At 35.6% G+C, this 138,934-nt stretch overlaps 20 protein-coding genes and 1 non-coding gene across 38 annotated transcripts in view; 11 read left to right on the top strand and 10 right to left on the bottom strand.

Annotated features, from left to right (window-relative positions):
* The first annotated feature begins 31 nt into the window (after positions 1-31).
* Polr3e (RNA polymerase III subunit E) lies at positions 32-5,033 on the top strand. The gene is made up of 9 exons (XM_071708655.1): positions 32-228; positions 500-995; positions 1,374-1,624; positions 1,703-1,896; positions 2,023-2,195; positions 2,395-2,596; positions 2,879-3,078; positions 3,372-3,535; positions 3,745-5,033. The coding sequence occupies exons 2-9, from the start codon at positions 954-956 to the stop codon at positions 4,055-4,057; spliced, it is 1,539 nt and encodes a 512-aa protein (XP_071564756.1). The 5' UTR covers positions 32-228; positions 500-953; the 3' UTR covers positions 4,058-5,033.
* A 602-nt stretch (positions 5,034-5,635) lies between these two features.
* On the top strand, positions 5,636-11,635 carry Hrb87f (Heterogeneous nuclear ribonucleoprotein at 87F). Its single transcript, XM_071708662.1, has 7 exons — positions 5,636-5,809; positions 6,553-6,764; positions 7,003-7,315; positions 7,904-8,147; positions 9,092-9,310; positions 9,616-9,790; positions 11,459-11,635. Exons 1-6 carry the CDS (start codon positions 5,789-5,791, stop codon positions 9,750-9,752), a joined length of 1,146 nt encoding a protein of 381 aa, XP_071564763.1. The 5' UTR covers positions 5,636-5,788; the 3' UTR covers positions 9,753-9,790; positions 11,459-11,635.
* A 4,819-nt stretch (positions 11,636-16,454) lies between these two features.
* On the bottom strand, positions 16,455-30,752 carry LOC139773882 (homeobox protein rough). Its single transcript, XM_071708663.1, has 8 exons — positions 30,241-30,752; positions 29,915-30,104; positions 28,163-28,591; positions 27,634-27,719; positions 25,168-26,396; positions 24,387-24,645; positions 21,344-21,578; positions 16,455-18,091 (listed from the first exon to the last, which is right to left on the bottom strand). The coding sequence occupies exons 5-8, from the start codon at positions 25,366-25,368 to the stop codon at positions 17,869-17,871; spliced, it is 918 nt and encodes a 305-aa protein (XP_071564764.1). The 5' UTR covers positions 25,369-26,396; positions 27,634-27,719; positions 28,163-28,591; positions 29,915-30,104; positions 30,241-30,752; the 3' UTR covers positions 16,455-17,868.
* Trnar-ucu (transfer RNA arginine (anticodon UCU)) lies at positions 30,266-30,338 on the top strand. The gene has a single exon. It is a non-coding gene; the product is annotated as a tRNA-Arg (tRNA).
* A 245-nt stretch (positions 30,753-30,997) lies between the features above and the next one.
* Cia30 (complex I intermediate-associated protein 30) lies at positions 30,998-32,389 on the bottom strand. Its single transcript, XM_071708665.1, has 2 exons — positions 31,769-32,389; positions 30,998-31,634 (listed from the first exon to the last, which is right to left on the bottom strand). Exons 1-2 carry the CDS (start codon positions 32,137-32,139, stop codon positions 31,112-31,114), a joined length of 894 nt encoding a protein of 297 aa, XP_071564766.1. The 5' UTR covers positions 32,140-32,389; the 3' UTR covers positions 30,998-31,111.
* A 683-nt stretch (positions 32,390-33,072) lies between these two features.
* Cls (cardiolipin synthase) lies at positions 33,073-36,067 on the bottom strand. Its single transcript, XM_071708666.1, has 4 exons — positions 34,898-36,067; positions 34,369-34,713; positions 33,545-33,802; positions 33,073-33,456 (listed from the first exon to the last, which is right to left on the bottom strand). Exons 2-4 carry the CDS (start codon positions 34,699-34,701, stop codon positions 33,187-33,189), a joined length of 861 nt encoding a protein of 286 aa, XP_071564767.1. The 5' UTR covers positions 34,702-34,713; positions 34,898-36,067; the 3' UTR covers positions 33,073-33,186.
* A 43-nt stretch (positions 36,068-36,110) lies between these two features.
* Syt14 (Synaptotagmin 14) lies at positions 36,111-47,911 on the top strand. Of its 3 annotated transcripts, none has more exons than XM_071708661.1 (8): positions 36,111-36,753; positions 38,805-38,948; positions 39,281-39,418; positions 39,817-39,875; positions 39,998-40,177; positions 40,491-40,814; positions 40,971-41,324; positions 41,574-47,911. In XM_071708661.1, exons 1-8 carry the CDS (start codon positions 36,720-36,722, stop codon positions 41,784-41,786), a joined length of 1,446 nt encoding a protein of 481 aa, XP_071564762.1. In that variant the 5' UTR covers positions 36,111-36,719; the 3' UTR covers positions 41,787-47,911. The 3 variants fall into 3 exon arrangements, with proteins under 3 accessions (XP_071564762.1, XP_071564760.1, XP_071564761.1); XM_071708659.1 differs by having other exon boundaries at positions 36,112-36,753; positions 38,805-38,993; XM_071708660.1 differs by having other exon boundaries at positions 36,374-36,753; positions 38,805-38,993; positions 40,977-41,324.
* On the bottom strand, positions 47,705-49,661 carry LOC139773885 (pre-mRNA-splicing factor ISY1 homolog). 3 transcript variants are annotated; one of them, XM_071708669.1, is made up of 5 exons: positions 49,383-49,661; positions 48,978-49,082; positions 48,868-48,890; positions 48,424-48,742; positions 47,705-48,336 (listed from the first exon to the last, which is right to left on the bottom strand). In XM_071708669.1, exons 2-5 carry the CDS (start codon positions 48,978-48,980, stop codon positions 47,971-47,973), a joined length of 711 nt encoding a protein of 236 aa, XP_071564770.1. In that variant the 5' UTR covers positions 48,981-49,082; positions 49,383-49,661; the 3' UTR covers positions 47,705-47,970. The 3 variants fall into 3 exon arrangements, with proteins under 3 accessions (XP_071564770.1, XP_071564768.1, XP_071564769.1); XM_071708667.1 differs by having other exon boundaries at positions 49,426-49,660; XM_071708668.1 differs by having other exon boundaries at positions 49,354-49,660.
* A 758-nt stretch (positions 49,662-50,419) lies between these two features.
* LOC139773878 (uncharacterized) lies at positions 50,420-56,221 on the bottom strand. 3 transcript variants are annotated; one of them, XM_071708657.1, is made up of 7 exons: positions 55,571-56,221; positions 54,985-55,087; positions 54,585-54,898; positions 54,071-54,442; positions 53,612-53,966; positions 52,758-53,167; positions 50,420-52,347 (listed from the first exon to the last, which is right to left on the bottom strand). In XM_071708657.1, exons 1-7 carry the CDS (start codon positions 55,829-55,831, stop codon positions 51,775-51,777), a joined length of 2,388 nt encoding a protein of 795 aa, XP_071564758.1. In that variant the 5' UTR covers positions 55,832-56,221; the 3' UTR covers positions 50,420-51,774. The 3 variants fall into 3 exon arrangements, with proteins under 3 accessions (XP_071564758.1, XP_071564757.1, XP_071564759.1); XM_071708656.1 differs by having other exon boundaries at positions 54,585-54,910; XM_071708658.1 differs by having other exon boundaries at positions 54,585-54,839; positions 55,571-55,591.
* A 1,251-nt stretch (positions 56,222-57,472) lies between these two features.
* On the bottom strand, positions 57,473-59,945 carry Bug (thioredoxin domain-containing protein bug). Of its 5 annotated transcripts, none has more exons than XM_071708676.1 (5): positions 59,604-59,945; positions 58,926-59,194; positions 58,481-58,701; positions 58,177-58,403; positions 57,473-57,947 (listed from the first exon to the last, which is right to left on the bottom strand). In XM_071708676.1, the coding sequence occupies exons 2-5, from the start codon at positions 58,975-58,977 to the stop codon at positions 57,569-57,571; spliced, it is 879 nt and encodes a 292-aa protein (XP_071564777.1). In that variant the 5' UTR covers positions 58,978-59,194; positions 59,604-59,945; the 3' UTR covers positions 57,473-57,568. The 5 variants fall into 5 exon arrangements, with proteins under 5 accessions (XP_071564777.1, XP_071564776.1, XP_071564775.1 ...); XM_071708675.1 differs by having other exon boundaries at positions 58,926-59,201; XM_071708674.1 differs by having other exon boundaries at positions 59,395-59,945.
* A 143-nt stretch (positions 59,946-60,088) lies between these two features.
* On the top strand, positions 60,089-61,962 carry LOC139773891 (thioredoxin, mitochondrial). 5 transcript variants are annotated; one of them, XM_071708681.1, is made up of 4 exons: positions 60,089-60,228; positions 60,829-61,032; positions 61,345-61,468; positions 61,674-61,962. In XM_071708681.1, the coding sequence occupies exons 2-4, from the start codon at positions 60,851-60,853 to the stop codon at positions 61,785-61,787; spliced, it is 420 nt and encodes a 139-aa protein (XP_071564782.1). In that variant the 5' UTR covers positions 60,089-60,228; positions 60,829-60,850; the 3' UTR covers positions 61,788-61,962. The 5 variants fall into 5 exon arrangements, with proteins under 5 accessions (XP_071564782.1, XP_071564785.1, XP_071564781.1 ...); XM_071708684.1 differs by having other exon boundaries at positions 60,832-61,032; XM_071708680.1 differs by having other exon boundaries at positions 60,220-60,324.
* Positions 61,963-62,043: 81 nt separating this feature from the next.
* LOC139773890 (uncharacterized) lies at positions 62,044-64,296 on the bottom strand. Its single transcript, XM_071708679.1, has 4 exons — positions 64,079-64,296; positions 63,187-63,292; positions 62,789-62,951; positions 62,044-62,601 (listed from the first exon to the last, which is right to left on the bottom strand). Exons 1-4 carry the CDS (start codon positions 64,134-64,136, stop codon positions 62,311-62,313), a joined length of 618 nt encoding a protein of 205 aa, XP_071564780.1. The 5' UTR covers positions 64,137-64,296; the 3' UTR covers positions 62,044-62,310.
* A 146-nt stretch (positions 64,297-64,442) lies between these two features.
* Positions 64,443-66,780, top strand: Pig-q (phosphatidylinositol glycan anchor biosynthesis class Q). The gene is made up of 5 exons (XM_071708686.1): positions 64,443-65,459; positions 65,669-65,949; positions 66,045-66,237; positions 66,320-66,434; positions 66,537-66,780. The coding sequence occupies exons 1-5, from the start codon at positions 64,644-64,646 to the stop codon at positions 66,725-66,727; spliced, it is 1,596 nt and encodes a 531-aa protein (XP_071564787.1). The 5' UTR covers positions 64,443-64,643; the 3' UTR covers positions 66,728-66,780.
* On the bottom strand, positions 66,733-67,867 carry LOC139773892 (uncharacterized). Its single transcript, XM_071708685.1, has 2 exons — positions 67,586-67,867; positions 66,733-67,356 (listed from the first exon to the last, which is right to left on the bottom strand). Exons 1-2 carry the CDS (start codon positions 67,645-67,647, stop codon positions 66,999-67,001), a joined length of 420 nt encoding a protein of 139 aa, XP_071564786.1. The 5' UTR covers positions 67,648-67,867; the 3' UTR covers positions 66,733-66,998.
* A 128-nt stretch (positions 67,868-67,995) lies between these two features.
* Med16 (mediator complex subunit 16) lies at positions 67,996-75,639 on the top strand. 2 transcript variants are annotated; one of them, XM_071708671.1, is made up of 15 exons: positions 67,996-68,215; positions 68,457-68,537; positions 68,673-68,819; positions 68,962-69,160; positions 69,363-69,609; positions 69,689-69,844; positions 69,922-70,091; positions 70,282-70,618; positions 70,729-70,936; positions 71,153-71,327; positions 71,637-71,783; positions 72,104-72,314; positions 74,407-74,516; positions 74,689-74,834; positions 74,965-75,639. In XM_071708671.1, the coding sequence occupies exons 2-15, from the start codon at positions 68,476-68,478 to the stop codon at positions 75,083-75,085; spliced, it is 2,436 nt and encodes an 811-aa protein (XP_071564772.1). In that variant the 5' UTR covers positions 67,996-68,215; positions 68,457-68,475; the 3' UTR covers positions 75,086-75,639. The 2 variants fall into 2 exon arrangements, with proteins under 2 accessions (XP_071564772.1, XP_071564771.1); XM_071708670.1 differs by having other exon boundaries at positions 67,996-68,537.
* Positions 75,640-75,698: 59 nt separating this feature from the next.
* Positions 75,699-79,197, bottom strand: Txl (Thioredoxin-like). Its single transcript, XM_071708672.1, has 4 exons — positions 78,915-79,197; positions 78,498-78,780; positions 76,361-76,644; positions 75,699-76,074 (listed from the first exon to the last, which is right to left on the bottom strand). The coding sequence occupies exons 1-4, from the start codon at positions 79,010-79,012 to the stop codon at positions 75,861-75,863; spliced, it is 879 nt and encodes a 292-aa protein (XP_071564773.1). The 5' UTR covers positions 79,013-79,197; the 3' UTR covers positions 75,699-75,860.
* A 3,143-nt stretch (positions 79,198-82,340) lies between these two features.
* LOC139773874 (cytochrome P450 6k1-like) lies at positions 82,341-90,123 on the top strand. The gene is made up of 8 exons (XM_071708654.1): positions 82,341-82,705; positions 83,865-83,991; positions 86,170-86,336; positions 86,893-87,262; positions 87,478-87,812; positions 87,981-88,211; positions 88,323-88,571; positions 89,194-90,123. Exons 3-8 carry the CDS (start codon positions 86,177-86,179, stop codon positions 89,355-89,357), a joined length of 1,509 nt encoding a protein of 502 aa, XP_071564755.1. The 5' UTR covers positions 82,341-82,705; positions 83,865-83,991; positions 86,170-86,176; the 3' UTR covers positions 89,358-90,123.
* A 14,258-nt stretch (positions 90,124-104,381) lies between these two features.
* On the top strand, positions 104,382-109,981 carry LOC139773872 (probable cytochrome P450 6a13). Its single transcript, XM_071708652.1, has 6 exons — positions 104,382-104,681; positions 105,238-105,607; positions 105,823-106,157; positions 107,778-108,008; positions 108,122-108,370; positions 109,219-109,981. Exons 1-6 carry the CDS (start codon positions 104,522-104,524, stop codon positions 109,380-109,382), a joined length of 1,509 nt encoding a protein of 502 aa, XP_071564753.1. The 5' UTR covers positions 104,382-104,521; the 3' UTR covers positions 109,383-109,981.
* Positions 109,982-117,432: 7,451 nt separating this feature from the next.
* Positions 117,433-130,126, top strand: LOC139773897 (probable cytochrome P450 6a20). The gene is made up of 7 exons (XM_071708692.1): positions 117,433-117,473; positions 120,873-121,042; positions 121,600-121,969; positions 122,183-122,517; positions 122,683-122,913; positions 123,025-123,273; positions 129,796-130,126. Exons 2-7 carry the CDS (start codon positions 120,880-120,882, stop codon positions 129,957-129,959), a joined length of 1,512 nt encoding a protein of 503 aa, XP_071564793.1. The 5' UTR covers positions 117,433-117,473; positions 120,873-120,879; the 3' UTR covers positions 129,960-130,126.
* An 833-nt stretch (positions 130,127-130,959) lies between these two features.
* Positions 130,960-135,074, top strand: LOC139773896 (uncharacterized). Its single transcript, XM_071708691.1, has 6 exons — positions 130,960-131,478; positions 131,582-131,699; positions 131,810-132,163; positions 132,320-132,586; positions 132,665-132,933; positions 133,011-135,074. The coding sequence occupies exons 1-6, from the start codon at positions 131,381-131,383 to the stop codon at positions 133,819-133,821; spliced, it is 1,917 nt and encodes a 638-aa protein (XP_071564792.1). The 5' UTR covers positions 130,960-131,380; the 3' UTR covers positions 133,822-135,074.
* A 240-nt stretch (positions 135,075-135,314) lies between these two features.
* Positions 135,315-138,934, bottom strand: part of Khc (kinesin heavy chain) — a 10,022-nt gene continuing 6,402 nt past the window's right edge. For all 3 annotated transcript variants that reach the window (XR_011718450.1, XM_071708687.1, XM_071708688.1), the window contains one exon: positions 135,315-138,934. This exon is cut by the window's right edge. Coding sequence is in view for 1 of the 3 variants with exons in the window: in XM_071708687.1 (XP_071564788.1) it covers positions 138,928-138,934 (7 nt within the window). In the remaining 2 variants the exon portion in view is untranslated.

Consider the following 138,934-nt stretch of genomic DNA (forward strand, 5'->3'; position numbering starts at 1 on the left):
TAATGCGATTACCATTAAATATGTTAAAACTTTCAGGCTTTCAGTTAAGGATGCTTACCTCACTATAGACGCATCCTCGTACTGTGGTAGCAGTTTTAAGAGTGCGCAGGCAAGGACCTGAGAACAACGAAAAGTTTTGTCGTGCGTGCCGATCCTCGTGCCGGTCGACTTCCCCGACATCGTTCTAAGAGCTCCGTCGAATAAGCACGTTTCTCACCAAGTGAGAAGGTTGGAGAATCCGCCGGAAAGCGCGCTTCTTGATATAATCTAACTGAAAACTGTGATCATCATATTAAATTACGAGATTTAATGCTATATTAAGAAAATATATCGCTATTTAACAAATCAACAGATCGTAGCGAAACATGAGTTCCACCAGAAGCTCTTTTGCATGCAGAAGTTCTTTTAAGTTGTGTTTAGATACCTTAACGTTGCACGCCGAAGAACGTACGTTTTACATAGGATTTCGTAACTTCTAAAACTGACCGTTTTCCAGCAGAGAGTGGCTATAAAAGATGCCTCGATGCCTCGATGCCTGGAGAATGCACGTGCTTCCTTGCTCAGCAGTGTTGTTCCTCTGGCCGCTTTTTCTCGCGCATGCGCCCCCCTCCACTACGCACACAGAGTGACGCTCGGTCTATCGGTGTGTCGGCACTGTCGGCAGCGCTCGGCTCGGCCAGGCTCGGCAGTGCCGAGCGGGACTATCGCCATCGCCATGCGCCAGCCAGACGCCAATCGCCACCATTCGCTTTCACTCCAATTCGCTCGGCCGGCTCGGCCACGCTCGGCCACGCTCGGCAGCTGTAGGGGGCTGTTGCACAGCGGGTGTATTTTGATCAATTTTGATCTAATTATTCGAAAAAAATTCCGAAAGATGCTCCGTACACGTATATCAGAATAAATGTACATGAAAAATTCAAGAATCATTTCGTGATTCTTGAGAAGTGACAGAGATGGACACCACGGAAGTGGACGATGATCCCGTCGAGAAAGAGGTTAGTGTTCCATTTCTGATTTTAATTTTGCTACTCTGCTCTCGTCAAGATTGTTTAGCGTCAAGTTGTTTAGGTTAGAACTCGCTACTTTGGAGCACGTGGTAAAAAAAATCCATCGTTGACAGATGTTCAATATAAATATAATTACCTCTATTTCTTTCCTAAAACTCATGTATTTTATGTGTTTCGAGGCAAGAAATTTTTAGATTCGCTCAAAATTGCCGCTTTCATGTTTATATATATATATATATATATATATATAAGAGATATATATATAACTTGTTCGGGCCTAGAAACTCGTTTTAGAAATTATTTTCTGCTTTAGAGTATATCTTTACTTTCCATATGTGCGAACAATAAAAGGAGTTGTTTATGCAGATACCAGTGTACCTTTCCAAGACCTTGGCGGATAAATTGTTCATTATTCAGTATCCCGCATACATGAAAGATGGTTGCGTCAACGCCACCTTCTCGAAGACTTCCGTTAAGCCGGAGAATCAAAAAATTCGTATAGAGCTCGCTATAGATGCGGAAAATGAGGATTCTTACGATCACAGTACGGGAAAGCGGTTGGCTTTAAATACAGATGGGAAGTCTGCAGGAAACGATGACGAAAGGACATTCGATAGGTATTGAAAAAGTTTTGGAATAGCTTATCTAGGTACTTCAATTTATAGTCATAAAAAAATGTTTATTTTCTTAATTAGTGATCTGATGGACAAGATTGTCCTGACTTCGGAACGGACTTTGTCGGATTGCTCCAATTTCGCAGTTGGGATCTTTCAGGACGACGAGCTGCACCTCACGCCGTTGAAGGCAATGTTGCACATGAAGCTGCAGTGCGATTATCTGGATGAAACTGAAAAGCATGTCAAGGATGGAACGAAGGGCGGGGGAGAAGGTAAAAGAGGATTTCTCTTTGCTGACTTGTTTATGAATATCATTTACCTAGACAGCCTGTGTTGAACCTTTAGAGCTTGGCACAAGCGAACGAGAAACACTCACAAATTCATTTGCTAACATGCAGACGACGACGAGGAAGAAGATAACGCCACACCGGTGAAAGTGACATTCGCCAGGCATCTACCGGACAACCTGAAGAAGCTGCAGGAACAGTCTTTCCAGCATCACTACAAAAAAAGCCAGGAGGAGCGTTGGATGCATACGAGTTACGCCCCGACTTACGACGTGCAAACTGAGGTAAGTCGTTGATGTAATCGTGAAATTAATGAATTTTCATTTGGAAGGATAATATAATTGACATATTTGTTATTGTAAAAAACCAAATTTCAATTTTCAAAAAAAATCTTACAAGTTTTATCTTTTACTTTATTGCCTTTTTTACATTTTGAGATGTTACATATTAAAATGCTAAACGTTAATTTGTTTGATTGTACAGTCGACACGGATAGAGATGTTCTGCCCGTCAGCCGAAGAGTCGGAAAATATCCTGAATTTGGCCCAGAGGAATTATCTAAATCTATTGGTACCGCAGTTACCTGATGAGTGCTACTCGCAATCCACCTCCGAGGATCAGACGGATCTTCACTACATCAAGACCTTGCCTTTGCTAGATCGAATCAGGATAATCATGAAACAAGGTGAGAAAGGCATTGAAAATGATGCTCGAAGGAAGAAGGATATAAAAAAATATACATAATTTAATTAGAAATTTAAATACACTATAAGAAGCCTTTGAAAACATGAAACTTTCGTTTAAAATATTTTTGTATATTCCTCGTTTTAATGATACACGCTTAGAAACATAAAGAGTCAATTTTTTTCATATATTAGCATAAATGTTGATTGTTGATATAACATAAACAGATTTTTATATCATGTGCAAGAGTTTTAATAGAAATCTATTTTTTATCTTCTTACAGTGAGAGTCATCTCCTTTGCAAAGTTATGTGAAATTCTTTCACCAGAGCACGACACGACAGCGATACTCAAGTATTTGCAGCAAGTAGCTATGCTGGTGCAGGGTAACTGGGTTGTGAATAGCGAACTGATATACCCCAAGGATAACGCCTCCCCTCAGAACAGCACCTCTGAGATCATGTGTAAAGCTCGCGATTATATTGTGAGTGTTTTAAATTTAATAGTAAAAGATTGTCCCGAAATTTAATTTAATTTTTTAGCTTCTAAGTCTAGTAGATTTCAACTACTTCTTCATATTTATATTTCAATTATTGCTATGTTTAACTTCGTGAAACTATTGGTATATCTTATATCTTTATTAAGACGTCATTATCCATGTGGTCAAATTTGATTACTTGTCAAAGTTGCTACTCAAGTGAACGAAAGAAACTTGTGACTTCAAGTGTACAAAGGAAGATTTAACTGTATGTACGTATATAAAATGTGTTTTTTTAGTTATTGTCGTTTATCGAGCAACAATTTTTCAATCGCAATACGATCTCGTCCGCCATCAAGTTGACGCCGAAAGAGATTAATCAAATTTTCGCGGAACTTGGAACGTACGAATCGAAGAAGGGTTGGCGGCTGAAAGAACCACCCAACTCGGACTTCCGTAATAGGTAATCACTAAGTTTCGTTGACTCTAAATATAAATTTAATATCTCTCGACATACTTGTGTGTTAAAGTATCTTGCAATTCCATTCGCTACAAGTAATTTCGAGTATTTTCAAGCAATTCTATGTGATTTCATGTGTAATTTCTCTCATTAAACTTGTCACTATTAGATTTGCATTAGAAATTTTGGCGTTAATCGCCCATATTTTGTAGATATTCCGAGATCGACCAACGGCAAAAAATATTGTGGGATGCGAAGAGAAAACACCTGCGCGAAACGATGGAAGCACAGACTCAGCCACTGCAGCGTCAGCGCCGGAAGTCGAACCGGGAGTCGTTAGGCTCGGAAAACGAGGAGAGAAACATCGGTCGTGGTCGAAAATCGATCAAGGAATCATCTCTGTCGGATAATGACGGTGCAATATCCGAACCGGCTAAGCACAAAAAGAGTCGTTCCAGAAAAATATCGGAAACCACCACGTGTCTCTTCGATCGTCGTCACGTGATCTGTGAATCATGTGACTGATTGAATTATGAATCATGAGATTTTTTCGCAATATCTGGTCAACTTTGTTAAAAGTCGATTTTTCCAGAAATATATTCGAAGCTCGTGTTCAAGCACTAATCACTGATTAACGTATATGTATAAATATAGTATATTACAGTATGTTATGCTAGATTATTGCTAGAGTATTTATTAATACAACTTCGAATTTACACGCACGTACACACACAAAGTATAAAATATACTTTAAAATATAATTTACTGTGTTATATTTATATATACGCGCGCGCGTGTGAGTTGTGTGCGTATTTGGTCAAGAGTAGGGTCTCACGCCAAGCATAATATATTACGCACAAATATAGGAAAGAATTAAGATGTAATATACTACACATTTAGGCATACAATGCTTTCCGTGTCTCAATTATAGGATAGACGTTCTGTAGATTGTGGCTAGAAATTAGTAAAGATTTTTTAACACATATACACACATTAAGAACAGTTAAATTCAAATAATAATTGAGCTTTTTCAGGACAAAAATTCTTTATTTGAGCATGACTGAGCAGTGATGAACTTTTCTTGTATTCTCATGACTGCTAGCGACAGACTTCTTATTACACATATTACACACATGTACATGGTACATGCATGCACACATACACATGATATTTTATGTATATATAAAATATGTAACAATTATACATACACATAAAATTCCATAGTAGGAATATACTGTAATAATGTTCCCTGAATGCACTATTTCGTAAATGCTCACGTTGATTATAAATATTCATTATTATCACAAAACATATGTATGATATTCACTTTGTTGCTCTATTTTTAAGTATACTTTGTATATCTTTAGGAGGCGGAGGAGAAACAAATCAGTTTGTCTTGTGTCTTTTAAGAAAAATTGATTAAGTAATAAATTAATAGATCAAGTTGTAGTGATGTAATAGTTATTTAATTGCTGTAAGAAAATAAATTTGAAATCTTGAATCTTTGTTTTGCATCCAGTGATTGGTTTTTACCTTTGGATCCAACTAATCATCATATTCGATTTCCACTTTTAGCCACTTGGTGAGCGTAGCCAATCAGTATGCTTGAAAAATTCGTCATATGATAAATATAAAATATTAGCTCTCGGCACAATTAGTTCTGCGCGCAATAGAGCACATATAAGAATAAATATTAAATATTAGGATATACAAATATAGGAATACTTCTGTAATAAATATTAAATATTAGGATAGGTAAATGTAGGAATATTTCTATATTTTTTATATTATATTTTATTCTTTTATTTTGTGCGATTAATTATTATTTCTAATTCCAATTTCCATTCCAATAAGAATAAATATTATATTCTGTGCTCTACTGCTCGCATTTGAATAGCATCCAATTGCCTACGTCGCCAATTGGCCAATTCCACACAGGATCATCCTGATTGGTCGGTCCAGTGGAAAAACTCCGAGCACCGCTCGCTATGAGTGGTCAATCGCAACGTGGTGAAAACGTGGACGCTCCCCTCTCCAACTCCGATCAACAGCATTGATTAACGTAGTTCGTGGATGTGGTTGGCTGGTTGGCTGGCTCGCCGGGGTTCACGCGAGTGCGCGCAAGGAGTCAAGGAGTGAAAATCGATCGTCCGTATCGTGGTAGCGTCGTTTCTCTGCCGTCGTTCGCTGTCGGCTTACGTTTCCTCCTGTTTTACAAGCTACACAGGACGCGCAATCCTGTTCAGGTCCCTTAAAATGGTGAAGATGGAGCACGATGTGAGTATTTGCGCCGCCAATATCACCAATCCGTTATCGCACGAAACGGCTACGGCTTCTCTCTTCGACGCTCGCACTGTTCCATTCCATGGCACTTCGGCTACGTCGAGAGCTTTTCGTCGCGAAGTCGCGAGGACGTACGTTGTAGCTCGCGAAATATCTTTCAGACGCGAAGCTTGACGTATACTTATGATCCGAATTTTATGGCAAATTATCCTGAAATGATTAGATAAATCCAGGGTAGGTTGAATCCGAATAAGCAAGAAGGAAACTACGAAAAAAAGACGGCGATTGCTACATCATGGGTAATCACTTCGGCGTTGGGATCTCAACTCGAGAAAATTTCGTATATATAAAAAGACTGAAATTGGTCCAATTACTACTAAACTTGCATCGCCAGGCTTTAACTTTTACATTTCAAGTTTTCTGAGTATAAGTGTGGTAATAAATGTTTAAAGGCTGGTTATCAATAATTTTCGCGTCAATAAAAAAAGAGAGACAATGAGATATAATAAATTGGTAAAAATCAGCAATTTGCTAAAGTATTGCTTAATCGAAGTCATTAGCTTCTTCAATGATTAAAAGAATACAATTAGATCTAGATATATAGAAGGCCATTTTGAAAATTCACTTACAGTCTCAATATCTAAAATTTATCATGTGTGAAACAATATATTATCATATATAATTACTTTATATGATTAAGAAACTTTAATTTACAATGTTGTTGTTCTATGCTTCAGGATGGTAAGAACGAGCCAGAACACGTTAGGAAGCTGTTCATTGGCGGCTTGGATTATAGAACGACAGACGATTCGCTTAAGAAGCATTTCGAGCAATGGGGAGAGATAGTAGATGTGGTGGTTATGAAAGATCCCAAAACGAAACGTTCGAGAGGTTTTGGCTTTATCACCTATTCTCGTGCTCACATGGTGGATGATGCTCAGAATGCCAGGTAAAACAAATGATTTATTCAAGGTATTAAAAAAAAAAGACTGCGCTGGTTCTTACTTAGCTCGGTGTATTCGCACGGATTAAAAAAAAAGATTCAAGATTTTAGAAGCATCTATTTACTGAGAAGAATAAAAAACACTTGATACAAATCTTTTTTCTTCACATAAGTCGATTCCTCTATTCATCTTGCGTATGAAAGTATGAGGGCAAGATTGTCAAAAATCAAATATCTTTTACAGGCCTCACAGAGTAGATGGTAGAGTGGTTGAGCCTAAGAGAGCAGTCCCTAGGCAAGAAATTGGCCGGCCGGAAGCGGGCGCTACCGTGAAGAAACTCTTCGTAGGTGGCTTGAAGGACGATCATGAAGAGGAAGACCTCAGGCAGTACTTTCAGAGTTACGGCAGCATAAACTCGATCAGCATAGTGACTGACAAAGAGACTGGCAAGAAACGCGGCTTCGGCTTTGTCGAATTCGATGATTATGATCCTGTCGACAAAATCTGTCTGCAGCGTAATCATCAGATACGCGGCAAACACGTTGACGTCAAAAAGGTGAGAATATTTATTTTCAAAAATTATTTACTGTTTAAGAAGAATACGATACAGATCCATAAGAAAAAGTTCATAAAAGATGAGTTGATTTTTTATTCTTTTCAGTGTTTCTCTAATTTTTTCCATGTTTTTTTATGAATTTTTAAAAATGTGTCATGTCTTCACATTATATAAAATATTAATAAAATATTCAAGATTTAAGGAATATTTAACTGAATAAAAATTGTCCAATCAACATAGACCGAAAAATCAATCTTGTTATAAATGGAAATGATTTTTTATTTCAATAATATGGAAGAAATATGCACTTACATTTTTGTATAGATTTAGGTATTATTCTTTATCGACTTTATCACTTTCATCAATACACACATAACTCATCATTTTATATATAAATATATTCAACTAAGATTATCGAAAAATAAATATTTCATGTAATTTTTCATACCTGAGATGTTTTGTTTTAATATGTTTTCATATAAGATACAGAATATTTTGCCACAATTTTTTTTCCTTTATTTTCTGCAGATTAAACTAAATTGAATACATGAATGATTCGTATTTTTATTAATATGATTCTTATCACAGGCTTTAAGCAGAGCTGAAATGGCGTCCGCTTCTGGAGGCGGTGGCGGCAGTGGTGGTGGCAGCCGCGGTGGCCAAGGCGTAGGCAGGGGACCCCGTGGTGGTAATCAGGGCGGCGGTAGCTGGGGAGGACGCGGTAGCGGTGGCGGCAGCAGTGACTGGAACAATGGCGGTAATCAGGGTGGATACGGTGGAGGTAATCAAGGAGGTTGGGGGGGTAATGGACCTTGGGAGAATCAGAATCAAGGTAAAGGTTTGCAGACAGACTTTTTCCTCTTACTCTCTTTATTCCTCTTAGAGTCGAGTTTATTCTCGTATTGATAATGTCGCTCTTTAACAACATCGTATTTGAAAAATCGGCTGCGACGTACCGAAAAAAAAACTGCGAGTGGACTTAAAAGTTTTCTTAATTTATTGAAATTATTGAAATTAATTTTTTTTTGTTATACAACACGCTTTAAATAACATTAACAATTCGTCGAGATGTCATGCGAGGGTCAAATTGCAGTGCAAAGACTTTGCATCTGTAAAGAATAATGATGTATGATGCGATGAAAATACATACAGACTAAGTCTGGAAATGTTCAAACTGAATACTCAGAGAGTTGTTTAAACACTCTTACTTTCCATAAATCAAATAGATTTACTACTATATACGTTAAAAGAATACATAAGAATTTTCTACGGTCACTATTATTTCACATTAGTTTTTATTCTAATGCATTAAATTCTTTCACTTGAAACTGTGGCTTGGTCTATTTGTGTTTTCAACGCCTTATTTATAAAAATTATTAGAGTAAGCAAAGTTTCATAGAACATGAACCAATATTAACACAAGAAAGAGTAAAATACAATTAGCCTTTATTTCTATATTAATCTGGTACAATTTTACAAAGTACTTGTTAATTAAGATCTTATTACACGAGAGGCAATAAAAAGACAAAATATGATACTGTCTCTAGTCGATGGAATAGGAGCATAACATTAGGTACTTTCCATTTACATAAAAACTCAGATAATTCTCACTTGTGACGTGGTTTTATCCTTTTTGGGAATTAATGAATAATAAAGACAGAATGACATCACAAGTGAGAATTATCTGAGTTTTGATGTAAATGGAAAGCAACTATTATCTCATTATTTCGAGCGATAAAGATATTGAAAGAAGATGCTGATTGTTGCGTTTTAAAGGAGGAGGAGGCTGGAACCAAAGCGGGCAGGGTGGCTACAACAGCGGCGGTAATTGGAGCAATGACAACTTCGGTGGTGGTTATCAACAGGGTTACGGGGGTGGTCCAGTGCGCAACAATTTCAATTCCGGTGGTAGAGCAGCGCCATACGGTATTAATTCGGGTCCTAGCGGACGTCAGTCCGGAGACTCAAGATGGTTACCACCCTTCAGCGGACAAGGTTCTTTTCCTTTTTAAAAATCAACGACATGACGATCCTTCTTGATTTCTTTTTCTGTTGAACTCTATCATCAACATAATTATTGAAATTTAAAATATTAAAACCCTTTGTCTCGATCTAGTGACAAGTAATGATTTAACAAAATTTTATAAAAGTTATGTAATTTTTTTTGCGAATGAGTAGTACATTTTGTATCTATCGATGTGAATGTACTTTTATATACCTTGCACAATATTACCACATTATGCAATTTAGAAATAATTGTTTTTGTTAACCTATAGTTTTTTTTTCTTGCGATGTTGCAGGGCCTATGGGTGGCGGAAATTCCGGTGGCGGTGGCGGATACGGCAACCAAGGTGGTTACGGTGGTAATTCTCTCGGAGGTGGAAACATGGGTGGTGGCGGTGGTGGTGGAGGAGGCGGCAGTGGAAGGAGATATTAAGAAAATAGCATTGCGCATATCGCTGACCCTTCTCGCTGGTAAGCAAAACTATAATTATTTTAGTATAATATATTATCGATTCGCTACTTCAAAACCGTTTATTTGAAATTACGGCGATCGCGAAATTCCGGGAATGCCGAGTTATTTCCCACAGAATCTTTAATCAGGTTTATGCATCATTAAATAGTACGGACGTTTTAGTTTCCTTCATAGATTACATATTTATGTCAATATGTTAATTGTGATTTACATATTTATAACTTTCATATACACATGGATTAGTTTGTTTTAAATAATATCAGTTATTTATTTATTTTTATAAAATTATATTTTATAATTGGTAATTAGTTTACATGATCTTGCTCACATTACTAGGATGTAATTAGAAAACTTTACAACATATACATATATCCATGATTTATTGAGAGACAAATCTTGAAGAAAACGTAAAATTATTTTATACATGTATGAGGACATAATAATTATTTCATTGATATATATACATATATATACATACACACATACATAATTTTAGGGCTTGTGCAAACGATGCAATTAGAACACAAAGTCTCATCTTTTAGCCATTGTTGCATCCTAATAACAATTATTTTTCTAGCGTGACTATAATTAACAGTTATTTAGTAATCCAGTGGCGTTCTTTTTTTTCTTGTTTTTTTACTAATTAGCACGTTTTCGAACAAAGTTTAGAAGTTTAGATCAGAAGAATAGTATTTCTTTTATTTTACATATGCGTATATATATATATAGGATGATGATTAGTTATTTTGCTATAGTCCGATAAGAAGCGATGAAGGGTTTTTCTGGAGGAATTTACTTAATATCAGTATTCATTTACAATTAATAATACACAAATCTATGTATTAGGACCTCTAAGGGTCTACAGGATCAAGGATTTAAGAATCTCAGGATGTCAGACACCGAAAATTTGATAATCCAAGAATTTAAAAGCATAAATATTGGGTTTTTTTTAGATCGTTATAGAAAGAAGATTGATCAAATCGAATTATGTAATATTTTATAAACTTTAGCAAAGCAGTTTGGATGTGAAACATTTTCCAGTTTTTCTTTAAAATTTGATATTATGAATCTAACATGATGAAGTCCATATATAAGAAGAAAAAATACCAGTACCTAAAAATTTTGATATAGGTCACTTATAAATTTTAATCTTAAAATCTGAAATATTGATATTTTGTAACGTGGTTCAAGATTTTAAGGTTTCAAATATCTGGAAATTTCAGGAATTTTGAAAGTTGTTAGAAATAGACCTACAAGGAAATTATAGATCTGTTTAGAAATATAAAAATAACATACTATCTGCTATATAAGAATTCTATTAAAAACTTTGAGATTTAGAATTTATCTAGAAATCCATAAATGTAGAAATGTAGGATCTAAAATAATAAAAAAATAGTAAAAAAATAATGAATCTAAAATTTTTAGGGAACGCAACTAATTTGGTATTCTTAAATTATTCATAATTATTTGAAATTAAATAAAACGAAGAAAATGTAAAATATTCAATTGTGTAAATCGGAAAAATTCTTGGAATTCAAGAGATATCTTTACAAATCCAGAGCCTTAAAGAGATCCCAAGATTCGGAAATTCCTTGCTCACGACCCGATCGGTCTTTTGCACAGGCTAAGGAATTTAACTAACAGATTTCTTGACTTTTGAACCTCAGGTGAAGCTACTACTCCTCCTACTACTACTACTTGTCTTCTAGTCGCCAGTACTTCTGTACTGTTTAGTATTGGAGCAGGCAGGCAGGCTATCAGGCTAGAGAGACAAGGCAACGAACAGGCAGAAACTCAGAAACAGTCAGGAAGTCGGTCAGGCAGGCAGGACAATCAGGATACAGGACAGAGAAAGAGAAAAAAAGTCATCAGTTAGTTCGCAGTGAGAGGCTTATATGCCTATTCTTTTCTAATCTTGCGTCCAGTTTCTCCCTTTCTCCACTCATTGTAAAGATTCGTATTATCGTTCAAATGTATTTTTACGTTATTTACGAGGATCTGCGCGTAAATATTCAGCAGACAGGCAAAAAAAAATTCATTCATATATACAGGAAGATAATTTACATTAGGAAAAATGAGAAGAAGAAAGAGAGAGAGAGAGAGAGAGAGAGATATATATATAGTGCGTGCATGTAGCGATAAAAACGGCAAGAGAAGAGTATTCGTCAGCGTTTTGTAGGAACTAATTAGGTCTAATTAATAGGAAATAAACTAGTTTACGAAGCTGTATAATTGTTTAAGCATTAGTTGGCTTAAATAAAAGAAACCTTTTCTTTATTATGTCTTAATTTTGCGACGCGAGGTCAATAGGCTATAAGCTCAGACTTGAACTACTGCGAAGGGTCAGAATGTACCGGGTAAACCAGCTAACATTATATATCACCCGGAATATCTCTCGTGCAACTTCGAAGTTTCCATACTTCTTTATAAAACGGGCAAAATGTATATAAAATACAGTTCTTTATAAATCGCTTAACTTTATAAGACAGACAAAATGTATATAAGATGCAGTTTTATATATATATTGTCATATGAATCTCTTATAACTATATACGTAATTTTTTCTTCGAAGCTGCATAATAAAATTATTCATGATAATAACGGTAGATCAGGATCATTCTTGTACGTGTTGAAGGAACCACTTTGTAGGACTTGTACAATAGATGAAAAAAAAAGAAAAAAAAACAAGAAACGAAGGAAAAGGCAGAAATAGATGTACTGTCGACTGTGTAGCCAATGAAAAAAAAAAAGAAGAATGCCACCGATACCTCGAGGCGTCAATGTTCAAATATGTATTCGCAGTATTAAATCATTTGTGTAGAACGAAAATCCCATCCCCAGTCTTCTGTAGTTTTTTTTTATCGCAAAGAATGTTATGAACTATTTGCGAGCTTTTTCCGTACCTGTCGTCGCGATCGTTTGTCATAAAAAAAAGATTTAGGCTCTGAATGACGATAGATTATCAATTATTTCGGACGATTTGGAATATCGGTCTAAAAAGTTTCGAATTACTTCAAATATTACTCAAAATTGAAAATTCTTAAAAAATCTTGAGGATTTTGAAGGATTAATTTTGGCTTAAGTTTATGTATTATTTATATTTACATAGGTAATTATTCAGTATTAATGATTATTAATATTAGTGTCAATATTGATGACAATCTTAATTCTAAAGATTTTTCAAAAACTTTAAAAACCTCTTGAAGTTTTCAAAAACCTGGGAGATTTTAGAGGAGTCTACAATCTCCCGAAGCTTTCAAAATTTTCGAGACTTTTTGAATTAATTTTTTTGTTGATTTTCTCAAAAAATTTTTGAAATTTTTAAGAATCCTTGATTAGGATAATATCTAAACTAATTTAAAATTTTATTTAAATTTTGATTGCTCGAGACTGCTAGAAAAAGAAAAAATGAATTTTTACGTACTACTAATAATAAATATGTGAAAAAAGCCAAATTCTTTAGATATCAAGATTTACGTTACTCAAAGATCTAGTCCAAGCATTTATTACTCAAAGCATAATTTTCGAGTCTAATCCTCTCATCCCCCATATCAGCTCTTCACTCTTCGGTAGATCTAGAGCGGCGTTGAAAGTGCTAGAGTAGTCTCTAGTTAGTCTAGTGCAGTTTGGATTTGAAACTTAATGACGAAGATTATCAGCTTAAGAGCCAGGAAGAAGCTAACAGGTAGCAGAAAGAACATAAAAAGAAGGGAAAAGGCAAAGATAACAGAGAGAAAGGATTCTCAGGCTACGACAGACAGGAACTAGTGTTTACTAGGCTTTCCATTCTAGCCTCTGTTATACAATCACAGGTAGGAATGTTTCGACTCATTTGCTTAGCTATACATATATAACACGTATAAATGTATATATACATATCTATAGGGTGTTAAATGGCAACAAGTGTGTGCATGAAATTACAATCTTATTTTACAGTGTTTTTTGGCGACTACGTTGTGTATCTGGTGAACTGTACATCAGATTTGTTGTTATTGAGAGAACTTGCGAAAGTCTGATGAATCGAATATTAAATGTATTCTACATTTAAATTTATTTTAATTTATAATTTATAATTTGTACAATGTACAAAGTTACTTGCTGAACGTGTATGCCAAATTCTAACGTAATTTTTCAAAAAAGGAATGCAATTTCAAACATTTTAAAAATATTTTTTGCTCAGTTATGTACGCCACGATCACGAAGTTTAACACAACACGCGAAACGCCAGGCGAAACATTGCCGGTTCCATTTAATTCATCTCCCTTTCGCAAAGAGAGTTTTAGGTTGAACAGGAGATATATTTTCGTTCTATAGCTGTTGCATCGTTGCTGTTTCTTTTTGTTATATTTTTCTTCTGTCTTTTTTTTCATCTTCACACCAGTGTTCGTGTGTATACACAGGAAGTCTCTCTTTATGAAAACATCGCTTAGAAATGAGGAAGACTTTTTGACAGACGTTACGCTTATAACGTATCGCCGCGGCCGTCCAAAGATCTAGGGATCCGCATGTTAAAAATGATGTACAGTATAGTTTTAAGGATCTCTTTTGAGTTTTAAAAAGCAAAGTTAAAAGTCTTATTCATCGCGGTTAGCAGGCAGAATTTTCTATATCAACGCGCGAGTACTTTCAAAAATTTATAAATTAAATCTTTAAGCATCCTTTTCTGATTTTTATGTATACTGTTTTTTATGTCTGATGTTTATGTCTATACGGTCTTTTTAAAGATTTTTTTAAGTTACAGCATTTCTATTTTTAAGGTGCGATATTTTCGTCATGTATTACTAGGTTGAAGGAACACGCTATCAAAACTTGCTATGATGCCTAGGATACCAATTACCAGATCTGACATTCAAAGTGTTAGCTTCAAAGTGATAGCTTTGTCACCTAAGATTCCTGCAGGAATAACTGATTCATACATACGCTTTAATACCGATCCACCGGTAATCTAGGAACTCGAGATTTCCAAGGATCAAGGACGATAATTGTGTGTGCAGGAACTTCTTGTGGCGACAATACTTAAAGAATCAGTCAATAACCGAAATGTCGATTTAGAGAGACCAGGCATTCTAGAAGGAAACAAGTTTAACAAACAAGTTAGCGAGATCTAACAACCGGCAAGTTGTCGAGGAAACTTGCTGCTCTCAAGACTCACATGGTACACTGCGGAGTGATAAAACTTGAGAAATTAAAATCAATATTAAGATTCGTTGGAGGAAACATTCAGATACTTGTGGGTTTATTCTCAAAGTAAATTCGTTGCACTGAGAAAAAAATGTTGTTAACTTGACTAAAATTTTCAACTAATTATTATTTTTTTAATTGAAATATTTAAGTATTTGAGTCAAATTACGTCATGTTACATTTAATATGTCATATTTAATTTAAATACATAAATATTTCAATTAAAAAAATAATAATTAGTTGAAAATTTTAGTCAAGTTAACAACATTTTTTTCTCAGTGTGAAAGTCGGTGGGTGGTCAGCCATGTCCTCATCTTGTAAAGCGCGAAAGAAAGAGATGGGAGGCGTTCTCACTTGGTTTATTTAAGTTTACTTGACCGCGGAAAGCAGGCAGGGTGTTTGGTACTGAGACTTCTTTTTACTTTCACTGTATTAATTGCTGTCTTTCGTTTTCATTAATTTCTGGTTTACCGTTCGGGCTGGTACTCGACGAGAGCGATGTGTCTGTGCCGCCGTCCTTCCGAGGCCGCTGACTGAGGTAAGTTCAAGTAATGATCTATCTATGCACCTCTCTGCGACCTGTTTTTTTTTCCCCAAATTGCTTTGAATGTTAATCAGGATCAGGTAATTTTGGAGAAAATAAGAATTTAGGTTTCCAAAAGTTCCAGAGTCGAAGATTGAAAAAATAAATATTTCTAAAAACTAAGGATTTATATATTTTAAAGTAGAATCTATGCCTTTAAAAATTTTCAATTTCAGTAACATTAATCTTAAGGATGCAGTTTATACCTTACCTTTAAAAAATTAAACAGGACATAATATTACTCCATATAAATTGAAGGAAAATTATTGTACGCCACTATGCGCTATGAATTTATTCTTCCTTTTAATAGTGTATTAAGATGTACGAAAAATTTTATAAGAAATTCAATACGTTTCGTATTTTTCACGGAAAGTTCTCAAAAAATGCTTAGTTCAAAACGTTTCAAGGTAGAGACTACTCCCTTAAGCTTGTGCATGATAACTGAAATACGAAAAAGTTTTTTTGGTATCGAGGCCTTTAGCAATACAGGAATTCGAAAATTTCTATGAAAGAGAAATCGAAAGATTTCAGAAAGCTATAAGGGCCGGTATTCATAGTCGGTTCTTATATTTAAGATCGTCTTAAGTACAATCTTAAGATGTCATTAACCAATCACAGAGCCGTATTAGCATCTTAAGATATTACTTAAGACGGTCTTGAAATGAGATCTGACTATGAATATCGGCCTAAGAATTTAAAATAGAGGATTAAAAATTCGAAATTCTCTCTTGGATCGGATGGAATCTTGGAATCTTTCGGAGCAAAAATTCTTGCATTTACAGTTATAAGATTTTAGGAATTGAAAGTTTCTTAAACGAGCTCGTAGAGATCCTAAATTAAAACACCTGGGATTTGTTTAGGATATAATAGGAATATTGTATGTATTTTAGATTGTAACGCTATTTTTACGCATTTAATAAACTTTTGTTTTTAGTCTACAGAGCTGTCTTTTCATTCTCCCCTAAACTCGTGAAATACATGCAATTGCAAATTGTACTTGTGCATCGACTGTTAAAAGTTACTTGAACTTATTTATAACGCATTGCACTAATTATATGAACTGTTTGCGAAACATAAATAAATAATAAAACTATACATATATATATCTTTTTGCAATTTCGTGTATTCTCGTTATCGATTAAGCATTAATTACAGATAAAACATGTTCAAATCTTATTATATTTATATAATTAATTGCAACCCTATATGTTACGTTACTATTACGATTAATTGTGATCGTATTGACTTTTCGGTGATAATTGTTGTCAACATTTTTCTTTGTTTTTATCGTTTTCAAATCGATTTTACTCTCGGCGTGCTAAATAACAGAAAACAAGAAAAATAGAAGGTAAGTTTATAAACTAATAATTTTACTACTTCAGTGATTCAGTTTTGTTAATTAAAAAAGGTATCTCTAAGATAAGATTTTCTCAAAACTTTTGAAAATTTTTCTGTGTTACTTATTAGCAATAACGCAGTCGAAATGCGTTTCATTATAGGTTGATCCATACTAAACCAACGTGCATTTTTTTTGTTTGTACATTTAATGATGACATCTGAATGACATTCAGATCGTTCGAGCTGTGACACTTTCCAATTTTAGCGAGTGCTGGTAAGATTTGTATGAGGCATTGCCGTATTCTTTTGCGATATCGCTATCTTAATATTGTTTCGATACTGAAATATTCTTTTAAATAGTACAATGTACAAATTTAAGTTCTGCCTTTTCAACGAAAATGTAGTTTCGAAGATAATTATTTTTACTTTATTTAAAATGTTTACTAATTTTATGATTATTGATTTGTATAAGATATTAAATATTTCATTTAAGATCTCTCATCATTTACAGATATCTGAGTATCTTTAAATAATGAGATTCTTGCGGTAGCGATATAACGGAAATATTAAAAGTGTTATTCTGGCTACTGATAACGAACGAAGCTAAAACGAACAGACCTAATGAATGAAGGTTGAAAAAAACTTGTGCAACACTTTGATGAACTCTGAAAACTAAATTGATCAATCACGACTATATTTACACATTGCCTAAAAAGTACTGAAAAGTCACGAAATTAAAAAAAAAAAATAATACAAGAAAATGTGTTTTAATATCAACAGATATTGTTTCTTTTGTAGTTATCACTATAATGCCAGGAAAAATATTTATAATGCCTCATCTTTTCGTGCACGCCGAAAACTGATTGTTGAAACTGCCTCTATATCGCATAACATAGAAAAAAGAAAGAAATAAACTTATTGTCAGACTGTGTGTGTGTGTCTTAAATGAACGTGGTGATTGCGCGTGGGATTTAATTAAGTCGTGGACACGAGGTTCGGCGGATTATCGGACGTCTCGCTGCCACTGCTGCTGTAACGCGGTTGATTCTTCGAAGACGAGTCGACGACAACGGGATTGCCGGAGATGCAGGAGTGGTTGGTCACCGAGCCGTAGGTATCTTTGTACAGACAGAGGCCGCAGAATCCAGTCGCGTTGTAAAGCGGCAGGTTCACCAGGCCGTTCGACACCGCAAAGTTTCTGTAAACCACAACAAGATTTAACAACAAAGTTAAACTGTTTTCTAACAATTTTTATGGCGAGGGGGAGGGGGATCATAAACGTCGGACATTCGATGCCATGCTTTCTAGATGTGCAAACATTGCTTGCGTCTGTAAAAGAAATAGATTGTAAAAAAGGAGCAATCAACGCGTGATCGGTGCTTCCATTTGCCTGAAGTAACCGCTTTTATTCGGCGAGACATTAGGGAAGAGCGGAATCGTTACTTAAACTGTGAATCGCGTGTCGGCAGCCCTCTCCGCTCGTTCACGCTCTAAATACCTGGTTGGTTATTAAATGAAGACTGTTATGAGATGTTCCGCCGTTGAGATCTCAGTCATTTAGAACGTAATCGAGCTTTTTACAATGTGATCTAACAGACTTGACAAAACGCATTCGACAGTCTGTCCCTCTATTTTTTAAATCGAAATGTAATATTTTATGTTAAAAAGGTGGACTGATTTATGTACGCAGGCACTATATACTCAAAGTAGAACACAAGATAAGAAAAAGTTCGCCAGAATTAGCAAGTAGCCAATCTTCAGCAATGAGGACAGTGACTAAAAAAGAGAAAGAGGATCCAATATGAAGATAAGTCTTCATCCACAAAAGATGATGCTAGGTAACAATTCTCTGATTGTTATTTATATAGCATAATCTAAAGCGAGAAATTTTTTATATGATAATTTAATGCAACGTTCCAATGTTCAACCTTAACTTTAAGTGTTTCAACGACTTGGGGTTTATAACGAAAAATTGATTATTAGGCTATAGAGAAGTCCTATTTAAAAGCCGATGGAAATAAAATTCTATCCACTCGCTTCTCAGAACTCCCTTGGAAATGTCGCGTAAATGTGCCTCTTAACGTTTTTCGGAGCAAATTGAGATTGCGGAGATCAGGACTGATCGGGACTGATCAGGACGGTGCGTCCTGTGAATGCGCGAGGGTTGCGACAAGTGGATGAGAAAATCCCGCGGTTAGCACGGGGGATGCATTTATCCGGTCGTTTATCCGGTTTATCGAGCGTCAGGTGCATATCGACTGAATAACATCCGGGGCCACTCCCGCGGCGAGTGGCAAGGGTGGAACGAAGGAACGATGGAAGGGGTGGGCGAGGAGATTCGGCGGACCCCGGCGCGTCGTGCGACGCTCGACTGCGGTTCGACCGGAGTTGATACACCGATGTGATACGCCGCTAAATAGCCTTAAGTGGGATTACGTCTCCGCTATTGTGATCTGCGGCGGAAGGAGGAGCTCATACAAATTTCGGTCTTTGTGCGGCGCCGGGGCGTTCTCTCGGCACCTCGCCTCGCCTCGCCTCGCCTCGCCTCGTCTCGCCTCGCCTCGTCTCGCCTCGCATTACGGAGGGTGCCGTTTTCATCGGGCAACGTCTCTCCTCCGGACCGTGCCGGCCGTGTTCTCCGGAATAATTGTTCGCGACGGGATCCAGAGTTTGATTTCAGGTGAGATGTTCGACAGTTGTCGCGATTTAGGATATTTAGAGAAGTTATTCAAGTCCCGTTGTTGTCAGCATTTCGAAAATTGGAGAATTTATGTTTCAAAAAGCCCAGGATGACTTGAGAATAATTTTATATTTTAATGTACGGTATCATATCTCTCCGAATTGACGAAAAAAGGGAGATGATTTCTTTGGAAAAGAGTAAGTTGAAAATAAAATCTTTTTATACATTTTATTTTCAAAAGTAATTAATTTGGAAGCTGAGAAATTAATAATTGAACTTCTAGGGGCTTTATCTCATATATTAATCAGTTGGTTTTATCAGTAGCTATCAAAATATTTTATCGAGAAGATGAAAGCAATCTTAATATTTTAAGCATAATTTCTTTAAATCCGTTTTAGATGATCTATAATTCACGTTAGAATTTAGAATAGAACTTCATTTATAATTTCATATATTCGTTGTATATTTATATAGGTATTCTCTGAAATGTATTTATAAATATATTCTCACTCTTCAAATGCTTTTGTATTTATGCTCGCGCGCAAAATTATGAATTCTGTCACAATTTGCAATTCGTTTAAATTGGATTCGTTTAGTAGCTTAAATTATTTCAAACTGTTTTATTGAACGGAACATCGCTCTTTATTTATGTATTAATAGCCGCTACCGCGAGGTAGAAATTTGATAATAGGAGGTTTTTCATCTAGAAAGCGTGCATATTATTAATTTTCAAAATTACGTCTCTCGAAAATAAGGCCTCGTGTGAAAAGTCTTACTTAACATTTTACTTTTCTCATAGGACATCGTCCCCTTTTCAGTTGCGCTGAGTCAGTTCTCGGAGGTTTCCTGTATGAAATAATAAATTGTTAAATGTAATTGTACATGTTCAACAGCTTTGCTGACATATTCGTTTAATTACACTTTTCTTTCAACGTTTCTCGTAACTAAGTTTCTGATTTCGTTAACTCGTTAATTTTGAGAATTTTATCCTACATTAACTTTAACTTTCACTTAAATCTCTAAAGTAAGATTCAATTCGGGGAAATTATCCGAGCATTATAATTTTGCGTTGCGTTTCCGTTACTGAAGTTGGAAATTACAGAAATTCTAAGAACAGCTGATGAAACTAATGACCGTGGGTTAATAGTTGCATTGAAAGCACGATACATCACGCTGACAAGATAACAAATCGACTGGATGCATCGTGCGTGGGATGCAAGGATGTGGGACGTATGCGAAAATTGCCATATGTTCCATATGGCCCTCTCATTTTTCCCACGTTAGTTTCAACGAAGAGAAATTAGACAGCGTGGCTCAAGTGGTGTTGAGAAATAATAAGCGGTAAATATAAAATCCTAACTTACGAGAGAATTGTCCTTTTGGAGGATTGGAAAAATCGATTTGCCTTTCGCATCTCCTTAAAGCTTATAAAGTCTTGGAAGTCTTTGCGTTTATAGAATATCGCGAAGAAATAACGCGATACAATAGTGGTGCTACAGCTGCCTGAAGGAAGTGATACGCGAATAGAAATGCATATAGAATTCGTGCGAGATGGTTCAGAAGTTGAAAAATTTAGATATTGAATGAACTAAAAATATCACGATCTGATTAAAAACGTAAGATAGATCAAATTTCTAAACGGTTAAGAATTTAGAAGAACGAATTCATTTAATGGTATTCGTAAGGAAATCCAGAAAGACACGAGATTATATTTTAGATAAGAAAATGGACAAAATATATAATAATTATAGGAGTGAGTTGAATGAGTACCGGTACTGCTGGTCTAGCTGCGCCTTTTCGATTCTTTTGTCCTTGGCGCGCCTGTTCTGGAACCAGATTTTGATTTGCGTCTCGGTAAGTCTCAAGGAAGTTGCGAGCTCGAATCTGCGTCCCCTCGAGATGTACTCTCCCCGCCGATACTCGACTTCCAACCTCAGTGTCTGTTCGCCGCTGAATGTCGTCCTTTGTCTTCGCGGTCGGCCTTCTTTCCTTCTTCTACGCGCCACTGCGAAGAAAGAAATACAATTCTGCAGGGGCAAGAAGTTCCATTCAGACATCTATCAGAATTCACTCGCGTATGATATCACGCGATGTCCATGCGATATTTTAATTCCATCTGCGATAAACTATTTTACTGATTACGCATCACTTTTCAACAATTTAAAAATTGGACACACGCGTGTGTCGTAATTTGCTTTCTTAATACTTCAATTTGATTATAATCCTCGTTTTTCAGCACACTTGGTAGGGATTCGTGAAATAAATCTGACCGTGGTGTAATTTCATCTTCGTGATGGAATAATTAGGATGTACTGAAGAGGGGAACGGAGGAAGAGAGAAACAGAGCGATATCGGAAATTGAGGCTTCCCGAGGCTTCGTCCAATCTGGCGTAAAGCGGACACGGGATACTAATTGCGCCTTGAACCTCATAACCGCTTAGAGCAATTCGATAGATCCGCGCGATAGGGCTTTCAAGAAAAATCTGAAATATTTCATTATTATTTGGTCCGAGTTTTTCTGAGAAAAATGTTCCAATTTATATTGAAAAATCTGAGAAAAAAATCTTAAAATTCTGGGTCTTGACATTTTCATACAAATTCTGATTAATAATATAAAAAATTCTGAGACATTTTTCCACCGAGTGTAGCAATAAACGGAGGTAGAAAAATTATTTCTTGCACAGCATATGTTCATTTCTGTATTACGTCGACGATACCGCGGCACCTGTTAAGCATCTCTCGACGTTCAAACGGAATAAATTGGGATCGCGGGGATCAAAGCGTGATATACGTCACCAGGCATCGCCGTAGGTATATAGATTCCTCGCGATACAATTTAAGCCTCAAGCCGGCAATGCGCGACTTACAAACACCCGGCGCGTGTATTTTCCGGCGAGTCGAGTCGCGGTGGCTTGTGAGGCTTAGGCGGGCCGGGAGAGGAGGAGAGAGAGAGAGAGAGAGAGAGCCAGGTTTTTCAGGGAATACCGCGGCGCGTATTTCTCGCATTGAGGAGCGGCCAACTGCGTCTCGTAATCTCATCACAATATCGCGACGAAGTGTCGAAGCGGGATAAAACCGCGCGCGGTTTGTCCTCGCAATGTTTTTGTCAAACTTTCCAGATGAAGAGTGAAATTCGTTAATTCGTCCCCCTCCCCTTCGCCAACGGCTGTCGCGATATCCTCAGCGGGATATCCTCGGAAAGCCCGTTTGTAAAAACTGCTGGAAGTGATATCCAGTCAAAATCCGCTGTCGCTTTTCACACCGCACTTGTCCCATTTTTAAAATCCATCGTTTAACTGTGAGGGGTGTTCGGTCGGAACGCTCCTGTTTCACAGCTGATATACCGTTCTATATATAACGTTGTAGCTCGAATAGTTTCCGAGACAATTGGAAGATTTGGAAAACTTTCGACACGCGGGCAATCGCGCAATCGAGATTGCGAGGAAAAACGAGATCGTTCGGAAAGTTTCCTTTTAAATTTTTTAACTTCGTAGTAGCTTTCTAAAAAGAAACTTATATCCGTTTGAAAACAATTACTCGCCGAACGTTCTGGTGGTTTTACCTAGGTGATTACTATGACAGCTCAACGGAATTTCGAGTATTTTGGAAACAAATAATTATTTTTTGTACTTGAAGAAGCTACAATTTTCATATAGAATTCTGTTTTCTAATACTTTATCAAAAATCCGTCGACCTTCCGCGTAAGATAATTTTTCTTAAGATAATAAGATAATGTACTCCTTTTAACGCCTGATGTGCCTAAAAATCTGAAAAATAGATATAAACGAACAAAATATTTTTCGAGAAGAAAAGCCGGGCCATTGAAAAAAAATGTTGGAAGCTTTACTATAGATTTCAAAGGCAGCTGAATTGATTTCTTCGAAATAATTCCCGTGTGGGACTGTGCGCCATTGTCGCGCAGAGGAGACGACAGAAGAGTGCCTCGATATATCCTCCCCGTCTGGACGGTGGTCGTGTGTCCGCTCGGCGTCACGTAATGCGCCATCACAAAATCTGCTTACTGATTCGCGAATACTCGAACGCAAAGACGTCTTTCGATTCTCAGCTTACGGCAAGAGGAGGAGGCGGCTAGAAAATATGAGAGAGGAAGAGAGAGAGAGAGAGAGAGAGAGAATCGAGTTTTTAGAGACGCGTTATGCAGTCAACTATATTTCCATGACATATCTCTATGCATGATGGATGCACGGATGGAACAGAATGCTTGTTTCTTGATCAAAAATACATTGCCACGTAGAATATTATATGAAATCCATCCTCTAAAATTCGAGATTTTAGTATGAATATAATTTACTATATACTAATGTTATATATGAATAGTATACTATAATTTTGAATAAAAAAATGTTTTGAACGTCCAATTGACCACCGTTCCAGCGCTAAGATCTTGATATATTCACAAAATGGCTAACGATTCATCCAACTGCTCGTTTTACTACTATAGATTTTAACGTAAAGAACCTCGGTGAGGCCAGTTTATTTTCAGGTATTTAAAATCCGGAGAGCCATAAACAATCCTGATATTTTCAAAAAATTCGGAATGATAACGCGAATTATTAAGCCAATTAAATTACTTATTGTTAGTAAAAATAAAGCAACATTTGTCAAATCTAATTTAATTACGTCGCGTTGGTGAACTTAGATTTATTGCCTGATTAAAATTGATTTAATAAAATTTAATAAAAGATTTATGTGCATTGATTATGATTCTTCCAGGACAATGAAAGACACGTGTGTGCCGTGTTATTAATTGCGAAAAACTGAAATTTACAACGCGAAATCGACGGGAGCTTACGGAAGGCTGAGAATCCTTGAAAGTGGTGCTCGGCGATGGACTGATGATTCGGCAGAACGTGAAGATGCGGCGGCAGCGTGGGCGGATGCGCGAGCTGCGTTAGATGAAAAGTCTGACCGGGTCCCCGCGGAAGAAATCCGTGCAGGAAAGGCAGTCTCACCCCCGTGAGCACCGAGTCTTTCTTCGTTTCCTTGCTCTCGAATATTTTACTATTCGCGACGTCGCTTGGCACTTTTTCGAGGTCCTTGGCGTGTGACACCTTGCAAAGATGGAACGGTGACAGTTTTTAATCCAGATATATTTCGATACACATCGATCGGACTTAAGATTTTCTTAACTTTAAAGAAGGGTCGATCTCTCACAAACTCCAAGAAATTTTTTTAATGGTTCGAGAAAAATTAATCGTAAAAAGTTAAGAGGAAAGAGGGATTAAATACAGATTTATTTTCGCGCAATTTCTTAAAACACATCCGTTCAATTAATGTCGCAATCTTATTTTACAGTTGTCTAGTTACACTGTTAAAGTAGTGTTAAATTATAGTATTCAATTTAAGTCACTTTTAACCATTTCTATAGGTCGCCACTGCTCCTATTCGATATGTTAATTTAACTAAACCAATGGAGTTAAAATAATACTGTTTTGTGTTAAAATAATAAATTTCGACACACATGATAGTTAAAAATGACAAAATGTTATTTAACTCAAAGTATTGGTTTAATACTTCTTTCATTCTTTAATATTTAACGGTGAATATGTTAGTAGAGAGAGGGATCTACTCACAGGCAATATTTTGTGTGATTCGGGTGAATCGGAAAGCGCGTGTGATGCTCTCTCCGTGATCTCTGGCGAGGAATCCGAACTCTCTCTCGCGTGGTCCTCGTCCTCGTCATCCTCCGTTTTCTTCGTCGCCTCCAAATGGCCGTAAAGCCGCGCGAAGAAACGTCGCGGCGACGACGGCCTTCTCGTCTTCTTCGCGGACATTTTTACGAATTGTAGATTCGATGATTCATACGGCGTCTCGAAGGATTTACGAATATTTCTTCCAGGTAAAGCAGGATGATCTAGAAAAAGTCTCTCTTCTTAAAGGCGGAATTCTTCCAAATAAAGAAGACGTTTGAAAGATTTCTTCTTCTTATTGAAGAATAAACCTCGGAAGTTCTGTGTTTGTCAAAGTATTCGCTTCTAGGATGAATAAATGGATCTTGAGTTCTTGAACATGGAGTATTTTTTTTTTTTTTCAAAAAGATTCAGGATCTCTTCCGTCCAAATTTCAACGGATTTACATCGGTTTTAGAAAACGTTTGACCGATATTCCAAGACGTTCATGGGAACCAGAACTTGGAATTTCTAGAACGCGGCGTTTCACGGTTTCACAAACCAAATTTTCCAGTCCTTGAAAGTTTTATAAACCTGATTATCTCTCATATGTAATTCACTTTTCTTCTATTTCCCGATTCCTTATTGCTCCTTTTTATTATTATCGAAATTCATTTTCACTCGACGTCGCTGTGTCCCGAATTAACTTCCGGTATTAATAACTTCACAAGAATACAATTGTCCGATCATGACTGAAGTTATCCCGCGGGATTCTCGGAAAGTTCGCACTGTATGCGGCGCCCCGCGGGGCCGAGGATCAGAAGTGCGGCGGATTCCGCGAGCTGGAGGACGTCAGTTTCTGCGGGGTGGCACGCGCGTCTGAATCACCTGGCTGTCCTCCATTCTCTCACCTCGTGCCGACTGGAAGCGCGGGATCGCGGTAGGGGGCAATATCTCCCTTCCATCCGGAGATATCACTCCACCCTCGGCCACCCTCCCTCACCCGTGCGGCGCTGCACCGCCCCTATGCGAAATCGCACGTGCGGCCGCATTTGTGCGGCCGAAAGTTTTGCTTCCTGTGAACGGATAAACACGCGATACCCCTTAGGATATCCCGAATTGATCGTTCCGGTCTCGGCCTTCTTCGAATGTCGCGAAGCGTTTGTAACATCGTCCAAGGACGAAGATTCTTGCTGAAAACGAAAATTACGAATTACGATCTATAATAATGAATTATCTATAAATTCTTTAAAAAATTCTAAAAAATTTATAGCTTCTTAATACAAATATCAAGGGGTGTTATATTTGTCGCAAACATACATATACACATATTCGATATAATATATTTTAATTACCTACTTTTTAGAACAGGTCGACAATTATTTCAACGAATATAAACTATTAAATTTTAGAGGCTCTATATAAATACGAAATAATCTTACCGCTTGGAATTGTTAATAATAGAGCTCATCTTACAATTAGTGGATTGTTCAATGTCATACACATTTCTCTAATTGTATAAAATCATATAATCAATTAATTATTAATTATTTGCGTATATTTATACAGAAATACAATTTTTTTGAATCTGAAATTTAATCTCCGGCAAATCGTAATATGGTCTCTTTTAAATAAATAATAAATATCTTTGTATTTAACTTCGCGACTTGAGATATATCCCAATTTTTTAAGATAAAATACATGTAGTTTTATAAATGTTACATGCACTAAACTGTGTGCATGGATTCGCAATGCAATAAAAAGAAGAGGATACATTTTTGAATAAACAATGAAGGAGGAAAATACGAGTTATTTTAATAATCGCGAGGCCAATCATGCGTTGTTTCGCGAGGAAATGAAAGGGGGTTTTCGCGAATAGGAATGAAAAAAAGAACCGCGCGCGCGGTTTAGCGTGAACAGCGAGATTGCTGTGAGTTCATTCTATTCTCAATTTTCTTGCAATGAAACGACGCGTTGCCGATGAATCCCGATTATTAATACTTGTTGGCATTCAAATGTTTCCCCTTCGACTCCAATCTTTGACCGAAATATTAATTCTCTCTACCGGCCCTTTTTTAATACAGATGTTACATTATTCAAGCAGCGAGGAGTAAATCCAATTGCGAAAATCGAAGCTCGTTATAAAATATAAAGTTTGCGACGTTATTTTAGATATATGTATCTATATAGGATGTCCTACACTTTAACTGCATTACTTGATTTTTTTACGATAAATATTTTAGTGATTTAGTCAATGTGGAAATTTTTTTTACTTTTTGCTTTGTCGTTGCTTTTTCTGATAGATATTTCGATGAATTTGGATTCAACTTTTCGAAAACGTGGACCACTAATAATTTTTAAGTTATAAAAATTTAAAAAGGGGCTTTTCTTCGAAATAAGGTTCAGAGAGTCAAATAATAAAACTGTTACCTGCGATTCGAATATGCCTTGAAAATTTCTATTTTTAATTTATTCGCCGTAGTTCATCATCGAATTCGGAATCCGTAAGAAACAATCTGTAAAAACACAAAACGTTGCCAATTGAAATTTTCGAGATATTTCGTAACGTAACGCATCAATATTATTTCATTTCAATTTTATTTTGCGTAATATTTCCAATATTCATTTTCGATACATTATCGCTCAATTATCTTTAATTCGTGCATCACGTTTTATACACATCCGCATCGCCATTCCATTCCTCAAAAGATCAAGCGAGATGACGCAGCGACAGAACGGAAACAGCGATAGCAACAACGAGCGACAACGAGCTCCTGCAAAGCCCCCCCCGGCTATTAAACGCTCGCCGACGCTCGGCGGCTAAAAAACTTGGGCAACACTCTCCGCGGCATCCCAGCATCATGGACCATCCGCCCCCAGCCCTTCGTTCCCTCTGCCCCATACCACCCCTTTCGGTTTCCCGGATGATCTGATTGTTTCACGTTCGCATGAGATTTACCTGCACGGCGGCGGCGGCGGCGGCGGCTGCGGTGACGGCGGCGGCGGAGCGGTGGAGGCGGATTCTGGATGCTGGGACCAATCGGGTGGCGGTCGGAGATCGATGTAATTAGAGAGGAGCCAACCCGGCGAGAGGCCGGAGACACGGGGGTGGCATGCGCGGCGGGCAACGCGCCCGCGCCGCGGTGGGTGCCCGCCGCGCGGCCCGCTCTAACGCTTCTCGCGTGTATATGGGTGTCTAATTCCCTTTGTGCGTCGCCTATTGTCGGCATTACGATTATTACGCTCACGCTGATTTCGCTCGTCGTCGTGTAGTCGTCGTCGACGCGACGCGACAATACAATTATCGTTATCCCCACGGTCAATACGCGACGCCGACGACGAGCGGCGTCGGGACACTGCAGATGCGCGCCGTTTATCGACGTGTTCTCTGGAAAACAAATTGTTGTTATTATTATTATTATTGTTATGGTTGTTATTATTATTGTTATATGTTGTATTGTTGTTGTTGTTGTTACTTTTTCCAAATGCTAGGAAAACAATAAGCTATTCAAAGTATTTTGGCTCGGTCGTCGCGCTGAATGAATAAATCGGAGCCGCGAGTAAAATATTGCGATAAAATTGCGTTATCGTTAATGTTCTTAAATTTTTCACTTTTAAATAAAATGTATGTGTGTAATGTACAATTACAATATATTTCAAACTGTATTAAGATGTTTATTTAAAATATATCGAATATGTTAATTTGTACGGCAAAGTCTGTATAAAATAATCTCTCCGAAAGATGTATTCTCGGAGATTTTTGGACGTTGAGAATTAATTCACGTTTAACTGGAGATTGAACGCGACGGCCAATTTTGCAATTTATTTGATATATACTGTACTTATTTATTCATATTTAAATGAAAGCATGTAGTAAAATTTCTAAACTATTGCTGAATAAAAAAGTAATTTCTCTAGAATTCTTATTTCGAATATATTTTCGAATAAAATCAACTGAAGCCGAAATAAAAGATCTAAAAGTATTTTTCCGGCGTGATATTCATGTGAGCTTTTAATTTTCGAAGAATTTGAATAAAATTGATACAGTCAATCCTGAGATCTCGAAGTACAAATTTATTATTAATATTATTATTATTATTAGTTTTGTATTGTCATTATTATATTCTTTTTACCTTATCATTTACTTTTCTATTTAGTCTTTGGCTCACATATACACACACTTTTTCTTCGCACGGAATAATTAAAAAATTCGAACGTCCAAAGCGTCGCTTAAAACACAATTTCGGCAAACTCATTATTCTTCGTAACGTCAGCATTGGCTTTTAAACTAGCAACAGTAAAAAGTTATCACAAACAAGAAGAATTATTTTTACATTGCCCTCTTGAATGACTTTAGGAAAAGTTCTCTTTTAGATTCTCTTTAGATTTAAAAAAAAGAGATTTATTATAATACAAGTTTTTCTGCTACCGTTTTCTTACTATTGTTACGGTTTCTTATGAACAGTCAGTCATTATACTGTAACGTCTGTAACCATTTTATTATGAAAAAAATATTTTTATTTGAAAAACTTAGTGACCTCGCATTTTTTATGAAAAAAACAATTCTTGATTTGTATAAAATAATATAAGTGATAGCGTGCATGAAATAAATAAAATTTGTTTTTCTTCAATTATTATAAATATCTCTAAAATTGCGAGATTGTTACAACAGATCGGCTTATGTATCTAATAAAATTATGAAGAAGCTTACCTAATTATTGCTTAGAAACTTGGGATGACGAGAACTAATTGTTAGGATAGTCCATGGTCCACTTTTTTTTCATTATATCGCACAATTGTTTCCATATTTAGAATTTATCGACCAATATATGACCATAAATGTTTCTCAAAATAATCTTTGTCAATCTTTTATTCTCTCTGTGATTCCTGAACTCCTCGATCTGATGAAGAAAATGCATCATTTACCCTTTAAAACAATTTTCACCGTTCTTAAAAGATTCTAAAAATAAAATATCAAAATAATATGCGAAACTTAATTATTTTTTTTATCGCGATAAATTAATGGTGCTATATTACTTTTTATTTCAAGGAAGACTACCAAGTCCCTTTGGCGCAGAGGATAGCGCGTTGGACTTCTAATCCAAAGGTCGTGGGTTCGATCCCCACAAGGGATGGTACTCCTTTTTCTTCTTTTTTTTCATTCTTCTTTTCTCGTTTTGTACAGCTGTACGGTTCATATTTTTTATATAAATAGTAAAAAAAACAATTATGAAAAAAACTGGCAAAAGAATGTCTTTTCTATTAATTTACTTATTATTACATTACTCAATATAAAATTTATACTTGTAGTAGACACATAGTATTGGACACACACGCGCGCGCGCATACATACACGCACATATTCATGCAATTTGAAATCTAATTTGGAGGCTCTGTAACTCCTCGCGCTAGAATTCGGCATAGATATCTATTTATAATTTCATATGTCGTACAATACTGAAAACGTTCAAAGAATCATGATAATACATACATATTTAAAGCAAATATGAAAAAATACATATATATATTAAACTATACATATGTATTTTTTCATATTTCATATAAAATTTTCATATTTTTCATATAAAATTATAAAAAAGCTTCTATTTAAAAAAGCCTAAAAAACTTCTATATACAGAGGATTGTATTTTTAAGGGCAGATATATCCAGGAGGAAGCCACTTAAATTGTTTAAAATTTTTAATACCACATTCTATGACTTTTCCCTTTTCCTCACACTTAAATAAATACGATGGCAAACAAGCTTGTTCTTCAACCCTTTTAGATTCGCTAAATAAATTAAATTAAGTTGAAATTTATTATTCACATATTGTACAATGTATATTCTTTTTTTCTGCTATAGCTATATCATCTCTGCACAGATGGTAACAATAGTTATATCTTACATACTAAAATTTGATTCCTGAAACATCGTAAGATTCATAAGCAAACTCTTCTCTATGGAATTCATCACACTCTAAACCAATATAATCGATTTCTAGTCTGAAGTGGCCGGAAACGTCATCCGCCAGCGATATGCCAAGATTCGAAATCTCATGTAGCTCGATCGGGATCTGTGCATCCTGCAGCCTGCCTTTACTTGAAAATATAAACTTGGAGAATGGTACCCTGACGTATTGCCAATAAGGTCCGCCTCTGGTATGGAACACGTAATGATACACGTCATTCCAAGTCAAGTCAAATATGCCTCTAGTATTGATGTTCAGCACGTAGCATCTGCCATCTCCTCTAACGCGAAGGACGATATGGGTGTACTCTGCCCAATTGTGATAAATTTCACGCTTGAAAGACCTTCGTTTAGGTACACTGTTAATATTACAATAACCAGCGTACTTTACTTTCCCATCTTTGGGTACACGGGGGTTTATTGTGCCCGAAAACACCCCAGTCCCAGTAGAAGACATCTCTAATCTAGAAAGAAGGAAACAGTAAGAAAATATAGATATGTAACAGTTGAGAAATGAATATAACATAAAAATATGTAGTATTATATATATATATATTTTTTTTTTATATAGATATGTGCATATAATTTATGTCCTTACTTGGCTGTTGAATAACCTTCATTGTAATCACTGTCACATGTGACAACCCACTGATCCAACGACTTCGGATCGCCCTTAAATCGCCAGACAACATCAACTTCGTTTTGTCTGTATATAAAAATAGGATCGTTTCTCAACTTTTCCTTCACCTCCTCCATTAAAAGACCAAACTCTTCCTTAAACTGTCGGTATCCTTCGCTTATTCTACCAAGAATGCTTAAATGTTGCTTCGGTGGTGGTTTATCATACTTTGATTCATAACCAGACCTTCGATCCTGTTGAAATAGACATGATAGGCTTGAAGTCGCGTGCAATTTTCTTCTGCCGATCACAAAGTCCGTTAATATCTTGCTAAAGATTCGCCTATTCATATTTGTCTGAGATTGTATACAAGGATTGTAAGTTAGGTTATCTTCTGTTCCTTTTTAATTCATTCCAAAGATGCAATTTTTCATTACATTATAAATCCTCCTTTGAATATATAGTGTCTATACAGTGTAAAACAACTTCCTATTTATAATTCTACAAAACTATACATTTAAAAAAATCGACAGGAACGACGAACTAATCCCGAATGTCCCGAATTGATCTCGGACTCTCATCGGAGACCTCACGGAACTATAATGGCTATATTTATATTACACTACAAAGTGCAGATCATATTTTCATTCATTATACATTTTTAAGAGCCAAAATGCAGAAATTTAACTCTATGGAAGTTTTCCGAACAATGCGAGGAAAAAGCTAAGAAAATGAGGAAATATTCCTCCGAGATAAAAAAAAACAGCAAAACCAAGACCATTAGAACTATACATTACAGTAAAGTACAGAAATTCAAAACTCAAGGGGTAATAAAATAAAATTCCAATTCTTAAGAACTAGAAAAAGATAAAAAGTAAATTAAACCGAGATTAAAGTTAATCTGCATTAATAGAAATGAACATAAAATGTTTATATCAGATTACTGTTAAATAACTTCATATGGAGCAATAATCAGAACAAATAATCGAATTTGCTAAGATTTCTTTTACACTAAATTGCCATACATAAAGAGAACAGATTACCTGGGAAGATTTTGTATGAATTTTGGAAAGTTTTCAAAGATACTTGGGGAATTTTATACAAAAGTGTACTTCAAAAGACACGAATGCGCGGCATCATTCTCTGCAACAATCTCATTTTTCTATAATAAAAATATTTTGTATATCATCTTAAATATCGTACTTTACAAAACCTTATACATATGAAGTCTCGTAGACGAGTACCTTTTTCAAAAAGTTTCAAAATTAAGAAAGAATTATTAATCTCTGTACAAGATAGTAGATATAATATATAGTACATACAAAAAGAAGTAATATACATCGTACAATCTAAATAAATGAAGGCTAATATAATACATATAATATACAGTCTGGGGTCTAAGGTGATGTTCGCGTCGGGGTTTTCTTCTTCCTCAACAATTTATACGTATCCTTCGATAATAGATAACTGACACCTCCTGCAACTGTTGTGAATGCCGTTATATAGTACAGGCATTGCAAGATCGGATGGTCTACGAAATGATAAACTGGGGAAGCCAACGTTCCAGCAATCAGAGCCAGTTGCACTCCGGTGTTTAGCTTGCTCGTTAAAGTCGGTGCCAATTGTACGGTAGCATGCGTAGGATCGAAGTACCTTGCCAAGGTTTTCTGAAATTACGTCACATCGAGAGATTAATCCACCGACACGTTCGGACAAATGGTATGTAACGGAATTAACAAGTAACGTAATATATACCGGTGGAGGTAAGGAACGATATCTAATGTAAGATGCAGCAGTTACTAGAACGACGTCGCGCGTGACAACGAGACAAGTGAGCGGGACTGGTATCAAGCCGACCCAGGCCAGAGAGAGAAACATCGTCCCGACGAGTAACTTGTCCGCGACTGGATCCAGAAAGCTTCCGAGTTTCGAGGCCTGCGACGTCCAAGTGCGCGCAATCCATCCGTCCGCCAAATCGCTCAGTCCTGCAAACGCAAGCAACCATAGCGCTATCTACGCCATGGTACAGATATTTTTTAAGACACCTGTAACGTGACACGCCATATAATTGCAACAAAGTCAATTGAGAAATTATAATTAATATATTTTCTATATTACTAATAAATAATGAAATGTCTAAAATGTTATTTTATCAAAACATAAATAAAACGTGCTCTTTGCTTTTTTAAAATAGAAATTGCATTAGAATGTGCCGTGTTGTAACATATATAGCATTATGAAAACGAAAGATATGTTTAATAAATGTATCATTAACAAGTTAACAAGTAAAAAGTAGACTTTGAGAGCGCAACATAGTTAACAATGCGTAAGTTAACGTTATAACAATTGTTAATCACTAATAAAGTATACAATTATATAAATCAGACGATTCGGCTCTGCTTTAAGCCATCATCAAGCGTCTGTTTTATAATTATGTATCTCATCCGTTTTATAATTACGCACCGTTAATTCCGTTGTATTCTCAAAGTCTGTCTTTTACCTTACTCGTTAATTTTAGTATCGAGAGTCCTTAGTTACTTATCCACTTATTTGAACGTATCTTTGTCGAAATATCGTACCTGATAATCTTGTGTCAGGATCAAATAACTTAAGAACGGTGATGTTATTATACGACCCATGCAAATAAAATTGGGTATCGTCCAAATGTTTTCCCTTTCAATGATCTCTTCCACTTTTCTTCTTGTACGTTTAAAATTTTGCATTATACGTATTCGCAATGCTTTCTTCTGCGTCCGTTCATTCGCCCCGATACGCTGCCTGTAGCGATTTTCACTCTCTTTGACGTAGAATCTGGCTTGGCACATAGGTATGTACCGTCTTAAGCAATGCTCTATTAGACCCTTGTTCAAGGCTGTACAGTGTCCAAACCGTAGAACAGTAAAGTAGTTCATAATTATTTGCTCCTACATAAGAAACAGAATAAAAAAAACATTACTTTCAATAACATCAAACGTAACTTGATAAATATAAAGCATGCTCTATTGCAAAGATAAATAACGGAATACTGTTTGTCACTTGGTTTTAAGAAGATTATACACTATTTTAGCGAAATTTTCAATTTCTAGGCTTGGTTCTGCAGAAACTGACCTGGCCCACCGTCGCACCTGGAAATATTCCCTTCCAAGTTGTTTATTTGAATTTCAATAAAGCGCAACGTTATACGTTATATTTTCTGTAATAAATTCTGAAATATTCCATGAAACGTCCCGAACTAAATTATTTAACTCCACGCACGGAATATGCGCGTGTCTTCTGCTCGCGACGAACGACTTTATTTTTGAGGTTAGATTTCGCAGACAGACTGACAGAGACAGAGTACGGACGTTAACAAACCAACTACTCTTCATAACAAAAAACACAAGTGAATTGAATTCACGAATCACTTGAAATAGAGAGGCTCCAAAGTACATATTGATATATTATTTGTTTTATGTGCAATTGTTTAAGAAAATATAATAAAATATAAGACGCCGTTATAACAAATATTAAATTTTATTCAAATTTAATTATAATTATATATATATTAGAATAAGTAAATTAAGTATAGCCTGAGATGATTATGGATTATGGAAGTGACCTAACTGCGTCATGTATTTAATTCTCATCTTTTGAGATTTCGGCTCTTGCATTTGTGCGTAACTGCGTATTTAAATTAAGATATTTGTTATTATATATAATTATATAATTATATGATTATAGCAAAATTTTCTATTAGAAATGATTGTATTATATAATTATATAATTATACGTAATTATATACAATCATTTCTGATAGAAAATTTCGCTGTAAGCAATTTCGCTGATTGGATCAACCCTTCGTAGTCAGACTTCTCTAGAATCCCGTGTTTAGTCGTATGGATCCAGGCGATTTTGAATGGTTGACATTTTAATGGTATCGGTCCGATCGGGTTCAAATAATTCTGGAACATACCTTGAACATTCTAGAATATAAAACAACTGCGATTTTGTGAGTGATTAAATGACGACATGTTGAAAAAAAATCGTGAACGAGTACATGCGTAAAAAAGTAGCTTTTTCACTTAAAAAAAATAGTCCTCTAGTGCGCGTTTCAAAAAATGTGGATTTATCAGCAAATAATGTTGGTTTATATTATTATAGGTATCCTGAGTACACGTAAGTATTATTGTTTTTTTTTTCGTTATAATACGCTATTATAGAGGCTCTCTACACCGGACCGTTTGATACGCGTACCAAGTACTATATCCGTATCAAATCCGTATCAAATCTCGGGTTATCCCAGTGTAAACCGAAATTCGATACGAATTCGATACGGATACAGTACTTGGTACGCGTATCAAACGGTCGGTGCAAACTAGGCCATAGAAGTATAGAGGATACTTCAAACTCCTGGTAGATGGTGGGTCAAACCCCATTTTAAGCCAGGCACTTATCGCGATATTTAGCTTCAAACTTGAGCACGGGTCCAATGGACCCATGTTGGACTACGAAGGGTTAAAGCGGGCGATCAAGCTAATTGGAATTCGATCGAAGTTGTCCCTCGATCCGGTCACGTTTTCCGTGGCTCGGGGGGGGGGGGTGGGTGGCCGGGGGCCGGGGGTGGCTCGCGCCCTCGCGCCCCTCGCAGCCAGCGTCACGCAGGCGCGCACGACGGGTCTCGGCGCGGCAGGCGCACGGCGAACGACGCACGTCCGCGACGCAACAGAGTGCCGTGTGTATGTACACCCCCGCCCACGTATTTATTGTCAGCGGCTAGCCCGAAGCTAGCTGGGCCACGCTTTTACCCCCCCGCGATTTCCACGGGAAATTCCGCCTGGCGACCTTGTCGAGGGCGGATGCGGATAATGCATTCGCTATTCCGCGAGAGGCAACCCCGGCCGCGCCACCGAGCCACGTAAGGAAGCTCTTTAACGCGACACCGTGGACGAGCATGATTCTGGCTGGATCAGACCACTTCTTAGCGGGTAAGTCCACTATCCACCCGCCGCGGTGCCGGAGTGCCGGATAAACGGACCCGAATCACCCTGACCACGACGATGCCCGACTCTCTCGCCCGTATCGCCGCGCCCGAGGCCGTTATTTCTCGCGATTTATATATCGCTGCGTTCGTTCCAACAACGACGAAAATCTAAATCGTCTAAGCCAGAAATTGGAAGAACCCCTCCACGCCGCGGTCTTCCCTCCCCTCTCTCCCTCTCTTTGTCTCTGTTTTCCTTTTAAGACGCGTTGGAAATCAGGCCTCGAATCGATATTTGTTAACTTCCACCTGAATTATCCTTCTATCCACGTTCTATATCCACTTTTACGATTATAGAAGATTTAAGGGGATAGGATCGGCTTCGAACGACTGAAACGATCCTCGCGATCGCCGCATTGCGCAAGCAGAATTTCCCGAAGAGTATATAAGCAACGACTGTGTAGCATAGTAGGGGGACGCGAGTTCCTGAGGGGTGCGATTACGCGTTAAAACGAAGAAATTTTGTCGCTATTGGAAAATTAAATAGTTTAAGAATCCGCTGATCTCGGGCGAGATATGAGTTTTTCCTCTTTCTCTTCGATCGCACCGCACCGCACCGCACCGCACCTGAGTAACGCGTGTGCGACGCTGCGCAATTCCGTATCACAGGTAGTTCGTCACAACTGGAGCGATAATAAATTATTCCAGGTCATTATACGGCGCGTAATATGTCGCCGCCGCGTTAACGCGGCGCTCGATATGACGGAGCACGACACAACCCGCGATATATCTATAGCGGCGAAAAATCTCTCTCAAGTTCAAGAGGGCGAATATATTGATTCTTCGATTTTTATAATTAATCTTCTGAGAAACGAAGACCTTCGTGGAAAAGAATTTTCAGTCCACCTCCTCGTGTCTGCTTTATTTAAACTTTACTTATTCTACATTTTAGTTTACTTATTGGTTATTTATCAGTTTGTTTTTTATTTAAATTTCTCATGCCCATTTCTCCGCATTCTTCTCTCGGTTTGCTTCTTGTTACTTTATATAACGTTCTTCAATTGAAATAATAAATGTAATAATTAAGTAAAATCCCAAGTTCGAGAGGGCGAAAATATATTCTTCGATTTTTACAATTGATCTTCTGAGAAACGAAGACCTCCGTGAATTTCTCACGTCCGTTTTTCTCTTCTCTGTTTAAAATATTTCTTTTTTACAGAACATTTGTACAGAACATTGTTTAATTGAAATAACAAATGTAATAATATAATAATTAAAAGTTTTATATGCTGCCTATATGGCCGAACAAAAGTTTTTTTTTTCGGTACTAATTATATTTTTGATATGTTACTCTGATCTCATTCATGATATAATAATGAATAAAAGCATTCTACGTATATATCCCGCAGTATGTACCTACAGACCAAATTCCTACTCTTGATGTTACACATTAGTTAATTAATTGCGTGGGATAAAGCGATAATATTCTACGTTCAAAAGTGAACGTAGCAAGTGAGAAGTACATCATTTTAATGCACATATGCTGATAACGCTTTACGTTAGGCAAGTATGATATATATTGTTTTATAATAAAAGTAATATATAATTATTTATATAGTTTTGGAAAAGAAATTAAACGGTCGTTATGCAGTCATATAGTTTTTTCGACTTGAACGAAAGAAAAAATCGATAGCGCTGGAAGAACAGAGAACGAGGCAAACTTATCGCATTAATGGGATAGCAGAAGTTTTCATCTTATTAGCACGTAACGATCATTAATTAACGCTAAACTTTCACCAAGTACTTACCATTTAGCATTAATAAAATTTGTTTCAAATTTGTAGAAAACTTCGTGAAAAGATGTCAAGAAAAGTAGATAGTAAGGACAATAAGAAACACGAAGTGAGAGCTAAAAGAAGAAAGAAATTTTACGTATTCTTCAAAAAAATGTTATACGTTTTTTAAGAGAAATTTTACATATTTTTTGAAGAAATTTTACAAAAATTATATCTCTTAAAGTTTTATATTACGTTAATCCGATTTTTCGGACTGTTCCAGTACCTGTGGAAGCGACTGCAGTTTTGGGTGCCGTTGCCGGTTTCGTAGTACTCCTGTTAGCTCTCTTCCTTTATCTGTCCCGGAAGTGGTGCTTCACGCCGCCTTCGTCTACCGCGCTCTTCGGCGGAGTCTGTGTGCCACTCTGTGAGTCCACCAACAGCTCCACACCTCAAATATCGAAAAACATAGGTATATGATTTTAGTTTATATCCCGATTTCCATACTCCTATCCTCCTTGCAAATTTTCTATTATTCCGAATTCTCAAGTTTCTTTAATATTCATCCCTCTCGATCTCTGCGATAACAATTTCAAATTTTTCCAAATGAGTCTACCGGATAAATCAGAGTCGATTGACCTATAATTCATTACGCGAGATTTCTGATTGGCAAATTTTTGCAATTTAAATATGTATTCGCGGTTTTTCCTTCGCGGTATGAATTATTCATAATAATCGATAATGATTTTTGCTCAATAGGGAAAGCATTCTCCTATTCGGATCCGGAAACAAACTCCGATTCAGAGGAAGACGCTCTCCGACGATTAAACTCGCGTTCGCATCCTCCACCGGATACGTTGACTATCCAAGCGGAGGACGGACCAACGACTATCGTAGGTAAGTAACACGGCAACAGAATATAATTAAAATTCAACTAGAATTTTAAAGGTGATTATTATACATCTATATGTCTAATATGTAGGTATCATATCTATATACGCACATGTAGAGGTATTTTATTTTTATCGCATTTTATATACTTGTAATCCATACACAGCAATAATATAATAATATATATTATTATATCGGTCTTCCTCATACTAGTGTAGTAATCATGCAGAAAAGTATTATTTGTACTCTACAGTACCTACTTTTATACTTCTTAACTTTCACAAAATTTTATTTTACGTCAGTACATACACATCTTCCTCGTATTGTTATATTAACATTAAAAAATGAGAATACTCCATGAATAATTATTAAGTACAGTTGGATTTGTTAATTATTATTTATAGATGCTGGAACCACCTCCAGTAGCTGCACCGAAGAACACTCTCCAGCAGATCAACAACAGGTGATTTTAATTAATTATTTCTTGATTTGAGAAAAATTTTTAAGAAATTCGAGAAAGAATCCTGCGAATCTAGACGTAAGGGATTTGCGTTCAGCATTCGTATTCTGTTTCGTTTGTTTTAGTGCGTAGTGGAAGTTGGGGCTTCTAGCATTATACTTGATAGTAGAGAGCAGGAAATACAAGTTGAGCAAAATGACTCGACGACCAATGACGTCATTACAACGATGGGTACAGTGGCTGCCGAGGAAATCGGTAGCTTGGAAGTCGCTTTTCTATATGATGCCCCAATGCGTGAGATGACAGTGCGTATAATTATTATTTAATCATCACTTTCAATTTTTATAATTATCTCTTTTATTACTTTTGGATATTTATTTCGGTAAAATGCTTTCAAGAATATTTTGTAATTAACATGTACAATATATATATATACATATATATATATATAAAATTTATTACTTAAAATTATTATTTAATTAAATAACTTAAATAATAAATACAAAATTAAATTATTATATTATTTCTTATTTTGTATTATAAGTGATAAATTCCTATATTCGCTTTAAATTAATTATACGGCTATTGATAAACGGGATATTATTTTCCTTATTACAGATTCACGTGTTACAAGGGCGAAATTATCCCGCTGGTATTGGTGGCAGCCAGGTACGGTTAGTCCTGCTGCCGTCGAAAAAGCAAAGACGCAAAACCCGTGTCCGGCAAGGAACATCTCCGCAATACATAGAGAGCTTCTTGCTTCCTCGTGTAAATCCGGAGGATGTAAACGCAATGGGTGTACGACTCAGAGTGTATCTGTGGGGTGGCCGAATGATGCGTCGGGAAAGATTGTTGGGTGAAACCAGAGTGTCCTTCGATCAGATTAATCTACAGTTAGAAACTACCCTCTGGTTAACTCTTCAACCACCGCTTTCTTCCTCGGTAAAGTATTTGAAAAGTCTATATTTAATCATCTCGCTGATCAAAGCTATTATTACTGTTATCTTAAAGTAGCCAATGACGCGTAATGTATCTAGATGTAATGTAATCTATACCAGAATGTTGCCAGTGGAATGGAAATTGTGTTACACTTTCTAGGCACAGGACTGGGGAACCACCAGCAGTTTAACTCGCAGCGATTCCACGGGATCCCAACAATCGGTCCAGTCGTATGCTTCTCCAGCTATACCACCTTATGGCAGCAGCATGAAGGGAGGCAGTGTCGCCGAGATCCTAATCGGTTTGGCGTACAACGGCACGACGGGTCGCTTATCAGTTGAAATAATCAAGGGTTCCCATTTCCGCGGTGGAGGCGGAAACGATACAAAACCTCCCGACACTTACGTCAAGTTGGCTCTTATCGATAGCAACAATCACGAAATGGGCCGGTCTAAGACCGGCTTAAAACGCGCCCAACCGAATCCTCTCTATAAGGAGACTTTTATATTTCAGGTAACTTTTGTAGAATCTCTGATTTTCTTTATTTCTTAATCCTTTAGCTGCGGCGCGCTTCAGATAAAAATCGAATAATTTTGCAACTGACAGTTAATTCTCGTATATGTATAAACGTCTTTTGCAAGTGAGACTACCTTCGTAGGATGTATATACACTTTTCGCAGTTAAAGGGTTAACGAAACGCTGGGTATTTAAAATATGATTGTGTGAAATATGATATGTGGCATTTTTCGTTTCTGAATATAGATCGCGTTGTTCCAATTGGGAGACGTGACACTCTTTCTGTCTGTGTACAACCGTCGGCGAGGCGGAATGGGCAGGAAGGGACGGGAGATGATCGGTTGGCTCTCTCTGGGTCTGAACAGCTCCGGATCTGAGGAACTGCAGCATTGGAACGAGATGCGAACGGCGAGGCAACCGATGCAAGTGCAACGTTGGCACTCGCTACTGCGTCCTTGAGGTGTCTTCGTGTGAGTGCCTCTCATGGATTCATTCTTGATGCGACTATTCGAGCGCGAAACGATTTAACTCGGTACTCGCCGAAGAGTACGCGGGAAACAGATGCGAACAGGGCGTTTCTAGGGAAGAACAATTGCTCGCGGCAGGCTTATCTCGAGAGAGAGATTTCAATTCTTTCTCCTTATCTCACGGAGACACTGTACTGTGTACTGCCTGGTTGAAGAACGGAAGTCAATATTCCAATCGGTCTGTCAATCCCAAGTCAGAGCCCGAACAATACAAGTGTCCAAGTAACTTCGTAAAGACTTTCTAACTTCTATATCTGTTAAACAAAACGAATTACAAATATTATACAACAACATAAAGTTCAAAAGATGTCTTAATGTTTCAGATCTCTGTTAAACAAGTACCAATGTCTAAATGGCGTTCTAAAAGTGTCTCGAAAAATTAAATTAAGCCTTTTAGAAACTTTCAGGGCTTTTGTTTTGTTCGGGATGCTCTGTTTGGAATACTGTAAACTCTGAGTTACAAACTCTTGTCTAAATGTACCAAGTACATTTCCTTTTTGATACGCTGATGGGAGCAGTGTGGCTAGTCTTCGATGTTGAGGGTCCCGACGGTCGCGCGATCGTTGTTCCGGCGTTTATCGACGTTCCGGCCCAATCGTCGTACCTGTCCTGTCGCATGGTACGATGCTCTCCGACTCGACATGTGCCTGAGCCAATCTGAATCATTTATTTTTTACTTTGTGCCTTTCACCCTTTTTATGCCGCGCGCCACGCTAAATGGAGGATTGTCGTGAAATGTAAGCGGAATGTTCAAATGTCCGAACGACGTTATCTCGAAAACAGATGTGGTTACATCTCTTGACTTTATAATATTTTAAGATGCAGGGTGGTTACGCGAGATATAGAAGATCTGGGATTTCTTAATCGTTTTCAAAGGACTCTGAGAATCCGGAAGATACTTCTCGCGTGGATCGGGAAATGTGCTCTAGAAAAATTAGTTTTTCCATAATTGTTAAAATATTCCAGGAAGAGCCAAAAGTTCCTGTGATTTAGTAAACATGTTCTTAAAAAATCGAGCTATCACTCGATTTTATTTGTATCGAAGCCTAAAAAAGTTACTTAAATCTTCAGAGATTTAATAGAAAATTTCTGAGAAGAGTTAGTACTTTAATGTAGGAAACACCGTTGTTTCCTTGGAAAGCAAAAGTTTCTGGTTTGGAAGATTTGAGAATTTGCAAAAATGATTCGTGTGTCCACCCTGAGATGGGATAACATCGACACAATGAGTTATTATTATACGGTCATGTCTGTCGTTTGCGTGGATGGAGCTACAACGGAATTGTTGAGACACGTCTTGATTTTTGCTCCTCCAATTGTAATGGCTATTTTATAGCTATAGCTAGTATAGCTAATAAATATGTTAATACAATATCAAGATAGCAAGCGCCTTTGATGGATCGTATCTTTAAGAACTTCTTATTTATTTGTAAATTTTTTCAATTTCCGAGATTAAAGTATTTCAGTTTTTCTCTCTCTTCTATTAGACTTCAGATAAAATATTCCTAAAATAAACTTACACTTTTAGTTAATTGACTAAAAGTTGATAATGTCACTATGTAAATTTACAGTTAAAATTCGAAACTGAGATTGTCGAAAATAATTTTTTCTTTATCAAAGAATTTAATATTCTAATTGGTATTTTCTGTAATATTAAATGAATGTATTTCTCATTATAGCCACATTGTACGTGTCAACAATATCGTTGTTCTTCATTACTGCTATTCCATCGTTGTGTCGATATTAATCCATCTTACTATATATTTGTATATTCGATCCCGATATCCGATCTGCTTGTGTTTGTTCATATGAATCAATGTGGCGAATATCGGGCCCGTGTTCTCGCATGCATTTAACACTGAATATAGCCATCCAATTTCTCCTTGTCGATCCTTATAATTAGCCTTATTACGCAGTTCAACCAAAAAAGGATAAAAAATGACAAATTCAGAGAAGAAAATTATGGGAATGATTTATTTCTGGATTTGACAAAGTTAATTTTTCTTGAACTGTGTTATTGTGCAACTTGGGCATGCGTGAATGAAACGTAGATGCCAAGTAACAATCGATTCCAAAACGAACGAAAAATATCAATGATGAGCTTAGGCCAATATTAGTTAATAACTTAAGCTTAAGATCAGGATTATGTGTGGTTTAGGATTATCTATACACCAATATTGGTCATCAATGATTTCATGCATTCTTTAAAAAAATAATTTATTACTACTAAATTTTTAATAAATTAACGTTGCTAACAATAATATTAAGCTAAACGGCCTGGCGGCCATTGAGACGCTTAATACTAACTGATATTACTTAGCAAAATTTATACTCGTCAAGACGCTTATAAATAATGTGTATATCTACGCACTTATTTATATGCAATGGTTTTTTTTTTACTGATGACTCATTCAGTTCAGTTCTTTAACTTTTAACTTTGAACTCTTTACAACTGATATCTAACGTTCCCTTCAGGTATGCCTGGGAAAAGAGAATTTGGATGGATGAGCAGCAAATCGTAATAGATAAGATTAGGACACGGGCGTTGGTGTCTTGAGATGGTTCGAGAATGGATTGATAATATGCGTGGGGCCGGCCAATTGTCGCCGCGACGTGACGGCGGTGACGGTTCAGCGAGACCTCTCGGAACGAGATGGAACACGAGACCAACAGTTTGACAATTCAATGACGCACAATGACTCGCAAAACGCACTTCGTAAACACAAATGTGATTGTAGAGTCGATATATTATAACTGAAATAAAAACATACACGATCACGAGTATGCTAGGGATGTGGCATAATTTATGCATTAATATTAGAATTTTTGAGCAAGGGGTTCCACTGTCAATAGCTATATTAGGGAACACGCAGAAGTAGAGGATAAAGATTTAAAGATGCGATAAATTTACGCCCAAGTTAGATTACGAGAGAGAAATTGATTTAACATAAAGATGTACAAAATATTTAAAAAAAACTATGCGTACAAATTTTATTCTTTTCTTTTTTTTTTACAGATTTTTCGGCTAAAACGCACTTCTTTCAGCAAATGATTGAACTTTGTCTCCTTTTCATATCTTTAATAATTATCTTACAATTAGATATTATATTGAAGATATATTCGAGCACAATCTACTTGAATAAAACGAAAAACAAGTTGCTTCATTCACGAAAAAACATTCATTTCCAATCGTTTATAAGCTAAATATAATTTTTCGAGCACTATACATTCATAATTATTCAAATGATGTGATTAATGCGCGAATATAGAATTTGGTTTATTAAAACACATTAACTTCGTAAGTACTCAAATCTTGTTTCGATTAGCTCTTTACGTCCAATGTCTTGGAAACTGTACAAGCGTGTCTCGATTACAAGATTATCTGACAAGCGTGATTAGTGATTTTATGCGGTTTGATACTGTCATTAAAATATAGAAGTGCATAGTGTAACGTGAAAAATAGCCTTAGACCAAAGGATCGTTAGGGGACCCCTAGATCAGCGGACAAAGCCAGCGCGACTGATTAATGGACAAACAGATGCTGTGAATCATTTAACGCTTGACTTTTTCAAGCCTCTAAGTAGTAAACTTTCATCATGATTATATATTGATCCATGCTCGAACTATTTTGTCATTTAGGAGAATAAAATATAATTGCGGGGACTCAGAAATCTCCTTTAGGACACGAAGAATTGTTTTTATCGTATAACGCGTACTCTATTTTTACGTACAACATATGCGCTAGATGTGCGTTGAATTTAACCGAGAATTTAAAGCATCCTGAACGTAGCAGTTGTTTAGACTCTAATGTGTTACCTTTTTTATTTGTAATAGATTTTTTTCTTATGAGAAAAAAAAACGTGCAAAACATGTCTCCGCCTTCGATTTCGATGGCTATCGGATATGTTATGGAGCAATTCAAAATAAGAGATACGTATATTTTTATTAAAGTTCAATTGCCTGTTTGCAGATAAATTTAATTTTGAACATCAAAACTGGTAAGGTATGTAAAGAAAATATCGAGATGGATGGTATTGACATCTCGTTATATGATCATAAATAATTTATACAGGGTATTAAAAACAGAATCCTAAACTTGAAAGATATGATACTCATTTCTCATCAAGGAAAATTTAAAAAATGATTATAGCTCGAAAAATTAATTATAACAGAGATAGAATCGATTTCTTTTTTTGGTAGTACAGACGACTCGCTCGAACCACATGTCTTTTCTTACATAAATTGATTCCTCTTTCTATTCATTTTGTATAAAAATATTAAAATAATATCACATAATGTTTGTTATTAATTCAGAAAGCAATTTGCCAGCTTAGGCAGAATATTGACGTTATTGTGTCACATTAAGCTTAATTGTGTTTTGTTAGCAGAGCGGAACCCACATGGACATGTATTCCCATGTCCATGGATTGCCAGCAGAAAACGAGTAGATTGTCATTTCGTAACCATTTAAGTTAATTCTTCGATCTATACTGGTTGAGCATTTTTGACTCCTTTACGAGTACTATACTCCCAAAGTTTTGGACCCTCTTTCAACCTGTATAAATGGACGTTAATATTTTTAGCAGTATCATTATTTTTCTTGAAAAAATTTGCCTTATATTTTCTATAGCATAAAGAAAACGGGCTAAATGGGAAAATTTCCTCAACCAGATGATTAAAGTATACTGCAGCTATATGAGTGTAGAATGAGTTAAAACAGCCCCATTTAGCGTTAAATGTATACATGCGTATGTGTGTGTGAATGACATGTGAATATCATATATGAATATGTAAGTACACATAACACGATTTGTCTCGTGCATCGTTAGCTGATATTGTTAGAGAGTACTTCTGAGTCCTAGCGATATTATCGTATAATGTACAGTCTGTTTATAAACGGCACGATGCTAAAGAGGAGAGAAGTGATTTAAATATTTAAATCAATTAACGCCAAGTAGCGATATATTAATCTCTCAATTTGAAGATTATATCATTCGTTTTCTATAACACCAACTGGAATTAGGGAATTCCAAGAATTCGAGTCAGCACCCGAGTGACATACGTTAAATTAGCGAGTAGTTTTTTTAACTTTTAGGTCTTTTACTCTTTCAAGTGTAACGTAATTAATGATAACGTTAATCTTACCACACGTTTTTCACTTTGCGTGATAAGCCGCTGGATATGTAGGAAGTGTCCAGACGTGTTTTACATTTTCGCCAAACTGAAATCATATTAATCTTCAATCTTCCTGAAAGGATAAATTTTCACGAAAAGTAGGTTTTTGTTTAAAGAAAAGCTATTTTGCGTTTCTTGTATTTAACATTCGGAGATCAATGATTACGGAAGTTACGATTCGGACAAAAATGGGCTGTAACGAATCCATTGGATATCTGTTAGTCGTTGTATCAGTTGTTACCCCCTTTTTTTAATTTGATGTTTTCGACTAAAGCGAAATTGTTCTGAAAACGATTAACGGCAACTTTCATAAACTCACGTGTGATATGAGAAGTAAACTATTTTTCTTGTTTCTTTAATCTACTTAAAGTTTTATGACCATGTTGCAGGATTAGATAGGAATTATTCGTTAATAGATGCTTGCCGTATCGAGAGAATAAGAGAGCCAAGGTCAAATTGAAGAATACGATGCACTTTGCAAATATTCCAGCGACGCATTTGCGAAAACGAGAGAGAGCACGCGATATTTAGATTTTCTTACAGAATAACGATAACCTACACCGTGTCTACTCCGTTATTCTATTTCATTACGGAATAAGCACTTTGCCTATTCTCTGTTGCAGAAGATGACCAAATGATGAGGAAAGGTATCGGATATCGCGAAGATTATAAACAGACTATCCTTGGATTTTTATCTATATTTTCATCTACGGCACCCGTTTCTCTTGATAAGCATTCAAGTTTGAATGTCTACTGCACAAACTAATTATCTTAATCAATGTTATTACGTGCTTATAAATTAATAATAATTATTATATTCATCGCGTTTTATAACAATGTATTCTAATATATAATTAAACTAACAATAAATTTATCAATAGTTAATATCGCAATATCGACACATTTCAGTCTACATTTCAAAACCAACGCCGACCTTCTATACTTCAGTCTAGCCCGTACTTTTCCAGCAGCTCTTTCTTCTTTCTAACGAGTAAGGCCTCTTGAATGTCTTGTTGCGAAGGAATCAATTTTTGTGACGTTGTTTCAACTTCGACCTCTGGCCCTTCCTTCTCCCGAGATATCCACTCCTTAATGCACTTATCTCTCGCTTCCTGCTCAGCTTTCTGTTCCAATGGTATCAAAATACCGTCGTCGTCGTCCATGTAACCGTAATAGTCCGCGTCGATGTCCTTCATCAATTCCGCGCGAGTTTTTCGAGGAGGCGGTGGTGGTTCTTGCTCGAATAATTCTCTAACACCTGGTAGTTCCTTAGCCGCGCCGAAATATTTGTAGCCTCGATTACCAGGGACCTGTAATTTAATTGAACACTAGGTAAATCTCTTCGAGACTTACACTCTGCAGAGATTACAAAAAAATATTATTATCTACAACTTTACCTCACGTCCTTCATGATCTAACATGCGAGGCCCGACTCTGGAATAATCAGGTCCACCAAGCTCCTTTATTTGCGCCTCCCAATGTCGCTTCTCTCTAAGTAGCTTATTAATCTCGTCATTTAGATCACGAATGCGGAACTCTCCAAGCCCGGCATTTTGAATTTGGGCAACCTTCTTCGCAATTTCCCTAATTATTTGCATTCGCCATTTCTCTGCCTTACGTAAGTCTCTACACTCTGAAGCTAAGTATGGCCTTCGCTCTTGCTCTTTCCTTGTCCCCTCGTTATTTTGCGCTGCTCTCCAACGAGCAAGCGTTGTCCTAAGAATATTATCATGTGTATTAATTACTAACATCAACAATAGTAATCATTAATAGTTAGATTAGAATTTCTCACAGCAAATATGTAATAAGTTTATGAAACAGATGTTAAAAATCACACTTACATAGCCTTTTCTGCATTTCGTGCCTAAGAGAAAACAAAGTGTGTTTATTAACAAAGTAAAAGATCTAGTAAAATACGTAATAAAATGTAATACATATCATAGGTACTTACCATTTTTTACTTATGCTTTTATATACAACTGTCCTGTATTAATTATCCATAAATATCACTATTAACAAGATTGATCGTTTCCAGAGTGATTAATTTACAGTGGTACTGCAAGTAAAAACAAAATTATATATATATATATATATAATAATGAACTAATTATCTTAATATCAAACATGATACAAATTATTCACAGCAGAATAATCAAGTTAGGCTTTTTAAATTGGACATTTTTGAAACCGTACGGTATTACGGTGTTTTGGTGACACAAATAAGACTATTGCATAGAAAAATGTTTTCACACAATATATACATATATGTATGTTTGTGTGCATGATGTATGCATTGTGATAATATTAATTATTAAAACCAATCGTACTTTTGCTAATTTCAGGTAATAAGTTGTACTGTTATTTACAGATACTTTGAGGTTATGTTACATATTACGCACACGATAGCGAATTCTGTCGTTTACAGTATTCTAAACTGTTGCACATTGAAATCTATTAACGTTAATATATTAAGTTATCTCTTCTTTTTCTTCTTTTTGTCGTTTTCCAACCCTCAGGATCACAATCCCACGAGGAATTATTTGAAAACCGGCAAGAGTGACTCCTCAAATGGCTCAAATTGATCTTGATAACCTCGCGTGGTGGAAGCCCGAAGCTCCAGATACAGGACTGTCAATTGTTGGTAACAATAGCAACAGCTGAAAAATGCGTTGGACAAGAATAGACAATCACACGTTGTTTCTCTCCTTCAATCTTGTTTACATCCACATTGTTCTTTCTTTCTCTCAATTAATTTATTTTTACTGACTTTTCTTTTTCCTCGATACCTAATTTTTACAATAAGAAATGGAATAACTTATAGCACAGCTATATGGGTATATATGCAATAAACTATTCCTATAAATTAGAAACAAATAAAAAGGAATTAACAAATTCCAATTTAGTAACTTGTGATTTTTATTTTATAATTATACTTGTGTATACTCTCTTTCCAATTTTTAATGTTTATAAAACGAAAACGAGATAAAAGAAGAAAATGAAAGAGGATTACTCCAATTTACATATAATCTCTTTCATATTGCTCTCTCAAAATTGCTTTTGAAATGAGATTCATAATTCATGTACAATCTGAAAAGTCGAAAGAGATGACACAAACTTAAAATAAAAGACAGAAAAAGATTGACGACCAATAAAATATATGTTAGATGGTTAAAAGAGAATTTAATCAACTTAGAGAGTAAATTTAGATCACTTTATATCGAGAGTGATAACAGAAACAGCCAATAAAATGACCCTGTTATGTGAAAATATATGTGAAGATGCAAGCACAATGTTGCGGCTTTCTGTTTTCTGTTAAAGTTCCTTCCTATTTCTTAGATATGGAGACAATCTAATGGTTAAAAAAAAAATTGAAATAATACAACTCACGACGAATTAATTTAACGAATTTTCTGGGTAAAAATTTAATTTGTCATAAAATACTTTCCAAACAACAACAGCATGTAACAACGGTGTCATAATAAGAAACATTAATCGTTAAAACTAAACGATCATATTTAATTAAAAATAACTCCAGATCAATCTTCGTCCGAACGAAATTCCAATTGCACGCGTATGGAATTTAAACCTCTTTCGAGTAACTTTAATTAATACAACTAAGGCTGCATTCGGGGAGCGCGCTATTAGCGCTATTTGCTTATTCTATCCTTGTTCTACACTTGATGAGCGATAAAGATAGAATGATGCAATAGCGCTAGTAGCGCGCTCCCCGAACGCAGCCTAATAATGCGATTGTACACAATGATAATTTTATCATTGTATATGTAATGAATTAAATAACCATGAAATTGAAACTAGAACAAATTTGTCTGTTGTGATATGTATATGTCACGTACGACAGTCCATTTCTCGTTACCAAGAAATTTCAAATAAATTAAAAGCGCGTACTTAAAAACTTAGCTATATTCAAATTCAACTAATCGCAACGACTTCCATCAATGAGCGATTCGTGAGCTTCGTTTGCCTCGTAAATTTCGACAGCTCTGGTCGGACATAAGTACGCAATGCAAATATGCTAATTTTTACACAATTATAATGCCCTAATTTTTATTTACATAATTATTATTATTATAAATATTACAAAATATATTATATTTGTATTACTTGAAAACTTGTGTGTAATTCAATAATAATTGGTCAATACATTTACAATTTCTTTAATATACGCTGTCCATTAGCCTGTCAAAAAAATTCATCACGATATATTCAAATTCTGCTTCTTTTTTTTTTTTCTTAAAGAAGACCAATTAAGCACCCGGCCAATTCTTCGTTGCGTAATTATGTCCAGTTCGAATCGATCGAGGTAATACAACACTTGTATTCGCAGATTAGTTGCTCCCGGCAGTGAATCTTTCGATCCCAAATCAGGCTCACGAATTCACGATGGAAAAACGGCGAACACAATACGGGAAATACGAACAGACAATAAACTTTGTTAACCAGTCAACAACGCTTACATACAACTAGGTCCCAATCGATGGCGATTGGGTTTGGTAAAAAAATCTGCTCTATTCGATTCACGCAACAACTCGCGGAACTTGTAACAATACGCGCATACAGAGACCCTCGTGTACTCGCGCAAAGGTTTCAACACGGTGACCGTCCGTGTCCAATCGTGAATTCTCCAGTCGTCAGGAACGCTCCTCGTACGTAGGCTTACGACAAGCTTACGGCAAGCTTGCGGGACGCGCTACGATTCTATGACTAGAATCGAATTGCAACAATTGACCTCAGTTGGTGTCGTCCTCCACGCCGGAGGAGCGCGCGACGACGGGAAGCGACGGCGGCGGCGGTGGTGGAGGTGGCGGGGCCACGAACTCGTCTTCCTCAGCTTCCTCCTCGCCGAGGAGAAAGTTTTCGTGTACCTCTTCCTCCCGCGCTGGCTCCGGTAGCGCCAGCACGTCCTGACCGTGCTGCTTCAGGTGGTCCTTGAGGGCGAACGCCCGGCCATACGACGCGCCGCACACGTAGCAGCTGAACTTGAGATTATTGTCCTTCTTGTGGGTCTGGATGTGCGCGCGAACAGCGTAGAGCGACGCGAACGGCCGTGAGCACTCAGTGCACCGGAACGGCTTCGTGTGGCTATTCTTGTGACCAGCCAGCTGCACCCGTGTCTTGAACGTCTTCGGGCAGTACGGACACGTGTAGGCGCGCTCATCACCGTGCGTCAGCAAGTGATGATTGTAGACGGAGGACGCCTTGAAGCGTTTGCCACAATGCTGACAGCCGTAGGGCCGTACGCCCGTGTGCGTGCGCATGTGAAGGGTCAGGCAGTAGGACACGCGAAAGGTCTTGCCGCAAACCTGCCGATAAACAAAGATAAAAATTGTAATGGAGCAAACGAGAAAGTCAGGATCCACATAAGACCGCAGCACTTTGACATTAGAAGCTTTGGCCAAGAGCTGCGATGCAACGAAAGAAGATACAACGTGTATTAGCACTAGAACTACCAAAGCAATCAAACAACTGATTTATAATTTCTTTTTTAATTATTCAAGTTTATAACGGTGCATCTTCTGAGATTTCCCGTGACTCTTGTTGCAATATGTAAACAATTAAACTGATTTACTTTTCCCTTTATCTCGTTTGTCAAAGATATATATATACACTGTAATAGAAGTTAATCGTTAATAGTCCTAATGTTAAAAAAAACTTTCAGCCACGTGTTTATGTGGTCACTTAACAAAACCTGACTATACAATTGTCCGCCTACCTCACAGGCATGCGGCTTCTCCCCGGTGTGAATTCGTTCATGCTTGACTTTCTCGTGCGGTCTGGTAAACCTGCGTCCACAATGCTGGCACTGATAGGGTTTCTGGCTGTCCCCTGGATCCATTGTTGTCACTGTCGTTGTCGCCGTCGTTACCGTCGTTGTTGATGTTACCGTCGAAGCCGGCGTTATCGTTGCTGGTGTCGTCGCTGATGTCGTCGTTGCCTCGGAAGACGTCGAAATGAAAGTCTGCATAATAGGCGACTGCGGAGGTGCCAGTTCGACGTGCACCGCCGCGTGCATCGTCAGGCTGTCCGCGGAATCGAACTTCCGGTTGCACACGGTGCACGTCACTGAGTCGCCCGTGTGAAGCGTCATGTGCGCGTCTTTGTACGATTCGGATAGAGTTTTACCTGCAGAACATTAATCGACATGTTAAGAAAACAAGAGGTAAAACGATTTAGCTTAATATGTAGTTTATCATCAAAAGCGGGTTATCAATTATTCTCATATCGTTGCTTGGAAATAAAATTTTGTGTATGATTTAAAAGATCATTAAACACATTCTCATGCTTTCCCACATATCTACCTAAAAAATTACCATTATATATTAAAATAATAATAATAGTAATTAGCGTATTATCGTAGCCTTGTAGAGCTTTATAGTTTCAATTTTTCCTACTGTTTAAAATAGCAGAGACACACAAGTGTTCGGATTTCTCATGACTCCTCCATTATTTTGTTATACATTTGATTATCGGCTCAGTGATAAATTTAACGATATACGTCGTCATTCTTATAGCGCGAAATAAGTTAATATCTAATTCGAAGGGTAAAATAAAAAATATATTTATTACCGCATTCGGGGCACGTGAAAGTCGCGTTAGGGGTGCCCTCGGGTGCATCGACATGTCTGGCTCTCACTGGCGCGTGCATCCTCGAATGCAGTCGTAAGCTTTTGTGGGAGCAAAATTCGGTACCGCATGTGGTACAGAGGAACGTCTTCCGGTTCGGATCGACTTCGCCATCGTGCACCTTCGCGTGAAGTTGCAAGGCTCTAGGGGTCGCGAAGCTCTGATCGCATTGCTCGCAACGATTATTGCCACGGAGACAGGCGTGCACGCGAAAATTTCCCAACTTGGAGAACTGCTGCAGGCACTGATTGCATTTGTACATTCGCATCGACGCGGTCGCCAGGCGTTTCTCTCGTACCTGCGATATTATATATGCGTTAGAAAGAGACATGAACTCTTACGTGACGAAATGCGTATCGCGAGAGATTTTTCTTCCGCCGAGAAGCGCGCCTTAAATCACACCTTAACACCTTCCACATTCGAAAAGAACTTCTCGATCATCGGAGCCTTCGCTGATTGTGACGTTGTCACCTGAATCGGAGTACGGTCCCAGAATTTCTCAATTTGCACGACTTTTCTGGTGTAGAGCCTACCCTCGCTATCCACACATTCCTCCGTGCGCAACGTGTTCATCGTCTGCCGCTGCCGCGCGTTCGCCACATTTTCCGAGCCTTCGGACAACACGGATACCGGACTTGTCGTCGCCAGATCATTCAACTGCTCCGCCATCTCTAGCAAAACCTCCTGGCCATCGTGGAACTGCTTGATATGCTCCAGGACGGAGTTGAAGCTCATTTCGCAACTGGTGCAACTATATACAGCGTCAGACTCGAGCTGTAGCAACAGAAACAAGAAACAAAGTTGTATATAATTGTTGTAAAAAAAAATCAAATTACTATCAATTTAAAGAAATGCTTTTGTGACAATATTCGCCAAATACATGTAAGATACAAATATAATCCGGTTTTCGATATACCTCGCACAGCTCTCGCTTGACGCGCAGAAAACCAGCCTCGTCGATCTCCCCTGCCTCGTTTAAACGATCCACATCGATCAGGGCAGCGGCCTCACCATCCAGGAGCTCGGAACTGTCTGGTAACACGGCGATTACATTCTTCTCCATTGATGCCGTCTTGCGGTCTGCATTCGATATGGGGATAGCCATCAATCCTTGCGACGACTGCAATCTTCTCTGCGCTCCGCCACCGTCGCCGGCGAGTCCTTCGGACATCTTGAAATCCAGAGAATTTTCATCTGGTTGCGTTTCTTCCATGTCCATCTTTTCTACGACTTTAATCTCTCCTGGTATTTTTCATTAGAAACGACAGTCAAGCCCACAGAAATGCTACGTAAGAAAAAACAGCAATTCTACAAACCATTCTCATCCAATTGTATCGTCTGCGGATCGCCCATTATAATAACTCCGTTGCTGCCCATGGTCGCGAGGAAGCCCCGATTAATCTGCTGCGCCTTGGCATCCTAAAATCAACAGTCACAATTGTATCTTTGATGGAAAAACCAAACAGTTTGAAACTCTTTTTATATACATAGAGCTTTAAATCATTGAATATTTAAAAGTAATGAATTAATCCACGTGCACATATTAATATACAATATTATCTAGTGATATAAGTTAGCAAGTAGACAAAACAATTTGCTCCAGCAGCAAAATATGCTTTTGCTCCTTTTGAAGCTGTATCGTGCATTAAATTGAAATTGAAATTTTCTGTATAATTCAATTGAGACTCGTATATTTGCAGGTTTTGTTATTTCAAGATTTCCAAGACTTCCAAGAAGTTCATTTAAAGGTTCGTGCGACAATTACATCTTTGAAAATCGTCACGAATATTTTCTATCTTAATCAATGTTTAAAATAACATGCGATAAATGTTTGAGAAGCTTGTGATAAAAAGCCCTATGTAAATCGCCAACGAAGCTATCCGCGTTCCCCTTTTGCCGTACCATTAGCAAATCCATTTTGATCTCGGGCTCCTTTCCGCCCTTCCTGAGCTTGTCCGCCAGAATCTCAGGCTTCATCTTGTACCTGAGATCGTGCTCGCACATGTCCAGGTGCTGAATGAGCGCTGTCACGGAGTCGGAACGCTGGGAACAGCCGGGGCAATAGAGATTGTCCGTCAGGCTCAACAAGTGGTACTTGAGGGACTGAGGATTGTTGAAGGTCTCGCCGCAGCACATAGGGCAGATGAGGTTGATCGAGCCCATAATTGAACTGTCGGACTCTCTCCCCGGGATCGGACGATCGGCACACCGCTGCGCGCCCGCGTTCGCTGCGATCTACGCTCCGGTCAGGGTTCGGCTTAACCTAGCGCGGGACGTCGGACAGAAGCGTTTGTGGGAACGTATCTGCGGAAATCTCTCTCATCTCGCCTGTCTCGAATATCCGGCAAAATTCCGTACGTGCCGAACCGTGCCCGTCCTCCTCCCCGCGCAGCGGTCCACAGCACTGGCGGGCGGCCCTGGTCACCGCGACAACAAATCCATTAGAGACGAACTTCAGCGCAAACAAATGCCGCACACAACAATCGTGAAGTTGGGAATTTAATAAGTGAATCTCGAAGTCGGCCATTACAACGTCAGACCCGCCGCACGTCACTGCCCCAAGTGTCAAGTTAGCGTTCATCGCGCCCTCTTCGTAGCTGCACCTGCACCTTCTGCACTTGAAACGAAGTGAATATGTAATTAGACGTTGGAGAGAAAAGGAAGAAAGATAAACAATGTACTTAAAGTACATAAATATCAATAAGCCAATTCCTTTTAGTGACACAAGTCGACACAAGTGTCGTTCTGTCTTTGTTATTCATTGAATGCCAAGAAGGATAGAACGATGTTTGTGTCGACTTGTGTCACTAAAAGGAATTGGCCCAATATAGCGCCAGACGACGCTCATTTTAAATGGTCGTCATTCTAGCAATTTTCTTCAATGAAATGAAGATATTATAATCGGAAACTAAAATTAAAAACTAAGTTGTATAAGAAATATAATAAAACTCTAAGATATATAATTTAAATAAGGCAAATTAGGCAATAAAAGTCGAGCACAGTTTATATTTATGGAAACAACCAATTAATAATTTTAAATATAAACCGATCTGTATGTACAATGACCGAACAGTTTTATTAACATTAAACTTACGCTTTAGCTTAAACGTGTATAAAAATAAAGGAAGAAAATTAGAATATATTGTAAGAAATCGAATGGCGCCTACCCCGATAGGTGGCTCCAGGTGGCGCATGCGAGCGTCACAATAGTTGACTAGGGGCGATGGCGGCACCGTCGCCGACGAGCGATTGTAGAGTGTGTGTGATTGGTCGGGTGGGCTATGACGCAAGATGTTTGCGCGGCGCGAATAACGGTCGTGCAAGTCCGAAGTGTCCGAACGCGTTTCAACGAGTTCAGTACAAGAAGCGTTGAGAGGGGTTCGAGAGAGTTCGAGGCGGATCTCCGAGGAGACCAGTCGCGTAGCGAAAGGCTCATGTAATCGCGTCACGATACCTCGAGTCTTGATTGGTGTAAAGTGAAATACAGTTTAAGTAAACATTATCCCTGTAGTCTCTTCCCTCATCACCATTCCCGTCTCTCTACGTAACGAGCGAAATCGTCCTGCATAATCCTTCGTGAAACCGGTGAAACGACAATTAACTTTCGGTCATATATTACAATATATGAAACTCATCAGTGTCGGTCAATCGGGTCAATGTTGATATTTTTCACTCATGAGCACTAATTCCGATTTCGAGTAATCATTAAACTTTGCAGTTAATCTTTTAGTAATAAATAAAGCAAGCAGTAAATTTGGCAGTAATTAAAGTAACTTAAATTTAAACGAATTCTTGGAGTTTCCCTTATCAGTATTTATATATATATATTTATTTATTTTCCTTCTTCCTATTTACAAGTTTACAAAATGAATAAATAATTCAGCAATTAGTCTGCCTTTCTTAATCAGCATGCTCGTGCTCTTCATTACTCTCGAGCCAGGTATTCTGAATAAGCTCAACGAACTGTTGCCACCATCTGCTACGTGATGTGAAGTACAGGGCGCAGGCAACTATGAAGACCCACGACAGCACCAGACAATAGTCCGTCTCGTTGGAGGGCGTGCTCGAAACCGGCCCCGTAAAGTCCGCCGATGTAACGTACAGCGAGCCATTCGGCTGCAGGTTCGTCAGATGAGACACGAACTTGGCGAACGACTCCAGAGTATAGATCGTGTCGTTGAATTTGGCGACAGGCTTGCCGTTGTGAACCAGCATCAGTGTCGGCACCCCAACTATTCCGTATTGAGCATTGAAGCTGAAAGCGATGTATTTTCTTACACTGAGAAAAAATCCAAAAAAAAAATATTTATTAGGTGGCTCCTAATAGCATATTTTCTTATTTTTTTACACATATTTATTTAGAATTAGATATTTTTATTTAAATTAAATATTTTTTTGGATTAAAATATTTTTTTTCTCAGTGTAAAATTAATTTCGAATACCAGAGGACAAGAAAAAAGAAAAGTGACAAATTTTCTTTCCATACCTCCGAATTTTGTAACACTTACCTTTGGTGTTTTATAGCATCGATGGCTACGGCTTTAACGTGGGGAAACGAGCGAGGTATAGCGTTAAAATGCGGCGCAGCTTGGCTGCTGAACACGCACCATCGGGCATAAAATAACACTAGAACGCACGTTCCCGGTAACTGTTTACCGTCTTTATCATTTCTGGAACGATTTGAGGGGCCAGGCTCCAAGATTAATAGCTCCATGAGTCTAGTCGCATTGACAATCTATAACAATGACAGATTTATAGGAAAGCTATATTATCCTGTTCAATATATTGTACTATTTTATAAATTTGTAAGACCTCAACAGGACCGTAGATCTTCTCCGACGAGCAATTAACTTTAGTAGTATTGGTTGAGACGGTTGAGACTGTGACATTTACTGCAACATCGGCATTTACGTTCGCAGACTCATTCGTTTCATCTGTATGAACCTGCTTACTTTCTTCTTCATTGATAGCATCCTCAGATACTGTTTGCATTGTAAATACTTCCACAGCTTCTTCGCTGTTTGCGATACTAACTAAAAATTACAGATAATACACTTTGCGCTAATCCTAAAAGCAGTTTGAAGTTGAGAACGTTTATGCAAACTTTACAGTTTATCTTTATCGGAGATTAATATATTCAGATATCTAGCAACTGCTAATATCTGTGTTATATTTAATAATTATTAGATTCCCTTTATGCAAAGAATGCACGATGAAAGATAAAAACTAATAAATAATTAAATTAATTATTTCTTACCTAAGATTAGAGGCATAACGAAGCCTATGAAGCTTATTCTCAATAAGTTCATCTTTGGTGTATGGCATTAAACTACTTGTGTTACGATCAAATTGATAAATCGATTCTGTGGTTTCCACCGATGCAACGGAATGTACAATCCGTTTGACTTTGTAGATTCCTCAGATATCTTGGTATGTCAAAATGCATTAATTTCACCTTGAAACAAGTTAGGAAGATCTAGCTCTCTCTTTTTCAGCAGTCTTATCAGGTAACTGTCCTCTATATAACTGGAATCTTTAAATAATTAGAATAGAATATATATATATATATATATATATATATATGAACAATCTGCATAAAATAATTTGTTTTTCAGATAAAAATTAATTGCACGTTGCAGTTATTAACCAGTGGCCAGTACAATTATATGTTAACGAGTTAAATAAATAAATTTGTTCAATCATATTAATTGTACGTTTCTTCTTACCTAAGTAGAGTCTACACTCAAAATATAACCTACAAGTCTCTATACCTATAATTTTAAGGTTAAAAGCTCAAAATTGATTTTAATCCTATTTGTCTCTCTGATTTATCGAAGTACAATTATTTATCACTTCTATTCAGTCTTTGAGAGTCTTGCGTTTCGAACATAAATGTCGGGAAAGCAATAAACAGGTTGTTTTTCTTTTTTCTTACAGTAAGTTCGGTTAGTTACACCGCTCGACACTGATCCACTTCAGTCAGTGCATAGTGCATGAATATATATATCATATATATATATATATAAAGACAATTATATATTTAAATGTGAAAGCGTGATATAAGCAGTTTTTTTAGTTTTAACATTTAATAGGTATGTCGCAAAAAATGTGATAATATTAGCATTGAGCGTCTCAATCGGTCAAAATGCTCGTTAAAGCGCTCATTATGACTTCATGTGCAGTGTTTAGCGTGATGCGGCGACTAAAATAGCACAAGTGTGAATAAAATCGCTATTGGAAGTTTATTTTTTACAATTATATCACAATTGCATTATATTGTGCTACACTCCCTGCATTACGTTGTGTTTCTTTAGATTCTGTTCTTTGTAGCTGAATCTCTTGAACTTTTCATCGCTTCTCTCTTTTTCTCCCTGATGTCTAATTTTATGTCTATTTCATTTCAAGTGCAGAAAGTACGACGTACAGTTACACAGAGCAAATCGCCCAAAAAAGTTCAAGTACAAAGAACAAACTTCGCGGTCATCGTCGACCTTAATTACTGCGCACGCGCGGGGAAAAAAATCTGTCCCAAGTGACGATAGGTTATCGACGGAATATCGGTGAGTGTCACGAATTTTTACAATATACAGATCTGGCAATAAAAGAGAAGGGTTACGAAAGACGCGGACAACATATCTGCATATTAACGTATCGATGTGAGAATATATATTAGGCGCATGAGTAACGTGAAAAAACCAAGTTCAACGACGGTGGCGAACAAAAAAGAACCGTCGGTCGATATCGGAAAAATTTTCTTTGCAATAAAGAATAACGAACGACACTTTTAATGACGAGCACTATTTTCAGCACAAACTTCTTAATGACTCTTTTTAAAATAAATTTAATAAAATTGCTATTTTTATTATCAAACATATATAACTATTGACACGTGATGTGACGCGATGTCAGAATGTCAAACTGTACACCTTCACGCGTCGTTCGGAATTCGTTAAACATTTTGGCCTGCTAAACTAAGCCCTTGAAATTTGTCAAAAGATGAAATCTGTAAATGTAAATGTAATTTGCAAAATACCAATATAGGGATTCGAGAAAAAATAGATATAGAGAAAGTTAAAAGAACTTGGGAGAACGAAGAGACGTGGGGAGAAAGGCGATTCTATTTTAATGTTTAACTTAGTTTTGGTTATTTTATATTTCAGCAGACTACTAAGAAGCTAAAAGATGCAGCGCCTAGGAGTTCAGACTATTCGCACCAGCAGAACCCTCTTGGGCAGTAGGTTGTATACCACTGCACCTGCACAGGAGCAAGTGGTGTCCGCCACCTTCAAGGTTCAGGATCACAAGGATTTCCACGAACGTGTAATGAACTCCAAAGTGCCCGTTATCGTCGACTTCTTTGCCACGTAAGCGTTGCATAGAACGGCAATTGGATTTGATTGCAGTATTTAGGCTGATTTTTGTTATTAACGTCTACTGTTCCCCTTCTTCTTAATTATTATCGTTGAATGTTCCTTTTTTCATACAAACATTTGAATATAATAGTTACAAAATATTTCAAATTTTACCATGTGCGTTAAGTCACAAAGGAGACTAAATAAAGCAAAGGAAATACAGTAAACATTGTGCAAGATTGCTTCTTCCATAGTTTATCTAGATAACAGTAGGATATGAAAATCAAATCGGCATTTACTTTAGAATTTGCGCAATTGTTCCAGATGGTGTAACCCATGTCGCATGCTGACTCCGAGAATAGAAACGGTTGTTGCCGAAAAACAAGGGAAAGTACTGTTGGCTAAAGTCGATATCGACGAGAACACAGACCTCGCCCTTGACTATCAAGCAAGTATTTTTTTTGTTGCAATTTTAGTACAATTAAATAGTGATTCTAAGTCCATCGGTTGATGATGCACCGAATTTTATAACAAATTTAATGTTGATTTTTTCTAAGTTTCGAAATTCAGGATTATAATTGAATGATTGTGCGTCTTTTATTTTACGATTAACTTCGGACTGCGTATTTTATCATGTATTAATTTTCACACAGGTTGGATCCGTGCCTGTACTCATCGCTATGAAGGACGGAAAGGTTCTAGAAAGAATAGTCGGTCTTCAAGATACCGACAAGCTCAGACAATTTGTTAACAAGTATGCAGAGTAGCGTAGCCAAAAATTATTATGTAAATTACCTCCGATGGTCGCAGTTTTTATTAATCCTTGTATAGAGAATTTTTACATTACGCTTCAAAATCCGCACGACTATGTTTATAGTAAATTTTTCTTAGCTACTAAGTAAATGTATCCCGATATAAATATATACATATATTACATATATAGATGATATTGTGCAAAACAGGTTTAGATTTATCTCGCCTTGCAGATTTAATAAAAGGTTTTTATGAATAAAATACCATAGATAGCTAAAAAATATGAACATTTTTATTTATGATGAATTGAAATTATGAGATAAAATGACTAATGTTACACATAATGTCGTATGTGAAGCGTCCAATCAATTAATTACCGCAGTCATCATGATACAATTGAACTACAAATGTCGGTTCGACAAGAAATGTGTGAAACTTCCTCGAACAAGCTGCCGAAATTTTTCGTATACCATCTCTCGGATCCAACATATTGATGCTGCTCTTTTCGCGATTATTTCTCATAAAATTTTTCAAGGTTCAAATTTCCTCGCTAGGTGATAAAGTCTGTAAAACTTGTCGCGCTCTTTTATAAGGAGTTGTCTTCATAAGCTCTTTCTTGTCTTTCTCGTCCTCCTCCGTCTCAGCTTTTTTCATAAGTTCCATTGCCTTTTCTATTAACGTTTCGCGCGCCGAGCCTCTGCACTTTTCAAAGTATTCCAGAACGACGGGGAAAAGTTCGTCATTAATGCTATAGCTGCTCAGTAAATTGTCCATCAACCAGATCTGCCTGAGCTTCTCGAATTTCCATTCGTTTTTACAATGTTTCCACTGTAACAACAATTTATATTCAAAATTTGGGACACTTGAGAAGATCGCCAAAATATTTACGTGTTTACGTAAACAGAAAAAAACGCGCACTTGCATTATATTTTCACAAGGTAGTCCAGAATTGACTCTTTAAATATTATTAAATATTAAGGATATTAATGAACAATTCTAACAATTCGCAACCTACCTTTTTTAGATAGGCGTATGCCATATTTATGTCACGAATTTCTTTGTCTTTCTTCCTTTCGAGTTTTGCCAGAGTAGCTTTCTTCTTTTTCAACTCCCTTTTAGATAGAGGCTTCTCATTTAAATCTTTCTTTGAAATATCCTTACTGGTAGAAGCGTCGTCACTACAAAAAGTTGTTTAATTAAATCCCAACTTCAACTATATCTTTAAACGTGACTATTCATATCGATTGATTAATGATCTAATATTTCATTAATAAGTCTTTTAATATATAAAAAATGTTTTAAATATCTTTATGAATAATACAGTTGCTATTAAAGTCTCCAGACTCCTGTGTCGAAATTTAATTTAAGATACAATTGTATTTATGGTAGGGTAAAATTTTTAAAATCTCTTACGCGGTATCGTTCAGTCTTTTTCTTTTTTTCTTTGGTTCGTCTTGTGCGACCGTTTCCTCCTGCGAACGTTTCTTCGTTTTATCAGTTTGCTGATCATTGTGGCGAGCTATGAAAACATTTATCACATAATATTATTTAATAGGATTTATACGTATATATGGACAATATGCACGACAATGTCTATTCATTTCCGTTTATTTCTACTATGCTAGAATTTGCTACAACATTCTTCTCTTACTGTGTTTCACTAAATAAGGCGAAAGGCGTTTTGAGTAAACGATGAAATCTTTTGTTTATTTTCAGGAGAGAACGCTTATTGAAATTTGTTATATACAACGGCCTGTGTGTGTTAAGAATAACAAAATATTTCAACAAAATCAACCACGTGGCATGTGGCAATAACGAATATATATTTAACTCCTACCCAAACGACAAGGGCGACGGCCGACGATAAGATAAAAGGGCGCTTTATCATCGCTATTGCGTCATTCTGTCTTTATCATTTATTAGACGTAAAACAAGGATAGAATGATACAATAGCGATGATAACACGCGCCCTTTCTCTTATTGTCGCTCTTGCCGTTTGCGTAGGGGTTAAATGTACTCGTTACTGCCACGTGCCACGTGGTTGATTTGATTTTGTTGAAATATTCCATTATTCTTAACACACACACACACACACACACACACACACACACACACACACACACACACACACACACACACACACACACACACACACACACAGGTTGTATATAACAAATCGAGATAAAGTGTTCCCTTCTGAAAGTAAACAAAAGATTTCATCGTTGTTTATTAAAAATCGTCTTATAGGAAGCCCCCCCGAATGCACCCAAAGAAATTAATCTTGGAATCGCTTTTAGAAGCTTACCGAGTTCTTTGGCGAGTCGCTCCACCCGTTTCTGTCCCCTTATTCTACGCTCAAACATCTCCTTCAGATCGTCATTTATGTTGAAATAGAAATCAAAGTGTTTCTTGTATTCCTCTTGTATTCAGCCCTATCCTTAAATATTTTTCCACTCAACTTCCTTATAACGATCAGCTGATGACACACGGCAGAAGACAAATCGACCACGTGACCACAGCCACTCACAGCCCCCGGTGCATGGAGTTTTTTCACTGGACCAGCCCAATCAGACACAATGCTTGAGGATCTCTACAGTCCAGGGGAAAAACTCCAAGCGCCGGTCGCTGTGAGTGGCTGCGGTCACGTGGTCGATTTGTTTTCTGCTGCCGTGTGTCATCAGCTGATCGTTATAAGGAATTTTGAGTGGAAAAATATTTCCACTTGTAATTATAGAAAGCAGAGTGGAAAAAACGTGTCTCAAAGCGACTGAATAAATAAAGAAACATTGCGCTTGTAAAATGGAAATAGTAAGAGGAAGAAGACAGGAGGTTCAGGTAATGCGGATACGTGATCTTCGACAGTAAAAAAAATGACGAACAATTTACTAATATTCATTCCTCAAACCCTGTGCGCCGAACGGTCCGGTTATATACTTGGCAAGGTGATACACGATGCCCGCGGCGACCTGAAAAAGTTCTACGTCATCAGCTTGCGTAGGGTCGCCTCGGTTGAGCTAACCACCAAGTCTACGTTAGGCGTCATCGGGTATTATTCCAATGGGAACGACGCGATCGAGGAACCTTCGGAACGTAAGCACAATTGGGTGCACATCGGGACGAAACCGTCCAAGGATGGGCGCGACAACGAGTATCATCTGCTGAATGTCGTTCTTAACAATAAGAAGATGGATCTGTCAGCGATGCGCACGATGCTCGTTCTATACAATCAGCAGGCGTTGCAGGAGACAGAATTGTTAGAGAGCGAGATAGCGTCGGGCGATCACTTTCACGAACTCGCGGGGCTAATACAAGACAAGAAGGATGAGTTGAGGATCAAATCCAGATTTGTTCGCACCTGGGAGACCTTGTTGACCTATCATATGTCCCTCTACTTGTATCCCGTCTTATTACTATCCAAGGTGACGGAGAGACTATTGCCAGTCTTGAAGTACTCCTACCTTGGCTTGCACGTCTACGACTGGCTGGAGAATGTCAAGTGGATGCTAGCGACGGTCATGCGGAACGGGAACTTTAAACTGAAAACAGGAAATTATGCGCTGGCAATCGTGATGGACATGGCGCTAGGAATCTTTGTACTGCGATTGTTACAATATTATATCGAGGATCGGCCGTCACAGCTTCTGCTAAACAATGCGGAGGCAAGTTTAGATATATGTGCCACGTACGTGAACAAAATGATCCATGTTCTAACAAAAGTTTGATAGACTTAATTTTCATGATTTAATAGGTTTCATTTCAAACCTAAGTTAACTTAAAAAAAGAAGAAAAAAATGGCTTAATTGTTCGTATTATATAAAATTAAATATTATAAATATCTGCGATACACGTTTATCTGTTTCTGTTAACTTTAGCAATTGGAATTTCTATTTAACAGAAAGTTGTGGAGACTCTAAGGGACCTGATTAATTGGTTGATGGGTGTACCAGCTGGCCTGAAGCTCAACCATGCTCTGAACAATACTATGGGAAAGTTCTTCTTGTATCATATACAGCTCTGGTGGACATTTTTAATATTTTTGAAGCCGCTCCTGGATCTCGCGTTCGAAGTACTGCTTTTGTTTGGAAGACTGGGCATCACGTTTCAAATATCTATCGTTGCGGATCTCTTGGCTCTCGTTAGCTTCCATACGTACTGCATCTACGTTTATGCAGCAAGGTGTAATATATCTTTTCACGTCCCGTCGCAAACGATTTAATAAAACTGTTGATTTCTTATCTGAAATAATTTAAAGGCTCGTAATCGATCGATAGGCTCTTCAATATTCAGCTGAGAGGGATTACGGCCCTCTTTAGACTGTTCCTCGGGAAGAAGAAGAATCCCTTGCGCGAGAGAGTGGACTCCTGTCAGTATCAAACGGACCAGCTGTTCGTCGGGACACTGTCATTCACCATTCTTCTGTTCCTGATGCCCACAACGTGGGTGTACTATACTGTATTTACCATGGTAGGATAACGTATATTTTGTTTTCAACCTTTTCAGACTCCTTTTGAGATAATCGCGGAATTATCAGTAGTTTTGATTGCAGCTCAGATTAGTATCAATCGCATTCGGTGGTTTTCTGACCAGACTAAAGTTTTATCTGCAAGTTATGCCCGTTTACACCTTTTGGAAGTGGCTGCTACGATCTTACAGCACTTGCAGTAAGTAGCATAACGTATCGCATCTCGAAAGAAAGGAATGTAGCAACTTTCCGTTGCCCGATAACAAGCAGTTATTTAATATCGCAAATAATTTCCCCACAGGCATCGTTGACATCAGACTGCATCCTTGCTGCACCGAAGGACTAACAGTTCTGTCGATGACTATGGTTGTCGCGCCTTGGAGGCTCACATGGAAAAAGTGCATCCCAGATACGATTGTTTGCCATCCGTCCATCGAGTGGTGCACAATATTGAATAACGTTATATGGGGCCATTTATTATATCCGTTATAAAAATCTATATTGAACATCTGTATCTTTTATTTACAATAAGGCATTTAATATTACTTTTATCTTTTATTTACACCAAGCATTCCTCTTAACAAAAATTTCTTTCCTAGCACTCTGTACAGTATACATTTAATATAAATATTACTGTGAACTGAATTAAGCGTCTGCTAACGTATACTTATGAAAAGCATGAACGTTATATATAATAAAACAAATTACATAACAGAATTTTACGAAACAGCCCGTGAGGTAGCATTTCGGATAAACAGATGTTCTACCTCGATTTAACTTTAACATTCTCTTTCTCTTCTAATTCCTTCTGCATTTTGCTCAGCGACTCTCCCAAATCGGTACCGAGTATTGTATCAATATCGTTTTCCTCTCTCACAATACAGAAATAACCTAGGAATACAGCTAGACTTGTCGAAATAACCATACCCTGATACCATGGATATTTATCTCCGATCGGATCGCGATACTCGTCGATTCTCATGGTAGCAGCTTTCGACGTGGAATATTTTATGGGCTGATCGGCACCATCATCCTCGCCTTCCAATGCTGTGCTTTGATCCTTAGAAGATACCGTGTCCGATTTACTTCTGATACTATGTGCTATCTGTGGTGCGTTGTATCTGCAAGAAATGAATCCTCTTAACAAGTCGTTGCATTAAATTGTTTAATAATGACTTTAATTTCCACGTTTCGCGATTGGCTTTAAACATCATTGTTCAATTTGTAATACAAGTTTTGGACTCAAAACTGCTTCGAGACGTAACGTGAGTCGCATATTTGGAATATATTTCGGCAATAAAGAATGCAACAAAAATTTTAATTAAAGATTTTAATTCAACTTTTAATTACCTTTTAAGCAGTACACTCTTACCACGCAGTAAGAGACTGTTTTTTGCTACGTTGCCCAACATTGCAGAGATTCAAAATTAAAATTGTATCCTCGTGAGGGATCTTCGTGCCTTATCTATACACTTTATGTTGAGGCTATTTTCGAGTCAGCCTCAATCATGTACGAAATCACAAAATTGGAATACAATTCGATGTAAATCTCGTATCGGATATTCGTCTTTTTCTCGCCCTTTTCCATAGAGAAAAGAGGTTTGTCCTTTTTCGAAGAACTTCCTGAACTGGTGCACACTGCACACTACACTAGTGCAATTAAGTTGCACCAGTTCAGAAAGTACTTCGAAAAAGAACAGACACAGAACAGATGTTTCCAAGTTTCGCGCTTTTGCCGCACGAGGTCTCCAAGATCTCAATTCAATTCTGAGTTGGTCCGTCACTTTTGATCACCCCTGTTCACCCCTGTTGAACCTCCACGATTGTTTACGTCGAATACGTCGTTTACGAGATTAATTTTCGATCGATGATACGGCTGCCAGTATTTAACAATACAAAGAAGATTCTCTCTGTAGAGAGATAGATCTCAAGAAGAAGACTACGAAAATAGCAGTTGATTGTCCATATGTGATCGATCAGGTACTGAGTTAAGCGCAGGTCCGCTAGATTCGCCACGTTTTTAGTGAGAATATCCAACCAGGAGGGATTTCCCAGCTTATTTTTTGGAAAAGGAATATTGTGATTATTTGCGAGAGGAATAATGTATTTCGACAGAGAGGAGTCCACCAAGAGTTATTCATGAGGATTGAAGAAAGCATTTAGGAACGTCCTCATTAATTTGGAAAAAATTAAGCGTACTGTTGTATTTTTGTGTATTAAGGAGAGGAAAACGAGGAAAGATGGATCTGCTGTATACCGTTAACAGGAGGAGTGCCTCCAAATTTTTCTCCACTCAAGAATGGTACATATTTCCTTAATATGTAAACAAAGTGTTCTTGCAGCATTTATAATACTTCGAGATATGAACAGAACATGTATCCCAACATGTAAAATCTGACAAAATGTTTCGATGTTAACTAACAATTTGTTTTCTTAGTTTGTACAATGGACAATCGTTATGTTCCTTATCCAGTCGGAATATAGTGGCTTTTACTGCAATGACAGAATTGGACGACAACAGCGGCAAGACGCGAGGTTGCCATGTTTATGTAGCGGACTTGAATATGCCGTGGCATGCTCATAAGTAAGCATTTCGATTAGATCTTTTAAATTATCATCTCTATATTTTATATTACATTATGTCTCTTACCATCCAACAATGCTTTTATCAAATTTTTTTGACAAAGCCAAGAAGTCAAGATAACGTGTTTTTTGTGTGTCTTTAGAGTACTCTCAAACAAATACAATATTACTGCACTAGAGTGGGATCTGCCTGGTGATAAGTTAGTAATGGCAGATACAGCTGGAAATGTACAGCTGTGGATGTTTAAGGACCATATTTTAAACGATTGGGTATTAATAGGTTCCACATACTTCCCTGGTGAGCACATATTAGGCACGGCATGGTTCCATAATGGCAAAAAGGTATCTAGACAAATGAATTCATACACTGGACAATAAAGTTTTTTTACTAGTAATATCACAAGAATGGGAATTGTATCAAAGACCATTGATATAGTTATTATTTTGCATTAAAAATTTTTTTTAGAGAGATTTAAATCGTGCAGATATATAAAACTGTTACTCTTATCTCTCCTTCTAATGTCTTCTTTTGGTACTTTTGCAGACGGGGCTGGTAACAGAAAAGAAAGACAGCATTCATTATAGCGAAAAATTTAATCACCTGCTGTTCGCACCCTCCGTGAGGCAATTCGGCGGAAGGGCCGCCGAAGGCGTGCTAGTGGTGTCGACAACGGGTATGGTCGGCGCGATTATGATCACCAAGGACCTTCAAAATCCGATTTGCTACTCGACGGAGAGCCTTGGCAACACGAGGCACAGGATAACCGCGGTGGATTTGTGTTATGGAAAAAGTACTCTTTGTTATGTATAAAGCGCTTTGTGCGAATACAGAAATGAGAATGTCGCAATAATTTGCTTGGTGAATTTCAGACGGCCACTTTCTCGTCGCGGTTAGTAGCGGTAGCATCTGCTTGCCCATAAGATGCTTTAGAGTACTGGTGCGCAAGAACGACGACAAGTGCACCATCACCTCGCAAGCTTTACCGAGCTTCTTCCTGCAGGACGGAGCGCCCAAGGACAATTCATGTAAGATTAATTAGTGAAATTATGATATTGTAAACAGTTTATTTCTTTATGGCTACAAGTCTTTATTTTCTTCGCAGGTACAGTCGTGACGCACTTAAAATTTGTAGTCAGAGAAGATGCCGATTCTTTGGTCATTGCGGCAAACAGCGAGAGCGGCGGATTCGTTGAGGTGTGGGAGTTGCGGGAGAAGTCGCAACCGGTTCACAAATTGTTTCAGCCAAAGACCTTAGAACCTTTTAAGACGGTTGTAAGTATTCAATTACGGTCAACTACCATTTTTATTCTTTACAAGCAAATACATGAATCAAATGACAGATGTCAAGTAGCGAAACAGCAAGATACTGTATTTGACTGTAGTATTTAAATAGTATTTAATAGTAGTATAAATATAATACATTCAATATTTAATAGAGATTTGTGGCTGCTTTTTTTGGCAGGTTTGGCAATATCAATCGCAGTATCGCTGCCAGTCACCGGTCACGGCGATAGCGACTACAAAACTATCCATAGTAACAACTTTACCGCCTCCGAGTTACGTTATAATAGCACTAGCAGACTCGTCGGTGCATTGCTTAAATCGTTTGGACTGTTTGAAGGAAGTGGCATTCTCGTCCTTGAATACAAGCTGGCGTCCAGACGAACCTAGCAACAAATACTTCAAGAGCTCCGTATCTATCACCCATATGGATCTCTCGTGGTTGGGATGTGTACTTCTTGCGTGCGATACTCGTGGCAATCTGTATCTCTATAAATTGTTGCCGGACGGCACCACAGGTATAACGCCAAATTTTCTTTATATTTAAAAATTAATTTATTAGTGTCTCTCAGTTACAAGATATTTCTGAGGGATTGCGAAATATGATCGAAATGATTTACGTGATCAGGTACATCGATGTCCCTAAGCTACGCCTGTACATTACTGGAGTATTGTTTGGTGACGGGATTAGATTGGTTGGACATACTTTTATGCCTGAGATCGTCCATGATTGAAGCATTGTGTGAGCGATTAGACGTCTCCTTCAATAGGCAGCTGCAATCTACACAGCAATATCATTATATCCAATTTTTATGCATCAAAACGTCATTGTATAGGTATGTAACTACGCACGCACATACACGAAGAGATGTTTCTAAAATGAATAAATTTTCTTCTAAATTAGTTTCCCAATTTGCTTTAAAAATTTAAAAAAAAAATTGTCTCCACGGCGCTTAAGAATTGTCTTTGAAGATCTCTTTTATAAAGTTATGAAAAAGAAGATTATCTGAAATTGTAAATCAGAAAGATTAAATGATTGTAATCATTTTCAGGATGCTCATGACAGGTCAGAACAAGGCGGCGGATTTGTCATCGTTGCTGATGATACATTCAGTAGCTACCGCCTTCAAATCTTTACTGAGACCATCGGACCTGATATCCCACGACAAAGGCCCAGCGGAGAGCTTAGCCGCGGTGATAACTGACGTCATTACTGACGTTGACAAGGTATTACAATCGAACCTCCAACGTCTTAGTTTTTTATCAGCTGAACTTCCAAACCGTATTTCTTCCTAATCTTCTACCACTTCAGATTTGTTATTTGATGCATAGAGTGAAAGTTCAGTGTTAATTAGTTAGTACCAAGAGGAAAGTAGGCTACAAAGCCCCTAGTCATCCCGACCTAAAAGGTCTTTTGTAACAATTCCCTTTCAATTATTTTACTATAGTAGGTGCTTAACTGTAACAAAATAAATTGAAACTTTAATAATTACCTGAAATGAAATTAATTATTGATTTGTTTAATGTTTTTACTAGGTATTGCTGCATCTCGATCCGAAAGAGTTTACGGTAGAACCGAGCACACTGCAATCGCTGCAGCAACTTATTCAATGGGTCGCTGACTTAGCTTTGAACTTGCTGGCGAGATTACCCGAACAGAGAATGCAGATGAAGACTGGTGGGGTAAGTACTTCTAACAAATTTAGCTGCTTCTTCTGAAAATCACGAGACAAGTTTTAAACCTATATTTTAATATTTATTCCTTCCGGTACATTTTTGTAAACAAGTAATATATTTAAAAATCTTTCGTGGCACTGAATATCCTCGTATGTATTATTAAACTTATATTGGTCTTCACTTTTATACGACATAAATATAACTATAGCTTTCCATTAAAATTAATTAAAATTATCTTATTTCGAAAGCGTATCTTTAATTTTAAGAATTGATATCAACCATCGTGTCATATTAACTTTAACTTACTGCTTTTCTTCGTTTTGCAGTATGAACTTCTTAAGGATCACAAGGCCTTGAATACCGTTCGAGAATTATTGGTCATCATACGCATCTGGGGATTACTCCGTCCATCGTGTCTCCCAGTATTTCTTCGTAGCGCGGACAACCTGGATGTTCTGGCCCTACTGTTCTGTTTGTTGTCAAAACTAGTGCAGCCCAACGGTGATACGCAACAACAGGTGGACGACGGTTTAATTGGTACGTTTATTGTTTTCTCACAATTTCTCAAACTCGCAACTGAGTTTGATATGATTTTCGCCTATTGCAATATGAAGTTCTAGCGGCTTAATCCTATGAAAACTTGTTCTATATGTGAAAAAAGGATAAGATTGATATTCGGTACACCTTGCGGTAATTTTTTATGACGTTAATATAACATTTAAGTTGACAAAAAAATTATCTTTTTTTGTTGCAACATTTTTGCTTTTATTTTTAAAATTCTTATATTTAAAAGAAATTATATTATATTAATTTAGAAGGATCTTGAAATCCAGAAACAGATTTAATGCAATTTTAATTCTTATCGCGTTTATTCGCTACTTGATTATTACGACTTGTGGCCAGGAAGTCTGATAAAGTACCACATCCTGAATCATTAGAAGAATTCTGACATACTCTATTAGCAGTATTAAATGGTTTGCATCGTATCTGCAGCAACACAATTGCGCAATAACACAGCTACAAGTGTATAGATCTGAAGAATTGCAAATAGTACACCTTGTACGCGAGAATCCATTTATTACATTTCTCTCTCTCAACACACTACAACGATAATAGAATAATACGACCGAAGAAAAGTACAACGTACGCACGAAAGAAGAAAGTAAAATTCGGCGATCCGCGCCGAATTCACGAAAGTGCGATGACTACCAAACTTGCAGTCAAGCACAAAGACTCCCTTGCTCTGAAGGAAAACAGACTGCATGGAAAGAACTGCGTGATCCACAAGCAGTCCAGGCTAAAGAGATACGAGCACTTGTTCCCTTGGTCGACCTTGTGCGTGTTCTTGACCTACTGGTTCGTTCTCTGTCCTCTAATTTGGGCTATATGTTACACGTTTGCATACTGGCCTTCGTATTGGTCTTTTCTCTTCTGGGTAGTCGCATTTCTAATCTGGCTCGTGATCATGTGCGGACTGATAATCTTTTGGAAACGTCTCCAAGTTAAGCAAAGTCTGGAAATCAACGTGGTCTTGAAATATGGTTCGGATAACGCGAGAAGCCCCCTGAACGTCCATCAGATATCCACAGATGCAGAATTTCTCGAGACAAAGAAGAGGAACGATTCAGAATCTAAGAAGAGCGATCGAGAAAACCTCAGGAAGGATCTGCCACCCTTGGTGATACACAAACAAATATCTGGCGAAAACATCGAGGACATCGTTGGAGTGGTGCGCTTCGAGGAAGATGAGAAAACTCGCTTAAGCATCGCCAGTAATTATGCTGAGAAGAGTCCCCTGCAGGATTATCTGAAGCTGGTGACGGTATCGCCCTCGGAGGACGAGGTGAAATCCCCGAAGACGCCGATGTCGCCGAGACAGTTATTCTTCATTGATCTGATCCGCGAAGCGGAGAGGGTCGAGAGCGCGAGATCGCTGAAAACGAGAACACACTTCTTCCCGAGCGAAGCGACTAAGAGTGATAATGCGGAAACCGTGAAAATTATAATGGACGAAAAGGATAAGGAGGATGTGAAGGACAGAAAGAGCATAAAAGACGTAGAGGAAGACGCGAAGGATAAGAAGGATTCGGAAGCAAATAAATTGAGATCGAAGCGCGAATCAAGTTACTTCATAGCCGACGTGGAGAGTCCAACCACTGAGAAAACAGAGGTCTTCCTTCAGATCGATTCGAATGAGGGTGAAGAGACGGAATCGATCGTGGAGAAACCGATGCTGATATTGCAAACCAATGAAACGATTGCGCAAGAAACTTCCACTTCGCCGAGCTAATTAAAGATACCAAAGACAATTATTATAGACAATCAATTAGAAAGCTCGAGAAATGATTTAACAAGAAATATGATCTAATTATAAGCGAAAGAAAGGATTGAGGTTTTGTTCAAGGAAAAATTACTGTACAAATAAAGGATACTGGAAACGATAAAAGTGTTGGATATGTTAAATCTACTTTCTACCTCGGTCTCTTCTACAAAAGTTACGATTATTATCACATACATCTATTCACGTACATTATGACACGTATAAAATACATATCCTACAATCAATTTGAAATCGACGCGTAATTTAATTTCTCGATGCTGAAAATTTTGAAGAAAGGCCTCTTTTCAGATGAATGCTGCTTACTGCCAAATCAAATCATGATTCCACAATTGCATCAAGGCAACAGCATAACCGCCATAGTCTCTCCGATTTTGTTCTATCAGAACCTCCCGTTACAGGTAAGAATTGCAAAGCTTGCAAACATATTTATGAGAAAAAAGAAAAAAATTACTCTGTTAGAATTATTACTTTAAAAAGATATTCAAATTTCTTCTTTAATTTATATATTATATATATATATATATATTGATTTACTAATTATTACTATTTTGTTACAATTTGTGATTGCAGCTGGAATATGGAGTGGAACCGGAACAATTGGTTTTTACGCCTGAAATGAATCCCGTCGAAGGCTGTATGCACAGCGGACAGATCGTGGATACGATACGACATCTGTATTTAGGAAAACAGCCACTTCTAGTGAAGCAATGCACGAGGTATTATCGATTCACAGATTATGCCGGCTACGAACTTATAGCAAGAAAATATAATAAAATAAAAAATATATATTCACAGTCCAACATTATAACATATTGATAGCTCTATATATTTTTGTTATATCTTTAGATGCGGCGGTAAGGCGCAAGTACAGAACATGACGAGGACTGCTGCGATCAGAGCCTGGGATCAACGGTGGATGCGAGCTTGCCGATGCGGCGGTATCTGGCGAATTCACAAAGCCTCCTAATAGAAAGCACTTGAGAATGTTTGTAACGATAAAGTTTATTAAGTTTTAAAGGTCTACCATTATGAACCATGATATTGCAATTCTGGAGGTCCACATAAAAAAGGATGAATGATTTGGAAGATATACATATTTTAAAAAGAGGTAACAAAGAGACAGAGATTATATGTGTTCAAATAATCTACTCGCCAAGTTAAATCAGAAATTTATAATCGAGAAATTTTCATTTATTGTATTTTTTTACAAAGTGACTCGAAGTCTCCCTAGCAGTGATTATTCTGTTGTATGTAATCAGCGAGGAAAATCTGTAATTTGCTTTTTCCCATGCGAATCAAAATGGAGGAAAATGTGGGAGCGGTGTAAAATTAATTAGTTAAACGATATTATTGCGCGAATCACTTTGTTAAGTAATATCAAGAATGTAAGTATAATTGCAGACGTTTAAAAATCGATTGTACCTCGCCGAAAACTCCTTTGTACGTTAGCATACCCGTAACCTGTAAAAATGTTCTCGTAAATTAATAATAGATTTTAAGATAAATTATTAATTTCGTGAATTGTGTGTGTGATAATAAATTATTACAAGCGAAATTTTTACGGAAAGCGGAAAGCGGAATTTAAATTCAAATCGGTTTTTATTAAGTTTTAAGTCTCGTTACATCGGTTTTCCTTTTTTTCCTCTTTTCTTCTTTGCGAGAAAAAAAAATTAGGGGAATGTTAGTAGGCAAATCGAAATTCCTGATGATATCCTGATATATTATTGTTGCAGGAAAGTCTCTCAATGGCTTTCTCCCTTCTTGCCGGACACTCTCTTGAATTCTCCCATGTTGGTAGTTGAGATCGGTGAGCCGATTAAGACTAGGTGATCGATTCTCGTTGTTTCCGTGCCGTTCTGATTGTCTATCACAAAAATTTGAAGATTCTGCACATTCTGGAACTTGACGTAGCGCAGTGGTACCGGATTTCCCTCCTCGAGGTCCTTGGCTGACAATCTGCAACCGAGGTTGCGCGTATTAATTTTTTATCTCGTTAGAAAAAGCAATGAGGAAAAAGTAATAGACATTCTATTCTAAATTTACGTTAAAAATAAGATACTAAATGTTAGAAGTTTATTTTAACCGTCTGTGTGAAAGAGAGATTTTAGAGAAATATTTTAAATCGATCAATTGTTCATTATTCAATGTTTCCGAAAATTTTGCAAGGATATTTTTTTCTTTTCTCTTTATATATTCTATACTGTCTTGAATATATCTTGCAGATGCATTATTTAAGGCTTACGTTAGATCTTGGACACTCGTGTTGGAGCTCGCCATTTCAAAATCGATCGTCCTGGGCTGGTTGATGAATAGTTTGATATTTTTCGGACCATTTTCCATAGGCGCTTTGATTTTCAACGAGTGAACTTTAACAGGCTGCGAGAATATGATGGACATTATCAGCTGCTCATCCTCATCGCTCTGGAGATACCCACTGTCCGAGTTCAAACACTGTGGGAAAGTGTGATGGTCCGATTCGTTTAAACACTCGCACTGCTGCTTCATTATGAAACTGGACAAGTCCATCTGAAAAAGAAACCCCGAAAGTTCTTGAGTTAATCATTAACGAAGTGGAAGAGATGAAGCAAACTTCAAATGAAGTAAAGCGCGACTTGGAATAATTTTACTTCAGCTCAAACTAACGCGACACTAAGATTCGCGAAAACGATCTCTACAAGATACAATTATCCAAGTATCTATCCTGCTTGTCTAATTTGATTTTGTTGTAAATATGCATAATCCACGTGTTTATGCAATTGTATGATTATGTCACCTGCGAAATCTTCGCTTTTTTTCTTCCAATTATAGACTTTTAAATATTTTTTTCACGAATCTCGCATTTTAATTCAGTGTAAATTTTTTAATGGAAAGTACAAATCTGAGTAAATTAGTATTTAAACGCGTGTCGCATAATTAAGACAATTAATATTAACATCTATCTTATCAATCTTCCATTCTTTCATCATTTATCGAAGTACTAAATTGAGAGATTTATTTGCATATCACGCTAGGTGGATCATATTTCAGATAAAGGTTATTAAATCACCAACAAGCATGCAAGTATCAAAGTTGTATTATTTCCAGTACACAATATCTTTTGGATATACATTGATAATATTTTATAATTAAACTGAAAGAAAGAAAATTACTAGCTAGAAGCGAAAAATCTTTAAGTTATATAAAGAAATGCAAAGTTATAGAAATATACTTTAAGAATAACTGAAGCTTAATCCTATCGAAATTAATTATTTAACTTCCATTGAGTTTATATTTTCTCCCAGGCCAATAATCCTCATAATTTAAATATAGAAATCTTATAAATTTACTTTCTAAGATTTTTTATTTTTATTCAAACGACGCAAAAACGATATATATATAATTGTTATATATAAAAATTTTCAGCGCGTGGATATTAGAACACCGTATCAAGATCTAATAGTTCCCACTTAACGTGTCACATAAGGGTGATATTTCGGTATTTGCGCAACTGAAAAGTTTAGCGCGCGCTCAACAATTCTACTTGTTCAACTACAAGAAAATTCAATTTTCTCGTTACTGCAACTCAACATTACCGAGTTGATAAAAATAATCTCGATTGTTATTGCATAGATTTTGTCGATTTCATTAAAATTATCGCCTGGAGATACACAAAAAAATTTCCCCACAAAAATTAATATGTGTATATGATTAAACTCGGGTCTTTTTAAAGGTATTTTTGAACGTGTTCTTTCTTAACAAAATTTGTTTATGCCAACTAGACCAATATAACTGAATGTACATATTATGAAGTCTTGTGATTTTATTATGTTTTATTTATGTTTTTCATATTATGATTTTATTCGTGAATCAATTGAATGCTCACAAAGTGATGTTTTCCACAGGTTCTTCCGTTACTCTTGCTATATGAGCACAACGAGATCGTGAATTTTTGGAAGCAAAACAAATTTTCGCTCTGTGTACATATATCATTGGAGACTTTACAACAAACTTCACAATAAGGACATTGCTCCACGCGAAATAATTGTTGATTATTTTTGCCCAAACAAGGTCAGAAAAATTGCCAGATATGAATTCAATAAAAATTAATAAGTTAAGCTTTGAAAGTACAGACACAAGTCTCGTTCACACGTACGATTCACTGTGAAAAATATAATCGTGAAGGAAGACTGCGCAGGTGACGTCAGATTTGCTGTTAAGTCAAAATAGCGAAATTAATTTCTCCGTGGGAGGATTCACTGTCCCGTTTACGCGATCGATTAGCGTTAAATGGGCAACTGGCGGCAAACTTTTTATTGGTACTTATTCCAGTAAAACAGAACCGCGGCGAGAAAGAACATTCCGAAGAGCTGGTAGTAGGCGCTATAGTCGGCGTTTCGTACATGGCCGGGCGGGGAGTCCGCGACCGAGTCGTCCGCGTCGTCGGCGTCGCCGCCGCTGCCGTAGAACTGCTGGATCTTGGATTCCAGCCCGACCGGATCCGCGCCCTGGCAGTGGCCCAGCCGCGTACGCCTGCGGTAGAAGATGAAGGTGGGCATCGCGCTGACGTCCTGCATCGAGGCGGTGTCCGCGCATTTGTCCACGTCCACCTTCAGGAACACCGCCCTGGGATACTTGAGCGACAATTGCTCGAATATCGGGGCGATTCTCTGACAGGGTCCGCACCTGCGTAATCAAACCAAATGAGACCGTTAATTGCCGTAAAAAAAAAAAAAAGAAAAAACCTGGAGTACTGGAGTCAACGAGAATTAACGGGCAGTAATCAGGAGCATAACCTAAAAGATGCTTCAGATGCTCACCAACTCGCTGTGAAGTCTACGACGACGAGCTTCTGGCCGGCGTTGGTCAGCTCGCCGTTGAAATGACGATCGTCGTTAATTATTCGTACCGCTCCCATTATTTCGACTAAATTGTCGTTTTTTAATTACATTAAATTCGCGCACACCGATCCGCCTGTCCACCGCACGGAACTGCCGAAGATCCGTCAATGTCAATTCAAGAATGACTGGCAGTTTATGTACAATGTTTAGACTACTGTGGTTTAGGGCTGGGCAAAGGGGCGTCCCCCGGGCGTTCACAGACTTCTACAGGGTGTCCGGTAATTATCGTGCCACCTCTCGTGGGCTATCTCTTGTCGCTGAATTACATGCTTATTCGCGGAGCTTTATTAATTAATTTCTCATTAATTATTGAGAGACTCGCAAAACCGGAAAAAAACTTTTCTATTCGGTTTAATACTCCGTTCTACAGTCCTACACTGTGCTAGAGGTGGCTAGAGATGGCACAGTAATTACCAGACACCCCGTATATACTACTAGACTGTTCGCTTTGCCGCCATTTTTTATAAGGATGAGAGACGCCATTGGACATCGACCTGTAGCTGCCTGTAGTATAGGTTTGTTCTTTTTCGAAGAACTTCCTGAGAGGGTAGATCTGTATCACTAGATATTGGCTAATATCCGTTTCTACCAATGCAGATTAAGGGGATCCTGCAGTGACAGACGAACTTCCTCGATGTCGATAATGTCAACCTTTCTAATTTTGTTTTCCCTATATCTGTCTTTGTCTAACGAAATGACATCTGTCCTTGTTTGATTGCTCGCCATCTCTTGCAAGATTCGACAACTACTGTTGCTGCTCTTCTTGTCATTCTGCATCCGTATTTGCAGTACTAAAATAAAATTCACATTTTTCTTTTATTGTACGCATTGAATCTTACTTCTACTTGCACGATATTATTCCTACATGTTTTCCTAAGGCTAGGAGACAAACATTATGTATGTATAAACTGCAGAATTTTTGTTTTAACCAAATATTGTCGTCAGGTGACAGCTGTATGTGCCCAAATAAGTAACATTTTTAATTTTTTAGTGTTTTTTATATAAAATCGCGTTTGCTAGCCTAGATTTTTGTGCGTACTTTAATTCTGTAAAAGATTTTTGCAATTCTATAAAGGCAATTAAAAGATTTATGTGAAAACGATAATGTCGGTAAATCATACGGCTGCAGGATTCCCTTAAGAATTATTTCTTAATAATAGCTGCCATTTTTTGTTAATTTTTATTTCATTTCATTTTTAGTGGTTCATCGGATAATAATAAGCCTCCTTAAGATTTTTAGTTAAAATTCGCCCAGATCAGACCACCGAGAACCGAGAAATTATTGCAAAACAAAAAAGAGTGAAGAATACTTTAGCTATATATACCATAAGTTTCTCATTAATTATTGAGAGACTCGCAAAACCGGAAAAAAACTTTTCTATTCGGTTTAATACTCCGTTCTACAGTCCTACACTGTGCTAGAGGTGGCTAGAGCCACACGTGTTATATTGCATTTATATAGTTGAGTAGGAAATTACAACTAACCTGTACGTTACATGTTGCATTGTGTTTGGTGGGTAATCACCATTTAAAAAATACTCTATTCCGTTTTAAATAAAGTGTGTTTTCGAAATTACTATTCGCATAGATCAGAACGTTTCAGTGCGAAAGACAAAAGGACTTTGCACACATAGTCATTCATTATCTATTAATATAGTAGAGCGTTTTTCTATATAAGCTTTATAAAAAGTTATTTCAACATGTCTATACATTTATGTACATTATAAATTATTTATAAAAGTCTTATTCATTCATCATCATGTGCAGCCAGCGCTTATTTGTTAGAAGATCCACCCTTTAATATAATTATGATTTCTTATTATAATTTTGTTTGGCACATTAGATTTTGGAAGCAATATCAGAAAAAATTGAAAAAATGGTTTCTTATGAAATATTAAAATGTTTCATAGTATATTGAGACAATGTCAGATAAATTAATAATTTGTGAATAAGCACTGGTGGCATTTCGAACGACTGGAGCAACGTCGAATAGTTGCCTTGACTTGTCTCATGCATCTTCCGCCTTAAAATATGTCATAGACAAAAACCGGTATTTAAAATGTATTTAAGATATCCATCTAAAATTTTACATATACATATATTATATACGGAAAATAATGTTTTGCTTAGCCAGTGAACAGAAACTATAAAAACATCGAGGGGCAAGGGGGTATATTAATTGCGGGAAAAGTCACTTATTACTTATTATTATATGTTTACTTTTATTATTATATGTATTATTATATGTATTATCTTTAATTGTCATATTTATGCTTACTTTTATTATTATATGTTTACATCGTTATGCAATATTGGTGTTAGTTTTCTACTACGTTCAAACAAGCAAACCTACTTAAGTTCTCAAATAATAATTTTAATTTTTCTAATCTAATATTAAATTTGCATGCTTATTAACGTAACTTAAATTTTTATTAATATTTTTTATTGCCTTTAACTTATTTACCTAGGTAACTCTAATGCTATAGCGTACGTAAAGACGTAAACTATACCCAAGTAGAACAAGTTAATCACAGAAACGTCAAGGTGACATTAAAATGATGAATTTTATGTCATCATATGGTCAACGTCAAGAATCAGTTTGAAATGACTGACTTATGACATGCTGTTTTACGAGACTCGCGATATATGTAACAGTATATATTGTTACAAATTGCATGATCAGTCGTAATTTTCTTCAGTTCTCATAACATATTTCGAGTATATTCTTAAATAGAACGAAAAGATCAAATAAAAGTCAAAGAGAAGTAGTGATTAGTCAAGATTAGATGCTTCTAATGGGCCATTTTGACGTCACGATGACGCGTAAAAAATGATTACAGAATGATGTCATTTTGATATTTTCATGACTGATTTGTTCTACTTGGGTAGCTTAGAGTTATCCAGGTTGAATTTCTGAACGCAGCCCTGGTTATATAGTTTTTCGCATCTAAATTGCTTAGGCGCACATTTGCGTAGAAAGTTCAAATTGTCTCATGTAAGTAACGCTTCAAATTTTCGGTAGACCAAAATTAACACAGTGTAACACAATGTACGTAACATAATTCAATATTTCTGTTCCTTATTATAAGATTTGTAAATAATTTGGATTATGGTATATATATGAAAATTATCAAGACATATGAGAACCAATATTAGTTAGCTTATTAAAAGAATAATGCATAGATTATTTTTAAATTATGAATACAATTCTTCAGTACTAATTTACCGTGAAGAACATGACCTTTTAATATAGGTATGATTGTACAGCTCACATATAACAGTTTTTTTCATTCGCTCATATTTCTGTAAGATATTATATATCTGAGCAGAAATTCTTGTTATTTATGCGTTTTCCTATACTTTAAATATTACGCTTTTGATTTACAAAATGAAAAACTTTCTATTTTACGTTTCATAAAACGGCTTTTGTTCATTGGGCGCTGCGCAACATTGTAGCGTCGTCTATAATCGAAATTCCGAGATTAATGATTAATGTATGGAAATTAATGTGAGTACTTTTTATTGAATGGCCTTTGTCAGAGCTCGTAAACGCCAAATTCATGATGCAATCAGGCCTGCTTACAGGATTCGCGCTCTTATAAAAATCCATGGAACTGTAGCTGTTTGTTACTCGTCATCAAGTCTTCAAGAGTGAAACTGCCAACAATCAGTTCGGGCGCGGGTACGGGAGACCGGAAGAAGTCACACGGGTAAGTTGTTATTTTCTTAATATTTCATAGGAAATTTAGTTTACCCCTTTATTTATTATTTATTATAAATAAGTCACTATTCCTTTAGTTAGAGGTTAGTTTATTTTATAATAATGAGTATTTAATCAATTGTGGCAAAAATATAAGTTGGGACAAAAGTATCAGTCTGTTACTTTTGTCCCAAAAGTAATAATTGTTATTGGTTTTGATTTCTATTTACTTATATATGTATTTTTTAAATAAAAATATTTTTATTATTATTTTAAAATGCCAAATATACAAAAAAGAAAAACAAATAAAGGTTTAGCAACGTCTGTTTAAAATAATTTTAAACGTCTAGAACTATTTAAAAAAGTTTTTAAAAAATAAAACCTTTCGCTACATTGATTATATGTTCGTTTTTATTTTATTTTATCTTATTGAAATCAACCTTGAGCTCTGTTACAACCAGCCCTAGGGGTAGGCACAATCGTAACAAATTCGATCTTTATAAAATTTGATTTTTCTAAGTAATTATAAAATGTGAATGAATTTTATTTATACCATAATGTAAGTAAAGAATGTATTTACCTTATGAAAGAATGTATTTATTTTATGAAAGAGGAAAAGTTTATATATTTAAACAAGTAAATCGAAGATATCAATTCAAATGAGCAAAATGTTACGTTTGTCCCTGGTCTCCCCTACTATAAAAAAATTAGAATGTGAAATATTTGTTCTTTGTATTTAACAAAAAAACTTTTAGAAACCCTTGCATTTTTGCTATATATCATAGGGGTGGAATATGTATAGAGGAAAGTCCCCTATTATGAGATAGGCTCCTAATATGCGATAACGAGGTTTCTGCTAAACTAATAGGTTCTATCTGTTGGTTCCATCATGAACTTATTGCCCTTAGAGTAAAATTTATTTAGTGGAAAATTCATTATTTGATCGTGCGTGCAATCGCCTATTACATTTTTCAATTCTGCACATAAACTTCCGGCAATCATGCAAAATAGATGTTGTATCTCATAATAAGGGACTTTCCTCTACGTTCAAGAAACGTATATAAAACTAATATGTGCTACCTGGGAATTAATTTAAAGAGGGGCGTCGAATAAGGTTACGATTACACCTTCTACAGAAGATATAAAAAATTAAGAGGGGATTGTTACAGCAACGATAAAAGGAGGCAATAAATGAACGGCGTACTCAGTCCAACAAATATCATCTATTAAAGAGGATTTGAGTATATAGAGATCGTGAGTAGAGATCGAAACCAGTTTTAAAATTTGAACTAATTTGTAAGTATAATTTCTTTTAATATAAAATTCGATTAATTGCATTCACAACCGTACCTCAGACTCGATTAAATAATTTTAATTAATTATAGTAATATCTTATTTCCTATAACTTTTGCCTATTTCCAAAAATCTGACAAAAAGTGAAAACTCAACTTTATTTGTAAGAAAATCTTAAAAAATGTAACGAAAGTTCCTTAAGGGGAATGGTAAGGTTTAAACGGCCAAAAATTGGGTAAAATTCAAATGTCGTTTGTGGACAAACAAATAAACATACATAAATTTTCTTTTAAAGCATGTTAGTGCTTTCTTAACGAACTAAACGAAAAGTCCCAAGAATATAAATAATTAAGGGTGATATTGATGATTGAAGGCGACCGCGCGATTTGCGAACACTGCTCCGTTCTTGCCACGATTCCTGATGAACGTGCTGGAATTTTTCAATTTTTTTGTTGGCGAGATTCCCCTCCATAGACTGAACCTAAAGTCTAAAAGAAGTACGTCAAGATTACAACAATGGCAGCCAAAAAAGAAAAAATTGCGAAAAATTTAAGTTTTTATTGTTAAAACAGTTACAAAAAATTAATTTTTGTGCGCTAAAATAGGTTCAGTTTACGGAAAAATTCTTTATCTTTATTTTAAAAAAATCAAGTCGATATCTGCAGCCATTCGTGACTTATCATGGCAAAATTAGCGAAAAATGCCATTTCGAGTAAAACACGGTTAAAGTTTAGAATACTAGTTTTAGCTAGAAAATTGATACACATACAAAGCTCAAAAGTTATCCGCGCTATAAAATGACGTCTCCAGGTCAGCTTACATTGCAGCTGTAATCACAGAACATCACAGATTTTTTTCGGCCTTGGCCTCTTTTAGACACGAGGAAAAAGTGTAGTACAAAGCGGACCTGGACGCGGACTCTTTGCCGGCCAGCACTCACATTTTTAACTTTTCTGAGCTCAATTTTGCGAATTTTTCAAAAAACCAAACTGGGAAATATTCTTAAAGGATCACCACTACCAGAATATGTAAAAAACCAAAAAGAAAGTTTTAAGTACGACAATTTTTTGATGAGATGTGCTTATTTAAAATTATGCGAAATTTTGATGTTATATATATATATATATATATATATATATATATATATATAAGTGTATGACGAGTGTATGTCTTATTCTTACATCGGTTTTATTTTCACTCTTGTTTTATTTAAGCTTATACATTTTTATATTTATAAGATCTATGCGCGAGACCGTTATAGGGATCGTTATAGGGAGCGTCGACAGTACGCTATCTCCTTATTATTTTTTTTATAAAAAAGTTGTTTTCTTCATACCTCGGTCGAAAGTACGTACTTTCGTCCCTAATAGCAGGGACGAAAGTTTAACATTTACTCCCTGTGAGAAGTACACGCGCGCCCTCTATAACCTTAAACCTTAACGCCCTTTAACCTTAAAAATAGTCATCAATATTGTTCTGTCGTCAGTTAATTTAATATTAAAATATTATTAAAGTCAATTCAATAATCTAGCAAAAATGAACAATATGTCATCTGATGAATCTGTAGACGAGGAAGAAGTTATACGAAATTTCGATGCAGAAGCGCGATTGATAATAAATACAGATACGTTGCCAAAGAAGTCTGTTGATCGATACAATCTTGTTTACAACACGTATAAAAAGTGGCAGATAGAACACAAAACTTCACTGTCAAACTGTGAAGAAAATAATTTGATTGTGTATTTTAAGGACCTATCTAAAAAATTAAAGCCGTCAACTTTATGGAGTGTTTGGTCAATTTTGAAAAGCACATTAAATAAATACATTTTTGATAGAATGGAATTAATTTATTTTTACAAAATATGACAAGACTTGACTCTTCGAACGTATTTGATGCCTGCCCCCACGACCAGCAGCACTCGCTTCGCTCGTGCCGCAAATGTCGGGGGCAGGCATCAAAAACATGCTTATTAACATTTAAAGTTAAAAAAAGTAAAATTAATAACGTACTTTCGATCGGCTATGAAGAAAAATCGTATACACTACGCGGGCCAAAAGTTGAAATCTCGGTCCTGCTCGTCATGATGCCCTCGGCTTCGCCTCGGGGCATCATGACGCGCAGAGCCGAAAATTCAACTTTCGGCCCTTGTAGTGTAATATACTATTTTCCTCTTGCTTCAGATTCACGATGGTACTAGAATTAATCGGGGCTTTCATCATTGCCCTAATTATTTATTTATATTATAAATACGATTTTAATTTCTGGCAAGAAAGAAACGTTTTTAACCCTACACCTTCGTTTCCAATGGGAAACATAACAGCCATCTTGACAGGAAGAAAGCAAGCAGGCGAGTACCTCTATTACCTTTCATAATATTGACATAGACAATGTGAGTGTATAATTACTTTTTTGAATGTCTCCACATTTTTCATTAAATCAAATATATAAATAATTTAGATGGAAACGACAAAATTGAAATTTAAGAGTAAAAGTAATTTACAAATACAAAGTTTTTAATATAGCAATATGGTAAATTAGGATTGTGTGTAGAATAAATCCCAGATAGATTTCCCCATTAACTATACATTCATATTCAATCAAAAAATATATGACTAATTGATAAGTTATGTTTTCATCTGCAATATAATTCTGCAAAAAATCATTTTTACATCAAGGAACAATATGCCAACTAAATAAAAAAATTTTTATGAAAAGGAAGCCTTACAATATACTATTTGTTATATGACTTATAAATACCACAATTTATTATCACTCTTTTTTTATAATCATTATAGATATGTTTATACTTTTACTAAATTATTAATCATTTACACTGATGTTTTTATTTGTATTTTTACTTTAAAAAAATCGTAGAATTATGTAAAAGAAAAATTTATCAACAGGTGTATATTTTCATGATGTCTATTTGAAATATAAGGATCATCGTATTTTTGGAATATATGTGCTTTTTAAACCAATCTTGGTGATCGCCGATCCCAACATTATTCAAATGATATTGACAAAGGAGTTTCCAAGTTTCCACGACCGTGGCCTGTACATTAATGAAAAAATAAATCCATTGTTCGACAATTTGGTTTTTATAAATGGAAAGAAGTGGCGAAATTTACGCAAACAATTACGTCCCACTTTTAGTACGGCAAAAATAAAGCAAATGTTCGATATTGTGAAGGAATGTGGGGAAGAACTTACAAAGTATCTGGAGGTTAAAGCCAAAATGAGAGATTCCCTTGAAATAAAAGATATGTTTGCAAGGTATATTGTTTTTAAGACGAGAAAAGTGTAAATATTATAGGATGAAAGAGAATAAATAATATATTCACGTAATGAAATTTTTTTAACTTAATTTTTACATATATCAATTTTTCTTTATTCATTTAAGTTATTTCTTATACAATTTTATAACATCTTTAATGTTTCGTACATTTCGATAAAAGTTACTAAAAATTAGTTACCAATTTGACCAACAGATACACGACTGATTTGATCATGTCAACGGCATTTGGCATCAAATCTAACTGTATTGAGGAACCAAATAATGAATATCGAAGGCAAAGCAAAAATATTTTACGGATGAAAATTTCACGACTTATCCTGGGTATGTCTATGCCGAGAATTATGGATTTCTTTTCAATTCCCCTCATAGACCGATCTGTCAACAGCTTTTATATAAACATATTTCGAGAGAATGTAAAATATAGGAAAGCGCATAAAGAGATAAGACGCGATTTTATGAATCTCTTTATTCAATTGATGGACAAAGGCTACGTTGATCCTGACAATGACAAGAAGACCGACGTAAAATGTAAATATATATTTTTACATATTATATATTACATTAATACCCGCAGTTTCCCTATATGTCTTAAAAATTTACATCTATTATCTCATGTTGCAGTTTTGTAAATCAAATAATTAAGATTTTTTTTAAAACAGATCATTAAAAAAACTACATTATTTTATTCACTTGCAGCAACCGTAAGTAAACTTACCATGGTGGAAGCGGCTAGCCAAAGTTTTATATTTTTCCTTGCCGGTTTTGAAACCTCTGCGGCAACATTAATGTTTGCCATGTATGAATTAGCAGAAAATCAAAATATTCAAGACAAAGTTCACAAAGAAATCGATGAAATATTGGCAAAGCATGGTGGTCTGACCTATGACGCTGTAAACGAAATGACTTATCTTGAAAAAGTAGTAAATGGCAAGTATTACAATAAGTAACAAAAATATTTCGTTATTAATATGTAAGTTTATATAAATTGCTTGTATTTTTGGTCAAATATATCTTTATACCTTTCTTTTACATATCCAGAAACTCTTAGAAAATATCCACCTATTCCAATGTTGAACCGAATCTGCACTAAGGAAATAGACTTGCCAATGAACATCCGCGTCCCCAAAGGGACTCATATTGTTATACCGGTGCTTGGGCTGCATCGAGACCCCTCGATATACCCAGACCCGGAAAGATTTGATCCGGAACGATTCGCAGCAGATGAGAAAGCGAAAAGGCATCGTTATGCCTTTTTGCCATTTGGAGAAGGGCCTCGTATCTGCATTGGTAAGGATGTGAATAAATCCATTAATATATTTATAATTTATATATCGAATTATTGTTCAGAATTATTTTTATAGTCTTGTGCATGTCTGTCTTTTGCATTTTATTTCACAATGAGGAGCTTCACAATAGTTGCGTCTTAAAAACTTCTTTGATTATATTTAAGAAATGTACACTGAGAAAAAAAGTAATTGGATGAAAAAAAATATAAGTTGGTTCAACGAAATGTCTCATTGCGGGGTGCCAACGAAAGATGTATTTATTGCAATAATATTTAAAAGTTGAGAACAAAAAAGTTCGAGAAATATAACAGATTGTGTCAGTGTTAAAGGAAGTAATTTACTGATATATGTGTGTATAGACAGAGTACACTTATAACCGTACAATAAGAAACCTTGTTTTGCCCTATAAGCAGATCGGCGTTGGGTGTGGTGAACCTCGCTTCGATCCACCCCATCCTGTCTTTGCTTACAGGGCGCAACAAGATCTATCATTGTACGGTTCAGGTTTATCTATCAGGATCTATCAGGTTACGGTTCAATTAAATATTTTTATAAATATTTTTGAATTAAATGTAACTTAATTAAAATGTACACTTAATTATATGTCGGTTATTAATTTTTAGGAGAGCGATTTGGATACATAGAAACAAAAATAGGAATTGTTTCTCTTCTTACAAAATATAAATTTAAACCTCATCCCCGGACAGCGAAGCCGTTCATTTACAACGAGAAATCATTTGGTCTCGCTATAAAAGGTGGTGTTCACCTTATTATCGAGCAACGATAAAAATAATTGCGCTCTTCCTAAGTGTTCGAGATCGCGAATGCTCTTGAATATTCTTATTCTTAATTAGCCGACGGTGTCATGAGTCACGGCGTAAGTGTAACACGATATATTTATTCAGAGGGTCGCCGCTTGTTTGTGTCGCGCTCTCATGTCATAAGAATTATTCTCCGTACGATCGAGTCACTCTAATTCTCCGGCACAGTCTTTTCGACGATTAATAATTACAAGGACAATGGCTGTGTGCATCTTCAGTATTTCAGTTCGAGAAGCTTCTATTCTATTACATTTTGACCTTCGCTAAGCACTCGTCATCCCTGGCGCGTTCTTTGTCTCGCGTGGGTATAAAAACCCATAGAATTTACGGCGCGTCGCCATTCGTCAACTGTGTGTCAGTAGGTCAAGATCTGTCATCGATCTATTTGGGCTGGTCAGCTCCATTCACGCGCGCATCATCCGACACTGCAATCGAGAAGGTGTCGATAGAGAATAAACGCCCGCGTTTCCGAGTCCAGTTAAATTCAATTGCATTTCTGAATTATGTCACTCTGTAAATTCGTCATCATTTTTGGGTGTTAAAATGAACTATTGTGTTACCACAAGCTTCCGGTGTCAGTGGTCTCTCACCCACTATCCTCCTCACTCACACAAGCGCGAACACTAAGAAAAAGGAAAAATATATATTTGTCGTTTTTTGTATTTTTTTCGTATTTCTAATGTAAGTCTTAATATAATTTATTTAACAAAAATAAATAATTTTTTCAATCAATCTATTAGATCAATCCAATAAAGTTATTTAAGATCAATATACGTAATGTACGTACTATAAGAAAAAAAATTTAATAATTTATTTTTTAATAACAATTAAAGTTTTATATTTGACTAGCTGATTACCCGGGCTTCGCCCCGGAGAACATATGTAATAAGACACACAAATAGTCTCTTTCTCTCTCTCTCTCTCTCTCTCTCTCTCTCTCTCTCTCTCTCTCTCTCTCTCTCTCTCTCTCTCTCTCTCTCTCTCTCTCTCTCTCTCTCTCTCTCTCTCTCTCTCTCTCTCTCTCTCTCTCTCTCTCTCTCTCTCTCTCTCTCTCTCTCTCTCTCTCTCTCTCTCTCTCTCTCTCTCTCTCTCTCTCTCTCTCTCTCTCTCTCTCTCCCTATCCCTCTCTCTCCCTCTCTCTCTCTCTCCCTCTCTCCCTCTCCCTCTTTCTCTCCCTCTCTCTCTCTCCCTCTCTCTCTCCCTCCCTCTCTCTCTCCCTCTCTCTCTCTCCCTCTCTCTCTCTCCCTCTCTCTCTCCCTCTCTCTCTCTCCCTCTCTCTCTCCCTCTCTCTCTCTCCCTCTCTCTCTCTCCCTTTCTCTCTCTCCCTCTCTCGCTCCCTCTACCCCTACTTCATGTATAATTCTTTGAAATTCAATCAATTATTTCCCAAAAAATTAGAAAAATTATAAAAACCGGTTTCCAAAAAGATCAATAACAAAAATAGTACACTTTATAGCACTTCCCGGGAAATTCTACCCCTACTTCATATACAATTCTTTAAGATTCGGTCAATTAATTCCCGAAAAATTGAAAAAATTTTGGTACCGGCTTCCAAAAAGATCGGTAACGAAAAATTATACACTTTATAGCACTCCCCGGAAAATTCTACCCCTGTTTAATCTATAATTCTTTGAGATTCGGTCAATTATTTCCCGAAAAATTTGAAGAATTGGAAAAAACCGGTTTCCAGAAAATCGGTAACAAAAAACTATACACATAGTGGCACTCCCCGGAAAATTCTACCCCTATTTCATATACTTTTGGTAGAAATTTGATCTATAATTCTTTGAGATTCGGTCAATTATTTCTCAAAAAATTAGAAAAATTAAAAAAACCGGTTTCCAGGAAATCGGTAACGAAAAACTATACACTCTATAACACTCCCCGGGAAATTCTACCCCTATTTCATATACTTTTGGTAAAAATTCGGTCGAATAGTTCAAGAGTGTATAAAGGACATACATACATACATACATACATACATACATTCATTTTTATATATATAGATTTATATGTGTATTAAGTTATATGTGTAATTAATATATAGGATATATGGTTGTTAATTATAAAATAAATGGAGTTTTTTTAACACTAGACGAACGTCTATCAAAAACTCATTTTTTGGAATGAAAGTTTCCTTATAGAAATAGAGTTCCGGTTTAATATTTTATTTTTTAATAACAATCATAAAGTTGTATTTGATTTATATGTGTAATTATTATATACGATATATATAGGTATGCGTAACGTAAAAGTAATCAATTAAAAAATGAAATAATACTTTCATTTAAACCTGTTGTATACATATAATATAATAATATATTGTTGTAAACGTGAAAGTGTGCACTTTTCAATGCAAAATGTTTTAAACAGTTACGATATCTCTGAGCCAGGATATCATAATTTAAACATACAATTTCCATTTTATGTGATCGATTTCCAAAACAAGATCAATTTCATCTTTTTATCTGAGTAATCATTTAATATAAATTTATATTGCATATTGTATATATATTATATCACTTATATATCACTTATTATGCGTAATTGCAATGCAGAGTAATCATGTACGTTGTATGTGCGAATATTTTGCAGTAATTTTCTATATTTAGAAGATTCTGATATAAAGAAGACGTAATAAAGATATTAAAAAGGTGTAAATAAGATAATATTCAATATAAGTCGGAAGTATTGCACGTGGTTTGCGCAACACGAAAACGTTTTTCGTTTCTTTAGAATATAAAGCAAATTTTTTTTTCGTTGCATAACAATTTACATACAATTTACATGAAAAAGTAAAAAGAAAGGTTACATTTGATGCACATGTTTTTATCTCGAGCCGTAACTTTTGTATGTGTGTGACCGCGTGCATATGTGGATATATGTTTGGATGTGTGATTGAATATCACCATAAGAATTGTACCATAAGAAAATGGTACAATTACAATTCATTTGTGTAAAAGGAAGTTAAGTAATCGAAGATTCCCCAATCAGCAAACAATGTTTTCGAAAAAAATTTTTTAAATGTTTGAAAAACATTTTCAAAGATATGTAAAAAAAAATAACGTTAAAAATAATGAGTTCAAATATAAATGATAATTTGATCATGACAAAGAAATCAAAAACAACACATAGGTCTCAGTTACTTTACTCTTCAAGATAATCTCCTTTTTTTGCAATGCAACTACGTCAATGGTCCTGTAACTTTCTTATTCCGCGTAAAAGAAAATCTTTTAGCTGCACGCGCACCCACTCTCGAACAGTTACGATGACTTCCTTACTGCAGGTGAACTACTGTTCTCCTAAAAACTCTTTTGTATCTCATCGGATTTCCATTTCTATGGAACACTGAAAAAGTTTGTCGCAAGAATTTTTATGATTATTTTTTTTGCTCCTGACATCATCAATCATATTTAAGGTAGAGGTGGTTGATTTTATTCAATAGTCTGGATTTGATTTTGAGTTCATCTAGGATTGATTGGTTGGTGCGATGTTCATGAATTCATAAATTTATAAATTAAAATGTTATTTTAAATGTTATCAAATTTACAGTCAAATGTTAAATTCAAGTCTTTTTATCATTTTATAATTAATTTTTATGAATGCAAAGTTGCAAATAAAATTGTTTGCCTTTTTACAGGCTACGCAGTCATACGTTTAAAATTTGGGTATCCGAGGTAATTGAAGTTCTAATTACGCCATTGGAGTTAGTTCGAATTACCCTATTGGTGTAATTTTTTGACAGTGATTTAAAAGAAAATTTATTAAAAAAATTTTTTAATTTTAAACGTTCAGTAAAGTACACGTATGACAATAATAATAAAGAAAGAATATATAAATTCAATTAAGGGAGATCGGGGCGGGTTGTCACACTTTTTAAATACTGATTTAAAAAAAAATGTTTGCAATATTTTGTAATATCGTATACTACTTTATAATGTAGTTAGATCTTTTAGGTGTAAAAAATATACATATATATTAGACTTGTATATATTTATACACAAAAACGTTATTTAATTCTAAGCAAAATCATGCAAATGTGATGCTGTTTAATATTAAATACCCTTATTTGAAAATCGTTTAGAGTGGGGTGTCATCTTACATGAAAGTTTGGTGGATATCGACCTTTTCAATATAATTTTAAATATATACTATATACCGTTTGTTTCTTTTGATGGTTATAAATCTTTATCTTGGAGAAAAGTTAATGGAACATTTTATAAACCAAACATGGTTATTGTAATAGATAAAACTAATAGCAAATTTGGCAATATTCAATATATTTTAAAAAATGATTTACATGAAACTTTCTTTATATATGTAACAGGATTATATTCTCCTCAACATCGACGTGATCCGACTCGTCGGGAGTTCCTATATACAGATATTATTCTATTATTCTATATTCTATCCAATATGTAATACCGATATTTCAAATGCGATACCTCAAATAACGCTATATCGATATTATACGCTATATAATGTGTTCCATATAACGTATAATATCGATATCTAAAACGACCTCACCTAAAATGTTCTGTATGTAATAATACTTAAATGATTATTTAAATTGACTCAGGCGAATAGGAAATGTTACACGAAATTTAAAGTGGACGATGTAAATAGACTATCGGTAGGGAACAACCCGTGCCAGCTAAATGTAAAGGCGAAAAGGAGATAGCGATATTAACCGTACTCAGACTCGACCAACAAGGCGGACAAGGACGCCAAAGCAGCCGCCCCCGGAGAAAGCCGACGGGGCTGCCCGAATATTCGCTATTAATTAGGTTGCTTAAGCAACCGGCCCATCGGTGAAATTTATTAGATGCGCACGCGCTAACTATCCAGCTCACGCTGGGCCTCTGCCGGAGCACCGGACTGCCGGAGAATTCACTCTCCGGAAAGCCGTACTGCGATACACTGTAATTCCAAGAGTCGTTCCCCCGATAAGTCGGACCGTCTCGTCGTTCACCTGCTGTAATTGTACCGTCGATTATTCGGCGATAAGAGACATTGTATTGTGGAAGCGATTGTTGATCGTGGAATAAGAATCTGTCGAGAAGGAATTGTAATCGGCAATCGTATTGTAAGTAATATATATTATTTAATCTGTATTCTCCTACACGGAAAAAAAGGATTAGCAGCAGGAGCTAAAATTTAGCTGTGACAGCTAAGATGTGTCCTTATTCTAGGGACAGCTAATGCTGTTGCTGTCCCAGCTAAATTTATTCGCTATTTGGACTTAGCTACTATAGCACCAAATTTTTGCTACAACAGACAAATGTCGCTTAGCTGAATTAGCTACTTTATCCCTAGCTAATTCGTTTTTTGCTGTAGGAACTAAATAATCTTTACTATGAGTGCTAAGATTTTTAGCTATAACGTGAGATAGAGTTAGAGACGCAGTCGTCGCCCGCGGCTAAGCGCCGAAATGATAGCGTCGCACAAACAACTGCGAATCGAACTTTCACGAGCGTAACTATAAACTTAGCTATGCGTGCTAAGTGTTGTAGCTTGTATAGCACATTTCATAATGTCTGTACATGATAAGATATTTAGGTACGGGTGCAACCTTTTTAGCTGCTTGTGCTAAATTACGCTTTCTATTTCAGCTAATAAATTTTGCTGTTGCAGCTAATGACTTTTTTCTATAATAGCTAGAGTTTAGCCGTGATACTAAGGTGGTAGCTCTTAGAGCTAAGTTTTTTCAGCTACTGAAATTTAGCTACTATTGCAAAGTCATTTTTTTCCGTGTACCTTTACCAATTTTATAAAAATTGGTTGGCGCCCAGTAATAAATTTTAAATTTAGAGCCCCGACACAAGCTATAGACCCGGCCGCGTTGGGTGAAGGTTGTTTGTACAATTTAATAGTAATAATAAAATAAGTTAATAATAAAGCTCAAAATCAAACGGCCTGTCTCATATATAAGGAACTAAAAACAGTGCAATTTAATTCTCATTTTCACGCATATGAGATAGAAGACACACAGTCTTGGGGATTTATGGCTCAGTCAAAACTTGAGACGTATAAAACTTGTAATAAGCATTTTATTGAGGGTAAAAGCTATATTCCAGTGCTTTAAACTCTTCCCTTCACTATTCAGCTTCCTCTTCTGTAATTTTAACTCTTGCATTGCAAAATTAATTTACATGAAACTTTCTTTATATACACTACCGTTCATAAGTTCGTGAACGCTTGCGATTTTCTCGTCTCTCACGAAAAGTTAAGTATAAAAGTTAAGTTAAAAAAATTTTGAAAAAATTTACGTGAATCACACAATCACACATTATAACAAACATTTTTCTTCTTTGTTTTTTTTGTAAATTTTTTAGTTTTGAAGTTAAAAAACATTATATAAAAAATGAGTTCTTACACAAGAAGTTCGATATCATTGGGAGAAATCATTGTATCATTTTTTATATAATGTTTTTTAACTTCGAAACTAAAGAATTTACAAAAGAAACATAAAGGAGAAAAATGTTTGTTATAATGTGCTTGATTCGCGTAAATTTTTTCAACATTTTTTAAACTTAACTTTAAACTTAACTTTGATAACAAAATTGTTATTAAAAAAATTATTCTTTACCTATTCAATGTAAGGATTAATTGCTTACATTGAATCGAAAATTATTTATAATTTTCTCTTTTTTAAAGAAAAAAACAAAAATAGCTTTTACGAATTCTACATTTATTTAACCCTTAAATGCCACCCGGGGTCCAGCGGACCCCAGACCCTTTAGAATGATATATTTTCAAATGTTCCTGCCAAAAATGGAGCTCATATTTATTTATTTATTATTTTTTATTTTTTTGATTTTGGAGCCAATATTTTAACTGTTGGCGATCTTAATTTTTTATACTATGTTGAAATTGAAATTTTAACAATATAAGCATTTTATTCTCTTTTCTAAGCCTTGAACAACATTGAAAATAGTTTTCATAACTAAATATCAAAAAATCAATAAGTAAGGAGACATTTTTCATGCTGGGGTCTTTTAGACCCCATGTGTCATTTACGAGATTCTTGAGAGGTGTGGCATTTAAGGGTTAAAACAACAGCAACGATTGTATGTTTCAAACATACTGTCATGTTATTTGGTAATCACATTAGTAGGAATTTATAATTATGCGAATTACACATGTATAATTAAAGCAATAGAATATGATAGCAGTTTTAACATCACATTATTATAATGTAATAACATGAACAATAGTTGCAACTAGGAATTGTGTTACAAACAACGCAATATACAATTTCGACAACAATATTAAATGATCTAAATAAATTCACTTGCTTTCAAAACAACAGTTTTCTTATTCTTAGAGCAAGCATCAGTGGTTCATTCAAACGTAAATATAATCCATCGAAACGTCCCGATAAAAACAGTCACGTCACATCCACGTCGAATCCACGTAATTTACGTGAACTACGTGGATGCAGATTTATCCACAAACTATCCACATGGATGCAACGTTCTTTTCTCATCACTACATCGAAGTCTATTATCTCCGAAATATCAATGTAGATTCTCTGTGGATATATCTATTAAGAAATATGTACAGGAAATTTTTATTGATATTTCGAGGATAAAAGACTTCGATGTAGTGATGAAAAAAAAAACGTTGCATCCATGTGGATAGTTTGTGGATAAATCTGCATTCACGTAATTTCTATTAAAGATTATAATTAATCAAAGTGATATAAAGATTATAATTAATGAAAGTATTATTATACTGCGTTTATGCGCTAACCGGATGAGGTCCCGATCATTATTTATTAGGGATGCCATAAGAAAGGTTTCCTTATTTTTGTCTATTGAGGCCCTTGTAAGGATTTGATAAGAATGTTTTAACCTTATAAATATACTTTTTTCATAAATATATTTACGAACACAAAATTTCATAATGAGCCGGCATTGGTTTCTGACATTCACCCGACATTAAGAAATATTATATCATATATCCAATTCAAAATTTTATTACTCTTTTTAAACTGAATTTGTTTCTTAAGATGATTTTTGAAAAATTATATATTTGCGCTGGTTATGACATATGTAGACTATATATAACACTTACATCAAATTAGTCTACCACGTAAGGCAGTTGGCTCACGATGCGGAGGTCCCGAGGTCCCGAGTTCAAATCCCACCAAGGTAAGTGTGTTTTTCAAATACGAGAAAATATTTATAATCATAGACTGCATCTTAAGAAACAAATTTAGTTAAAAAATAGTAATAAAATTTCGAAATAAATAATTTTTTTTATGTCGGATGAATAATTATTCAGTGCAACATGTCACTCTTTTCAGAGTTGAAGAATCACTCCAAGTAAAGAATGAATAACTCACTTTTTCGAAAAGTGAAATTTCACTCCAATTAGAGACTGGCAGTATTTTCATTATTTCTAGGAGTGAAATCTCACTCTTTTGGAGTGAGATTCCACTCTAAGAAATTCAAAGAGAAAGCTCGTGGATTTCACGTCAAATCGATGATCTCATCCACTTGGACTACAGTACCGTTCTTGAGCGGATTGTCCACTCGAATGTCCACGTGGATTCCACGATGCTGATCCACGTAGCAATAACGTGGATTTCACGTACTGTTTTTATCGGGGTATAACTTGTCTGTTGGATAAATATATCCAGTCCAATAAAATATAATTAGATTAATATGATTATACGTATTGTAGCTTTGTTTGCATGCGCAATTTATTTAAGTATTTTCGTATTTATTTTTTAAACAAATTGATATATATCAAATAAAAATGCTTTTAAAACAATTATTTTTTTATTCTTAGAGCAAGCATCAACGGTTAATTTAATCGTTAATATAATTGAGCAAAACGTATAAGTTACATATTGAATAACATATTTAATCAATTAAAATATATTTACATTTAATATAATTATACGTAACGTAGCTTCATCTGTATGAAAAATGTAATCAAATAATTTTGTGTTTACTTTTAAAACAAACTGATACATTTCAAATAAAAATACTTTCAAAACAATAACTTTTTTATTCTCAGGGCAAGCGACAATAATTAAATCAATCATACGTATAAAACAACTAAACGTATAATTTGTATATTGAATAACATATTTAATCAATTAAAATATATTTAAGTTTAATATAATTATACGTAACATCGCTTCATCTGTATGAAGAATTCAATAAAATAATTTTGTGTTTACTTTTAAAACAAACTGATACATTTCAAATAAAAATACTTTTAAAAGAATCACTTTTTTCTTCTCAGGGCAAGCAACAATGATTAAATCAATCGTACGTATAAAATAACTAAATGTATAATTTGTATATCCCTGCTGATATCCCATGCCAGCAAGGTACTACTCAGAATAATCGACCGGAGATTGCAGCAATATCTGTCTCACCAAATTCCTCCTGAACAAGCTGGATTCGTTAAAGGCAGAGGAACCAGAGATCAAATATTTAACATCCGCCAACTGATAGAAAAAGCACGCGAATTTAATACGCCTATGTTCCTGTGCTTCATAAACTACAAGAAAGCGTTCGACTGTGTAAGATGGAAAGACCTATGGAAAGTGCTAAGAGAGATGGGAGTCCCGGATCATTTAGTGACCCTGATAAGCAATTTGTACAAGGAGAGTGCGGCTGTCATTAAGCTGGAGAACAAAAAATCGAAACCCTTCAAAACACATAAAGGAGTGCGGCAGGGCTGCATATTGTCACCCAGGTTATTCAACGTCTACGGCGAATATATAATGAGACGCGCCCTGGAAGGATACAACGGGGGAATAATAATCAACGGCAAAAACGTGAATAATCTCCGATACGCTGATGACACCACCTTAATAGCGAAAAACGAAGAGGAACTAACCAAAATGCTGGAATTAGTTACCAAGGAAAGCAATGAAGTAGGTCTACATATCAACCTGGAGAAGACCAAACTCATGGTGATTGACAGGGGCAACACGACACAACGAAACAATGTACGCCCAGACATGGAAACAGTCAAGGAGTTCATCTACTTGGGATCCTTAATCTCCAACATAGGAGGAAGCGAAGTAGAGATAAGAAGACGGATAGCAATGTCGCGAACAGCCATGGCGAACCTCAGGAGAATATGGGAAGACAAACAAATAACAATGAACACAAAGATAGCTCTAGTGAGATCCCTAGTGTTCTCTATATTCTCATATGGAGTGGAGACATGGACCATCAAGGCAACGGACAGACGCCGCATAGATGCGTTTGAAATGTGGTGCTGGAGGCGGATGCTGGGCATCCCCTGGACGGCAAGAAGAACGAACGTGTCAATTCTCAAGGAGCTGAACATCACCGATCGACTGTCCACTATCTGCCGCAGAAGAGTTCTCCAATACTTTGGTCACATCACACGTAGAAACCAGGACAATCTCGAAAAACTGATTGTACAGGGGAAAGTTGAGGGGAAGAGACCAAGAGGCCGTTCTCCATCGCGCTGGCTGGATCAAATAAAAGATATCACAGGCCAACCACTACAAAAGAATCTCCGAGAAGCGGAAGACCGCCATTGTTGGAAGACGGTGGTTCGCCGCTGTACATGACCATAATGTCACGACTCTTCAGACATGAAGATACGACGAGAAAGAAAGATAATTTGTATATTGGATTATATGTTCAATCAAATAAAATATAACTTGTACAAGATTTAAGTAGAAGTACGGTTGCATTTATTCCATTTTAAGTTGATACAATACAACATTTGTTGTATATTACTTTAAAATTAATTAATATTAATTTTAAATGAGTTGCAGATTCTAGTAAAATTTATAATGAAAGAATAATATACGTCATTCTAACAATCATACATATTATTATCCTAGATTACAATGTAATTCAATTCGTAATTTAGTAGCGTTCTTACAATTCAATATACGTTTAATGCAATATCCTGTATCATTAATTGAAATTTATATATTGTTCTTTTAATATACATATTTAAAATAAAAATCAATAGCAAATACAATAAAATGAACTATTTATTTTTCTGGCAGCCCGTGACGTCGACGTTTAATTGAAGCAACCACATTTTTTTTTAATTTAGCAGCATTTTTTTCAGTGAGAAATTTACGAAGTAGTAAAGACGTTTCCGGAAAATAATTTAAAAAATGAAATTAAAAATATTAAAAGATTCCAGCTTGAAAACAGCGAAATAAACGCGATTGTTGAAAAAATAAAAAATAATAAAGATGTTAAAGGTTATTGTTTAAATCAGGATATATTATTTCAAAAAACAAAAGATTCGAATAATTGGAGATTAGTTATTCCTCAGACAGTAACAAAAAGATTAATTGACGAAGTACATGACACTCTAGGTCATATAGGCATGTATAAGACTATAAAATATTTAGATCGGTTATATTATTGGAAGAAAATACATAAAGATACTAAAAAAGCAATAAAAGAATGTGATTTATGCCAGAGAGTAAAACCAAATAATAGTGGGATGTTGGGTAATTACTGATATACATATAATAAGTTTAATAAATACGGCAAGAATGTTATTTCCGGGGCCCCTCAATTTGATAGGTGTATTTGATAGATCTTTCGCTGAGAAAAAGAATGCCGCAAACCACAATGCGCTACGATGCATATAGTTTTCAAGATATCAATTTATATAATCTATCACATAGTATAATAATATACACAGAATTATAGTCCAGGCAACGCAGGCGAAAAACATGCGTTATTTGGAAAGTTGTTCTCGAAGAATGAATTCACTTGAAACCTTTTGGAAAGTGTTTTTCTACTCTTAAATGGAAAAGTTTACCTATTTATTTCATGTGCTCTTACCTATTTTTGGAAAAAAACGAAAAAAACCGATTTTTTAAAGAAAAATGTGAAAAAGTGATTATAATTTAAAAAATGTTAAATGTATAATCATGAAATTCATAGGTAATGTGTTTTCAAGGTTGCTGAATACGAATCTGAAGTAAAATTTTCAACATTATAAAATGGCGACTCAAAAGGGCAGGTAAAAAGCATAAAATTAAGCGTTTTTACGGAGACTGTTCTGTTGCGAAGGCGCTTCGCAAACTGATTTCCTTTTGTTAAACCTCAAAAATATATGTGAACGATTCTTAAAACAAAAGAATGTTACTAGAAAAAGGATGGAGACAGCGTAGCATTTGTTTGCAGCGAGCACCCGCTCACTTAGTCCATACGCCAGGTCGATTGAGCATTTTTATCGAGGTTGATGGCTTAAGTTAATGTTTTTTTATGTTTTTTGGGTCGTAGAACAAGAATCTGTAAATAGTTTTTTCGTAATATGATGCAATAAAAAGTTATTAACAATTTATTTGTTTAAATTGCCCTAGCGATCAAACTATAGATCCTATAAAAAAATAAACTAGAGAAAATTTGTTCCTCTTTTCACGACGAACAAAATGGTTCTTATAGTTAGCCCGTTTTCTATATTCGTGGATTTCCATTGAAGCCTATACTTCGAATTTTAAGTATTTTGTGTTATCTTATTTTCTTAATATTTCATAGGAAATTTAGTTTACCCCTTTATTTATTGTTTATTATAAATAAGTCACTATTCCTTTAGTTAGAGGTTAGTTTATTTTATAATAATGAGGATTTAACCAATTGTGGCAAAAATATAAGTTGGGACAAAAGTATCAGTCTGTTACTTTTGTCCCAAAAGTAATAATTGTTATTGGTGTTGATTTCTATTTATTTATATATGTATTTTTTAAATAAAAATATTTTTATTATTATTTTAAAATGCCAAATATACAAAAAAGAAAAACAAATAAAGGTTTAGCAACGTTTGTTTAAAATAATTTTAAACGTCTAGAACTATTTAAAAAAGTTTTTAAAAAATAAAACCTTTTGCTACATTGATTATATGTTCGTTTTTATTTTATTTTATCTTATTGAAATCAACCTTGAGCTCTGTTACAACCAGCCCTAGGGGTAGGGACAATTGTAACAATTCGATCTTCATAAAATTTGATTTTTCTAAGTAATTATAAAATGTGAATGAATTTTATTTATACCATAATGTAAATAAAGAATGTATTTACCTTATGAAAGAATGTATTTATTTTATGAAAGCGAAAAAGTTTATATATATAAACAAATAAATCGAAGATATCAATTCAAATGAGCAAAACGTTACGTTTGTCCGTGGTCTCCCCTACTATAAAAAAATTAGAATGTGAAATATTTGTTCTTTGTATTTAACAAAAAAACTTTTAGAAACCCTTGCATTTTTGCTATATATCATAGGGGTGGAATATGTATAGAGGAAAGTCCCCTATTATGAGATAGGCTCCTAATATGCGATAACGAGGTTTCTGCTAAACTAATAGGTTCTATCTGTTGGTTCCATCATGAACTTATTGCCCTTAGAGTAAAATTTATTTAGTGGAAAATTCATTATTTGATCGTGCGTGCAATCGCCTATTACATTTTTCAATTCTGCACATAAACTTCCGGCAATCATGCAAAATAGATGTTGTATCTCATAATAAGGGACTTTCCTCTACGTTCAAGAAACGTATATAAAACTAATATGTGCTACCTGGGAATTAATTTAAAGAAGGGCGTCGAATAAGGTTACGATTACACCTTCTACAGAAGATGTAAAAAATTAAGAGGGGATTGTTACAGCAACGATAAAAGGAGGCAATAAATGAACGGCGTACTCAGTCCAACAAATATCATCTATTAAAGAGGATTTGAGTATATAGAGATCGTGAGTAGAGATCGAAACCAGTTTTAAAATTTGAACTAATTTGTAAGTATAATTTCTTTTAATATAAAATTCGATTAATTGCATTCACAACCGTACCTCAGACTCGATTAAATAATTTTTAATTAATTATAGTAATATCTTATTTCCTATAACTTTTGCCTATTTCCAAAAATCTGACAAAAAGTGAAAACTCAACTTTATTTGTAAGAAAATCTTAAAAAATGTAACGAAAGTTCCTTAAGGGGAATGGTAAGGTTTAAACGGCCAAAAATTGGGTAAAATTCAAATGTCGTTTGTGGACAAACAAATAAACATACATAAATTTTCTTTTAAAGCATGTTAGTGCTTTCTTAACGAACTAAACGAAAAGTCCCAAGAATATAAATAATTAAGGGTGATATTGATGATTGAAGGCGACCGCGCGATTTGCGAACACTGCTCCGTTCTTGCCACGATTCCTGATGAACGTGCTGGAATTTTTCAATTTTTTTGTTGGCGAGATTCCCCTCCATAGACTGAACCTAAAGTCTAAAAGAAGTACGTCAAGATTACAACAATGGCAGCCAAAAAAGAAAAAATTGCGAAAAATTTAAGTTTTTATTGTTAAAACAGTTACAAAAAATTAATTTTTGTGCGCTAAAATAGGTTCAGTTTACGGAAAAATTCTTTATCTTTATTTTAAAAAAATCAAGTCGATATCTGCAGCCATTCGTGACTTATCATGGCAAAATTAGCGAAAAATGCCATTTCGAGTAAAACACGGTTAAAGTTTAGAATACTAGTTTTAGCTAGAAAATTGATACACATACAAAGCTCAAAAGTTATCCGCGCTATAAAATGACGTCTCCAGGTCAGCTTACATTGCAGCTGTAATCACAGAACATCACAGATTTTTTTCGGCCTTGGCCTCTTTTAGACACGAGGAAAAAGTGTAGTACGAAGCGGACCTGGACGCGGACTCTTTGCCGGCCAGCACTCACATTTTTAACTTTTCTGAGCTCAATTTTGCGAATTTTTCAAAAAACCAAACTGGGAAATATTCTTAAAGGATCACCACTACCAGAATATGTAAAAAACCAAAAAGAAAGTTTTAAGTACGACAATTTTTTGATGAGATGTGCTTATTTAAAATTATGCGAAATTTTGATGTTATATATATTATATATATATATATATATATATATATATATATATATAAGTGTATGACGAGTGTATGTCTTATTCTTACATCGGTTTTATTTTCACTCTTGTTTTATTTGAGCTTATACATTTTTATATTTATAAGATCTATGCGCGAGACCGTTATAGGGATCGTTATAGGGAGCGTCGACAGTACGCTATCTCCTTATTATTTTTTTTATAAAAAAGTTGTTTTTCCTCTTGCTTCAGATTCACGATGGTACTAGAATTAATCGGGGCTTTCATCATTGCCCTAATTATTTATTTATATTATAAATACGATTTTAATTTCTGGCAAGAAAGAAACGTTTTTAACCCTACACCTTCGTTTCCAATGGGAAACATAACAGCCATCTTGACAGGAAGAAAGCAAGCAGGCGAGTACCTCTATTACCTTTCATAATATTGACATAGACAATGTGAGTGTATAATTACTTTTTTGAATGTCTCCACATTTTTCATTAAATAAAATATATAAATAATTTAGATGGAAACAACAAAATTGAAATTTAAGAGTAAAAGTAATTTACAAATACAAAGTTTTTAATATAGCAATATGGTAAATTAGGATTGTGTGTAGAATAAATCCCAGATAGATTTCCCCATTAACTATACATTCATATTCAATAAAAAAATATATGACTAATTGATAAGTTATGTTTTCATCTGCAATATAATTCTGCAAAAAATCATTTTTACATCAAGGAACAATATGCCAACTAAATAAAAAAATTTTTATGAAAAGGAAGCCTTATAATATACTATTTGTTATATGACTTATAAATACCACAATTTATTATCACTCTTTTTTTATAATCATTATAGATATGTTTATACTTTTACTAAATTATTAATAATTTACACTGATGTTTTTATTTGTATTTTTACTTTAAAAAAATCGTAGAATTATGTAAAAGAAATATTTATCAACAGGTGTATATGCTCATGATGTCTATTTGAAATATAAGGATCATCGTATTTTTGGAATATATGTGCTTTTTAAACCAATCTTGATGATCGCCGATCCCAACATAATTCAAATAATATTGACAAAGGAGTTTTCAAGTTTCCACGACCGTGGCCTGTACATTAATGAAAAAATAAATCCATTGTTCGACAATTTGGTTTTTATAAATGGAAAGAAGTGGCGAAATTTACGCAAACAATTACGTCCCACTTTTAGTACGGCAAAAATAAAGCAAATGTTCGATATTGTGAAGGAATGTGGGGAAGAACTTACAAAGTATCTGGAGGTTAAAGCCAAAATGAGAGATTCCCTTGAAATAAAAGATATGTTTGCAAGGTATATTGTTTTTAAGACGAAAAAAGTGTAAATATTATAGGATGAAAGAGAATAAATAATATATTCACGTAATGAAATTCTTTTAACTTAATTTTTACATATATCAATCTTTCTTTATTCATTTAAGTTATTTCTTATATAATTTTATAACATCTTTAATGTTTCGTACCTTTCGATAAAAGTTACTAAAAATTAGTTACCAATTTGACCAACAGATACACGACTGATGTGATCATGTCAACTGCTTTTGGTACAAAGTCTAACTGTATTCAGGATCCAAATAATGAATATCGAAGACAAAGTAAAAATATTTTACGGATGAAAATTTCACGACTTATCCTGGGTATGTCTATGCCGGGAATTATGGATTTCTTTTCAATTCCCCTCATAGACCGATCAATCAACAGCTTTTATATGAACATATTTCGAGAGAATGTAAAATATAGGAAAGCGCATAAAGAGATAAGACGCGATTTTATGAATCTCCTTATTGAATTGATGGACAAAGGATACGTTGATCCTGACAATGACAAGAAGACCGACGTAACATGTAAATATATATTTTTACATATTATATTACATTAATACCCGCAGTTTCCCGATATGTCTTAAAAATTTGCATCTATTATCTCATGTTGCAGTTTTGTAAATCAAATAATTAAGATTTTTTTAAAACAGATAATTAACATGGAGAAATGGTGCAAGTAGAAACTTGCACATTGCTTCCTCATGCAATTGTTTACTTATAGTTCTTAAGCTTTTATTTTATTCGATGCATAATTATTAGTATTTATTTATTTGTTTTGGCTTCCTCATAGAGGAAGCTTTGTGAGCGAAGGTTTCTACTTGCACATTTAAAAACTATGAAACAATGTGCAAATTTATAATTTACATACTTAAAAATTTTAAGAAAGTTTCTACTTGTCCACTTAAAAACTAAATTAATGTGCAGGTTTCTACTTGCACACTTAAGAACTATAAGTAAACAATGTGCAGATTTCTACTTGCACACTTAAAAACTATGAGGAAGCAATGTGCAAGTTTCTACTTGCACCATTTTTTTATTGTGATAAGTTTTACTGTGACTAATATCTGTTATACTAATTTATGATATACTATTACAAAAATCAATTAAATAATTAATGTTTTTAGTAAAATTAATCTCTACTAATTGTAGATATTTTTTATTTCTATTTGGTTCAATCGATTAGTTAATTCTTTTACGGAAGTAATGTACAACTTTCTAATTTACACATTTTAAAATTATTTTTAATATCGCATTGTATTTTTCACTCAAGTAAGTTGATTCGACCCAACTTTATATGCGATTAAAGGTCCATTTGCGAAGTCTATATATGGATCATGTAGCCTGAACTCTCAAAGTCATCATCGATTTATTTTTTTTTTGTTATAAGAAGACTTTTTTAAATATGTAAATCTTTATATCTACATATATAAAATAGAATGTATATATGTATGTATGTATGTATGTTTGTTCTTTATACACTCTTAAACTATTCGACCAAATTTTTATCAAAAGTATATAAAAAATCACGTATGTATGTTTGAACATTAATAACTTAAAAACTATTGGACCGAATTTTTACCACAAGTATATGAAATAGGGGTAGAATTTTCCAAGGAGTGCATCACCCGTAAGAATTATAAAAATTAAAAAAAACGTTATTAACTTAAAAACTATTGGACCGAATTTGTATCAAAACCATATAAAATAGGGGTAGAATTTTCCGGCGAGTGCTATAGAGTGTGTAGTTTTTCGTTACCGATGTTCTGGAAACCGATTTTTTAATTTTTCTAATTTTTACGGGTAAAAAAATTTTAAAAATCGGTTTCCAGAAAATAGATAACGAAAAACTATACATTCTATAGCACTCCCCGGAAAATTCTACCCATATTTCATATACAATTCGTTAAGATTTGGTTAATTAATTCTGGAGTTATAGAAATTTCGGTAAATTTGGCACATACACAAATACACACATACACACACACATACATACATACAGACATTTTTTAAAATTACAATTTTTCGACGTTTTAGAACATTCTGAACACATTCAGAAAAACAAATAAAAAAAAATTTTTTTTACGAAAACAAAGCTTCCTCTATGAGGAAGCAAAAAAACTACATTATTTTATTCACTTGCAGCAACCGGAAGCAAACTTACCATGGTGGAAGCGGCTAGCCAAAGTTTTATATTTTTCCTTGCCGGTTTTGAAACCTCTGCGGCAACATTAATGTTTGCCATGTATGAATTAGCGGAAAATCAAAATATTCAAGACAAAGTTCACAAAGAAATCGATAAAATATTGGCAAAGCATGGTGGTCTGACCTATGACGCTGTAAACGAAATGACTTATCTTGAAAAAGTAGTAAAGGGCAAGTATTACAATAAGTAACAAAAATATTTCGTTATTAATATGTAAGTTTAAATAAATTGCTTGTATTTTTGATCAAATATATCTTTATATACCTTTCTTTTACATATCCAGAAACTCTTAGAAAATATCCACCTATTCCAATGTTGAACCGAATCTGCACTAAGGAAATAGACTTGCCAATGAACATACGCGTCCCCAAAGGGACTCCTATTGTTATACCGGTGCTTGGGCTGCATCGAGACCCCTCGATATACCCAGACCCGGAAAGATTTGATCCGGAACGATTCGCAGCAGATGAGAAAGCGAAAAGGCATCGTTTTGCCTTTTTGCCATTTGGAGAAGGGCCTCGTATCTGCATTGGTAAGGATGTGAATAAATCCATTAATATATTTATAATTTATATATCGAATTATTGTTTAGAATTATTTTTATAGTCTTGTGCATGTCTGTCTTTTGCATTTTATTCCACAATGAGGAGCGTCACAATAGTTGCGTCTTAAAAACTTCTTTGATTATATTTAAGAAATGTACACTGAGAAAAAAAGTAATTGGATGAAAAAAAAATATAAGTTGGTTCAACGAAATGTCTCATTGCGGGGTGCCAACGAAAGATGTATTTATTTCAATAATATTTAAAAGTTGAGAACAAAAAAGTTCGAGAAATATAACAGATTGTGTCAGTGCTAAAGGAAGTAATTTACTGATATATGTGTGTATAGACAGAGTACACATGTAACCGTACAATAAGAAACCTTGTTTTGCCCTATAAGCAGATCGGTGTTGGGTGTGGTGAACCTCGCTTCGATCCACCCCATCCTGTCTTTGCTTACAGGGCGCAACAAGATCTATCATTGTACGGTTCAGGTTTATCTATCAGGATCTATCAGGTTACGGTTCAATTAAATATTTTTATAAATATTTTTGCGAAAAAGAGAGAAACTAACATATTTTAATTAAGTGTAACTTAATTAAAATGTACACTTAATTATATGTCGGTTTCTCTCTTTTTCGCAAAAATATTTATAAAAATATTTATTAATAACTTAATTAATAATTTAATCTTCAAAATGTTTGTATGGTTTTTTTTTCTATGAAAAGGATGAGTAAATACTTTTTAGATTGATAAGAAAAAACTTGCTAAATCTATAATAAGTTACTACACAAATGTTTTATATAAGTTTTATTCCATTGGTATTATTAATTTTTAGGAGAGCGATTTGGATACATAGAAACAAAAATAGGAATTGTTTCTCTTCTTACAAAATATAAATTTAAACCTCATCCCCGGACAGCGAAGCCGTTCATTTACAACGAGAAATCATTTGGTCTCGCTATAAAAGGTGGTGTTCACCTTATTATCGAGCAACGATAAAAATAATTGCGCTCTTCCTAAGTGTTCGAGATCGCGAATGCTCTTGAATATTCTTATTCTTAATTAGCCGACGGTGTCATGAGTCACGGCGTAAGTGTAACACGATATATTTATTCAGAGGGTCGCCGCTTGTTTGTGTCGCGCTCTCATGTCATAAGAATTATTCTCCGTACGATCGAGTCACTCTAATTCTCCGGCACAGTCTTTTCGACGATCAATAATTACAAGGACAATGGCTGTGTGCATCTTCAGTATTTCAGTTCGAGAAGCTTCTATTCTATTACATTTTACCTTCGCTAAGCACTCGTCATCCCTGGCGCGTTCTTTGTCTCGCGTGGGTATAAAAACCCATAGAATTTACGGCGCGTCGCCATTCGTCAACTGTGTGTCAGTAGGTCAAGATCTGTCATCGATCTATTTGCGCTGGTCAGTTCCATCCACGCGCGCATCATCCGACATTGCAATCGAGAAGGTGTCGATAGAGAATAAAACGCCCGCGTTTCCGAGTCCAGTTAAATTCAATTGCATTTCTGAATTATGTCACTCTGTAAATTCGTCATCATTTTTGGGTGTTAAAATAAACTATTGTGTTACCACAAGCTTCCGGTGTCAGTGGTCTCTCACCCACTATCCTCCTCACTCACACAAGCGCGAACACTAAGAAAAAGGAAAAATATATATTTGTCGTTTTTTGTATTTTTTTCGTATTTCTAATGTAAGTCTTAATATAATTTATGTAAGAATAATAAATAATTTTTTCAATCAATCTATTAGATCAATCCAATAAAGTTATTTAAGATCAATATACGTAATGTACGTACTATAAGAAAAAAAATTTAATAATTTATTTTTTAATAACAATTAAAGTTTTATATTTGATTTATATGTGTATTAAGTTATATGTGTAATTAATATATAGGATATATGGTTGTTAATTATAAAATAAATGGAGTTTTTTTAACACTAGACGAACGTCTATCAAAAACTCATTTTTTGGAATGAAAATTTCCTTATAGAAATAGAGTTCCGGTTTAATATTTTATTTTTTAATAACAATCATAAAGTTGTATTTGATTTATATGTGTAATTATTATATACGATATATATAGGTATGCGTAACGTAAAAGTAATTAATTAAAAAATAAAATAATACTTTCATTTAAACCTGTTGTATACATATAATATAATAATATATTGTTGTAAACGTAAAAGTGTGCACTTTTCAATGCAAAATGTTTTAAACAGTTACGATATCTCTGAGCCAGGATATCATAATTTAAACATACAATTTCCATTTTATTTGATCGATTTCCAAAACAAGATCAATTTCATCTTTTTATCTGAGTAATCATTTAATATAAATTTATATTGCATATTGTATATATATTATATCACTTATATATCACTTATTATGCGTAATTGCAATGCAGAGTAATCATGTACGTTGTACGTGCGAATATTTTGCAGTAATTTTCTATATTTAGAAGATTCTGATATAAAGAAGACGTAATAAAGATATTAAAAAGGTGTAAATAAGATAATATTCAATATAAGTCGGAAGTATTGCACGTGGTTTGCGCAACACGAAAACGTTTTTCGTTTCTTTAGAATATAAAGCAAATTTTTTTTTCGTTGCATAACAATTTACATACAATTTACATGAAAAAGTAAAAAGAAAGGTTACATTTGATGCACATGTTTTTATCTCGAGCCGTAACTTTTGTATGTATGTGACCGCGTGCATATGTGGATATATGTTTGGATGTGTGATTGAAACATAAGAAAATGGTACAATTACAATTCATTTGTGTAAAAGGAAGTTAAGTAATCAAAGATTCCCCAATCAGCAAACAATGTTTTCGAAAAAATTTTTTAAATGTTTGGAAAACATTTTCAAAGATATGTAAAAAAAAATAACGTTAAAAATAATGAGTTCAAATATAAATGATAATTTGATCATGACAAAGAAATAAAAAACAACACATAGGTCTCAGTTACTTTACTCTTCAAGATAATCTCCTTTTTTTGCAATGCAACTACGTCAATGGTCCTGTAACTTTCTTATTCCGCGTAAAAAAAAATCTTTTAGCTGCACGCGCATCCACTCTCGAACAGTTACGATGACTTCCTTACTGCAGGTGAACTACTGTTCTCCTAAAAACTCTTTTGTATCTCATCGGATTTCCATTTCTATGGAACACTGAAAAAGTTTGTCGCAAAAATTTTTATGATTATTTTTTTTGCTCCTGACATCATCAATCATATTTAAGGGGACTAGGAAGGGTTGAAAATGCAGAAATTGGCTCGTGTTTAATTGTTTATAACAAGGCCGCGAATGAACATAAAACTTTTTTATTGTTAAGGGTATTAATTATAACATTATAAAATGAGAAAATTCATTAAAAGTCATTCCCAGATCAATAATATCGGCGTCCCAATATAATAAAGAAAACTATCGAATCCACGGTTTTACCACGATTCCAGTCGAACGGATAAAGGTTTTGGCAAATTTCAGGAATATTTCTTCTCCTTAGGCTTCCCTCTATTGATTATACCTAAAATCAGATTGAAAAAAAATATTGCTACAATTTTATAATAACAAATAACTCGAATTTTCCCAAATTTTTCGTTTTCTGGACGCCATTTTGTTATTTTTATTTTTATTTTTAATTTTTTAGGTATAATCAATAGAGGGAAGCCTAAGGAGAAGAAATATTCCTGAAATTTGCCAAAACCTTTATCCGTTCGACTGGAATCGTGGTAAAACCGTGGATTCGACAGTTTTCTTTATTATATTGGGACGCCGATATTATTGATCTGGGAATGACTTTTAATGAATTTTCTCATTTTATAATGTTATAATTAATACCCTTAACAATAAAAAAGTTTTATGTTCATTCGCGGCCTTGTTATAAACAATTAAACACGAGCCAATTTCTGCATTTTCAACCCTTCCTAGTCCCCTTAAGGTAGAGGTGGTTGATTTTATTCAATAGTCTGGATTTGATTTTGAGTTCATCTAGGATTGATTGGTTGGTGCGATGTTCATGAATTCATAAATTTATAAATTAAAATGTTATTTTAAATGTTATCAAATTTACAATCAAATGTTAAATTCAAGTCTTTTTATCATTTTATAATTAATTTTTACGAATGCAAAGTTGCAAATAAAATTGTTTGCCTTTTTACAGGCTACGCAGTCATACGTTTAAAATTTGGGTATCTGAGGTAATTGAAGTTCTAATTACGCCATTGGAGTTAGTTCGAATTACCCTATTGGTGTAATTTTTTGACAGTGATTTAAAAGAAAATTTATTTAAAAAATTTTTTAATTTTAAACGTTCAGTAAAGTACACGTATGACAATAATAATAAAGAAAGAATATATAAATTTAATTAAGGGAGATCGGGGCGGGTTGTCACACTTTTTAAATACTGATTTTAAAAAAAATGTTTGCAATATTTTGTAATATCGTATACTACTTTATAATGTAGTTAGATCTTTTAGGTGTAAAAAATATACATATATATTAGACTTGTATATATTTATACACAAAAACGTTATTTAATTCTAAGCAAAATCATGCAAATGTGATGCTGTTTAATATTAAATACCCTTATTTGAAAATCGTTTAGAGTGGGGTGTCATCTTACATGAAAGTTTGGTGGATATCGACCTTTTCAATATAATTTTAAATATATACTGTATACCGTTTGTTTCTTTGATGGTTATAAATCTTTATCTTGGAGAAAAGTTAATGGAACATTTTATAAACCAAACATGGTTATTGTAATAGATAAAACTAATAGCAAATTTGGCAATATTCAATATATTTAAAAAAATGATTTACATGAAACTTTCTTTATATATGTAACAGGATTATATTCTCCTCAACATCGACGTGATCCGACTCGTCGGGAGTTCCTATATACAGATATTATTCTATTATTCTATATTCTATCCAATATGTAATACCGATATTTCAAATGCGATACCTCAAATAACGCTATATAATGTGTTCCATATAACGTATAATATCGATATCTAAAACGACCTCACCTAAAATGTTCTGTATGTAATAATACTTAAATGATTATTTAAATTGACTCAGGCGAATAGGAAATGTTACACGAAATTTAAAGTGGACGATGTAAATAGACTATCGGTAGGGAACAACCCGTGCCAGCTAAATGTAAAGGCGAAAAGGAGATAGCGATATTAACCGTACTCAGACTCGACCAACAAGGCGGACAAGGACGCCAAAGCAGCCGCCCCCGGAGAAAGCCGACGGGGCTGCCCGAATATTCGCTATTAATTAGGTTGCTTAAGCAACCGGCCCACCGGTGAAATTTATTAGATGCGCACGCGCTAACTATCCAGCTCACGCTGGGCCTCTGCCGGAGCACCGGACTGCCGGATAATTCACTCTCCGGAAAGCCGTACTGCGATACACTGTAATTCCAAATCTATGTTCAGAATGTATTAGAATATATTTAAATAAATATCACTAAATTGACCGGTGCGGCGGAAAAGAAGAAGATTATCGCATATAAAAAAATCAGCGTCGTAATACTTGACTATTCGACGCAACACTTTTTTATATTAAGATAATTCCTGTATTTACGCCGCACAAGGATTTACGCCCAATTACTCTATTATGTGCCTTTAAAGTATTAACTCCGATATATACGCCGCACCTAAGGAAAACTTAATTTATCGAGTACTATTTACTACGTTTAAGGCAAATGAATTATAACAATAAAAACTTTGTATTGTCTACTAGGGGAGACCGGGGACAAAAGTAACGCGGGATGAATGTAACAAACGCGATTATTAAAAAAAATAACATTCATATGTACGAACTTATCCGCTGTTATATAATGGAAGCTTTCCAGTAAGCGACACATGTCGACACAAACGTCGTTCTATCTTTCTTTTTTGGTACAATGAGTAACAAAGATAAAACGACACTAGTGTCGATTTGTATCGCTTGTCGGAATAAGCTCCCATTGTCTTTTGAACACGCCTCTCACCTCATCAGTAGCGGTCAAAGCTCTGTCTTATTGACATGCAGATTTTGTGACTACACCTAATTAAATCGAATCGATTTAATTTTTGATGCTATATGCATCTAAATAACTGTTAAGAAACCCAAGTAGCAAAGTGACGTCAAATGACGTCTTAATAACGTCTTAATGACGTCTATGACGTCAATAAGACGTCTTCTGACGTCACTTTGCTACTTGGGAATCATTGCGAAAAATATTACCCCAGCCAAGGTTCGAACCTGGAACTTCCTTCATTCCGTGAATTCCGTACAAATTCGATCACTGAGGCATGTGGTAATATTTAACCGGAGCTGTGTTTCAAGTCTGACAAATTTAGTCGGCGCGCAGTCAAGGTTGAAAGATATGTGAAATAGAAATAAAAATAAAACTTTCGCGCATAATTTATTTATGCTCGAAACCTGCATGAAACCTGCACATTGCTTCCTTATAGTTTTTAAGTGTGCAAGTAGAAACTTGCACATTGCTTCCTCATAGTTCTTAAGTGTGCAAGTAGAAGTAATTATTAGTATTTTTTTTTTTTGGCTTCCTCATAGAGGAAGCTTTGTGAACGAAGGTTTCTACTTGCACATTTAAATAGTATAAGGAAGCAATGTGTAGGTTTCTACTTGCACACTTAAAAACTATAAGGAAGCAATGTGCAGGTTTCTACTTGCATACCTAAAAATAATTTGCATACTTAAATATACCACCAAATGACATATGTCACCAAATGACATATGATATGTGAAACTATCAACTTATGACTATCTTATGAACTATATTATCTTATGACTATATTATGAAGTTGTCTTTTTTATAGACTGAATTTTTGATCGATTGAATTTAAAATTGCGCATAATTTCGTACAGTAAAAAAGAAATAAAGGATTAAGAGATCGTAATAATTCGTAAGTTTCTTACGAGCATTCTGCGAGTATTCTGCGCTCATACTTTGGACTTTTTGAGAGAATAGGTTGTCTCTATCGTGTTTTATTAAATGCGTTTTGTAGACAGTTTTATCGTGATAGTAAGAGAAACGGGGAACGGATTTTTTAAAATTTCAGTAAACTTGGTTGTTTTTTTTAACAGAAATCAGTAACCCCTTTATTATTAACAATTTTTATATAAAAATTTCAGTAAACTTGGTTGTTTCTTTTTTTAACAAAAATCGGTAATCCCTTTATTATTAACAATTTTTAATAATTATATTATATTCTTCAGTCTTTTCTACCCCTATTTCATATATAATTTTTTAAAATTTGGTTGATTAGTTCTTGAGTTATAGAAATTTCAGTAAACTTGGTTGTTTTTTTTAACAAAAATTGGTAACCCCTTTATTATTAACATTTTTAATAATTCTATTATATTCTTCAGTCTTTTCTACCCCTATTTCATATATATCTGGTTAAGATTTGGTTGATTAGTTCTGGAGTTATAGAAATTTCGGTAAATTTGGCACAGACATACACACACACATACATACATACCGACATTTTTTTTAGGCGATATTTCGACGTTTTACAACAATATGAACATATTGGCAGAAAAAACTAAAAAACCAATCTTTTCTTTGGTTTCTTCTACCCCTATTTCATATATAATTTTTTTAAATTTGGTTGACTAGATCCAACTTTATACGCAATCAAAGGTTCATATACGAATTTACGAAAACAAAGCTTCCTCCATGAGGAAGCAATAAAACTTTCGCGCATAATTTACCGCGCTGCGGTTCTTATAGTTAGCCCGTTTTCTATATTCGTGGATTTCCATTGAAGGCTATACTTCGAATTTTAAGTATTTTGTGTTATCTTATTTTCTTAATATTTTATAGGAAATTTAGTTTACCCCTTTATTTATTGTTTATTATAAATAAGTCACTATTCCTTTAGTTAGAGGTTAGTTTATTTTATAATAATGAGGATTTAACCAATTGTGGCAAAAATATAAGTTGGGACAAAAGTATCAGTCTGTTACTTTTGTCCCAAAAGTAATAATTGTTATTGGTGTTGATTTCTATTGATTTATATATGTATTTTTTAAATAAAAATATTTTTATTATTATTTTAAAATGCCAAATATACAAAAAAGAAAAACAAATAAAGGTTTAGCAACGTCTGTTTAAAATAATTTTAAACGTCTAGAACTATTTAAAAAAGTTTTTAAAAAATAAAACCTTTTGCTACATTGATTATATGTTCGTTTTTATTTTATTTTATCTTATTGAAATCAACCTTGAGCTCTGTTACAACCAGCCCTAGGGGTAGGGACAATTGTAACAAATTCGATCTTCATAAAATTTGATTTTTCTAAGTAATTATAAAATGTGAATGAATTTTATTTATACCATAATGTAAATAAAGAATGTATTTACCTTATGAAAGAATGTATTTATTTTATGAAAGAGAAAAAGTTTATATATATAAACAAGTAAATCGAAGATATCAATTCAAATGAGCAAAACGTTACGTTTGTCCTTGGTCTCCCCTACTATAAAAAAATTAGAATGTGAAATATTTGTTCTTTGTATTTAACAAAAAAAAACTTTTAGAAACCCTTGCATTTTTGCTATATATCATAGGGGTGGAATATGTCTAGAGGAAAGTCCCCTATTATGAGATAGGCTTCTAATATGCGATAACGAGGTTTCTACTAAACTAATAGGTTCTATCTGTTGGTTCCCTCATGAACTTATTGCTCTTAGAGTAAAACCTATTTAGTGGAAAATTCATTATTTGATCGTGCGTGCACTCGCCTACTACATTTTTCAATTCTGCACATAAACTTCCGGCAATCTTGCAAAATAGATTTTGTATCTCATAATAGGGGACTTTCCTCTATGTTCAAGAAACGTATATAAAACTAATATGTGCTACCTGGGAATTAATTTAAAGAGGGGCGTCGAATAAGGTTACGATTACACCTTCCACAGAAGATATAAAAAATTAAGAGGGGGATTGTTACAGCAACGATAAAAGGAGGCAATAAAAGAACGGCGTACTCAGTCCAACAAATACCATCCATTGAAGAGGATTTGAGTAGAGATCGTGAGTATCCCTTAGGAAAATTTACTTAAAGTTTTTTAAAGTTACTTAAAGTATTTTAAAGTATTATAAAGTATACTAGCCGTAATAATAGTATACTAATAGTATAATAGTAGACTAATAGTATACTGACAGCCGAGCGTAAAGTTTTCTTTCAGTTATTAACCTCAATAAAAACTTTATAAGCAAGTCGCAAATATACTTTAAATTTACTTTTAACAAACGTAATACTTATAAATATACTTTAACTTTACTTTTTATAAAGGTAATACTTAAAGCTGATTTTAACTTATGCGTGTTGTTTCAACAGTATACTTAAAAAGACAAGTTCCCTTTTTCACCACACTTGCACCACACGAGACATTAAGAAATATTATATCATATATCCAATTCAAAATTTTATTACTCTTTTTAAACTGAATTTGTTTCTTAAGATGATTTTTGGAAAATTATATATTTGCGCTGGTTATGACATATGTAGACTATATATAACACTTACATCAAATTAAGAAGTAGTCTACCACGTAAGGCAGTTGGCTCACGATCCAGAGGTCCCGAGTTCGAATCCCACCAAGGTAAGTGTTTTTCAAATACGAGAAAATATTTATAATCATAGACTGCATCTTAAGAAACAAATTTAGTTATAAAATAGTAATAAAATTTCGAAATAAATAATTTTTTTGTATTCCGGGTGAATATCGGAAATCAGTGTCCTCTAGTATTAAGAGGACTGCAATCTTAAGTCTAGTGTCTCATGGTTAGAGGATATTCCTCTAGATTTTAAAATATCTTCTTGAGACCGTATTTCAGAGGAAAATCCTCTAAAATCAAGCGGGAGCCACTAAATGACAGAATATTTTTTTGGGGGTGATTAATAGTAATTGCATGAGTTAACTTAAAGTAACCTTTAAAGTATATTATAGAAATACTTAAAGTTTGGTTCGAAATCACTTCTAGTTTATCAATAGTTTATCAATAGTAATTTCTTTGGTAAACTTTCTAGTTTATTTTAAGTTTTTTTAAGTAAATTTTCCTAAGGGTAGAGATCGAAATCAGTTTTAAAATTTGAACTAATTTGTAAGTATAATTTCTTCTATACTATTATATAAAATCCTTACGGGTGGTGTATGTTTGTGTGTTATTAACCTTAAAACTATTGGACCGAATTTTTACCACAAGTATATAAAATAGGGGTAGAATTTTCCGGAAAGTGCTATAGAGTGTGTAGTTTTTCGTTATCTATTTTCTGGAAACCGATTTTTTTAATTCTTACGGGAGGTGAAATTAAAAAAATTAAAAAAATCAGTTTCCAGAAAATAGATAACGAAAAACTATACACTCTATAGCACTCCCCGGAAAATTCTACCCCTATTTTATATGGTTATAATACAAATTCGGTCTATCTATACTAATATATAAAATCCTTACGGGTGGTGTATGTTTGTGCGTTTTTAACTTAAAAACTATTGGACCGAATTTTTACAAGTATATAAAATAGGGGTAGAATTTTCCGGAAAGTGCTATAGAGTGTGTAGTTTTTCGTAACCGATTTTCTGGAAACTGATTTTTTTAATTTTTTTAATTCTTACGGGTGGTGTATGTTTGTGCGTTTTTAACTTAAAAACTATTTGACCGAATTTGTATTAAAACCATATAAAATAGGGGTAGAATTTTCCGGGGAGTGCTATAGAGTGTGTAGTTTTTCGTTACCGATTTTTTGGAAATCGATTTTTTTAATTTTTCTAATTTTTCGGAGATAATTGACCAAATCTCAAAGAATTATAGATCAAACAGGGGTAGAATTTTCCGGGGAGTGCTATAAAGTGTATAATTTTTCGTTACCGATCTTTTTGGAAGCCGGTACCGAAATTTTTTCAATTTTTCGGGAATTAATTGACCAAATCTTAAAAAATTGTATATGAAGTAGGGATAGAATTTTACAGGGAGGGAGGGAGGGAGAAAGAGAGAGAGAGAGAGAAAGAGAGAGAGAGAGAGAGAGAGAGAGAGAGAGAGAGAGAGAGAGAGAGAGAGAGAGAGAGAGAGAGAGAGAGAGAGAGAGAGAGAGAAAGAGAGAGAGACTATTTGCGTGTCTTAGTACATATGTCCTCCGGGGCGAAGCCCGGGCAACCAGCTAGTTTAATATAAAATTCGATTAATTGCATTCACAACCGTACCTCAGACTCGATTGAACAATTTTTAATTAAATATAGTAATATCTTATTTCCTATAACTTTTGCCTATTTCCAAAAATCTGACAAAAAGTGAAAACTCAACTTTATTTGAAAGGGAATGGTAAGGTTTAAACGGCCAAAAATTGGGTAAAATTCAAATGTCGTTTGTGGACAAACAAATAAACATACATACATTTTCTTTTGAAGCATGTTAGTGCTTTCTTAACGAACTAAACAAAAAGTCCCAAGAATATAAATAATTAAGGGTGATATTGATGATTGAAGGCGACCGCGCGATTTGCGAACACTGCTCTGTTCTTGCCACGATTCCTGATGAACGTGCTGGAATTTTTCAATTTTTCTGTTGGTAAGATTCCCCTCCATAGACTGAACCTAAAGTCTAAAAAAAGTACGTCAAGATTACAACAATGGCAGCCAAAAAAGAAAAAATTGCGAAAAATTTAAGTTTTTGTTGTTAAAACAGTTACAAAAAATTAATTTTTGTGCGCTAAAATAGGTTCAGTTTACGGACAAATTCTTTATCTTTATTAAAAAAAATCAAGTCGATATCTGCAGCCATTCGTGACTTATCATGGCAAAATTAACGAAAAATGCCATTTCGAGTAAAACACGGTTAAAGTTTAGAATACTAGTTTTAGCTAGAAAATTTATACACATACAAAGCTCAAAAGTTATCCGCGCTATAAAATGACGTCTCCAGGTCAGCTTACATTGCAGCTGTAATCACAGAACATCACAGATTTTTTTCGGCCTTGGCCTCTTTTAGACACGAGGAAAAAGTGTAGTACAAAGCGGACCTGGACGCGGACTCTTTGCCGGCCAGCACTCACATTTTTAACTTTTCTGAGCTCAATTTTGCGAATTTTTCAAAAAACCAAACTCGGAAATATTCTTAAAGGATCACCACTACCAGAATATGTAAAAAACCAAAAAGAAAGTTTTAAGTACGACAATTTTTTGATGAGATGTGCTTATTTAAAAATATGCGAAATTTTGATGTTATATATATATATATATAAGTGTATGACGAGTGTATGTCTTATTCTTACATCGGTTTTATTTTCACTCTTGTTTTATTTGAGCTTATAAATTTTTATATTTATAAGATCTATGCGCGAGACCGTTATAGGGATCGTTATAGGGAGCGTCGACAGTACGCTATCTCCTTATTATTTTTTTTATAAAAAAGTTGTTTTTCCTCTTGCTTCAGATTCATCATGGTACTCCTAGAATTAATCGGGGCTTTCATCATTGCCCTAATTATTTATTTATATTATAAATACGATTTTAATTTCTGGCAAAAACGAAACGTTTTTAACCCTACACCTTCGTTTCCAATGGGAAACATAACAGCCATCTTGACTGGAAGAAAGCAAGCAGGCGAGTACCTCTATTACCTTTCATAATATTGACATAGACAATGTGAGTGTATAATTACTTTTTTGAATGGCTCCACATTTTTCATTAAATAAAATATATAAATAATTTAGATGGAAACGACAAAATTGAAATTTAAGAGTAAAAGTAATTTACAAATACAAAGTTTTTAATATAGCAATATGGTAAATAAGGATTGTGTGTAGAATAAATCCCAGATAGATTTCCCCATTAACTATACATTCATATTCAATCAAAAAATATATGACTAATTGATAAGTTATGTTTTCATCTGCAATATAATTCTGCAAAAAATCATTTTTACATCAAGGAACAATATGCCAACTAAATAAAAAATTTTTTATGAAAAGGTAGTCTTATAATATACTATTCGTTATATGACTTATAAATACCACAATTTATTATAACTCTTTTTTTTATAATCATTACAGATATGTTTATACTTTTACTAAATTATTAATCATTTACACTGATGTTTTTATTTGTATTTTTACTTTAAAAATATCGTAGAATTATGTAAAAGAAATATTTATCAACAGGTGTATATGCTCATGATGTCTATTTGAAATATAAGGATCATCGTATTTTTGGATTGTATGTGTTTTTTAAACCAATCTTGATGATCGCCGATCCTAGTATTATTCAAATAATATTGGCAGAGGAGTTTTCAAGTTTCCACGACCGTGGCTTATACATAAATGAGAAAATAAATCCATTGTTCGCCAATTTGGTTTTTATCAATGGAGAGAAATGGCGAAGTTTACGCAAACAATTACGTCCCACTTTCAGTAAGGCAAAAATAAAGCAAATGTTCGATATTGTGAAGGAATGTGGGGAAGAACTTACAAAGTATCTGGAGACCAAAGCAAAGATGAGAGATTCCGTTGAAATGAAAGATATGTTTGCAAGGTATATTGTTTTTAAGACGAAAAGTGTAAATATTATAGGATGAAAGAGAATAAATAACATATTCACGTAATGAAATTCTTTTAACTTAATTTTTATATATATCAATCTTTCTTTATTCATTTAAGTTATTTCTTATATAATTTTATAACATCTTTAATGTTTCGTACCTTTCGATAAAAGTTACTAAAAATTAGTTACCAATTTGACCAACAGATACACGACTGATTTGATCATGTCAACGGCATTTGGCATCAAATCTAACTGTATTGAGGAACCAAATAATGAATATCGAAGGCAAAGCAAAAATTTTTTACGGATGAAAATTTCACGACTTATCCTGGGTATGTCTATGCCGGGAATTATGGATTTCTTTTCAATTCCCCTCATAGACCGATCAATCGACAGCTTTTATATGAACATATTTCGAGAGAATGTAAAATATAGGAAAGCGCATAAAAAGATAAGACGCGATTTTATGAATCTCCTTATTGAATTGATGGACAAAGGATACGTTGATCCTGGCAATGACAAGAAGACCGACGTAACATGTAAATATATATTTTTACATATTATATTACATTAATACCCGCAGTTTCCCTATATGTCTTAAAAATTTGCATCTATTATCTCATGTTGCAGTTTTGTAAATCAAATAATTAAGATTTTTTTTAAAACAGATCATTAAAAAACTACATTATTTTATTCACTTGCAGCAACCCGAAGCAAACTTACCATGGCGGAAGCGGCTAGCCAAAGTTTTATATTTTTCCTTGCCGGTTTTGAAACCTCTGCGGCAACATTAATGTTTGCCATGTATGAATTAGCGGAAAATCAAAATATTCAAGACAAAGTTCACAAAGAAATCGATGAAATATTGGCAAAGCATGGTGGTCTGACCTATGACGCTGTAAACGAAATGACTTATCTTGAAAAAGTAGTAAATGGCAAGTATTACAATAAGTAACAAAAATATTTCGTTATTAATATGTAAGTTTATATAAATTGCTTGTATTTTTGATCAAATATATCTTTATACCTTTCTTTTACATATCCAGAAACTCTTAGAAAATATCCACCTATTCCAATGTTGAACCGAATCTGCACTAAGGAAATAGACTTGCCAATGAACATCCGCGTCCCCAAAGGGACTCCTATAGTTATACCGGTGCTTGGGCTGCATCGGGACCCCTCGATGTACCCAGACCCGGAAAGATTTGATCCGGAACGATTCGCAGCAGATGAGAGAGCGAAAAGGCATCATTATGCCTTTTTGCCATTTGGAGGAGGGCCTCGTATCTGCATTGGTAAGGATGTGAATGAATCCATTAATATATCTATAATTTATATATCGAATTATTGTTTAGAATTATTTTTATAGTCTTGTACATGTCTGTATTTTGCATTTTATTTCACAATGAGGAGCGTCACAATAGTTGCGTCTTAAAAACTTCTTTGGTTATATTTAAGAAATGTACACTGAGAAAAAAAGTAATTGGTTGAAAAAATATATAAGCTGATTCAACGAAATGTCTCATTGCGGGGTGCCAACGAAAGATGTATTTATTGCAATAATATTTGCTATTGCAATGTTAACATTATAATTTATTGTTTCAACATCATATATTATTCTCTATATATTTTTTCTGATTGCTAAAACGCAGTCTTTTATCAAAAGTATATGCTATACATAGTTGGAGGATTACCTGTTAGATTTGAATTATATAATCACAACTTAAATTCTTTGAAATACAGGTTTAGTTGGAAAGAAAAAAGATATAGTTAATAGAGAGGATTACGTATTTACCACCAATCAATTGCGAATTTACATTCACAAAATGAATATGTAGTTATCGCAATGATTTTTGTAATTGATAAGACACCGTAATTAATAAAATTTCATTATTTTACTTAAATATTTATTTATTACTTATTTATTTATACATGTGGCGGTTGGTCGACTGCCACATATATAAATATATAAATAATAAATAATTATCATATCTATCACCCGAGTGATGGATTTCAATGATAGAACTGCGAGTGAAGACGCTTTCGCCGTGGGCCCTTATTTACGGTCTCTGATCGAATTTTACATTTGAGAAATAAGGCCACCTATCGGTGAAAACGTTTATCTCGGTAATTCCGGCAAAAATTGAATTATATAAATAACATTTTTATTTCTAATAAAATAAATATATATTTGTCAAAATAAATTTTTTTGATGACAGAATCAGATATTGCTTTCAATGGCGTTTTTACTTACACTAAATAAATATGTATACTGATTGCAATAACGTAGGATTAAGAGGATTGCATAGTTATATTTGAGCCAATCTTATCTACTTTCCGTTGAAATAGAAACGTACTCATAAAAATGTTAAAAATACTTGACACAGAAGTACAAGGTCTGTCAATTTAATTACCGGATTGACAACACTGCACTCGCATTGCGGGCGTTATTACGAATCTCAATCTCTACAACAGTGTGCTTGTTTCAATCACAGTACGGATTAACGCATTAAGTATAATTATTTATATCAATTATAGTATTTCAAAATCAAGTAAATTTATTTGTTATTAAATATCTAATTGGTGAAATTACATATGCATTTCAAGCAACGAAATGTGTCATTAAATCAAAAAATATTTTCAATATTACTGCGTTTTTTGAAACAAATAATATGTAGTTCTTGGATTACACTTCCCATATAATAATATTAAGAGCGTTGTAGTTGAATCAATTAAATATTTTTCAATCACACAGATGCTATTGAATCAACAATTTTTTTTCTCAGTGTATTCGGTAATTATTTAGATACCCCCCCTCCTCCAATAACTTTAACCTTGACATATGTTGTCAAGGACATAACCCTGAGTAACTTTTCTTTATAACTTAATCGTCGGTCATTACTTATTTAAAAGTTGAGAACATAAAAGTTCGAGAAATATAACAGTTTGTGTCGGTGCTAAAGGAAGTAATTTCTTTCTAAAGATATATGTGTGTATAGACAGTACACATGTAACCGTACAATAAAAAACCTTTAGACTGAGAGCTGGCTACGAAAATTAAAAATGATAAGGTGCAGTCAAAATTTGTATATGAAAACCCTTCTTACTATCTGAAAAGCACGTAGCACTGCAGCCAGAAGTTGCTCCCGAGGAGGGAAGCGTGAGCGGGCCGTCAAACGAGTTTATTTTTAATCAAAATAAAATCTTTAAGTGCAGTTCTGATATTTTGTGAAGTTGTAGTTTTTAACTGTAGAAATTACGGAAAATTATTGCCAGAAGTCTAAGCCGGGGCTAAAACGTTGTCAGAAGTCGGTAAACTTGTAAAAAAATTGTTTAAATTTTAATGACAAGGTGCAGTTCCGGCGATTTTGTTTTTATATTATTTAAGGCTTAAAAAAACTGGATATTAATTGCCAGAAGTCAAAACGATGGCTAAGTATGTGAAAAATGATAATATCGTAAGAAGTCGGTAAAACGGAAAACGATTCTTTAAAATTTAAATAATAAGGTGCAGTTCTGGCAATTTGTTTCTTTTATTATTTATACTGTTAGTGAACTATATATGCAATTGCAGAAGGCTAAGTGAGGGAAATGCATAAAAAAACCATAATCATGCCGAGTAAGCGCTGAACTGTTAAAACCGCGGCGTTAAGTGTTTGAAACACATTGTGCAAAAATAAATTGCATATAAAAATGTGTCATCAACTAAATTCAGAAATAAGTAAGCAAAGGCGAAAAATAAAGTCGATGATGATGATGATGATGTAGGGTAACAACTCAAATATCTATAGTTATAGGCATAGATGCGAATGCTTCTGTTGGTTAACAGATGAAGCTGAACAAGCTATAACGTGTCTCAGAACGCCTGCGGCCTGGGTATTGAGTGGACGTGTGCAATTAATAAAATATGTTTTTGAGGCCGTAAAGTAATTTCTTCCGACAATCTTAAACTTTTAATATAATATATCCACTGCAAGTAAGTACTTTTTCTTTTAGGTTATATTTGAGTTTCGTTATTTTTGCTTATTATAATAATTATTACTTATTTATTTTTGGTATTTTATTATTAAAAATTTTAAGTCAAAGTTTAAAAACATATTCGGGACGATTGTAACAACTGTGATTCAAAGTAATTTTTATTTGTACTAGTCCTTAAAGACATTGTGTTCCTATCATTTAAAAATATAAGAACAAAAAATGTTTATAATTAAATGAACAAAGTTAATGTTTTCTATAATTGATATAAAGAAGTTATGTTTTAATAGAATAAGATTTTATTTTACTTCTTTTGTATGAGAATATGAATATTTTAGTTTGTTTTTGTTAATATAAGAGAAATTATTATTTTTTATTGAATAAACATTTTTTATTTTGATTATTTAAAACTATTACTATCGATCCCCTATAGTGTTGCAACCGACCCGGAGTCGGGAGCGATTGTAACATTTTCCCTCGTTTATGTTTTTGATTAATAATTCTTATTTGGTTTATCACAAGATTTAAATAGGAGGATTTCCATAAAGTGAAATGATCACATTAACTTAGGGTATCAAGAGTTTTTCTTTTACTGTAATAGTTCTTCCACAATCAAGTTCTAAAGTCAAATTGTTACTTTTGACCCCGCTCTACCCTACATAGATTTTATAAATTATTATCTTATGCTAACTAGAAGTATCAGAATGAGCGATTTTGAACTGTACAAATACGTTATTCCCAAAAAATAAGCAATGTTTTTTTTATTTTTAATCAAATAAATTATGCACGATGGACACAAAAATATTATGATAATATACTACAAGTTGAACAAACACATCCAGATTTAGCAGATAATTTTAAGAAAGGAATGTTCGGTGTTAAACGAACTGATAAACGTTTTTCAAGAATACCAGTTGATTTAACGTTGGAACAGACCGTCAATGCCGATGCTGCCCGGAAGCTCACGGGTATATCACATTTTTCAAATTCCATAGCAGCTCGTCAGCGATGGTCTAAAAGCCATGGGATAAGATCAGCGATTATGTCGTATGTTTATGAAATATGTGGCCTTAAAAAAGCCGTGCATAATTCATTTGATTAAAAATAAAAAAAACATTGCTTATTTTCGGAATAACGTATTTGTACAGTTCAAAATCGCCCATTCTGATACTTCTAGTTAGCATAAGATAATAATTTATAAAATCTATGTACACATCATCATCATCATCATCATCAATTTTATTTTTCGCCTTTGCTTACTTATTTCTGAATTTAGTTGATGACACATTTTTATATGCAATTTATTTTTGCACAATGTGTTTCAAACACTTAACGCCGCGGTTTTAACAGTTCAGCGCTTACTCGGCATGATTATGGTTTTTTTATGCATTTCCCTCACTTAGCCTTCTGCAATTGCATATATAGTTCACTAACAGTATAAATAATAAAAGAAACAAATTGCCAGAACTGCACCTTATTATTTAAATTTTAAAGAATTGTTTTCCGTTTTACCGACTTCTTACGATATTATCATTGTTCACATACTTAGCCATCGTTTTGACTTCTGGCAATTAATATCCAATTTTTTTAAGCCTTAAATAATATAAAAACAAAATCGCCAGAACTGCACCTTGTCATTAAAATTTAAACAATTTTTTTACAAGTTTACCGACTTCTGGCAACGTTTTAGCCCCAGCTTAGATTTCTGGCAATAATTTTCCGTAATTTCTACAGTTAAAAACTACAACTTCACAAAATATCAGAACTGCACTTAAAGATTTTATTTTGATTAAAAATAAACGCGTTTGACGGCCCGCCCACGCTTCCCTCCCCGGGAGCGACTTCTGGCTGCAGTGCTACGTGCTTTTCAGATAGTAAGGAGGGTTTTCATATACAAATTTTGACTGCACCATATCATTTTTAATTTTTGTAGCCAGCTCTTAGACTACTTGTTTTGCCCTATAAGCAGATCGGCGTTAATTGGGTGTGGTGAACCTCGCTTCGATCCACCCCATCCTGTCTCTGCTTACAGGGCGCAACAAGATCTATCATTGTACGGTTCAGGTTTTCAACTTTTCACGCAAATCGAGATCCACCCCCACCCACCCCTCCCCCGCTTACATGTGTACTGTCTATACACATATCCCATACAGCACAAAATGTTTTCAAAAAATATTTCTGAATATTTCTATAAAAATATTGCAAGAAATATTTTAAAATGGTTTTAGGAATATTTTAAAAAAGTTAAAAAACCTTTTGTGATAACATTTTTAAGAATATTTTGAGAATCTTTTAAAAATATTTATAAAAATGTTCTTCTTTATCACCCAGGAAATATTTTCTTAAATATTTGAAATATATTTTTGAAATATTAATTTAAATCAACATATTTATTGTTTTATAATCTTGTTCCAAAATATTTAAAAATATTTTAAATCTATTATTGGTTCTAAAATATTTTTTCAAATATTTTTGAAATATTATGAAATATATTCCTTTCTAAAAAAAGGCATGTTAAGTCGATAGTCGAATTTATTGTTGCCGCTTTTCCGCGATGCTGATTGGTTTTCTCGCTGCGCTTACTTCATTTGCAGCTGTCATCGTATATTTTGACAGTTGTGTGTATCAAGAAATTAATAGTGTAATAGTAATAGCATAATGTTAAAGCTAAATAGCGCGCGCGAAGCGCGCGTCTGTGGTGCTAGTCTTAATTAAAAGATGCATGATAGCGCATCTTTCCGTGCTAGTTTGGAACGACGCTGCTAGGCAGCGCATAATGGTAAGACTAACTCGTAAGTAAATTTCAGTTGAGGGCTAATATAAGCAGGTCTCTGGCGAAGCAAAATCATGACATTCACAAGATAGATATGTATATTTTTCAAATATCAAAAAAAAAGATGTACCTATACTTTACAGATATTAAAAAAATCTTTCAAACATGAAACACAATTATTACTTATTGGGTTAAACATATTTTATTTTTTGAAGTAATATTTCTAAAAGATTTTACAAATATTATTGAATATATTTATTTGCAATCTTATAAAAATATTTTTGAAAATATTTTTCTGACATGATCTGGCGGACATAGAAACATTCAAAAAATATTTTTGTGAATTATTTTAATCTTCCTAAAAAATATTTAAAAAATATTTTAAAAACATTTTGTGCTCTATGGGATATCAGTAAATTACTTGCCTTGGCAACTGACACAAACTGTTAAATGTAGAAATTCGTGTAGATACATAATAAAACTCGACAAGAGTAACGCAAAGACTGGTAATAGTAGAGAAATGAAAGCTTCTAATAAGCAATAATAAACATTGTGATATCCTACAGTAGGTCTACATACAAACTCACTATTCTTACATACACGTTGTTCGAAAATTACATATATTTCAATTAAATTCGTTTGTTCATAACTTTTAAATAATGACCGACGATTAAGTTATAAGAAAAAGTTACTCAGGACAACATATGTCAAGGTTAAAGTCATTGGAGGAGGGTACGTTAAACTAAATAATCACCGTTATTAATTAAATATTTTTATAAATATTTTTGCGAAAAAGAAAGAAACTAACATATTTTAATTAAGTGTAACTTAATTAAAATGTACACTTAATTATATGTCAGGTTTCTCTCTTTTTCGCAAAAATATTTATAAAAATATTTAATTAATAACTTAATTAATAATTTAATCTTCTAAATTTTTGTATGGTTTTTTAAATGAAAAGGATGAGTAAATACTTTTCAGATTGATAAGAAAAAACTTGCTAAATCTATAATAAGTTACTACACAAATGTTTTATAAATTTTATTCCATTGGTATTATTAATTTTTAGGAAAGGAATTTGGATACATAGAAACAAAAGTTGGACTCGTGTCTCTTCTGTTAAAATATAGATTTAAACCTCATCCCCGGACAGCGAAGCCGTTCATTTACAACGAGAAATCATTTGGTCTCGCTATAAAAGGTGGTATTCACCTTATTATCGAGCAACGATAAAAATAATTGCGCTCTTCCTAAGAAATAAGGAAAAATATATATTTGTCGTTTTTTGTATTTTTTTCGTATTTCTAATGTAAGTCTTAATATAATTTATTTAACAAAAATAAATAATTTTTTCAATCAATCTATTAGATCAATCCAATAAAGTTAACTAACTAACTAAACTATCTTTATTGCTTACCCAAACCTTTACACTACTACCCTTTCTCCTCTCACTTTAACCCTTTCTGGACCAACGGTTTAACGTCTCTTCCGCAAGACGGAGCCCAGTTTACCATCTAGGGATACTGTATCCATTTGGGATCTATCCGCCAGATGGGGGGGCAGCGTTTTGCTGAGAAAAATTCTCATCGGCCTAGCGGGATTCGAACCCGGTTCTCCGGATTACGAATCTGGCGCTCTACCCACTAGACCAGCCATCTCCCCAATCCAATAAAGTTATTTAAGATCAATATATGTAATGTACGTACTATAAGAAAAAAAGTTCAATATTTTATTTTTTAGTAACAATTAAAGTTTTATATTTGATTTATGTGTATTAAGTTATATGTGTAATTAATATATAGGATATATGTATATGGTTGTTAAATATAAAATAAATGGGTAATTGTATAGATGGGGGGGATCACCTTGGTTGACCTTGATATTTTAGTATGTTGTCAAGGTCACCCCCCTGAGTGACCTTCAGAAGGTTCAGCCCGCGCTCGTTATTCGTTAAAAAGTTATTAACAAAAAAAGTTTGGAAAATATAGCAGCTATTTTGAGTATTGAAAGGCATAAATGACTAATATATATGTCGAAATAGTTCACGCATACACTTTTTTTTGTTTAGTTTTGTTTAGTTTAGTGACGCGCTTTAAACAGTTAAATACTGTTAAAGCGCGTCATCTAACCTATGTAGATTAGTGACGCGCTTTAAACAGTTAAATACTACCTACATAGGTTAGATGACGCGCTTTAAAAGTATTTTCCGCCAGCGCGGTACATTCAGATGTATTTTCCGAACGCAACGCGGGCATCTCTGCCGGGCTGCCGGCAGCCGGCACGTGCCCCGCGCGTATCGTGACAACGGGTTCGAGCCGTTCGAAGGTCGAGGAATTCGAGCACCGGATTGACCGGATGGATTTGTCGGACAGGGGTGGTCGCGACGGGACGACGGTCGTACGGCGCGGCGCGCCGCGCGCGGTTCCTTGCTTCTCGCTGAACTGACCCCTTCCCCGGAGTCCCCGCCCCCCCGCCGGTACGACAGGTCTTTTAGGTTATGTCGTGCCCTGCCCTCCGCTCGCTTGGCGGGAGATGCGGCACGCGGTCGACGTCGCTATCTCGTGGGCTCTAGATCGTCTTCCTGCCGACACGGCGCGGACCCTCGCCCTTCTTTTAGCGCGCTTTTAACCTTCCTTCCTCTCCAGACACGCGACATGGAGCCCGATCGGAACGCGGCGTTCGATTCCGTGGCCGTGTTCGCCCCGGTTCTTTTAATCCTCGCTACGTGCTTGACGGTCTTCCACAGGCTGAGGTGAGTTACTCGCTCCATCCTGCCGTCGTGCTTCATATACGTTCCTCGCGTTGCTTTTGAGAGCGCGCCTCACTCACCGCGATTAACGTTGATGGTCTTGCAGGGCGAGATGGCCCGTGAAGGTAAACTGCTGGTTTTGCAACGAGAACACGAAGGTCTGGCGGCAGAATCTGGGCTGGTGGTTGTGCCCTTGGTGCGAACAGTACAACGGCTTTTCCAAGGTAAATTAGCATTGAGTCGTCTCTTTTTCTTTTGTCTCCTACAACTGTCCATTCGCTGGAAGACAATTTCTTAATGTGGTATATCGATGAATGCAAAATACTTGTTCCAGAATGGCGATTACGCGTATGATATTCCGGAGCAGTACGCAACGTCGAACGTACGTACGAGATACTGCAGGCTGTCCGAAGGGAGTGACAATCGTCACGGCCTCAAGGGTAAGCTCTGTGAGTACTGCAACAAGCGGGAGAGTCTGAAATTGTCGGAGCTGTCTAACTTTGAGCCCAAGAGCAAGAGGCTCTTCGACACAGAGCTGAAGGCGTTTAAGGAGTACCTGGAAGTGAGATATCCATTGTGCGACAGCTGCAAATTGACGGTGCAAGACGTGTTGCGCAGGCAGGTGGTGTGGCTGACTCGTTATAAGATGCTGTTCTTCAGGCGGAAACCAATTAGGACGCTTGTCGGCGTAAGTACATTTGCTGAAGGGACGTCGTTGTAAGTTTAACGATCGATGTTTCAAACGTTCATTACGTTGTCACAAATATCTCCCGACGTTTCCATTAATATCCCCCAACAACGTGCAGTTGTAGCAACAAATAATCGTTTGTTAGCGCTCTTGCAGAATGCAAGAAAGTCGGAAAGCATTTTCCGAGCTGTTTCGATGGTTCAACTCGCGATACTCATGTACAACCAAGACTTCATTTGGCTGCCAATCGGTGGACTGTTCTTTCACCTGTGCGCTTATTGGGCGAGCTCAACGAGGAACAGGAGTTCCGATGTATTATTGATACTTTTATGGTTCTGCCTTATTATCCTCGTGTCCGTCGGGAGTTTGGCGACTCTTCTAAGTGCTTGGCTTACAACGGAGCACATCACGCAGTACCGTATGGTGAGCTAAACGAACGGGAAATTATTCTAGCGCTCGAATATATCTGTAAATTTAGCTTATCGGTCTGTCTCTTTTCAGATAGCGGTATGCGCAATTGTTATAGCTTTGGTGAGCCTAAGGTCCAGTATAAAATGTATCCGGTATAAAAATACATTGACCGGCTCAGTGGTGTTCAAGAAGATCAAGTTGCGCTCACAAAACGCTGCCTCGCCTCAACTTGCGTATAACAATCAAAGCGGAAACAGTATCGTTCCAAGCGAAATGAACGACAATATTAAATCGTCGGTCTACGCGACGAGTGAATTATCTTCCACTGAAATCAAATTCAGCAAGTCGCATTCAGCAATGTAAGTATCTTACTTACATTGTCATTTCTGTCACTCCTCTTGATACGTGAACGCTTGTTATTTTCATTTGTTTTCAGACTGAGACAGAAGCTGTCTACGATCACTGCAAACGAGGGTAACAACGGTTACGTGAACTCCATTTCTCAAAATGAGAATAGTCTACCAGACTGCTGCTTGAACGACAGCCTGAGCACTCTTCTCCTGAGCGAGGACTCGCCGAGGTGCGGCAGGAACGCGAAGGTAGCGCCGGCGATCTTCGAGCGAAGGACATACAGCGCGACGAGCTCCGAGAATATGTTCAGGAGATCCGGCGGCGCGTACAGCAAGAGGAGGTGCATCCTGTCGCCGCCGAAGCTCAGATCGGTGACGCAGACCTCGTGGGTGGCGGGCGGTTACTGGCAGGAGGGTATGATGACCGCCACGCCGCCGACGCTCTCGCGGTCGTCCAGTCAGAGCTCCGGCTTCGGGTCGGTCGGCTCCTCCAATCTCGCGCCCTCCCGCGAGCCGTCCGTGCACGAGTTCGACCGGTGCTCCGTCGTGTCGGAGGCCACGCGATGGTCGTACCAGACGGCGCGGTCGGGCCCGGTCGCGAGGCACGACTCGCCGGTGCCCCGTCCGCACTCGCGGTACTTCGACGCGACGGGGAGTCACTCGCGATCGGTGCTGCCGTCGCCGACGATCCGCGCGACGCACAACCCAGACAATCACAATCAGGTCCAGGAGAGCTGCGTTCGCGGGCCGAACGTCGAGGATCGAAACGGCTCGGTGCCGGTGTACGCCGGTCATCACACGACGACGGTCATCGCGAGCCCCGGCTGGCTGTCCGCGCTGCTCTGCGGCTCGCTGATACTGAATATGATAGTGCTGTGCACTACGCTGTTACGTTAACGTCGCGACGACCGGAATCGCCACGCGCCGGATCGTTGTGTGTTCACGCGGTAAATTTTTATCAATCGCCACAACTATTTATGTGATCGCTAGCGTTAATTGAACCTCGAGTAATCGGCGAGTGTGGTCGGCTCGACCGGGGAAGATCTTTCTCAATAATATATCGTTTTTCTTTCTTCCTTCTCGCATGCGATCTTCTACTGCCGATTTCTTAGAGTCTGAAGATTTAATCTTCGATCTTGGGATTACTTGGGAAATACTTGGAGATGGTACAGTTACTGCCAATTAAGGGATGAGCACAATGTTCCATTCTACTGCCGGGAAAACAGGAAATACGACGTTACACACTGCCAATATACTTGCTCGTCGAACATATCTGCCAGTCTGCGCCTCTTTTTTTCTTTTATTGGATATGTCCTTAGAGAGACACACTGCCATGTTTTATCCTCTGGCCGTCTCGAATATTTTGTATAGATTAATGTATAGATTACCTTCCCTTCCGTATTTATGTGAACATTCGTCCGCTCGGTTTCTTTATCACCTTTTGCCCCCGCAAGTGCACGCCCGTTTGCCATTTTCGTCGAGACGGTGGTCTCTCGGATCTTTATTGCTCTGACGTAGGGCTGGACTTTACGGGGCTTCTCGCTCAATGTCGATTTTGTGAATGCGTAAACGTACCTCTACGCATTCCGAGCGTACGATACATTTTTCGGATTTCTCGCGTCTCATCTTTTGGGGGTAATTTTGCGCGAAGGGGAAATCGCCGCGCAGTGTCTCGCAATGTATCGTTTTCGTTTGTATCAAGTGCGCACCGAATAGAGCACTTTACACAACGCTTTTCCCCTTCGTATGGAATTATTCCGGAGAGGATGGGACGCGCGAATGCCTTTTTCACGTTCTTTAATCATTTATGAAAACTTTAAGCCTCAGTGAGAAATACGTACGTAGCTGTAGTGATAAGTATATTTGTTTACGCGTTACGCGCCAAATGTCTCTTGTTTTTTCACATGTAATATTTATCGGCAAAAAAAAAGACCGATTGTACATACATACTGCCGGGAACTTTGTAAAAAGAAAAGAAAGATGCGCTCTACGACAGGCGCACGTATGTAGGTCTCTTCTTAGCCTATGGACTAGGAAACTTGTTGTAATAATCATGTTGTTTATTGTATTCCAATTATTGTATGTTTTGATATCTACTGATATTGTACAATTCTATCGATAAGAATAAAACGTGAACTTTTACAATACGATTCACCGAGTGGTGTCGCCTTTAATTCCGTCGAGAAGGTAAATCCGTTAGCAAAAGCAGAAGAGAAAACAGAAGCAATTTCATACAAATTAACTTATAAAGCTCGCATTAAAAACTTTTCGCGTGACTTTATAATGACTTTAGAAAGTAAACGCAAATTAAATAAGCAAAAGTTAAATCTTTTCAAGTAGGGCGATATCAATGCAGGGCTTTTACGCACGCGCAATAAGATGTGTGTATGTATAATATATTTTTTTTATTATATTACCTTATAAATATATTTCTTTCGGAGATTACTTCGCCGGGACAATATGCGGTGCGACAATAAATAAATAAGTGAATACAGTCGTGTGATTTTCCTTACCTTATTCTTTTCTTTTTTTTTTTTTTTTTCAATATAAGCACTGTTCGTTTTTCGATAATCGAATAATAATAATAATAATAATAATAACGATATCTCATCTTAAAATTACAGTTTTAATCCGAGGAGAATATTGTATTACAATTCATATAGTACCTTGTAGCTACAGCCTCTCTTCTACACCCTGCATACAAATTTGCTACCGCCTAGTGTCTAGGAAAAAAATGTTTAGAATTGCAGCTATGCATTTCTTTCTTTCACGTTTTCATCTCGTTTTTTATTTCGCTACATTGCTGTTTCAGATGAGGTAGATCTGAACTCGATTGCTTATGCGAAAAACGTACTCGCGGAGAGTACTCTCGTACATGACCAAGAAAAAAAGGATCTTTACAAAAATCGTTTGCGTAAACCGTCGGAACTTAAACGTTCTGCTCGCTGAGATTCTCTGAGATCGTCCTCTCGACAACGGAACGGGAAATCCTTTTCTTTCTCCACTTTGTCTTTTTTTTTTTCGAAAAGTCGTGATGAAGAAACGAAAGAACGCTTCGCTCGTCGTCGAGACGAAGAGACCGCGGTTTTGTAGATCGACCTCTTCTTTAACAGTGACTGGACTGGATGGCTGCGTGCACATAAATCGTTACAGTCTCGCCTACTTGACTTGCGATAGGTGTAAGTGTAATTATTATTCGTTTTCTTTTTTTTTTCTTTTCTCAGACACGCCGGAGACAATTATGAAAATAATATACCGACAGCTCTGTCTTCCCCGAGTTCGTCGGCGAACGTTATTCCGATACATTACACATACATCGTTATTCGTTAATAATAAGGATCGATCGTTGCTGTTGCGCTTTAAAAGGGATTGTTGTCGCCTATCACAAAGATCGGTAGCAATTTCTTACATGATTTCTTACGTAATCTCGTGCTTCTTAACTTCTTTCGAAGAATGGGAAATCTGAAATCGACGATCGCGGAATTACAATGGTTCGTCGAAGCCGATGATTTCGATTAATTTAATGAATCAGCGGGAGAAAGGGAGAGAGAGAAACGCGGACCGTTACAGGCGCATTACAGTTTTCAGCGCAACACGATTGGGGGAGGGAGAGAAATACATTCATCGGTGTCTAAAGGGGGACGCGCGTTGAAGAGAGAAACATTAACATTACAGACGTGTGTGTGTGTGTGTGTGTGTATTATGTTATATCTGCGATAAATACAATTCGTGCATAGAACGCATGCTTGCCTTCCCTCTTTCACCACGGAGAGGAACATACACTTTCCTCTACGTTCCGAAACGTTACGCGAAACTAACGTGACATGTGTATATATATATTATATATATATGTATATCGTATATTTACATACATCCGACAAAAATAGCTTAAAGATAATTGCACTCGCATTAATGCACCACTAATGCACACTTGTCGGTCGTCTTCGCCTACGTACGAGCAAAGAGGAAAAAAAAAGAACGCAACTTCCTCGTCCTCGATACAGTTATATATCACAAAAGTTAAGAGAGAGAGAGAGAGAAATGGGTAGTGTGATAAAGGAAAAAGCAAGTATTAGTCGAATACTTCTTCTCGAGTCGAGTTTACATCACACATCTTCATCACGCTTCCCCGCGCCGCTGCTCCGCGAAGAAGCTTCCGTAAACGGTGCGACTCACTCTACACCCGTTTATCGTTAAATAAGTCCCGCGAGCGCTCTCAGTTTAGCTCGGCTCTGAGAATTTCCGCGATCTCGAAAAGGATCGAAAAAACTGGATATTTTTATAAATAAAATCTGCTTCCATAAATAGCTCTCGCTCGCGACAGAGGGTGATTACATCGATTGCACGCGCGGTTGAGAACCTGTTACAAAAGCGATAAACGCAGGCTCGCAGAATGCCCGCATGTACGAGAAAAATGTATACGAGCGTACCTGTGAGAGGCCGTCGTTAACCGTCCGCCCGGGCCATTCGCGTAATCGGGCGATTCGTATCTTATTGTGATTATAAATTAGCAACGATACGGCTATCTCGAGCGCGTGATCATAGAGAAGCCTTATAAAATGGATTTACAAAGAGACGTGCGATAATTCGCGTGTAAATTGGGCGGGAAAAAGAGCGTAGAAAATAACGTGATACAAAACGCGCGAGAACTGAGCTAGGTTTAAAAAAAAAGGAGTAACAAATCGCGAGGATCTCTCGAGAAGGATTAACGAAGGCGACGCCGCGAATGAGACGCGGGAGCGCGAAACTCCGACAGTTTCTTCCTCTTCCCTTCCTTCCTTTCGGGACGGGCAGATTTCACTGGGTTTCATCGCTCGATCGGAAGAAGCGGGGAAGAAGAAAGTCCGAGGCTCGTCGGAAGAGGCCTAGCGTCGCTCGGTGGTCGCCAGGGAGCAGCAAAAGGAGCGTGTCGGGGATAAATTAGTCTAAATTAGACGCACGCGAGAGAAATGGTCGGCGAACTATACGCACGATAGCCGATAGTCGCTTCAAATCGCTCTACTTTCCTGTCGCGGAATAGGTCCTCGTGAATTTTCCTCGCTCTGATAAGATCGCACACCGGACCGGCCGCCGTAAACGCGAGAGCTCTGGAGAGGCAATTCCTCGCTTGACCAGAGATCAAGTGTGCCCTCCGGGCAAAAAGCGCACTGGGACCTTCGGGCCCGGGCCCAGGACGCTAGAACTCGGTCTGAATTCTCGTCTTTTACGCTTGGACCACTTGGAAATAATGTTGCTGTCGAGTGCGTAAAGTCCACTTACACAATTCGTGCCGATTACAATTTATACTTTGTATCCGAGTTGTTATCCACGATCGCAAGTTCTAGCGGCTGAGGCATAGAGCGCTCTTATCGCGAGGTATTCTTATCAGCTAGCAGAGAGATTTCTTACGATTACGAATACTTGTGTAAGCATTCATCTTTACGCGATCATCTTCACGCTTGCTCGAAGCCGCATGTCCGATCGTTTTCTTGATTATTGAACCGGTATCCGAACTAAACACCTTAAGTATTCGTTGCCCCTCTCCTTCGAGATCACGAGGATCCTGGATTGCGGCAAGTGTTTCTTAGTTCTCTCCATTAAAATTTTTAGACTGTGCGATTTAAATAGAGACACTAAAGTATAAATTATTTCGAGACTGGCGAGAGGCTTCTCCGTGTGATTCGTTCGATTCAGACATTCATATTTTAATACCTATTATCGAATCGGTATCATGCATATATATGTATGTGACATTAAATTATAAATAATTTATAAAAATTAACTATTTACATCGACAGGACATGCAGCGCTTGTGACATATGTATATATATATATATATCACATATATATTGTATATATATGTCACATATATATTGTATATAATTTAATGCATTTATCTTATATATACCTAAGCACATGCTTGCTCTGAGAAACAGAGGAAAGAAACAATTAAAAGAACTGGCGGTGCTCTCTCCTTGCGAATAATATAGTACTATGCCCTTACATTAATAATAATTATAACATTTATGCA

The sequence above is a fragment of the Temnothorax nylanderi genome, unplaced genomic scaffold (genome assembly GCF_030848795.1).
Source record: "Temnothorax nylanderi isolate EJ_2023f unplaced genomic scaffold, tnyl_v1.0 TNYL_tig0071_pilon, whole genome shotgun sequence".
Taxonomy (NCBI): domain Eukaryota; kingdom Metazoa; phylum Arthropoda; class Insecta; order Hymenoptera; family Formicidae; genus Temnothorax; species Temnothorax nylanderi.

Bases quoted from the DNA above. Each gene is read 5' to 3' on its own strand.
- Polr3e (XM_071708655.1), top strand. From the start codon at position 954: ATGGACACCACGGAAGTGGACGATGATCCCGTCGAGAAAGAG. The intron at 1,897-2,022 runs GTAAAAGAGGAT...GCTAACATGCAG, and splicing joins AACGAAGGGCGGGGGAGAAG to ACGACGACGAGGAAGAAGAT. The intron at 2,597-2,878 runs GTGAGAAAGGCA...ATCTTCTTACAG, and splicing joins CAGGATAATCATGAAACAAG to TGAGAGTCATCTCCTTTGCA.
- Hrb87f (XM_071708662.1), top strand. From the start codon at position 5,789: ATGGTGAAGATGGAGCACGAT. The intron at 7,316-7,903 runs GTGAGAATATTT...TTCTTATCACAG, and splicing joins AACACGTTGACGTCAAAAAG to GCTTTAAGCAGAGCTGAAAT. The intron at 9,311-9,615 runs GTTCTTTTCCTT...GCGATGTTGCAG, and splicing joins ACCACCCTTCAGCGGACAAG to GGCCTATGGGTGGCGGAAAT.
- LOC139773882 (XM_071708663.1), bottom strand. From the start codon at position 25,368: ATGTCCGCGAAGAAGACGAGAAGGCCGTCGTCGCCGCGACGTTTCTTC. The intron at 21,579-24,386 runs GTAAGCTCCCGT...CTTTCTTCGCAG, and splicing joins TCAAGGATTCTCAGCCTTCC to TGGCGCGTAGAAGAAGGAAA. The intron at 18,092-21,343 runs GTACTCATTCAA...TGTGGTTTACAG, and splicing joins CAGCTAGACCAGCAGTACCG to AAACTTTGCGGTGTCGAACG.
- Cia30 (XM_071708665.1), bottom strand. From the start codon at position 32,139: ATGAATAGGCGAATCTTTAGCAAGATATTAACGGACTTTGTGATCGGC. The intron at 31,635-31,768 runs GTAAGGACATAA...CCTTCTTTCTAG, and splicing joins GAAGGTTATTCAACAGCCAA to ATTAGAGATGTCTTCTACTG.
- Cls (XM_071708666.1), bottom strand. From the start codon at position 34,701: ATGAACTACTTTACTGTTCTACGGTTTGGACACTGTACAGCCTTGAAC. The intron at 33,803-34,368 runs GTACGATATTTC...ACCATGGCGTAG, and splicing joins TCCTGACACAAGATTATCAG to ATAGCGCTATGGTTGCTTGC. The intron at 33,457-33,544 runs GTATATATTACG...ACGTAATTTCAG, and splicing joins ATCGTTCCTTACCTCCACCG to AAAACCTTGGCAAGGTACTT.
- Syt14 (XM_071708659.1), top strand. From the start codon at position 36,720: ATGATTCTGGCTGGATCAGACCACTTCTTAGCGG. The intron at 39,419-39,816 runs GTAAGTAACACG...TATTATTTATAG, and splicing joins CGGACCAACGACTATCGTAG to ATGCTGGAACCACCTCCAGT. The intron at 41,325-41,573 runs GTAACTTTTGTA...TTCTGAATATAG, and splicing joins AGGAGACTTTTATATTTCAG to ATCGCGTTGTTCCAATTGGG.
- LOC139773885 (XM_071708669.1), bottom strand. The intron at 48,743-48,867 runs GTAAGTGTGATT...TAATATTCTTAG, and splicing joins CGAAATGCAGAAAAGGCTAT to GACAACGCTTGCTCGTTGGA. The intron at 48,337-48,423 runs GTAAAGTTGTAG...ATTAAATTACAG, and splicing joins TAGATCATGAAGGACGTGAG to GTCCCTGGTAATCGAGGCTA.
- LOC139773878 (XM_071708656.1), bottom strand. From the start codon at position 55,831: ATGGGCTCGATCAACCTCATCTGCCCTATGTGCTGCGGCGAGACCTTC. The intron at 55,088-55,570 runs GTACGGCAAAAG...TGTTGATTTTAG, and splicing joins TCAAAATGGATTTGCTAATG to GATGCCAAGGCGCAGCAGAT. The intron at 52,348-52,757 runs GTAGGCGGACAA...GTTTATCGGCAG, and splicing joins AGAAGCCGCATGCCTGTGAG to GTTTGCGGCAAGACCTTTCG.
- Bug (XM_071708676.1), bottom strand. From the start codon at position 58,977: ATGAACTTATTGAGAATAAGCTTCATAGGCTTCGTTATGCCTCTAATC. The intron at 58,404-58,480 runs GTCTTACAAATT...TCATTGTTATAG, and splicing joins AGATCTACGGTCCTGTTGAG to ATTGTCAATGCGACTAGACT. The intron at 57,948-58,176 runs GTAAGTGTTACA...ATTTTTTCTCAG, and splicing joins GATGCTATAAAACACCAAAG to TGTAAGAAAATACATCGCTT.
- LOC139773891 (XM_071708681.1), top strand. From the start codon at position 60,851: ATGCAGCGCCTAGGAGTTCAGACTATTCGCACCAGCAGAACCCTCTTG. The intron at 61,033-61,344 runs GTAAGCGTTGCA...CAATTGTTCCAG, and splicing joins ATCGTCGACTTCTTTGCCAC to ATGGTGTAACCCATGTCGCA. The intron at 61,469-61,673 runs GCAAGTATTTTT...ATTTTCACACAG, and splicing joins ACCTCGCCCTTGACTATCAA to GTTGGATCCGTGCCTGTACT.
- LOC139773890 (XM_071708679.1), bottom strand. From the start codon at position 64,136: ATGTTTGAGCGTAGAATAAGGGGACAGAAACGGGTGGAGCGACTCGCC. The intron at 63,293-64,078 runs GTAAGCTTCTAA...ATGTTTTCATAG, and splicing joins GCGACTCGCCAAAGAACTCG to CTCGCCACAATGATCAGCAA. The intron at 62,602-62,788 runs GTAGGTTGCGAA...TTGTTGTTACAG, and splicing joins CATACGCCTATCTAAAAAAG to TGGAAACATTGTAAAAACGA.
- Pig-q (XM_071708686.1), top strand. From the start codon at position 64,644: ATGACGAACAATTTACTAATATTCATTCCTCAAACCCTGTGCGCCGAA. The intron at 65,460-65,668 runs GTGAACAAAATG...TCTATTTAACAG, and splicing joins TAGATATATGTGCCACGTAC to AAAGTTGTGGAGACTCTAAG. The intron at 65,950-66,044 runs GTGTAATATATC...ATCGATCGATAG, and splicing joins ATCTACGTTTATGCAGCAAG to GCTCTTCAATATTCAGCTGA.
- LOC139773892 (XM_071708685.1), bottom strand. From the start codon at position 67,647: ATGTTGGGCAACGTAGCAAAAAACAGTCTCTTACTGCGTGGTAAGAGT. The intron at 67,357-67,585 runs GTAATTAAAAGT...CATTTCTTGCAG, and splicing joins AAGAGTGTACTGCTTAAAAG to ATACAACGCACCACAGATAG.
- Med16 (XM_071708670.1), top strand. From the start codon at position 68,476: ATGGATCTGCTGTATACCGTTAACAGGAGGAGTGCCTCCAAATTTTTC. The intron at 70,937-71,152 runs GTATGTAACTAC...AATCATTTTCAG, and splicing joins ATCAAAACGTCATTGTATAG to GATGCTCATGACAGGTCAGA. The intron at 74,835-74,964 runs GTATTATCGATT...TTATATCTTTAG, and splicing joins CTAGTGAAGCAATGCACGAG to ATGCGGCGGTAAGGCGCAAG.
- Txl (XM_071708672.1), bottom strand. From the start codon at position 79,012: ATGGGAGCGGTACGAATAATTAACGACGATCGTCATTTCAACGGCGAG. The intron at 78,781-78,914 runs GTGAGCATCTGA...TTGATTACGCAG, and splicing joins GTAGACTTCACAGCGAGTTG to GTGCGGACCCTGTCAGAGAA. The intron at 76,645-78,497 runs GTACGAAACGCC...TTTCTTTTTCAG, and splicing joins CGGACTCCCCGCCCGGCCAT to ATGGACTTGTCCAGTTTCAT.
- LOC139773874 (XM_071708654.1), top strand. From the start codon at position 86,177: ATGGTACTAGAATTAATCGGGGCTTTCATCATTGCCCTAATTATTTAT. The intron at 87,263-87,477 runs GTATATTGTTTT...TTTGACCAACAG, and splicing joins ATAAAAGATATGTTTGCAAG to ATACACGACTGATTTGATCA. The intron at 88,572-89,193 runs GTAAGGATGTGA...ATTAATTTTTAG, and splicing joins AGGGCCTCGTATCTGCATTG to GAGAGCGATTTGGATACATA.
- LOC139773872 (XM_071708652.1), top strand. From the start codon at position 104,522: ATGGTACTAGAATTAATCGGGGCTTTCATCATTGCCCTAATTATTTAT. The intron at 104,682-105,237 runs GCGAGTACCTCT...ATTTATCAACAG, and splicing joins GACAGGAAGAAAGCAAGCAG to GTGTATATGCTCATGATGTC. The intron at 106,158-107,777 runs GTAAATATATAT...ATTCACTTGCAG, and splicing joins CAAGAAGACCGACGTAACAT to CAACCGGAAGCAAACTTACC.
- LOC139773897 (XM_071708692.1), top strand. From the start codon at position 120,880: ATGGTACTCCTAGAATTAATCGGGGCTTTCATCATTGCCCTAATTATT. The intron at 122,914-123,024 runs GCAAGTATTACA...TTACATATCCAG, and splicing joins TCTTGAAAAAGTAGTAAATG to AAACTCTTAGAAAATATCCA. The intron at 123,274-129,795 runs GTAAGGATGTGA...ATTAATTTTTAG, and splicing joins AGGGCCTCGTATCTGCATTG to GAAAGGAATTTGGATACATA.
- LOC139773896 (XM_071708691.1), top strand. From the start codon at position 131,381: ATGGAGCCCGATCGGAACGCGGCGTTCGATTCCGTGGCCGTGTTCGCC. The intron at 131,700-131,809 runs GTAAATTAGCAT...TACTTGTTCCAG, and splicing joins AGTACAACGGCTTTTCCAAG to AATGGCGATTACGCGTATGA. The intron at 132,587-132,664 runs GTGAGCTAAACG...GTCTCTTTTCAG, and splicing joins ACATCACGCAGTACCGTATG to ATAGCGGTATGCGCAATTGT.